The sequence below is a fragment of the Echeneis naucrates genome, chromosome 21, assembly GCF_900963305.1.
Source record: "Echeneis naucrates chromosome 21, fEcheNa1.1, whole genome shotgun sequence".
Taxonomy (NCBI): domain Eukaryota; kingdom Metazoa; phylum Chordata; class Actinopteri; order Carangiformes; family Echeneidae; genus Echeneis; species Echeneis naucrates.
In genome coordinates, this window is record NC_042531.1 from 6,352,221 (window position 1) to 6,471,217 (window position 118,997).

The 118,997-nt window shown below is 40.6% G+C and overlaps 1 protein-coding gene and 1 long non-coding RNA gene across 4 annotated transcripts; one reads left to right on the forward strand and one right to left on the reverse strand.

Moving 5' to 3' along the window:
- Window positions 1–20,795: 20,795 nt before the first annotated feature.
- Window positions 20,796–21,620, reverse strand: LOC115062013 (uncharacterized). The gene is made up of 2 exons (XR_003842367.1): window positions 21,310–21,620; window positions 20,796–21,193 (listed from the first exon to the last, which is right to left on the reverse strand). It is a non-coding gene; the product is annotated as an uncharacterized LOC115062013 (long non-coding RNA).
- Window positions 20,840–109,800, forward strand: dachd (dachshund d). Of its 3 annotated transcripts, none has more exons than XM_029530617.1 (11): window positions 20,840–21,509; window positions 67,210–67,325; window positions 73,825–73,977; window positions 87,174–87,346; window positions 87,486–87,621; window positions 87,748–87,879; window positions 99,841–99,986; window positions 102,145–102,292; window positions 102,909–103,052; window positions 104,446–104,514; window positions 108,433–109,800. In XM_029530617.1, exons 1-11 carry the CDS (start codon window positions 20,959–20,961, stop codon window positions 108,468–108,470), a joined length of 1,806 nt encoding a protein of 601 aa, XP_029386477.1. In that variant the 5' UTR covers window positions 20,840–20,958; the 3' UTR covers window positions 108,471–109,800. The 3 variants fall into 3 exon arrangements, with proteins under 3 accessions (XP_029386477.1, XP_029386475.1, XP_029386476.1); XM_029530615.1 differs by having other exon boundaries at window positions 20,841–21,509; window positions 87,477–87,621; window positions 102,909–103,067; XM_029530616.1 differs by having other exon boundaries at window positions 20,841–21,509; window positions 87,477–87,621.
- The last annotated feature ends 9,197 nt before the right edge of the window (window positions 109,801–118,997 follow it).

Here is a 118,997-nt window from a genome sequence, read left to right on the forward strand (position 1 = left end):
TCCCTGCTAACTCAGAGGTAAGGGCTGATGTATTGCGGATTTTTTGGTGGCTAAAGCTATATTAATCTGTTGTGGCTGGGCTAATACTTGTAAAAGTTTATTAGGCAAGGGTACCCACACATCTTGAAGTTCATTAAGTTGTCAAACTTGACTAATGCACGGCGTTGAACATTGTATACCAGACATGGCATTGGGTTTTTTTTTTTTTTTCAGGTGATGGCCAATGTCCTGTTTGACTTCCACAAGGACTAACTTCCCCACTCATGTTTGGGTGAAAATAAATTGACTCTGAAGACTGCAGCACCCACAGCGGAAAGCAAAAAAGGACACATTATGAAGACCTGCCATACCAGTCAAGATATCTGGTATGTAGATGATATCAACCACTTCTTTTATTGTTTCATTTTTTTTCCATGTTTATCATGCGTTAGGAAGAAGTGTCGTCACAGTAATTTTAGGGAGCAGGTCATTTTCTCTTTGTTATATAATATGTACTGGATTTGTTGAAAGCTTTGTTAGGATGATGAGATGCACATAGAGGTTGTCAAAAGAGAGGCCAAATTCTAATCAAAGCATTTTACTGTCACCATGCAGAGACAATTTATTGACATCCGCAGCACAAAAACCCAGCAAAACTGGCACTTTGTTAATCGCCATAGTATCTGATAATCAATTAAATTCATCATAGCCATCTCTTAACTAACAAAAAGAGAAAAAAAAAATTACATCAGTCAAATCGGTAAATAGTATTCACCACTTTCCATTTATAGTAGCTTCTGGATGGACAGAGACTAAATAACATAGTCCAGTGCAGAATTAATTACGTTTAACTTCATTCATTCATTCATTCATTCATTCTTTCATTTATTTATTTATGCATTCAGTCATTTCAGGAGTCATTGTGTTTGCAGGTTGTCTATCTATCTGTCTGTCTGTCTGTCTCTCTCTCTCCCAGACTTCAGACACCATAACTCAATTATCAAATTTTCCTGCATATTTGTATACTTGAAGTTGATGGTCAAAGATCAAGGTTGTTGACCTCCTTTTTGGATAGAGCTCAGGACCTCACAATGTAAAGACCAAACGTCACACTATTTTATACAATAGGATAAAATGAACTGCTGACATTTTATATCCAAGAGTTGAAAAGTCAACTTCACTGTGATGACATAATGTTCTACAGGAACACTTTTCTTGCTGTTATTCCACATTGTAACTCAGGAAATGAAGAGGAGATCGTGACCAGATTTCACATTTGGTCAGCCACTGAATAGGTGACACTAATCTATTGTGCCTACTGTGAAACTGTTGGTTTGATGATGTTTGAAATGTCCAGTTTTGTCACAGCAAGCAACATCAGTATTTTCCTCATTGTAAAATAAATCCCTCATTAATAATTCTGATAAGAATAATTTAATTATTGAATTCTGAAAATTATTTTCCCTCTTTATAAAGACATGGATGTAATCTGCAAGTTGACCAGTTCAAATCATGAAACAAAGGGGAAATAATTTTAGGATTTCCATTTTCTTATTAACAATGCACATTTGAAGAACTTTGATTTTGTTCAAGTTCATGCTTATATTCTATGAACTTGGTATGGTCAAGAGGTAGATTCAACTTTGACTTAGTGAGTAAAAGTACAGCTTAAAATAGGTGTATATGGGTAATACTAACAACCTAATTAGATGGCATGCTTTGACTTCGCAGCGTTTGGGATTTGTTCAGCAAAGTTTGTGATGAGTCCATCCACCCTGCCAGCATTGACAATGTTGCTAACTTGCTTCAACACCCGAAAAGTTGACGTCAAGACAAGGTAACAGTTATATCACACTACCGCTCCTCATTTGGTTGAAGAAGTTAATGGCCATTAAAAAGCAGATATTATATGCCATCTGTTGCAGCTGTGTAACCCCAAATTTGCAATACATATTTAATGTTTGTTTATTTTATTTTTTAAGAGTCTTTGCTACCCCTATGACAAATAGTACTGCTTACGACAGCAGAAGCTGAGACTGCTGCTGGATTTTGGGAAAAAAGATGTGGAGTGCATCGACACATCAGTTTCACATGGTGCAATCTTTCTCCTGAACTCCATCATATTACCAGCCAAAATGAGGCTGCTGTGTTGGTGCAGCAGAGAAAATGTGAGGTTGTCTTATTAGTAAAGCTGAGCTTGGCCCAGCGTTTGCCACAACACAGTGTAACCTGAGTCTGGTAATTCTAAGGTTTACCTTGGAATGAAGTTGCAAAATCTCATCTCATTGTGTTTATAAAGCACTGCACAGGTGTTTTGGCATCTGTTAAGCCTTAAAACATATCAACCTACTGTATTACTCAAATTGGTCTCCTTGGATTTAACACAATGCCGGATGTCCTCTTCTGAAGCCAGACTTTTGGGGAAAATCAATTTTAGTTTTTGAATTAATGCAAATTTTCCATTTTATGATTTTATTTTATTTTATTTTATTTATTTATTTATTTTTTGTAGGGACTTAGAAAAAAATCGAAAACATGGCACAGCAGAAACCCTAAGTTGAGTGTGATTTACTATTTGTTGTGTGTGGTGTGAAGTTTCATACACAGATTACAGACAGATTAATCCATAAAGGGTATGGTGATTGCTCTGAAACTTTTCCAATGGGCACTCATCAGATATTGGCAATGACGTTACTTTTGATAATACGCATTGTTGTATATGGATACATATAAAATATCTAGAAAATTAGGTTCTGGAAAGTCATGCTTTTGATTCCTTAACTTTATTTTCAAAGTACTATAACTTGAATTTAATATGGTATTGGTGGTGGTATTTTACTTTCATAATATGAATGCTAATAAAAGTTAATTATTAATTTTTAAGGTTGATTATTCTCACGCTCAGTGTGCCCACTATAAATGTGATTTTTGTAAATAAGACTAAATGAACACTGATGCAGAGAAACCATGTGTTAACCAGGCATCTAAGTGAGATAGACTGAAGACCTGCTGTCTGTTGGGACAGGGCAGCTCTACTTTGGACAAATTAATCTCCAGTAAAGATGACTTAGATCAACTTTGAAAAACATTAAGATGAAAACCCATGAAATGATTATGAACGGTGGCCAGAATGACAAGTATTATCAACAAAAATTAATCAGGTGCATCTTTTCATGAACTCAATTAATAATGTGCAACAACGGGGTCTTTTTTCCCTGGAATGAAAATTAATTAGCAGGGGAAGGTCACTCGGAGATGCTGACATCACTCATCAGGCCGCCGTGGCAGTTCTAATTATTTGTCTTCCAGGCTTGACTGATCAAAAATTATTGCCATACCTGAGCAACATTTAGAAAAAAAGCTTTGTTTAAAGCGCTTTTAATTAGACCTGCTATTTGATTAATGCCATGTAAGCGCTCAGGATCGGCCTTCTTATCAGCATTTCTGACAAGTTTGCTGGCTATTGTTGTGTGAAAGACGTTTTACTGACGCTAACCGACTGTTTAGTATCTAATTCGTTCACTTTAGTTGCAATTAAAAAGCTATTTAGTGCCAGAGCACTTGTTGATATTAATATAGATGTTGTAAACTTTGACAAAGCACTCTGCATTGATACTTGAAATGAATGTGGCATTTAGTGATAATAAATAACTGAATTTGCATTATTTGTGGATTAGAACCAATAAAGGGTGTTACTAACAACCTACAGTCTCGCATACAAACACAGTGGAGTTGTGAATTATGCCGTGATCACCCAAGTTGCTCCCTGCGCATTCTTCGAGAGAACAAGCGCAGCTCTAAGGTCCCACAATTTATTGGGTTTTTGTCAGCCATAATTAATAACAAAAGACAAAGGTCACAGTAAGCCAACATGATTACCTAACCCCTTCCTGATAACATATCTAGCCACTACTGGGCCTCGCTGGTCACATGGAGCGAAGACTTGTCACAAAGCAGTGCTATGATGGAGGCTTTATCAAGCTCTTGCATTTTTTTTTTTTTTTCCTTCTTCTTTCCCCCCACATTTATTGTGTTGACTCATTGCCTGAACTATCTTCAACCCTTACTACATCAATTCACATTACCTGCAAATTAGCAAAGTTCTACTTTCAAGCTCACAGTACATTTGATCCAAATAGACTCTAAATGCCATTTCTGTTCCTATTAACCTACGGATCGGTGTGGCAGATATTTTCATGAGGTTGCTGGGGAAAAAACACGAGGCTAATGGCTTGGTTGTGACAGCGCTATTCATGATGATTTATGATTCTGTGTTTAAGTTGATTACTCCACTGCTGACTCGGAATACTATTTCAATTAGTGCACTGAAGGTCACTCCACGAAATCCCTCCATAATCTATTCCTATTAACACTAATGCGCCGAGTATCCATATCTGTTCACCCTTGTTGATTCAAATCATCCCCACTCCTAACGGCCAGCTTGTTTACTAGTTTACTGGTTCGGACGTATCCTAGATGGTAATTTTCTCTCCTCCGTGTATCATTAATGTCTTCAGTCTTGACACATAGCTAGAAGGGACATCTCAATAAAGCTTGGGTGCATTTTTATGGCTTTTATTATTTCTAATTTGTTTTACAGATCAAGTGATATTTATGCTGAATGAAATTGATCCTGAAAGCCCTATAGGCAAACATGGCAATATTGTGAGGTTAGAAAGCAACAACGTCCTATTACTTGTCATCATTAGAACCAAAATAGCCTAGGCGTGATCAAAATTTTAGAGGTCTAAATTAATTTTACATCACTTTCATTCATACTCCCACTCACCCATGCAGAGGAGGAAATTAGCTACCTGTATTTAATCTAATATGTTCCCACTGTAAGCGCTGGTGGACATGATAGACTTAATCAGTTCACACTGAATCAAAAAGCTCACCAGGCAGTGCTTAGTGAGGAACAATGTATTAAGTTTCAAAGACAGGGTCTCTGAGCTTACTACCTTGAAGATAGGTCTATTTTATTTAACAGGATAGATTACTCTCCCCGTTTAAATATGCTAACTGTCTAATTTAGTTCTCTTGATTGCAACTGAAGGCGAAAATCTGAAATTGGCAACTACTTTGCCACGAAAAGTTTATTGCATAATTGCCCGTTAAAGCTTAAAATTACTAGTTGTTGCGTTTGGCAAGAAATCATTTTATTACATTTTAAGCAAGCAGAAAAAAAATCTGTAGTAAAAAAGGTCAAAGCCATAACATCTCTTATCAGGCACAACAGGCCTGTAGGCCTGAGGACAGGAAACATCCTTTTTTTGAGAGAAGGGTAAAAGTGCTGACATTGTCACCAGTTGATGAGACTCTATCCAAAGGATAGGTGAAAACACTTGGGCACAGTGACATCAATTTTCACGATGATTTAACTCCATGCTCCTGTGTTGGAGGAAAGAAACTTCAGACCCCTGATTTACCTCTGATGACAGCCACGCGGCCCCCGAAACAATGTTTCCAAGGCTACTAGCGAATGACGAGTGGTCACGTCTGTACAGCCGTCCCCATTGGTTTGATTTATGTGACCGGGATCCAATAAAAATGGCAATCAAATCAACCCAGCCACTTTACAGGTAGAGGGTTGTCTGATTGAGTTGTCGAAGGCATGGCTGAGGCTCAGAATGATTATGCTAGGAAACGGAGAGGGGTCCATCTTTCCGCACCCAACAAGGACACCATACATCTCCCCATGCAGCTTTCCTACTCCACTGTGAAATGTATCCAAAATAACTGCACACCTACTGCTTGCCTGCCTCCCCTCTCTGAAGGTTATTTGTCGTCTGAAGGACTCTCCCTGTCAGAGTATGATGAATACCATGTACACAGACAAGAGCAGCGTCAGGTCCAGGATTAGCCGGAAAACTCACTGATCTGTGAATAACCTAAAAAAGAGGAGCTGAAGATTAGCAATGATGCTTTTAGGAATGATCCATCAAACTCAACTACCTCAGTCACTCAAATGAATCATCTCACTTGATTCTTTAACCCAGGAGAAGTACGAGTGACTGCCACGCTACCTGCAGGTCACAGAGATCATTTTGAGGATGTTTATTAAATCAGTGCTATCAATTTTCTTACTGATCATCTTTTATCTGTCCTGTCCTTGGAGATAAGTCAAGCACACAATGATGTTAAAGGTTGTGGTATTCAGCTTATGGCTTACCCATTCAACCTCCAGAGTTCCATTGGCAATATTGAATTACAGCCATTGCCATAACATACAAATTGATACCTGAAATATGTACCACATTAAGAAGGCCTGTCACTTAAGTGAACTCACTTCTGCTAACAGAGCTACTGTACAAAGCAGAACAAAAAATGAGCAAACAATAATCATGTGAACTATTTGCCTTGGCTTTGAACTAATGACAGTTTAGGCAGGCCTGTTTACTGTGCATGAGGAAGCACACATTCAGGAAGTAAATTGGATCAAAGTACAAGCAGCTGCTTAAGTACTTACTCGCTTCGATAAGCAGAGTGAAATCACCATCATTGTTGCATTAGAGTGACTTGCTTCAGTCACCGCCAGGAAAAGGAGACAGGAAGAGGAGAAGGGAGCTGATAGTGCACTAGCTCCTTGTGTCATGAAGGAGTCACTGGCTAACAGCCAGCCTGAAAGAGAACAATTGAACATCACTGTTGAGTTTTTTTTGTGTTGGAAACACAATCACCTCATTGGAGAACAGAATGCATTGTACAACAGGTACAAACACATCCTGGAATAATAGTCAAGCATGTTGAATTAAACAAAATCCATCCATACTATTCAAGACATACATGTATGAATCAGTTTAGATTTTTTTCCTTTGGGCTGTAACAGATACCTTATAGTTGTATTATTGAAAGGTTGGTTACAGTTGACTCACAAGAATAGAAATTTAAAAACATTAAATAAGCTTGTCAGTTATCATCATTGGACAAGCAAAAGTTTGCACAACCAAGGTCCTTTCAGTATTTTCTTTTTGCAGGGTCAAAGGAGAGTGTTAAAACAAAACTCCTCTGATCCAGAGAATCTGAAATGATCTTCTTAAGTTTCCACTGAACTCTGAAGACCTTTCCTCTCCAGCAATGAGGACACAACGGAAAGTTCAAGGATTGAGCAAGTCAGTTGGACTAACATGCCATGGTACAGGAAATAGCCATTCATTGATTTTGTGTGTGTCCAGAAAGATCAATTTTATTCTTCCTTTGTTTTCAGACTACAATGCACTAAAGCTCCTGCAGCAGCAGGATGTGTTTCGTACAAGCACAGTCCAAATGAAGCTATAAATCAAGTGTTGGAGCAGAAACACATAATGTCATCCCCCACAGACCACATACTGTACAGCACCACACCTCAAACTCCTCCATTCTGCTTTCATTCTGTCTGTACAAACAGGCTGACAATGACCGACGAAATAATTAATATGAGTCTCCAAATATCAAAACAAGGATTATTGAAAACAGTTCAGATTTACTTCACCTCAGATATAGATGTGTTCCTACTCATAACTCTTAAAGGCAAAGTTGGTCAAACTTAGATTGGAATGTATTGCATTTGCTTCTTTATGATCTTTCTGTAATGCAGTTAGCTGATTAAGTATGTGTGCGCGCGTGCGTGTGTGCGCATATCCTGACACTTCTTTAATTGTATTGCACTTGTGCTATCTGCTGCTGGAGTTAACTCGTAAAAGTGAAGTCTCAAGCAGATTCCCAGCATCTGCCTATTTAAGATTCATAGAAAAGACCATCCACCCCAATCAATATCTACTTGAGATTTAAGTTGCATTATGTGTCCCCTTCACAGGCATGATTTAAAACATCAGCACAAAGTATTCTTAATTTTATTGCCTGCCGTAAATTAAAATTAATGATGCTGACATCCACAATTAACAATGAAAAATGCAGATTCTTATAATTACTTTAGCAGTAATATTGTTTTCAGCCTAGGCTCAAGGTGCTCCTCATATGCTCCTCAACATTCAGTAAAACACAAAAAGACAGCTTCATTACATTTTATTTGCTATAGGAAACAAAAAAAGGGTCTAACAAAAATCCACAGCTCATTGGGGAATATCTCGCCATGCATAATTAAGCAAATTTGATTGGAATTAAGCATGACTTCTTTTGGTTGGGTTTTAATGAATGCAAATCAGGCATCTACATCCCTAAGATTAATTTCAGCCAATTAAAAAACAAAGCTTGTTGGAAAGTGTAAAAGTGTTCAAAGCAGGGCAGCAAAGCAGTTTCTCTCTCCCTCTCCCATCCTTCTCTCTCTCTCTCCTCATCTCATCTTCATAACTTGCACTCAGGAGAATCCCCCCCTCAACTTTGATCATTAGCATGAAGTTAGAGCCAAACAGTATGAATTCAAATGCACTGCCAAGATCCTTACACCTTTTTAATCTCAAAAGTTGTACCCCTTAATAGTTTCTTTATGCAATTATTGTTTGAATGTTTCTGTTTTAACACAGATGCGATCGTCAGGATATGTGTTTTTGACAGGAAATAAACTTGCATATAAATCTAAATATATTCATATATTGACACAGTGTGCCAGTGTTTTCTAGTCGAGTCAAAGTCAAACTTCAGAGTGTTAAATATGTCATTGTTCTTGGTTTTGACAGGACAAAATATGACAATTATTCTGCATTAGTTTGGCCACAATAATGTTAGCACAACCTGAAATCAACCTTTATCAGTGTTCAAGAGCATTCAATCCATCTGACTTAAGCACTCAGGAGATCTCATTGTGGTATTTTCCATGTGAAGGCACCAATGCACACCAGACCAGTGACAAATAACACAGCTCACACCAATAACAAATGTCAGTGTCAGGCACTGTCTACGGGTTAGGTAGGTGTTAGTCCCATTATGACAGCTTTACATTATCCTCCATCTTGAATGTTGTGCTGTTTTTTTGCACCTTTCAATGCAGCACTGAGTAAATCCTGATTATTTGGAGTCAGACGTAAATGCTAATGATTCAGGGCGAGCTGGCACCTTCGGACTAATGCTAATCTGCCTGCACATTGCTCGGAGAGAACGCCGTGTACATTGATTTGATCTCTCACATCAAAAGACAAACAGTGGTGCAAGTCAGCACATCCCCAGTCAATGTCATTCCTTGAAGTGATTCCCCCCACATGTGCATCTTCATGGGCTCAGAGAGGGAGGGAGGGAGGGAGGGAATAGAGAATTAGGCAATCAGATCTATTGGCATTTCTTTAAAGGAGATTCATGGTGGGAGGAAAGGGTAAAAGTGAGGAAAAGTGTTTCCCCATTCACCTGCTAGCCAGAGCCAGTTCTGTAAGGCTTGCTGTGTTTAGATTGCATTAATCCCTTTGTCTCTACCTGTTACAGAGCTTTCATTAATGTTGTCTTTTAGCATCAAGTCTCCTGCAGAGTGGGGAATAAGTTGAGAGTGCTCAGAACTCTGCGGAAAGTTCAAAGCACCACAAGAAACCCTTTATGTGTTCCCTTAATCATTCAAAAGCCCATCCTAGTATGCCACTTGCATAGCTCCTCCATATGACGAGAAGAATTAATATTTGGCCTCTGATGCATTCTTTTTGAAAGAATAAAGGAATGTGAAGGAAAAGCATTATCTATTCAAGGAGCACAGGGAATACTCTGACTGTGTCTCAGTTCTGTTGTAGCTGCTGTGTCTCATTTTGTCTATCGCAGATCACAGGACCGCAGACTGGTACGTTTCTGAGGGAGAATGGAGAGTGGGAAATTGTAATGTTTTATTAGAACCCTGTGGGAGAGTTTTGTAGAGGCAAGCATGCCATTGAGCCTATTTGCATCATGCTACTAGTGAATAGATATGATAATATTGTGATACTTTGGAATCACTCTCACAGAAGTGGTTTATGTGATGATTTTTCTCCAGCGAGAGCCTCTGGCCCCCTCCTGATATCTTACAGATAAACCCACACTGCTGTTTTTCTATTAATTTAATTTTTTTCCGACCACATTAAAGAGCTACGCTTATGATCTTAACCGATGATCGCCATTTGAGTGAGAGAGAGAGATCAAAATATAAGGCAGAATAATCATTTCAGCAGTGCTCTCTGTCATTTGTTCTTTTTCACTTCTTTGTGTTTCTTGTCTGTTAGTCCTCTCGTGTTAATGTATTAACTCTGATGCCTTAGGCTTTTCATTTCATTCAGTAAAGCCTCATTGCTATAGAGTTTGCCTTATGCTTACTTTATGCACCAGGGACCACACATTCAAGTTCACTAGAGCAGACCTATGCGCCTTTTGAAACATTTGGACCGCGTTATTATGAAAGTATAGTGTTCGTACATTTGTAACTGCAATTGCAACTCAGCCATCAGTGCAAAATTTGCTATTCTAAGTTTCCTGAATGCAACCAGACAGAGAGAAGGAAAAATGTGTATACCCTTTATTTTCACACATAATAACACAACAGAGATTATTATTCAGGGGGTAAATCCAGTGAAAGCCTATTCAGTACATTTGTTTCAGACTGTCCTTGTTGAAGAGAGAGAAAAAAAAAAAACAGAACAGAGAAAAAATTGCACAAAGCCTTTAAACATCCTGTGCATTCAGTGGTTGCTTTTAAAAGCATTTTAATTAATTTTCATTAAATTGAGTTGAACTAGTTAAAAAGAGAGGGTACTATGGAAAAAAAGCCTGTCTGCAAGGTGTAGGGCTAAATTGTGTGGAGTGAAGAGATGTTACTGAGAGATGGGAAGCCCAAGGGACAAGCAGGAGGACAATGCTGTCTCTTGGGAGAATTTTATGCTGCTGAAGTGAATTTGAATGCATAAAAGAGAACTCTGGTTAAGAGGAAAGGGGGGTACAGCATAGCCTGGGTTTCCCTGGTCCCTTGTGTGGGAAAAGAGGCCGATTACTGTTTTTTTGTCTCCCCCCACTCTGGCCTTATTCTCAATTACTAATTTCGCGTTTTAAGGTTTGCAATTGTATTGTGAGTACAGACGCTGAACAATTGTGTATTTCAACCCCATTCATCATGCTTTAAATGTCATGTGTTGCTCTTCAGTGGGAGTTTATTAATTTATTTATAATGAAAGTAGCCGTTACTACCGCGCAAAGCTGTTACAGATGCATTGCATCGCAGTAAAACAGTTCAGCCCAGATTTATTGCTTCCACTAAAGAAGTTACATGTTTCCGCCCAGTTAGTTCGTTTTTCTGCCTCCTTGTTGGCTCAATGTATCAAGAGATTTGCACAAAATTTGGTAGACAGATGGGATTTGGTCCAAGGAGCAATGGATTAGATTTGGGTAGTGCTCAGGATGTAGGATTTTTGTGACAAAAGACTGTCTAATGATGGTGGTAAAACTAAGAGACTTGATCTTAAGGATTTGTCTAAAACGTCTTAGATAATTGATAATTTACGGTTAATTGATTGTGATCTAAGAAGTTTGCGCTGTCTGTGGGCATCGCTCACCACAAATGTTGTATGTGTTTGCTTAAGTGAAAAAAATATATATGTACACACACACACACACACAGCAACATCACACAACAGCAGAATAAACACAACACACCGAAAAAGAATGCAACATATTCGTATCAGCATATTTTCCTGCTCAGGCAGGCAACGCCCCGCACATTCTCCCTTCTTAGTTTTCCTGTTTGGTCTGCCCTCGTTACTTTGTCCCTTATCTGAGCATCATTCATTCCTCCACTGTGATCCTGCACTTGGCTGTGGTCTCCGAGGCTTGGCACCCTCCCATTCCCCCCTCTGCCACACTAAAGACACTGCTCTGCACTGTTCTTTGTCTTCAGCTAAAAGCAGAGGGGTTGGGGTGTGTAAGGGCATTACTGTTTTTTAATATGCAGCAGCCTCACCTGTTTGCTTTTCACCTTGCCACAATGTCTGCATTTGATCTCAATATAGGGAGCTTATAGTAAACGCAACATGGCACTTAAAGTAAAAGTGATAAGTGGAGCCATGTTTAGATTACATCATAAGTTCCATTTTAGTCACTGGTCATTATTTGGTCTCTAACTCTGAGCCACGCATCCCAAAGTAAATAAGGAAAAATGATTCCATATACAATACAGCATGAAACCTAAAGCATTTTAGGAACAACTTTGACAGCACAGTAAATAAAAAAAAATTCAAAATGAGTTTTGTTTTTTTGTAGAACACATATTGAGCCCCAAAGTTGACTTTGGGGCTCAATATTTCCATTTGGGGTTCATGAACTGAAAATGTGTAAAAGAAGAGTAGACAATCAGCATGAATTTATTTGCTACTGATGTTTTCTGTGTTCCTGTAGAGGTCACTGTTGTGTGCCACCTGCATACACCTGGGATGCTATATCCATCCCTAATGCCTTCCTTTCAGACATTTGCAGCAAGTAGTCTGACATTGAAATAAGCAAAGAATTTGAGCAGGGGAGGGATTACAGAGATGATTTTGTTTGCCAAAGCATAATGTCTAGTACAAACAACATCATTTTAAGGGAAAAGTTTGTTGGTGCCTAATCTTCACAATGATGAGTAGTAATTATTTTTTATGCCAGTGTTAATCATGCTGTAACAGTAGTAAGTTCATTTGGACCAAATAAAAAAAATCTTATGTCTGAAGGCATCTTAGAATTGTAGGATTATTTTCATTCTGGAAGAAGCCCATTATGCTAATCACAAAATCCCCATATTTGTGTATCTGTGAGATGTTTGGAGCAAGCAATTATGAGTGGGCTTTATTACCAACAACACAAATTAGATACTATGAATGAGTTCATCCCGAGCATTTGTATGTGCCATTTAACTCTAAAATCCTTGTTTATTAAACTCCATTTGCACATATGAATCAACTCTTTGGCATTAATCATTAAGTACAAGGGCCCAGATGGTACATTCTTAGCCAAGCTTGAATTAATACGAAAGGTTGAATCGCTGTTGCATCGAGATCCTCTCAAGGATCTTTGAAGAATGACATGAATAATCATTATTGTTGGATGCATAGTTTATTAAGTCAGCGGAGCATAGTGACCTACTGCAAACTGTGAGATATTATAGCACATGGTGCTGCCCTGCCAAGACTTTCTGATATATTGCAGCTTTGATACTAAAATGAAGAATGGCTTCTTGTATTAACTCGTAATATAAAATTTTAGTATCATATCATGCACCATAATATGAGTATCATATGGTAATCATGATAAATAAACATTATCATGACCATGTAACACATCAACAATGGCTACACATCACTGATTCTTTATGTTTTTATGGCCTGTTGGTGCTGTTGAACTGGATAGATGTTTATCTTTAACTTGATTTACCTAACGGGATTAATTTGAAAATTGTCTCTTGGTCTGAATGTGTAGGTCAATGCTTATATGTTGTAGTTGTTGTAATGCACGTTTGTAGCAAATCCTCAACCCCAAAAGACCGCATACGTTGTCTGTTGCTACAACAACTACTTGTTTTGATTAGGAAATAATCAGTGGTTTCCTGTGTCAAAGACCTTTGGCATTTGTTGACTCGCCAGTCTCCTCAAATGTGTAATTTATCACTTTTATACCACCTAATTTCTTCTTTTGCTCCTGCAATAATTATAGGGATTGTTGGAATTTGCATAAAAATAAAACTAACTGGTTAACTTTGGGTCATAGTAAACTGCTGGCATAGATTACCAGCTGCATTGTTATTTTTTAGGAGAGCACAAGTTTCTTTTTAATGCCTTCTGTTCATGTAATAGATTAACGCACAAAAGTGCAAAAACTGTAAAACTATGCAAAATAATTTAAATGACATTAAATTACAATCGCAAAAAACAGAAAACAGTGGAGAGGTGTTCCTATTATTTCGTCCGCTGAGTTAAAATCCATCAGAGTAAACTAAACACCATGTATGTCTGATTGAACGATCCAATAAAGGTAGACAGCACCACAAACTACATCCTTCAAAATGATTATACAGTTAAATCTAACACCACTTAACAGGTGTGTTAAACTGCATTAGTTTTGGGTTTATGTACTCGGTCACATGAGTGTATGTCCTGTCGTTACTCATTGTAGCAAAGTGTATAATCTTAATTCTTTTGTTCCAAAACAGTCGTTATACACTTTGCTTTGGTCTCACATTTAATGTATTCCATCTTAGCAGATTTCTTGATTCTAAAGGACATTGCATCTCATTTCTTGTCACTCGTCACCTAAATTCCTAAAGGTACAATTAGCATTTTGTTTGACGAAATGTTGAAAGGTTCATAGATTGATATTTGCAAAAATGTAGCAGGGTGTTTTTTTTTTTTTCCAAATGCAAATTCTGACATTTATTAACTTTTATTACAGATACTCTGTTTATGGATTGTAAAACTATGCATAGATTTAATGGGAATAAAGTAAAATTACAATGTTTAAACACAATCAGGATGGCAAACCAGCAAGTGTGTAATTTAGTGTTGTGTGGCAATGAAATGTTTTACGGGCCTTGATTTATGTCCTGTGCATGGCATTTCTAATGAGAGAGACCAACATTGCAGTGTGCCTGTGTTCCAGGAAACTACATTTACAGCAGATCTTTTTTCTCAAGAGTGTTTTTCCCTTGTGAAATAATGTCAGCACTTTCCCACCTTCAAAGTCCTTTTGTTTCCAGATCTATTAACAATTCTAATTGTACAGGAACACTTGTTAAGTAAGGCTGGTAAATAAAGCAGGAAACGCATTATTTCCTTTTAGTGCAGATTAAAGGTACAGCAATGCTGGCTTGAAACACATTAATGAGGTTTTAAATAAAAATGCTGGCAGGGAATTTACACCACTGACTGGTTTAACTGCAGTAAGCAGTTGATTTTCCTTGATGTTAAAGGGGAACATTATTTCACCCACTAATGAAAAATACATCTTTCCACCCTCCTATCTGTTAATTAACATGTTTGTGTTAAGGGATTTTCAAAAACGAATACAATCGTTTTCAATCTGATTAAAGTAAGTGATACATAATAGGGAGGTTGTTTTCCTTGGGTCTCTCTGTTAATTGAATAGCTTTGTATGACTTGGAATGTTTTTCCTAGTCACAACAATTCGCCCGGACCTTGCTGCTCGGGATGCCCCTATCTTAATTACGGATCGTTTTCCAAATGTGGTTCAATTTCCTCAACAGGACAGTTTCTGTTAACTGCTATTTTTAAGGCCAATAACGACGTCAAAGCTAGAGATGATTAAAGCAATTAAAGTTTCCCTTTGTTTTCTAAGCACAGCAAGATAGGCCTGTGTGTTTGTATAGCATTTATTAAACATTTACTAAATGGAATTGAATCTGTCATCGATGAAGTTTTCTGAGACAATTACCTTTTAGCATGGCAAACACTGTTGTGCTCAGCTAACGTCTCACAGCTTATGGCTGTGATTAGCCATTTGATTTCATCAAGCCAAACTGAAATCCTCCAGTGGAGAGAACGAGTGAGTGAGGAGAGAGAGAGAGGGAGAGGCAGAGGGGTTTAAATATAGTTTTACCATCGGAATTTCTCAATTAGCATACCACATTTTCTCCATTAGATAAACCGCCTTTAGAGAGCTGGCTGGTTTAATCTGTTTAATGTCCGTGTAAACTATAATCTCCTGATTCTAAAAAGAAATCCCTTAAGGACATCATTCGCATACACTCTTCATAAGACAGTTTTTGAAAGACATGATCGAGTGCAGCTTTTAAAATGGGACTGAATGGTGATGGGTTGTTATGCCTATCATGCTTTTATTTCTGTAGTGCATGGATTGTGCAAGTAGTGGCTTCACTGGCTTGAGTTGAGCTAATCATTAGTAATTATGCTTTTACAAGCTTGTCCTTGCTTGACTGTCACTGGAACGTACAGTACTGCTTCATTTAAGACTATCTCAGTAGAATATAGGTATATGTGGATACTCAGTCCTCTGCTTAGTAATTCTGTGAGTGTCATGGCAACAGTCTGTTGTCCCTGAAGTCATATGTTACATTAAGTCACTCTTCATGAAAGATGGCATTTGGCGTTTTGTGAGAGATGATTTGAGAGAGATATCACCATGTGACATGGTACACGAATCCATCTTGGATCTGAGATTGAATCAGAGGTGTATCGGGCTGTTTGTACACATTACTGCCAATCAAAGCAGCGCAGGGCAGTTGTATGGACATAGAAATCAGGATTTGTTGTTATCCTATTGAACGATGAGCAGAGAGAAATCAGAGTGTTTACATGCATATCATTGCCTTCCATCATACACTGCAGGCTGTATGAATTAGGGCCTGCAAACACGGCCTCATTCTCCTTGCATCACGCCAAGAGTCACTCCATTGATTACCCTTCCCCGCTCCCAGGAAATGGCTCATGCATCTCGTGTACATTATAACAAATGTTCTCTTTGCATTACAATTGAATTGTGATTGTTATGTTCAATCAATGGGGAAAGGTCACAGGATCGCTCCTGCCAGCGCTTTAATGGAGAAGTCGATGAGGATTCATTTTAATCACTGCGGCTGTGGCAGAATGAGCACAACACTGAGAGACTGTCAATGGCCCGGTAATTACCGCTGTTTATACAGGTTTCTGCTTTAACAATTTAGATATCCACAAATCTCTCTGTTTCTTGCACCCCAGTTATATTGGAAGCTGCGTGGCACCAAATGAAGTACTGTAGGATGTGGGCCGTGACTACTCTAATTGTGAGACTATCGTTGAGGCTGGCTCTTTGAAAATGAAGTGAGCTCCATTTGCTCCTCTTTTGAGCAGTTATATTACCAGAAAGCTGTTATTTCACATAGTTTGTGTGAAGGAGCATTCTATTAGCATATCTGAGTCCATGTCCTGCCTATTGCACTTGTATTAAGAGGTGGAAGATTGCTCGTACCCTTCACCTGTACTTACAGTGCATGCTCTATAGAATAATGTTTGCTTTAAATTACCTTGTTCTAGATGTCGTTGCTCAGGAAGAATTTGTGATTTCATGCAAAGTTTTCATTTCCCTGGATTCTCACTAAGGTTCTTGACCTGTAACTTTTTTGTTTTCACTGTTTGTATCGGTGCTCCCCTGGGTTGAATGTGTTTTTAAATATGCTTTCCACATAGAGACAGTGGCTTCACTTTCACTTGGTACATAAAAGCTGGTCGGTGAAGTATGTGGAAGCTATGCAAAAATGCTGTTTTATGTAGATTGGGAGGGCAACTAATAATTATATTCATTATTGATGAATCTGCTTATTCTGTTTAAACCACTTGGGATGTAAAAGGTCAGAAAGTGACAACCAAAACCAAACCAAAGAGCCAAACAAGAAAAAACAAGTGACTAATCACATAAGAATTTCTCATAGAATATTTTTGCATGCAAATGATTAATCAAATAATTATTTGGTAATGTAATAGTCAGAGGAAACCTACACTTTTTGAAAGAAATTGATGCTCTAGTGTAGAATATTATTGCACAGCCTTTGCCATCAGAGTGCTCTCTGACAGCACCCCTTTACCCCAAGTGGCATGTTTGTCTTGGACAGTGTCTAAGGATAGATGGGGTCAAGGCAGTGTAACCTTTTGAGAAACAAATATTCATGATCAATAAGTGCTTTATTCCAAGCATCTAAATGATTCTAATGTCTGAAGCTGCTTCGCTCCCTCTTATTTGCCCATGCAGAAAAACAGTTTGAAGATTTATGTAGACAAGGTAAAAGGACATTTTAAAAGACTACACAGTATCACTGCTTCCAAATGTCATGTAATCATAGGTTAGAGGAGAGTGCTGGGCACAGAGAGCTAAGTGATGTTACAGATAATGAATTGCCTCTGAAATATAATACATCGTGAGTATGATTCTTTGTTCCAAGCTCTGTACACCAACTCTGTACAATTAAAGTTATTTATCTCTCTCGTTTTTTAAGTTCATCAATTATATTGTGATACACTTAATGTCCATAAGAGGATGATGTATGATTGGTCTAATTATTTCTTATTCACCATGCTTTCTAAAGCATATCAATTTTGTTAATACCATGTAATTAAAACACGTCAGTGCGCTACAAGTTGCTGGCTGTATTAATGACTATGAAAATTATTTTAATTAAATAGCCAATTATAGAAAAATCCTAACCATGAGAATTGACATTTAAATGAATTCAATTTAAATTGCTTTTCAACATTGTTTTATCAAAGCTTTATGGGGTGAATAAATTATTACATCAAACAATATACTGTGTCATTGATCATACACAAGTCTTGTCCCATATCTATACATTTTCAAACACTTTCCTGATGCCATACATCATACTGGGTGATTACATTTTGACATAGTCATTTGTTTACCGCAATCTCATCCACATGTACTGTACTTGTGTTTACTTTTAGGAAAACTCAGTCACTGTTTATGTGACTGAGTTCAGTCATGCTGGAAACTTCACTGCACTAATTTCCAAACTATTTGCAAGGACAGCTTTAAACTGCTGCTACTTAGTTCCACTCTGCCTTAGGGAATTTTCTGGCACGTTTTTGTCATAAGTAAACAGTTTTCCTAGAAAGCTGCTTCCTCCCAAGACAGGTTACCACCCCTGACTTGAACGTTTACTAATGATTTTGCATTTGCACTGAATTATATCAACAAAGTATTCTGGTGTTAATCACTGTACCACTATACAGACTTTATTTTTGTGTTATATTGTGTTTTCATATCTGGGGTCAAACACATGCAGCCCACCCAGTTTGTTGAAAGGCCTTTGTATCTAAAACATCATACATATCCTGTGGTGCCTTTTTAATACCTATTAGCCTCCTCGTATTTTCCTTTTTTCTCTGCATAATGTTAATGAAAGTCATTTTTCAGACATTACAAGCACAATGATTTGCAGTTAACCCATGCAAACAAGAGAAATAGTGGGCAAACTGTTGTGACATTCATTGTATATAATGAAATCTTAATATGGTGCATATTTAAGTGAAAGGTTAGCAACATAAAGGGCAAATGGATTGCCTGGCAATGAATTTTAAGCAGCTATTGATTTTACACTACAAGCTACCCCTTTCCCTGAATGATAATTTTGAAATGGCACACTGCTTATCTTAAAGCTGATCTCACACAACAGGACAACAGGAATACACAGAATATTAAGGCAAATGCTGACTGTGATAAGCAGCGCCGTGCTTGATGACTTATACACTTTCATATTGCGCCTCTCCAGACCCACCGGTTAATTGGAAATCTAAGGAAATGAGCGCTACCAAGTTGGGGAACGGAAACTAAAAACCCTTACAGTTGTGCTGACTCCAACTGATTCTTAAGCATCACCTTAATTTCTGCAAAACTCCAAACAAGCGCCCTGCGAATCAGCGTTGCTGTAGTTATCTGCTGTAATGTAGAAGCTGACTATTTACTGGCCCTACCTAGCATACCAAAGTCCTGATCTTGATGGGGGGGGGGGTGTTAATGAATCTTCTGCTGCATGAACACATTCTGTGGTGTTATGACAGCTTGAGTACTTTGTTATAAAATAATCTGCACTTTATTGATGTGTGACAGTGCTTAAATACGTGTTTAAACTGTATAGACTGCTCTTACTGTACATGGACTTGACCTTTTGATACAGCGCTGCAATCCCTCCCTCTCGGCCTTTATCCCTCTTTCCTCTCCTGTCTGAGTTTGAGATAGAGTGAAAATTTTAGAGTGCAGGTTCCAGCTGGGCTAAGCTTAGCTCAGTACTTGGCATCATAAAATACTATCACCTCTGAACAAGCAAGCTGGTGTAACTTCTGGAGGTTGTGCAGCATGTGTGTACCTTAATACAGCCTTAAAAAGTAAATATTATTTTGATGATTGAAGTGTGAATGGTACTTTAAATATATCTCAAAATGTAAACTGCACTGGCAACATGAAGGTTTTGGTTTCTCTCAGGTGGGGAGTTCATGAACAATTTTAAGTTTAGTTGCCTGAGGACACATTGTTTGGCATGTCCATTTGCTCATCTGCAATTCTAATATATATATATATATGTTGTATACATTGCAGTGTAAACAGTGTTTTAGTTTGTATACAAAACCTCCATCTCTCAAAAACAGCCATTAACTCATATTGTGTTATGATGTTACTTTATACAAAAAGCTTTAGCTACTTGAGTTGTGTAAATACAATAACCAGACAGGACTAATTAAATGAGACATATTTTCCCGGTCACAAATAGTGTACCTCGAACAGTGAGAACAGTAAGTCATGAAACCCAGTCAGAAAATATGACAACAGAATTAAAGTTTCAAAAGCGTTTCAGAAATAAGACCCGAATGGGGGAAAAAAATAAAACAAAACAAAAACATTTACATCAAAATACAAGTTTGTAAAATCCTTCCCAAGGCTTCAAGCAACAAAAATACAAAGACTTTGCTAAACATGTTGTTGCTCAGATTAATTCTGGGAAAGCAGGTGTAACCTCTTAAATAACTATTAACTCCAATTTGAGAGAAACGCAGTCAGTGCATGTTCCTTTTGACTACACAAACGTCATGTTGTCGTTTCTTCTTCTCCTTCTCTCCCCCCCCCCCCCCCCCTTTCTTTAACTCCATTTCGATCCCATATATCCGGATCTCTCACACACGTGGTATAAAACCAGACAACATCAGATCAGACCTGAAACATTTCAGATGTCTCCAGCTCCGAGTTATCTGTTCTTCAAAGGCTTCCACTGTCCCCTAGCTCCTCCCTCTCTGTACCGTGTGACAACAACAACTCATCCACAGAGCGGAGCTGCACTTTTCAGCTCATTTTCCTGCTGTCATTCCTCCTCCTATCTTTGATCATTGTCCCGCCGCTCAGCCCCCCCTCACCCCCTCCCCAAAAAAAAAAAAAAAAAAAAAACCCTCACTCAGCACGCCTTTTTTTTTTTTTTTTTTTTTTTTTTCGGCAGAGGTTTTTTTACTTCCCCCCAACTTATCTGAGGAGCTAAACTCTGGTGGATTCTTTCCTTTCGGGGTGTCTCGGCAGGCTGGGTTTTATACTTTGAACTTCGGCTGCTCTCTTCCCCTCCTGTAGGTGACCATGGCCGTACCGGCTGCTCTGATCCCACCAACTCCTCTGGTCCCGCCGCCTCCGATCTCGACTCCCTCCGCGACGACGTCCCCGCCGTCGACAACTTCATCACCGTCTCCATCCCTGGCCCCCCCATCCGGACCCGGACAGAACCTGTTCAGATCAGAGCTCCTCGCCACCAGCAGCCCGGGCATCCCGGCCGCGGCTCTTCCCCCCAGCAAGCCCGTGTACTCGACCCCGTCGCCTGTTGAAAACATACCGCAAAATAATGAGTGCAAGATGGTCGAGTTGCGCGGTGCCAAAGTGGCGTCTTTCACCGTGGACGGCTGCGAGCTCATCTGCCTTCCTCAGGCTTTCGACCTGTTCCTGAAGCACCTGGTCGGCGGACTGCACACGGTCTACACCAAGCTGAAGCGGCTGGAGATCACGCCGGTGGTGTGCAATGTGGAGCAGGTCCGCATCCTCAGAGGACTCGGCGCCATCCAGCCCGGCGTGAACCGCTGTAAACTCATCTCCAGAAAAGACTTCGAGACTCTGTACAACGACTGCACCAATGCGAGGTTAGTGGCGAGCTGTGTGCGGTATTTTTTTTTAATTTTTTTTTGGGGGGGTTGAAATGTCTATGCGGACAAGCCGTGCGTAAAGGCGCAGGAGCAAGAAAGGGGGAGACATTTTCCCTCTATAAAACAAGTGCTTCAAGCGACGCGATTAACTCATCAAGCCGAGCCGTTTTATCGGGTATAGATGTGTGTGAATGAGCATAAACGTGCCTTTCAAACTCCTTCCCAACACTGAAGTAACGTGCTGGCAGCTCTGTTGGACGGGAAGAAGCCCGCGCGCACCATCAAAAGTTTTTAGTGAAAGTTTTTTTTTTTTTTTTTTTTTTAAACACGTGCAGGGCAACGCTGTGCCATGATGGATAGCCTGTCTGCCCCAGAACAAATGAATCGATAATGTAGACTACACCTCTGCTGAGTTTCACAATGCTTTTGAATAAACCTCAGGTGTAGAGCTGCCACTGCAAAGACAATTTCACAAACAGGAGCCTTGTCATTAATCCACGAGCCACACTCCACCGCAATTCCTTTCATTTACCTACTCACATTTATTTTTAAATGCTAGAAATAAAAGTAGGTTATAGCTCATTATATGTCTGTGCCAAAGGGTTGTGGGATTTCACTTGCACGTTAGATTTGTAGTGTAAACGATAAAAAGAACCGATTATTATAATTAGATAGTACAGAAGAATTTTTATTAGTTGTTGTTTTCATTAAATATTTGGGGAGCACTTTTCTTGAATAGTTCATAATACACTTGTAGTTTCAGTTGAAAAACTGAGTATGAAGCCTTTTTTTTTTTCACACTGTAAATGTAAGGGATAATTTTTCACACACATGAGAAGGTGCCTTAATTAAACAGGAAAGGAAGGAATTTAATATAGTGTGAGCAAGGTAAACAGCTACATGTGAAAATGAATGCATTGACCCCCATTACCAAATCAAATATTTTCAGCTTTGCATGTTTTAATTTGGAGTGATTTAAGTTGAGATCAATATTTGATTAAAAGCCATTTTTACTCCTGTGTTGCTCCTAGCTTTGATGTATCGCTCAGTCTCACAGGATGGTTCAGCCTGGTCAAATTTACCATCTTACCTGTCACTATGATTGATTCCATATTGATCTCCCAGCCAGAAATGAGCTGGAAATGCAAATATGATGGAAAGGCTCACATCAGTGGGAGAATAACAATAAACACTTTGAACCACTTTGAGCCTAAGTTTATAAATATATATTAATTTTTGGAAAATTTATTATGTGAGGTCAAACCAAAATTTTCACTTTTAGGATGCAAGCTCTAAGTATCACAAGCATGTGAAAAATTGCAAATGCTCATGGAGTGACATGCTGAATTTGTTTTGCAAACATTATTTAATACTACAATTTTGTGTAATTAAGATCCCTGTGTTTGACGAGGTATAAATGAAGTTTCATCCTCAAAGCCTGGTCAGAAATTTCAAAAGCTAGTAACATTTTGAGGAACACTTGAGAGAGAGAGAGAGAGAGAGATTATCACAGTGGAGCATTTTCAATTCAAAATATTCTATTATGCAGTTTATTTAATTTTCAGGGGACTGTAGTTTACAGTTCTCCTTCTTTCTAGCTTTAAAACAGTCAGCCCTAGAAATGAACATCCAATATTTGGAGCTGATGAATATGCTGAAGTTCCATATGTCCATTCCAGCAGCAAAAGTCTTGACAGCTCACCTGTACACTTTGGTGCTTAGGCATCATTTGCATAAAGCATCAAGGGAGCAGAACCCCCCACCCCCCCTTTCTATAGGGAGAAACATACTGTGTGCTGAACCTCCTCTCAAGCCTGGCGTGGGGCTTCAGGTGACAAAGTATGTGGTTGAACTCTCTGGGTTGTCAATGGGGGGATGGCCAGCGATGGGGTTAAAGGATAATGCAGTGCCTCGCGTCGCTTTAATGACGCTAAAGTGCTGGGCTATTACGGGCACATGGACAGGACTGTAATTGTCTCTGAAAGCAGCCAGGTTCTCCCGGTGCTGGGCTGAAATCAATCACTCAGACCCGGCCTGCCCGCCTGCCTGCCCCATTTGGAGAATTACATCATGGAACAGTGAGGCATCCGCTGGATAAAAGGCTTCTGTTACTTAGAATAAGTTGATTTTATTTGCTGGGATGTATGCTTCACTCCGTCTGTCATTGAATTGCTGCTGACAAAATGATCAGTTGGAGTAAACAGGACACAGGTTACCCAGATGAAAACAAGTTCCCCCTCCTGAGTCGATGTTCTCTTTCGTATGACTTACTAGTATTTGACTTCACTGGCTAACCCGCTTTGGTTACACAACAACAACTTATTGCCTATGATAGTTTAGCTTTTCATGTCATCCTATTACCACAATGTCACTACTCTTTTTTATACAGTGGCAGAATAGTAACAATGAAGTGAATAATACTCCTTTTACAATGGGTCTTACTATTTCACATGCTGTTTTTTTCCCCTCCCACGGTCTATTGTGCTAAAACAACACTACTCTCATTTTGCACACAGTGTGAATGTGAATAGCATCACAGAGCACCCCTGCATCCCGCTGGTTTAGTTTTGATGTGGACACAAACAAGCTTCAACCAAATTGTTCACAACTATGCTTACTTTAGAATAACACTTGTTTTGAAAATGTAAAATAGGCAACATTGTTTTTCAAAATTGTGTTTTTGATCTTTTATTTATTTTTATTTAAATGTGAAATTCAAGCATGAACATTTTTTGATTCCTTTTACATCTTTTTTTTTTTTTTTTTTACAGTGAGCATTTGAACTGTGTGCACTTTGCCTAATAAGTGACATATTTTTTAGTAATTATTGTTAATCTTTAAGATACTAGGAATAGTCATTCTCGACCCCTTCATTTTCCTAAGGACTCTTGTGCCAGATTAGCAGTGTTCACTCTGGCTCCCACACTGATCCAGGTTCAGTAATCTCCCCTACATTATGACTCTGGCCCTCCAGGAGCCCTCCAGGAGCCCTCTGTTCCAGCTACTTGTTTTCCTTTTCATTTTCCCTGCGGTGGGATGGAAAAGGTTCTTATTGCTGCGTGACACTTGAACTCTTTGAAAGGTTATTATAACACAGGGGGGTGGTGGGGTGGTGCAGAGATATCGCATATCTCTCATTGGTCTGCTTTGTGGAGGCAGGCTATCCGATGCTGGGGCGCAGAAATGCAGCAGTTAATTGACAATCATTGTCTAGCCCTGAAGGTTAACCACACGCCCCAGACAATGTCCCACCACTGGGAATGGGACGGCTTTTCACTTACATGCCCTTCTTAAATAGATTTTCCCGGCTCGTTTCAGTCAAACAGACCTGACTCTCAAATGTTATGAGTGACAGGTCACGGTGAAACGACTTTTTCCTTTAACAAATATATCTAATTGATACTGAAATGACAGCAAGTGTTAGGAGAGGTATCACCTCTCTTGTTCTTACTTTGAGTGTTTATGCCTAAACACACATATTTGCAAATGACGGTAATTGTTTTGTTTAGCGCTCAGTGTGAGCTGCCACTGAGGGTGCCAGCTTGTCTCTCTCCCTCCTCTCCTCTGCTGAGCTCTCTTATAATATATTTGTTTTCTACAAGGCACGGATGTGTTTACAGGTACTCAGGGGAGATTTCTGGATTCCATTCAAATCATTCCCAGTCAGAGTGGGTGCTAAGATACCCGTCACCCAGCAACCACATCCAAGAGGGAGCTTGGGCGATAATAACTTCAAAAACAGAGTGACAGATGCCTGATTAGAGAGAGGGAGAGAGAGAGGGAGAAAAAGAGAGGGGGAGAGAGATAATGGTATACAAAGCTGTTTAAAATCCAAATCTATTCAAGTACTTTCTTGAAAGTTAAATTGGCCCCTCATATTGTGTGTTGTTTCTTTATCGAAGTGAAAAAAGCATTTAAAGTTCTCTCTCTCTCTTAGTTTTTCTTTTTAACTTTTTTTTTTTTTTTTTTTTAAACATGTTTAATCCTTCTGTGAGGCTCTGCTAAATTTGATTAGGTACAGTACATGTGCTCAAGTCAACTGTGCAGTTGGCAGATGGCGGCAAGGTGTTTTTTTCCGCAAATAGTCTCCTTGAAAATCAGAATTGCTTTATTGACTTGACATTCACTCAGCTGTAACAAGTGCAAATTAAAACATTTTTTAGAAAAATCCGCAGAAGAGCTCAGTAGACAAAAAGTAACATTCATTTTCTTCATTTTCCCTAAGATCACATTTTTTTTATCCTGCAATGATGCTGAGCCAAAACCACAGATTTCACTTGTTAAAGAGGCTTTGTTTGACACTGTCTAATGTCATTTGTGGATTTAGAGGCTATTTGCATGGCAAAGAGGCCTGTATTGTTAATTTGCCTGTTGGATGCATTAGTTGTCCAAGCTCCTATCTTATTTGCATGTCTTTACTGGATCGGCAACAGCAATTGAATTACCAATTAATTCTTCTACCAAAATGGAATGGTTGAAAATCGACATCAGGTCCTCTCACATTGATCAGTATATTAAAATGACATTTTTTTTATTATGTTAACCAACCATAATGGGGTATTAGCTTTGATTTTTATGGACAACAGACTTAAGCTGTTTGAAATATATCTGTCAATATGACTTATCTGGCGTATTAAGCTGGATTTGTTAACAGTGATTTTTACCTGATGATTTAACACTTGAGACTGATTGCCTGACAGAGCAGCAATAGATTTTGGGTCAGTCCGATTCCTGCTCTCCTCTCTCACCAGCCAGATTTCCCCGGCCTGTCTTCACTCATGGGCTCTTTCACATTAGGGGAGCATAGCAAAAGTCACTGATACTCGTACCAAGATGTTAAATGCTACTGACAGAAGTTAGAGGGAGCAGATGAGATTTCCTGATTGGAGCAGGAATGCAGGCCCTTGCCTGGCTCTGTCTAATATGGTCACATAGAGAAATTGATTTTCTTCAGAAATTAATTAATTTTTCATATAGCCCAAAGCTGGAGTTTAAAAAAGAGTGCACACTTGCTGGTTTCCTATTTTCCCCCTTTTTTAAAGAATTATTGCCTAATCATATTAATACTTTTGCCCCAAGGATGAAAAGATAATTGTACAAATGCATTTGGAAATATGTATCACTGAGTATTTATGATTAAATTATGCAAATAACTCCGCTCCCATCCTTCGTGGGCCCAGATTGTCTAATTAGGATTGATATGGCGAATAGATGTTGGGGAATCTGAATACAAGCATGTCCAAAGAGCAGAAAATTGAAAATGACAAGGCTGGAATCCTTAAAAAGTGTGTAGGTTTTTTTTTTTTTTTTCTTCTCCTTCCCGCTCTGTCTAATTCAGCGTGGCTGTATCAGGAGTTAATTTTCCCTGGCTTCATTTCTCGTCTGAGCTGACAGGAAAAAGAATCCATTGGGGAGGCAATCTCAGATGGGATTCCACAAATTTCCTTCACTTGTTTTTTGTCCCCCCCTCCCCACTTCTTCATTTTGTGGGGGCTATCAGGGATCAATCTTCTCCTGAGTAAACATGCAGATGTTATTTCTCCAGTGTCAAATGTTTTTGGAGCTTTCTACTCAATACAAAGGACTCCTCCTTAATAATTGAAGTATATTAAGAAAGGAATGCCCTCGAACAAAAAGTCATTTGTACTTTTTGAATTCCAGCAAAGTGATGTGAAGTGAAGTAAGACGCATATAAAACAACTTTTATTATTTTGCTCAAGCTTGACCGATACACCAGCCTTTTAATAAAGTTAGCTATTCCGTGGTAATGGCAGGTGATGAAAAGACAGTTGTTTTTGCTCAATCAGAAACTTTTGATATAAATTTAATGAAATACATCAGACTGAATTCCCGACACCTTTAATAAACTGTATAATAGTCCTGTTTACTAAAACTCACTCTATGTACCCCACATCAAATTCCAGTTGAACCTACTCAAGCACAAACAAGCAGGCATGCATTCTTACAATGACACTAGTTTGAGCCAACAGTTACATGTAATTCAACAGCCTTGTTCCTCGCTGGGCTCAGCGGTACATCACAGAAAAGAAACCAGGGAGGAAATGACATCGGTTTCCACTCTCTCTTCTTCTGTTGTTAGCTTCAGATGAACTGTGCAGCACAGGAACGGCTCCAGTGCCTCCAACAGTATCTATTAAAGGGCTGATTGTTATCTAATCTTTACCTGGCGCTAGCTGGAAAAGCCCTGAAGCTAATGACACTTGAGACTAGCAGCACATTTTGTGGTGGTTCAAAGCAGCTGCTCAGTCAATACCTTGTGATGAAAAACTAAGAAAACGGCCCCACAGCTATTTATGTGAAGTCTGAATTCAGTTAGACACCAGAAACACTTTATGCAGTCAATTTGTAGCATTGAATTATAACTAACAATGTGCATAAAGTGGGTCCACACGAAACAGCGTTCGTGTGTTCTGTTCTTTTACAGACTATGGAAAATAAGAAACTGAAAAAAACAAGACAAACTTAACCCACATTAGTGATTAATTATTAGGACACAACTTCTGATTCGGAAGTGATTATTTTTTGTTCATTTTATTTCTGAGCCAAGTTTTTCTTACTCCTCACAAATGTTTTGTAAGGTGTTTGCGTCCTGATACCAGATGCCTCGAATGCCAAATTACTAAGTGCGACTCTTCTCCCATTAAATTTATAGGTTATCTCTTGATGAATAGTTCTGGCAACAGTGTTGGACACTGATCAGCAGATTGTTCCAGATCTGTCTTTCAAATAATGAAAAGAAAAAAGGAAAAAAAAAATCTCTTTAACCTTGCTAAATCTGCTCGATCAAAATTCAGTCGTTAATCCGAAGGTCATTTAAATACTTCTTAAATTAGAAAAGTAATAAGTTATAATGTTCCCACAGTTAAATTAAAAGGAAAAGTGTTTTTTTTTTTTTTTTCATTAGCTGATTTTTTTTTTTTTTTTTTTTTTTTTTACAGCAGCATTATCCCCATGAAAATAAAAAATCATAGCCACACCCAGAGCTGCTTCCTGACAGCATTGCACACCTGTAGAGGTTATGAGCGGGGTATCAATATCACCAGGTCAACACATTTTCATCTAACACTGACATCTCTCTTTGCCTTTCACACTGTGGCTCTGCTTCTGTCTCTCCCCGTCTAAGCCTAGTGAGAATATCGCTGGGAGTCTTTATTGGTTGCAGTGCTTGGGTTTCTCTGCTCGTAGACTCAAATGTCACCGTCTCCCTGATGTTTCTTTAAAATCGCCTGTGCCACCACTTGCTGTGGCGCCTGGCTATTATTACCCTGCTCTTAAAGAGTGACAGTTGGGTCCTCAGAGACGTGACACAAACCTCTGTGGATGGAGCTGTACTGCTGTGTCAAGCCGATGCTCCTAGCCAATCAGATAGCAGAAAACAGACCTCTGGTGCAACTCTGGTATGAGGTTAGCAGAAAAGTCAGGAAACTGTATTTTGGTAGTTAAGTTTGATTAATTGAAATGAATGGTGGTTAGCTTATGTTGCCAGATGTAAATAAAAATCACTTAACAGAAATATAAGGTTTAAATGATAAGTCAACTTGCCAGCTTCTGACCATGTGTGTACTATTGCCTTGGAAGCAATGTGTTGTACCAGAGTATGTTCCAAGTAATTCCACATGAATGCAGAAAATACTGTGAAACATGTTCTCTATGGAAATAAACATGGTTATGATAATAAGGCAGCCCTTGGCTGAAATGGTCTGTCCACATACATTAATCCTGGGCAACTTTCACATTAGGAGTGTGTGAATGTGTTTGCGTATGTGTGCTAGATGCTCACTAAGAGTGTGCATGAGTATGAGATAGAGAGAGGGGGAGTGTGAGTGTGTGTAAGAGAGAGAGGGAGAACGACACAGAGAGCAAGAGAGACCCTTGCACAACTTCACATATGAATGGTCTTGTGTGAAAAGGAGGATGAATTGAGTCAAGCTGACATAGCATGCCAATAAGCTTTGTCTCATTTCCAATGCTGTATTCATTTGTGCCACAGAGAGATTTATTGCATGATTGACAATTATGAGAGGGTGACCTAGTTCTTTGTGATGGAACAAAAATGGTTTTCATCAGTTGCCTTTGCTGTCTTTTGCATTGTGTATGTGTATGTGACGGTCTGTGGTAAAGAATAGGGATAGCTTCCACCCCCCCCCCCCTCCCCCCAGTTTGCAACTATTGAAACTCATGCATTTTTCTAGTAATGGCTTCATATATTTTGCATAGAATCACATCATCCACTATGTCTGTTCCCCAGCAGAAAAAATGAATTTCCTACCCCATTAAGCAATGTGAGCTGTCCAAATGGATCACGTTAAAGTGACATTTTTACGAATACTCTTCAATCTCTAACTTTGGTGTGGAAATAAAATGAAAAGGAAGTAATTTCACTGCCTTTGAATATATATGTATAAATATACATAGCTTCAGCACACAAGAAAGATTTTCCACCTCAACTTAGTGGAGTATATTATCAGCAATATTATTGTTGTAACTAGATCACTAAAATCACAAATAAACTCATCCTTTTAGTGTTTGCTGTCAGGAAAGGGTTTCTTTTGCACCATACATTTCCTGATACCTTTATTCCTTTATGGTTCATTCTACCTGTCTATTAGCTGTGTGTTTGTCAGCGTGTCGTTTTGTGTGTATGTGTGTGAGTGTGTGTGTGCCCAGTCAAGCTTAGATTACTACGACTGTGAGGAGGAAGTCTCTGCTCCTCCTGGGACTCCTGCTTGACTGGCCCCACAAATGATACAAGCCAGGGTTTAGTTGGGAGTTAATATCCTGCAAAATTGTCCTGCACAGCCTCGGCAGAATGTGGATGATTAAATGACACAAGCATATCAAAAACATTTTTCTCAGACTAGTGGCTGTTAAGTGTCGTGCTGGTGCAGCCCGTCTCCCAAGGTTACCATTAAAAAGAAAGGAATATTCAGTGGGAAGTGGGTGTCATTGAGCTTTGATTGTATGTGTGTGTGTGTGTGTGTGTGTGTACCTGTATGAATGTGCGTGTGTGGATGCTTTAGATGTTTTGTATAATGCCCTGTTTGAGTGGTAATAATATCTCAATAGGATTTCAGAGTCTCATTGAGAGGTTTGGTAGAAGGTTGAGAGGACATATGCTAATTGTGCCTGAGAAGACTAGTCTCTCTCAGAAACATATCCCACTAGACTTTTCCTTGTACACTGGATGCCAGACTTCCCCCAGTGACAAAAAAAAGGCTTGAGGCTCCAAAGCGATCCATTTTATCCTTTCTTTTTCAAAGGATGCAATGCTTTGTTTTAACCTCCGCAGGAAAGGAGATGAAAGGCAGTGTAATAAAGCCAAAAGGTCTTTCTGTAGTTATCAAATGGCCTTTCACTCCTGACCTTTAAGATGCCACAGTAGGAACTGGAGACAATGCTAGAAATACAGATCGGATTTCAGAGATCAAACACCTCTTTGTATAGTTTACTTGCATGGAGAAGAAAGAACAACCTTTCACAGCCCATCATTTAAACATAGGAAAAATAAAACCAGAAAGTATTTGGAAAAGAATGAACCGCCTTGTCAGCACCTGTACACATCAAACACTTATAAAGTTAAAGTGCTTCGACATCAGAGCTATTACTTTATCGTCTTGCTTTATTTCTTAATCATTTGTGTTCTTACTACAGCAATGGGATTTGTATGAGGACATCATAGTCATCTGGGACTGGGCTCCTGAGTATTGGTTTGTGTATGTGTGTGTTTGTATGTACACAAACATGAATTTACAGTACCGTTTGCAATGTTCTTTATGTTATATATCATAAGAGAAACTCTCTGCTTTTCTCATTGCTGCTTGTTACACAGGCTATTGTTGTATCACTTTATGCCTGCTACCAAAAATCCTTTGACAATGCATAATTAGAATGAGACTAAACAGAAGAACCCAGAAGCTTTAGATGAGATGGGTTGGTCACCATAAGATCTCAAATACACTTGCTCTTGGTTGAAGTTCATTTTCTGAGCTCTACTTAACTGTACTCTCATCTCCTAAAGCCCCATTTTACACATATAGTGATTCTGCATTAATGTGGCTACTGCCCCACAATGTATAGTTAATGGTTATATGTGCGATGTGGGACGTTTAGCAGGTTATTTGAAATGACAAGCCGCTGCACTGTAATGACAGGCCTACAATACCCAGCAGCCCATTTTTTAATCACATCCATAGACAAGTTGAATACAGAGACCGCTAATCATACTCTTAGATGTAAAATGTTATCGGGATGCATGATGGCACCAAGCATTCCTGTCATTCCCGACATTCTACTAAGCGGCACTTGCACTCTGTGCGTGGAGTGTTGGTGCTTGCGGACCCTGAAGGGCTCAGTGTGAGAGGCCCAGTCGGGACCCTGCTGGGCCATGCCTATTGACAGTTCCTTGGCACTGTTGCCTCAGCAGGAAGACATCAGTTGGAGCAACACAGAGCCTGTGGATGAAGGCTGTCTGGTCAGTAGAGAGAATGGAGTTGGAGAAGATTAGGCTTCACCCACAGGTCATTGTGTTCCCAGAGTAGGCCCAAGCCCATCGGCCCCAGTATTGTTAAAGGAAAAGGTCAGGTCCAAAAACCAGTCTAAGCCTATTAAACAACCTGCACTGCTCCTTCCTTGAAACCTGACTGTGCTTTCTCTTAACTACTGAGTAGGGGAAATATCAGCTCTGAACAGCTGAGGTCGACTATATCCTGATGTGAATTGGAGACCGCTGCTAAATGGGGGGGGGGGGGGGGATTACAATATACTTGAAATGAAAACATTGCACTCATGCCCTTTGATACATCAGACAGTGATTTCATTTTGTATTTTAACACGTTTTTATAGTAACAGTAATTGTTTTACCAAAGCCTTCAGTTGCTGTGCAGTATGTGTGCTAGGCTGCAGGAGGTTTGCTCTGACAGATCCTACTAGTGTCGAACAAATCCTCACATTTATATCCTCTCAGTACTAAATGCTTATGTACCGCATTCATAAGGTCGTCTGAGCCCCAACACGCTCCCATAAGTCTCCTTTAGCTGTAGTGATGGCTGGTGTCAGGGATGTCTTCCGAATGAAAGGAAACACAGGCAGATAGCGTTTGATCTGTGATGGAGATGAGTCCACATAGGAGTAGACCTAGTGATTAATAATGGTGCATCTGGGTAAAAAGGATGTCATCCCTGGACGTCTAATGAAAGCTCTTGAACATATCTGGGAGAGGCGATATGTTGACAGTGGATGATGCAAATGAGGCTAAATGTGAGAGGAAACCTGAAATGAATCACCCCCGCTGTCTCTGTGGCGTTTTGTGTGAGCGTGCGCGCGAGTGTGTGTATGTGCCCCGACTAGCAGCCAGCCGTTTATGCCGTACAAAGCTCGGTGTGACACTCTCCCTCCTTTGTCTCAAACTGCTAACTGTATTTAATTTCACATCTTATCGGGCCAGGCTTTGTCTGTCTGTGAGTCTCTGCACAGTGGAGGCGACCCCCGGAGATAAACTCTGTCAGGCTCTGGGGTGATTTATTAAATTCTGATTTCTGTGAAGGACTTTAATGTCGAGGGGGTGGGAAGAGCGGGAGGGTGGACGGGGTGTTGGCGGGGGGAGGTGGTGTGGGGGAGAAAATATGTCGCAGGTGTCTCTGCCAGCTCCGGGCACTGTTCTCTCTCCATTACCAGCATTGTTAGGTATATAGAGGCAGGAGAAAAGAGAGAAGTAGGAATCTATGTTGAATTTCCTGTCTTTGTTGTGGCAGTGGGCTTGTTTTTTCCCTCTGTTCCATGCCAGAACAGCAGTATCAAATCTCGCTTGTTTGGACTGGAGATAGCGAAAGCAGTGTGGAACGTGGGTCAGTTTCACTGGGGGATCGACCCAGCTCGGTTTAACGTTTATATTTTCATGTTAATCTTCCTCATGACACCTGAATGAGGCTCTAACCCTCCTTCCAAATCTATTAGGTAAATCCTTTGACCCTATCACCCTCCTCATCCCTCCTGATATTTGACTGAAGCCTGATGTCAAGACTTGTGTGACATTTTTTCACGAGTTCAGCAGAATTTATGGGTAGCTATTAGAGCCTATCTGGGCCCAGTGTTTCATTTTAAAATATTTTCTTAAGCACACCTCACAGGTCAGTTGTGACTTTGCCGGCGCTCAGCATGTTAATTTTAATATCATTTTATTCATCTCAAATGCATCAGCTCCTCCCCCTTGAAATCTATTTTACATTTCTCTTTCATATCACCTTAATCTAAATTGATGTGTTATCATACATGGATCTCAGAGGAGGGGATCAAATAATGACTGTCAGTGGTGCATGGTGAACTGTGTTTTTTGAACATAATTTGGTCCTCTACATTATAAAGTACACTTTAAAACTAAGTCGCAAGGTGCTTTTCATATGACCCTCTCCTTTTTTGAGAATTGTTATTTAAAAAGAGAACAGAGCTGTGAAAGTGATGTTTTGCTTCCTCTGATACGTGTGAATCAGTTTAATCAAAAGCTAATATTGGTGAGAGGTTATGCTGGTTCCTGTCTCCTACAATGTTACTTCCCACAGGGCTCTCCTCTCTGTGACACGTCGGTTCCCTAAAGCAATGAGCGGATGATAAAAAGTTGAGGATTCCATATATTTACTGCTTGTATTGGAGAAGTTAATAGAAGACTGTGGGCTGTGATGCGTGAAGGGCTGCATGGGACAAGACTTGTTGTCTTAGATGCAGAACTATAGAAAGCCAGGCTGATCGCATACATCAAACCACACAGATGTGTGTGTGCACACCTACCTCCCACACACACACATGCACACCGATGCTTCATATCAAATAGTTTACCCTCTCTCTTTCTTTCTCTTCCCATTTTTCTTTTCTAACCAGGGCGTCTCCCACTCTCAGGGTAGCTATTAAATCAAACCTCGAAGATGAGTTTGCAAAGCCAGGAACTCTCAACAATCCGACTTGGACTTTTACAGAACTTAACACTCACAACTCAGCAGCCCCCACCACCTAGGAAAAAATAGCTCAACAAGAACAGTTTAAATACACTTTCTGTTTTGCAGAAGCAGGGTTTGTTTGACCTAGTATGCAAACCCTGGTTAGCAGGTTTGATTGAGTATGGCCAGGGATCTTAGGGCCGGCTCCTCTGATACCTACATCTCCCTGTCTCCATTGTTCTCTGCAAGTCAGCATCTTTTGTCTTTGCCACTGATTTGTCTTTTGATCTGTGCAAGTGATTTATCTGCATGGAATCGTTTTTCTCTCTGTTCCCCCTCAGGAAATTTGGAATGAGGCTGGCCTAACCTTGCCAGGGCCAAACAAAGCCCGAGAGCTGATCTCATGTATTTTGATGCTGTTTGGGAAAACGACACACACAGCTCAGACTTTGAGAGGGGTGGGGGGCAGAAAAAAAAGCACCCTGATGGTGTCTGTTGTTTAGTGTTTTTCTCCAACCGATTTAAGTACCTCAAGTACAATTTCCATTTGGAAGCGACATGTTTTTCAAACTCAAAATTATTAAATGGTAGTAAGTGGAATTAAGTGGATACTTCTCATGCAGGATACTAGACGACTCCATCCAGAGGCCCTCTGGGAGTGTAAACTCTGAGATCACCCGGCTGATGGAATGGGGACCCTGATGTCTTTTGACTGCGACAGTTTTCCCTCTGTTTGCCTGCTTAAAAAATGCTAGAGGTTGGGGGGATCGGAGTTGACAACCCTGAGGGGATTGGAGCTGTTTGCCTTGTGTGCTTTTTTTTTTTTTCCACCCGCCCTCATGTGCAGCTGTTATATCCTCCTCCCTCCTCCTACCAGCTGCCAGTGAGAGAGACACATAGAAAGAAAGAGAGAGAGTAAGGGAAAGAGAGCCTTAGTGAGAGAGAAGGATAGGTGGCTGTTGTGGGGGGGGGGGTAAACACAACCACTCAACACCTGCTGCCCGGTGAAGAGAAAAGGTGTGTGCAAGAGAGAATAGGGGGGGCGGCACAGAGATAGGTGGTTAGGGAGAAATGACATGAGTACAAAAGCCTTAGAATGTGTTAATGTGGGAGTGAGCATTGTGAAAAAACAAAGATTAGAGGAGAGACAGGTGGGGGATATGCAGGTAGGCTACAGTATCATACTCCAAACCTGTGGTATTCTAAGTGTTCCCTTATGTGCAAAGTCTGGTTATCTGTAGTGCTGATCTCTGAAAAATATAAATAGATATCTTTGTTCCAAAGGCAGGCGTCTCATTGCTCCAGATGTTTACGTGCTTTGATCAACATTGTTTTGGGGTTGAGGCCCAGCATGTTTGCTTGAGATCTCCAAGAGAGGAAACTTTTCCTGAGCAACGCTAATTATTTTTCCATCACCACTCCGTCACCAGCGAGAACTACTCAGGTCTGCGTCGCCTCTCAGGCAGCAAATAGAGCACGTAACACCAGGACAGCATAAACCTATTGTTTGCACAATTAACGTATTAGAGATAGCTTTCTTTTCCCAACAACTTGCTTGTGAATTCAACAAATATTATTGTGCGATACCATTCAGACGTAAGATAAGATCAGCACTGAAAGTTTGTGCATGTGGAGGTATTTGATTCCTGTCCAAAATGCATATGCATTTAATACAAATGAAGTAAGCAATCTTTATAATCAGCCATTTTCTCTGTATCAGAGCCGTGCAGAGTTCCCCTCTATTCCGTTTGGGACCGAATTGTCAATTGGCTGACATTATCTAAACAAGAAATATTAAAACTAATTAAAGAAATGTCTCTGTACAATCTTGATAAGGCTGAGGTTATTTTTTTTTCTTCCTCTCTCTCTGACTGCTGCTCTGTGCTCTGTTAGGAGACTTGCCACAGGCTTGTCTGAGCAGAGGAAGTTATGAAACTCCTACTGCCATATCATTTGCACAAGGAAGTTTCAGCCTGTTCCTCTGGCTCTGTTGACTGGAGTCCATAAAACAGCTTTATTAAAAATGACACCATTCCATGTATTTGCTCAGTGGCTGCTCATCTAGATTAGGTCACATGTTGCTGTGTAGTGTGGCCAACAATAGCCGGAGTTTATGACAGATAGCAGCTGTCTGGGCTGACTGCGTTGTGATAACATATTGCATACTATACATCTCCAAATCTGCAGCCTTCTCATCGAGATAATCTGCTTCTGTTTTCAACAGAAAACTGTCTCGACCACAATTCAAAGGCAAGTCAGCGGCGTTCCAATTTCCTGTAACCAACCGCACATGATAGTAAATCATGGAACTGAAGTGACATGGCAAATGCTGCACCAACTAGAATTTGAGGCTTGTTTTGCAGAAATTGTTGTAACACTGTACTTTGTATTGCACAAGCTGAATACTTGACTTAGATGCTTCGATGAGGAAATGGCCCCATGTTTCTCAACCAAAGCACAGTTTTATCTTGATAAAGGACCAAAATCTGTACTATCAAGATAAAACAAAGCATAGCACAGCCATTGCACATGTGCGTAATGTATGTTTGTTTGCACTTACAGTAGTGCCTGTGCCCATGGATGTATAACACAACACCACACAGGGAACACAGAAAGGGAGGGGTGAGCATTCAGAATTATGTTATGGCTGCCTCCTGTTTAGCTTTTCCCAGAGCCCCAGGCGACTGGAAAGCATCAAGGACACCTGGGTGCGACTTTATTAAAGTATGAAATGAGAGGTCAGTGACGCGACGGTCCCACACATGACATCCTGCTGCTGGCCCTTTCTTCCCTGCCTCCTCCCCTCAGCCCAGGGCTCTGATGACTCCTCTATGAAAGTCTGTTTCATTAATCCCCCTGAGGGACCCCTCAACTGCTCTTTCTGCCGCTGATACAAATTTAATTCCTGATAGGTCTGTTAGATGGAAGCCGCGTCTATCAAGGCTTTTAATTAATGTGGCACTTCTCTCGGTGTATCGCAGTGTTTATCTGAAATTCATGACCAGGGCGAGGATGGACGGGATTGTTCAAAGATGGCTTGTTTTCCCTTTTTGGTTGAAATGTGAATTTTAATTAGACACGATTGTTGCTCTGAGGGGTTGTAAAAGGGGGCTCTGTGCTTGTTACAAGGAAGCATGTGTGCGCATTGTGTGTGTGCAAGGTAATGGCAGGCTTTATCTATTCACTTACTGTCACACCTCTTCTAGGTGTTTATTTTTCCTTTATTAATGCTCCCATATTTTGAAGGAAAACAATGTTGTGAATAGGTTCAGGAAACTGCCTGCAAAAGTGGAGGTGACCAAATTCTTTGGGCTTCACTGTAAATCCAGAGCTTGACAATGGGCTGGCCCGACAACTGTTTGTATTGGCAGGCTATTTCCAGCCTAATAGCTGTACAGTATCATTGTCAGCCTCTTATCATGGCAGGGACAGCCCTTTCTGACACCCTGACACCTCAATAGTGTGTGTTTGCCTGTTTGTGTGTATATTTGGTACACTTGTTTCAATGCATACATATCTGTTGGCAAAACAATATTAATGCATTTGCATTGTTTGTTTACTTATTTATTTATTTAATTTTAATGAATTTATTTACATATTCAAATCAAGCTGTTGATTTGAAGATTGAAGTGATTTATCTGATACATTTTACCCATCCTGTTCGGCTTGCCCCTCAGTGTGGAAGAGAAGGTGAGATCATGAAAAGCCCATCTCCAGCTGTATCTTCACTCTCTAATAGCAAGGATGGTGCCTTGAAATGCTTCTGATGGAAGATTATCATTTGTGCAGCACACTTGTTAGTGCCATCCTTATCCCTGAATCTCATTCGTGCTGAGGCTAATTTGTATGCTGTCCTTAATGGTTGTGTTTGGGTTAGTTCTGAGTAGCACAAAGCCTTTAATTGTGAGGTTTAACATTTTGCAATTAAAATCTCCCCTCATTGCTCTGAGGAATGAATGAGCCGTCTTTGATGTGCTTTAATCAGCCAAGATGTATTGTAGTTTAAGAAGCATAAAGATGCCAGATACATTTCTGATTTAAATTGACATACTCTTCCACCTTTGAAGATGATAGTTTTTTCCCCCGCTGGCTTAAAGCAGCGAAAGCTCAGTCCCTTGAACCCCACTGTCAGATTCTGGGGCACAGATCTCTATCTCCTATTCTAAAGTGGCCAAACAGGATTAGGAAGAGGAGCGCTTCTATTTCACCAGGACCGAGGAAGCATACACAATGATTCACCAGAGCTTGACTAAAGATCTTAGATGCACACTGTGACTGTATCAGCTGTTATTTTCTCACCTGTTAGAGGAGCTTTTAGACATCCTCTATAAGACATGCTGATGTGATCACAAGAGTGTTTTTTAAAAAGCACCAATACAAATTTGTTTTTAGATGTTTTCGATGTCCTTTGTTTTTTTTATATTATTTATTTTGTTTATTATTGATGATTTCTGTTGCACCATTAGCAGATGCTTGTGAATGCAGATTATTGCACCTATCTCCAGAGGTATACTTGTTTTGCTGTATTGTTTTTGGACAAAAAAACTCATTAAGATCAGAGGGAAAAAAGAAAAAAAAAAAAAATCATATTGGAGAAAAAGAGGTGGCAGTTTGATGAAGGCTGATTGGGAGCATCTGGAGGCTGTTTTCAGAGGACGTACCCTGAGTGAGCAACCCTGGCATTTAAGAACGGCCTGCTCCTAGAAACTAAAAATCTCCCAGCAAGCAAATTAACGGGAGCAGGGATTTGGTAATAATGGAGGTTCTCGGCTTTTGTTTCACCGTGACAGATGGACAGTGTGTGCTCAAATTGAATTTGGCTTTAATTGCATTGTGGCGTTTATAATTTATCTGCTCCACAGATTTTGTTTACAGGTTTATGGGGTCTTGAAATGCGTGTTTGTTCTCTTTCCCTCTCTTCTACTTTTTCTCTTTTCTCTCCCTCTTTCCGTGTGTGTGTGTGTGTGTGTGTGTGTGTGTGTGTGTGTGCTTGTCTGTGTGTACGTGTCGGCCAGATCCTTTTTCATCCTCCACTACAGCAGGATAAAGGACACTGTAATTCTCTGAGAGTGTGGTGTTCATTACCGTAGCAGTTTGCCCTCCAGGGTGAATGTGTTCAATAAGCGAGATTGTCTTTTTTCCAATATACACTTAAACGGTATAAGATTGCAAATGTAAGCTCTGTAGTGCCCGTCTGCTCCAATGCTCAATGTTCAAATCATTTGAATCACTTGGATAGGTGAACACAATATAATCAGATATCTCTCCTTTTGAGTAACTCTTGCATATGCAGCCAAGGACATGCATGTTGGCACATTGGTACCCACACACATGGACATTTATATGTACAAAAAAAGATCCATTTAGCTACGTTGTGCAAGGGAAAAGAGCCTACTTGAATGATTATCTCCCAGGTATCTGAGGATGCCGACATATGTTCAAGTGCTTCTGTGTCCAGGTGGCCTGGGTGGTTGCTTCTGTCCTTTCATGCGAATAGCAGCGGATACTTGAGAAGCAGAAAACAGTTGTTTGTATTTCTTCAGTAAAAGACCAAGCGTAATATAGCCAGCCTGACATGCAAATCTTGACAAGCTACTCTGCGATAGAGTGATTACTCAAATCTCATTCTGGACACGTTTGTAAGCCAGTGCTTTGTCTCATTAATTTTTCTCAGTATTTTAGTGTTCTTCTTTTTTTTTCTTTGCACTGACCTCCTGCAGCATCTCACTGTGGTGATAAAGATTATATGCTTGTCTTCAGCTCCATCTAGCTCTTCTCTCCTCTCCTTATCCTAGCCTCTGCCACCCTCTAATTGATGCACCCCTGCCAATTTACACTTCAGCCCTGGCTCTGACCCCTATTAACTACCTGGCCTCACTCTCCCAGGGAAAGCACTGTGTTCAGGGAGAATCCTCCACCCCCAATCAACTCCTCTTAAGACTGCTGCTAAACACATTTTCATATCCAGCCAGCAAGAGAACTTCACTTCACACTCTGGCCAACTTTTATCTGGATGAATGGAAAGGATAAGCTAAAGTCTGCTGTTTCCCCTAAGCGCAGTGTCCCACACCAAGGCAGTTTATCATGGGCAAGCCTCAGGGTCATTTGACAAAGGTTATTTATTTATTTTTTTCCCTCTGTCCTCAGATTACTGTCCTAGTAACACTGCACCAGCCACTTGTCATTGTCTGTTTTTCACTTGTCCTAGATTGGGAGTATTTTGAGGAATGTCCGCTCCGTTCTCTGTAGCTGTCCCAGAAGTCAGCCCATGTAGGTTGTGAGAAAGAAAGGGAAAGTGATCCGTGTGGCTCACCAGCATTCAAGCTGACGTGTCTCTATCAGCCACGGCTTATTTGTGGTGGGCTTAGCCTAGCATTCCTACTCTGCGTTTCACTTGACCTGATGTTATGTCATCATGAATGTTCTCCAGGGGTCCAGACTCTGTACTGATTAAAGGACAGCAGATAATCGTGTGTGTGTGTCTGTGTGTGTGTTTGTGAGAGAGAGCTGCTGATCGTCTGTTTATATTTAGATAATGTAGCCAGCTGAAGTGGACATATTTAGAATAGGAATTGCTGGGATAGGGACGCTTCACAGGGGTTAGTCAGTCACGTAGTTGAATATTTGCAGCAGACATGGTATGTGTGCAAGGTAATGAAGTAGGGAATCATTTTGTGTTCTTTATTAACAGTAATCACAAAGCAATTGAAGCATGAAAAATGAATTTGTTTCTTGCAATGCAGAACAGTTTCAGAACAAACGCGGCCAACTTATTAATTATACAACACTGTTGAGCTAGCAGAATAATATTTTTCAATGCTGTCATGTTTTGTCTGCTTAATTGTAAGTTCTTGAAAATGGTTTCTTCCCATTATAGTGGCAGGCAGAGAGGAAACCTGGCAGTTAGTTTTAGCCCCACCACCCATCCGAGCTCCACTGAGTAGCATTGCGGCTGTTTAGCCACTTTTCTCTGGGCAAATTGTTTTTGTGACCCATGGAATGTTAGAGGAAATGCTTCTTTCTCATTGGCGGTCCCCCGGGTGTGGAGGCCATGGCCCCTGTCATCGGCCCCAGTGCACTCACAGACACACGCATGCACGCATGCACGCACACACCGGATCACTCTTTGCTGGTGGAAAGCAATCCACCACAGGAGAGGGACCTCCAGGCCTTTTTATAGCACCAATACTTTCCCCTCAGACTCCCAGACGTGACATCACAACAATCAGAGATCATTTTCAGTGGTATCATGACTACACGCACACACACGGGTGGATAACTCACAGTTGCACTCTTTATTCTCTGTGTTGTTATTTACCCTCTCCCTTTCTTTTTTTGTTTAGCTTTCAGTTTGTATATGGAGTTATCATTAATTAACCTGTGTTTTGCAGAAATAAACAGACATCACATAGCATTAATTTTTTTCAGCTCCCTAAAAGGGAAGTTAAAAAGTAATCATGACCATTCCCAATTCGAAAAGGATTTCCCAAGAATCTGCAGTGAAATATGCTCCTCAGATCAATTAAGTGTTTACAGCCTGTAAGAATAAGCAGCACAATAGAGAAGCTGTCTCTTCTGGACCCCGGAGGCTACCGTAGCAATGTTTCATTAAGTGCACTCACTCCAGTGGCCCCCTATAAACACACATTAATTAAGGCACACGGAAACACAGTCTCTGAGCTTGCACTATGGTAATGATGATATGACCTCAAAAGGAGAGGTGCACCAGGGGTCAGGGAATAAAAGCAGGGAGCGTTTAATGCCAGAGCTTGGCTGATCTGCAGAAACACGGTCTTAACTGGTCCAATTCAAATTAGGCCAAGATTTGCTTAATTGGCTAATTTAGATGTGCATGAATGTAGATTTGTTTCCAGCAGTGAGTATAGCTTGGGTGTGTTTTCCCTCCCCATAAAAATAATGATGAGGGTCAAGATGACAATTTTCTCTATATCGGCAGTCAATGCTGTGGTCACAGTATAGCAATTTATATACACGAACAAAGCAGCCTAATAACAATAATGTGAGTCTGTATTTTCATAGAAAATTGGAAAAAGTTTATTATGCTCTGTTAGAGCAAAAATAATTAAGTCATTTTAACACAAAACAGTTCTTTTGTAATGTTGAAAATGTCCAGAAACAAGAGCTGTATTTTAAATCCTCATACATAGCTTGCCCTGCAGATTTGCTGCAACTGATTTGAAAACAGTCGGTGCTCATCCCTCAAATCATTTTAGTTTCGATAGCAGTGACCTCCCATAGACAGTTTGGGTAGATCTGTCAGTGGCAAATGGGTGCCATCAATATGAGTCCAAACATTGACATTTTCTTTGGTGGGCTAAGTGGAAAGCCTCAGCCCATCCTCTCAAGATCTGCAGCTCGAGGCCAGGGGGCTGGTATCCATCTTCGTAACAGTGACTATGTTGGAGGAGGAGGTGAAGGAAGAGGAGGCAAAGAGATGGAGGGGAGGGAGGCAGCATGTCAATGAGCCTGCCCAGTGTCACTGAGCACCACACAGAACAGCCATCTGGAGAATCAAAGACTCCTACCATCTGGCTGCCTCACCCACTATCTACCCCCACAGAATAAGAATCAACCAGATAGGACTTTGCCGTAACACTCCTTGGCCTTTTGCAGAAAAAGTCAGGTAAACTACATTCAAGTAAAAAAAAACAAAAACAAACAAACAAACAACAAAACGCCTGTTGACATTCATAAACAAGCTTAAAGAAAAAAGGTTCTTGACTTGTGTGTACGCCTTGCCTTTTTTATTTATTTATTTGTTTATTTGTTTGTTTGAGAGGCAATGCAAAAATAGAATTGATCATTCATCAAACAAACATATGATGTAATCAGACTTTAAAATGAATGTTCGTTGAGCCTGTTATTTACTTATTCATCTTTGTTTATTCTTAAAACCAGCCTTGCATCTGCTCTTCCATATCTATGGTAAATGTATAAAATTATGTTTATTACATTTTTAGAATGGGATTATTTAAGATGATTTGCATACAGAGAATGAAGACAAACATTTTTTTGAATTAAATGCAAATTTGTTGATTATTAATGCCTGCAATTTCTTTTATAAGCAATCACTTTTCATATGTGCAGAATTAGCTATCTGTAAATGACTCCACAGACATGTAGTCTCTGACTTTATGATGTCCGACAAGAATTTCACTGTAGATTCTTTCATCTTTTCCGTTGAGGTCATATCTTTGATTCTTTGCACTACTTAAGGAACTAAAACAGTAACGTAATGAAAACTTAAAGCTTAAAGGAGTCCCTTAACATTGAACCAATCTTGCTGACTGGGCCCTCAAAGTCTTGAGCTGAATTATGTATGCTCTGTAAGTATGTATTTGGCAGGAAAGAGTGGGGTGAGGAGGAGGGATGAACGCTGAAGTCGTCAGCCATATTCCAAAATGCCATTTCCGTGTTGCTGAGGTACCATTGTTTACAGGGCTTTGATGGAGAGGTGCCCTGATCGCCACTAGCTGTTTCTCTCCCTCTCTCTTTTTCTTCCCACTCTTACTTTGAGAGAAATCTCCTGACGCTGTAAAATGGGCAATGATGACATATGTGGATGCAGGCCTGTTCATATCTTTGTGGGGCCTTTAGGGAAATAAATATCTGAGAACATTCAGTGAAATGAAGCTCACTCAATAAATCACCATGACACAATAAACACTTCTGGCACATGAGCACCCCCCTACCCATCATCCCCTGGTGCCCAGCCCCCTCACACACACACACACACACACTCCTCTCAGACACCACCTACCTCTCCCCGCCTCTTCTTGTGCTACCAAATGGTGCCTCCCCACAGGCCAGTAAATCAAATCCCAGCACAAATACAGTGGGAATTTATTTGGAATGGGCTTTTGTTCTCTTTAACGCCTGATTGTTAGGCCGACTAGGTCGCATGATAAATTTTGAGCAGGTTGCTTCTGTGCAATAGTTTTGTGTTTGTTGCCCCTTGTCCCTAAACATGAATCATACTGCCTTTAAACTCCACTCTTTTGACTGTTTACACCCTGTGTAGATAATAGCTATTTAACTGAGGAATTGAAAGGAAATTGCCTCACAAAATCTATTATTTCTCAATATTGTCACTCTGTCCATGTCTAGATAAGATGATGGGTCTTTATATCAGTCATCAAGTGTCTTTCAATACACCTGTTCATGTGTGTTTCAAAATGCAGAGATATCTTTTAAATTTGAGGAAAAAAAGTTGAAAAATCTGAAAAAAGTAAAATTTTCAGCAGAGGTGAAAAAGCTGGTGTATTCACCAAAATGTAACAAAATGCAGTGGAAGCAGGTCATACACAACCAATAAAACTTCAGCTTCACTGAGAAGACAAAAAAACATTGATAATATGATCATGGTGATAAGGACACTCAAACCGTCTGTTCAACAGAAATGCCATATTTGCATATTGTTTTCCACGTTTCTGTTTGCTGAAGTTTTGACTGATTAATTGCATCATATCATTGCACCCTATTCAGCAATGTACCAGCACCTAACTGGAGAATTAGCCCCATCAGCTGTTTGTTTGTATGATCCCAACCCTTAGTATTAGCATAGGAGTAGAATTGAAAAATATTTATTCACGATGTCTCTTGATGATTTAATGAATGTTTCAGACTTGTCTTTTTAAACTTGCCTAGAGACACAAGAGAAATTGTGGTGAAACTAAACAAAAATCACAAAAAGTGATGCACCGTATTGCCTTTATTCTTTTTTTCCTGTGGAAAAATGAAGCAGTCTATTGGGGGAAAAAAGAAAACACTGTTGGGGTGTTGTAGTGTTAAGACAGAGGTCTAAGTAACACTGTGGGAAGAATAGATGGCTCAGCTTTTCCTTTCGCTCATAGACACCCAGCTCGTATGACAGCCGCTGTCTACGTAAAAGTAATATAACAGGGTAATTGGTTTATCAGTGTTTGCTATGGTAACCCACATGGAAACAGTCCCTTAAACAATTATATTTTTAAACTGCTGGCGAGGATATATTTTCCCTTTATCTATGGGCACCGTGGATATGATTGTGCACTGTTATAAATGGCACGTAGTTAGTACAGGCAGAGAAAGACATTGTTTACACTAGGCCTCATGTGGTGAATCTGTCCAGTGTAAGGTAATCTGCAGTAATAAGCTCCATTTGTTTTGTTTAGCTTTTAAACTGAGGGAGAGAGGAAGGGAGAGGGGAGAGCGAAAAAAAAAAAAAAAAAAAAATCTCATTTCAAATCCTACCCACCTTCTTATCTCTATTTGTTCAGTTGTTTTTAATGCCACATACTGAAAGAATTTCAATGGCTGTTTTGCCATGAAGTCATTTGTTATCCTTCAGCGGGCTTTCGTCTCCCTATTGTGTGACAGCCCCCGAGTGCTCGAATCCTCCAGATGGAGCAGGTCAGACACACACAGACTCGCTCACTTGCACACACGCATACACACATGCAGACACACGCAGGTTCACACACACTTTCTTTTCAGTGGCTGACATAGATCTACTTGGCTTGTGACATATACGGAAATGATAATGTCATTTTTGGCAATTTGTCTTTCCCTCACTTTTCTGTTAGTTGGAAATGTGGCTGTTAAGAGCTGCCTGGCAGTTATACAGCTCATGTCATGTTTACAAACAGTCCAATTGAAAATGTTTCACAACAGTACTCTCGATTTACACGTATTGTAAGTTGGCCTGTTATGCACTTACAGATTTTCCCTCCAAAAAAATAATTTGTGGACGCCTCACGGAACAGATGCATCTGCTTTGTCTTATTTGGCAATTACACCCATCCAAGGAGTCCTGCCCAAAAAGAAAAACACAGTGTGAAAGTCTTTATTCTGGAGTTGAAACACGTCATGGATCCTCTCGTGCATTTAGCAGAACAGCCATACTCTTTAAAAGTCATACTCTTTGAAAAATGTGTTTCTTTCATCGTCATACTGACTTTTTATCTTGTCCCTTTTTCTTTTTCTATGTGGTGTCCCGTGCCTCTCCTGTTTGGATCTTCTGATATTCAGGTTAGTAGTCCTTATATTACCAAAATGTGAAGAACTCCAAGTTACACAGACATATTATGATCCATACTTTTGATGTTATTATATGTCTACTATCCAAATAAATTTTGGAATATAATACTACTAGAAACAGATGACTTATAAGTGCATGGTATGTATATTCAGTCATTCAGAAACAGCATATGAGTTACAGGCCCATTTTCAACAGCATGTTTCAAAAAAACAAAAACAAAAAAACAACAGGTGCAAGCTAGTGATCATTGACTTTCACTTGCCAGCGAAGGTAATAAAGGTAAGAGTAGGTTCCATAACAAGTAGAACGTAATAACTCTAACAGCCATCCTTAAATGATTTCATTGACTCACGCCAGACCTCATTGCTCTATTTTAAACCTAATGGAGTCTGGGTATAATTTGACCAAGCCTTGACTGACAGCCCCCTACTCTATCTCAACAGTAACCCCTGCCGATGTACATTAGAGTCGGATTAAAGTAAGGTGCTAACGCATATTAAAAAATTAAGCCAAGCCAGTGGACTGGCAAAGCCCCCCCCCCCCGTTCCACATAACTCCTTTTGGATGGTCTAGCATTAAAATTTCAATGCTGTCAAGTAGTGATAGGGACTTGTTAATACAGCTGCAACTTGCCCTTGTGAAGGAAATGAAATGACACAGTGCAGCAGGCCACAGTGAAAAGACTGATAGGACATTATACTGCTTACACAGAACCAGAGAGCCTTGCAAAAGGGAGGCAAGGATACAACATCAAATATGAGAATGTAGCCTTCATAACTCAGTGCTTAATTTGTCAAAATGCCTCATTTTTGTCTAGGGCATATTTTACAGTGCCTCAAGCCCTTGGCATATTTAAGAGGACCATGGTAGTTTTTCCTGCGGCAGGATACCAGGCTTATTGTACTGCTTCAGCTGCTGTAAATAGTAGTAAATCTTTAGTGTTGCATTTATTCTAGCATGACACCAAAGCTTCCCACTCAGAATGATTTAATGTAACTTATTTGATTCTGCTTCCCTTCATTCGTGGATTTTGTGAAGAGTCTGGTTTGAAGACAATGTACTAACAAAAGATTGTTTTAACAGCTGCATGTCTTTGATTACATGCTTCTTTGAAGTATCACTTTAACTTAGCCTTTGAACTTGGATAGAGATCAGAAATGAATCTAGCTGCTTTTTGATGTAAGAGGAGGGGATTTTATTGTTGAAATGTTCATAAACTGCTTCCAACCGTTTAGAGAACAAGCTCAGTGTTGATTTTTAAATTGAGGCAGGAGAAGGGGAGGGAGGTGCACGGTTTGAAGAGAGGAAAGGAGGGAGGGTGAGGGTCTTGTGTTCATGTGCACCCAGTGACAAGGAAAGCAAAACAACGCCTTTTATTCCGCTCAATAGAAGAGCGTTCTTAGACGCAGTCCTCAAGTTACTCCGAAGTCTCGAGCTCTGCATTTGCCCATCTGGCTCATTTGGACAGCATGCCATTCACATGTTTCACTAAATGATCGTTATATCAGGTTGTCCACTGGCAGAGGGAATGTGTGTGCACAGAATCTGAAGGGTTAAACCTTTCTGTAACAGTTATACTTAATCTGCTTGTTGCTTTTTGACAGCAGTAATAATGTGCATTTGAGGTACTTTGTTGTTTTGGACAAAACTCAAATTCTATTAAAGGATTAAGTAATTGAACACTAATCTAAAGGACTTGAGGTTTCTGTTCATTGGTAATGCCTTTAATCTTGGCACAGTTTTAAGAAAAGGCAGTGAAGTACTGAGTCACTGAGGGAAAAGCAGATTAGTTCAATTTCATATATTTTGGGGGAGAAGTACACTAGCTTAGATGGATTACTGTTGAATCAGTCAAATGAAATGTAATGTCGCAAAAATGTGCCTATTTGCATGAACATGCAGCTGTATCAACTTTCTCTTTGTATATTAATCGCAATAACTGATTTGTGGCAGTTATGTGTGTGGTGTCTGCACCGTGTCACATTAATAGTTTTACAGCAATAGCCACACTAATGAAACATTTTATAAAAAAAAAAAAAAAAAAAGATGAACAAATGAAGTTTGCTGAATTTGGATCAAATCCCCAAACTACAAATTTCACACAATACCAAATTTAGAAATATAATACTCTATCAGCTGTAGGCCATTGTAACCTTTTTTTTTTTTTTTTTTTTTTTTTTTCATCATTCCAAATTAATCATGCTCCAGATCCACTCCTATTGTTCGGTTTTACTGTTACCAGTAACAATAAAGAAACAAAAGTTGAAGAAATTGCTTGCCCTACATCTGTCATTGTCATTGGGAGACTGGTCATAATACTTTATTTATATTCCGCTCTGGAGATATGTGGTTTCTGTTGTAAATGTTCATTGACTCAAGGGCAGACAAATATACCCCCCAACACCCTAGATGACCCACATAGAGCAGCATTGCAGTTCTCCATCCATTAAAATAACATGATAGATACAAATAAACTATGCACTATATTTCGTTACCCTTGTAGCAAACTCAAATTGCATTTTGAATGTCGTCCATTCAATCTCTTCTTGTCTTTTGTGCTTGCTTTGATATAAATAGGCAGACTTTCAGAGGTCTGAAGAGTGGAAGTTAGAAGAATAAAAAAGGAAGAGGAAATTTAGATATTTTTAAATGATGTCCTACATTTTGTCAGCTAAAATCAGGATATTGCCTGAGCGGGGAGAAGCCATGTTCTTCAGTTGTCAAAAGGCAGTAAGTAATGATTAAAATAGCAGTGTGAAACGTGGGGAGATTAAAGTGATGCTAATGATAAGTGAGAGAAGAAAAGGGCAAGCTATATTTTAATTCCTGGGAGAATGGTTAATGACTTCTATTGCCTGAGATTAAACTAAACCTGTCTCATCAGCTTTTTCTGCTCGCTGAGGAAAAAAAGCCCCCTGCACTTTAATTTATTAAACTCTTTTAAGGAAGCACATTGATCTACATAGGTTAAACTTTCAAAATTTGGGCAAAAAGACGCCCTATAAAGCTGTCATGCAGGGCAAAGCTGTTGAGTTGCTCAAGGCACACTATAAAGAATTCATTATCTCCAAACTGCCACATTTAATCAGAAAATATCAATTATTTAAAAGGGGAGGTTTGCTCCTGTTTAGAACATCAGGTTTTACTGACACAGTGGATTATACTGACACATTGAATATATTTTCTCACTGTCACTGCAGTGATGCTGTGGACTTTCACATTTCCACACCCCTTTTTAAATACCTTTGGCTGAGTAAATGTGCATTTGGCCAATGTAAATGGGTCCGTGTAATCACATCAACAGTATAATATCACCCAAAAAGTAAAATATTTATCTCCTGCTTTCAGCTTGCTGGAAGGACTAAGGCTTGTGCTGTGAAAAATTTCGCATGGCATTAACACAGAAGCACTGGTGACCTCTGTAATGAAATGTATGGTACTGTTGACATGGCATTACAGCGATTCAACACTGTTCATTAATCTTTGTTTTGCTAGAACCCTTCTGGCATGTCCTTCGCCAAGGTGCGGAGCAATGCCAGAAATTGTAAGGCTCACCACATATTTCTGATGGCAATTAGCATGCATTCCAATCCACTGAGCCCCTCACATAACAGCCCAATCCTTACAACGGCCAGAGTCTTTATCAGCACCCGGGTGATAGGAGTCATTGAACATTCTGCTGACAGCAGATTATTTTTGTTTTTATACAGATGTCAGGCTTGAGTAGGTGGTGTTTTCCACTCTTACTGTGGGACTATGGGACTCTTTTCATTCGCAGAGGACAGAGCAATGCTAAGTTGGTTTTTTTTTTTTGGTAGTTTTTTTTTTTTTTTTAACCTTTTCTTATTTTATCTCTTATTCCTCCTATTTGCTTTTCACGATATCTTTCCTTATCTTAACCTCTGTCATTTCAGGTCTGGAAATAGGTCTGATATTTAAAGCACTGGTAAAGAGTGACTGTCATCCCTTAGAGGACAAATAACACTCCACCAGCGCAGAATCCTGTGTGCCTCTCAGTGGATCTGTCAGCAGGAATCAGCCATACATTTAATAAGCCTTTTACCTCTAATATTGCAGCTATGCTAAATGGGGATGAATTCATTCTGTTATAAGCAAAAATTTCTGCAAATGCCTATGAGGAGAGGAGATGTGTTTTCAAAGAGCCAACCAATGGTATTGCAGTAGCTATGATTCTGATCGATATCATCAATGGCTACTGCTGCCGTGCAGAATTTGATCCAGGTGTCTCATGCTAATGTTCATGTCTGTGTCAGATACAATGTAATCTCTTCTTTTGAATCAATGAGATTTTTTTTATGGTCTCATAGCTTTTTCAGTGTAGGTGCTAACACTATTCTTGAACCTGTAGCCCTAAAGAGAAAAAAAAAGAAGCTTTGAAAACGCTGACAGCTGGGTTAACACTTTAATCAACTATTCAATTGTACCAACTGGGTGAAGGCCAGTTTTTTCAAGAACTGCATTATAGAGTAGATTTGTGCCTCCACAGGCTCTGTGGCACTTTTCTTTTGACAAATTCAGAATTTTCTCTGCAATGTTAACAATTTAAATCTTTAGATTTGCCTAGAGTCGGATGAAGAGGCCTCTATTATTTTGTTGACATATTCAGGATGAAATGATTTCTCTGCCCCCCTGCCATTCTCCTTGTTGCATAAAGTAATATCTTTGTGTTTCTGGGGACACATTACAATAATGCATTAAGAAATCACATTAATAATGCACATATTTTGTCACATATTTATAACTATCCCCCAGACATCAACATGTCACAGTTGTTGTTAGATCTCCTTTGGTTTCAATTAAAATCTCGCTGAGGCAATAAAAATAGCCAATTAAATTGGAGCAGGCTCTTCAGAGGTACAATTGGTCTGATTAGATTAACCTTGAACATCAATTAGGGTTAAAAATAAGCTTAAATGTATATTAATAACTGCCCACCATGTTTGATACTAAACTATGTTCCAGTTGTATAACTCATTTCATCTGTATTGATTCAGTAAGTGCCATTATTTTCATTCGATTAGGCTGCATTATCATTTATTTTCTCTCATGATTATTTGTAGCTTAATTATTTAGATCGTTTTTTTTTTTTTTTTTTTTTTTTTTTTTTCTTCAGCGCTCTTGTTGTGAAACATTCAGACTTCATTATCTAATTACAGGAGTGCGTTTCCAAGTTACAATAGACAATAGAGATGTAATGATGTATAACAGGCATCATTTTACATATCAATCAACACAAGTCTCTAAAGTAGGGTCACAATCCAGCTTCCACAGCTGTCCAACTTCTCTCTTTCTCTGCCACTTATCCTCCTCTCTTTTACTTTCTTGTCACACAAACACCTAGAGATGCACAACTGCTCCTTTTTGATAGCTGTGGTGTGTCGAGCTTTTCTCACTGCCACAGCCACGGCCACCAGTACTGCCTGGTTGACTTCAGTCATAACATCCCACCTGGTAACTAAGAGCAGAGCAGCCAGATGCTAAAAATATGCCTGGCGCTAATATCACACCCCCTTGCCACTTCCAGCACCCGGTTCCTGAAGCCCAGGCTAGTGTGAAGGGAGGGAGCCGAGCAGACATCTTTGTAATTCTTTTAATAACATGTGTAAATGGGCAAGGGGCCTATCGGTCTTTATCAGGCCTGGTGAGCAGAGCAGAGCAGCTGATACCACCTAGGGGCTGGGAAATGTCTGATTCATCTAACAGCCCGTGAAGCTGATTAATTTCACTCTTCATTAAGAATGTGTTGTGGCATCTTCTCTGGACCTGAGCATATCTGTGTATCACCACGCGGTCTCTTTTGGTCATGTTTTTTGCATCTTCTCCAGCTTTTTTCCCCACCTCGCTCTACCTCGCCATCTTTCCTGGGCAGCGTTAGCAGCAGCGGCCACCCTCCTCCTCCTCTCTTTGCGCCCTTGGCAAATGAAAGGTCAAAGACGCTGCAGTGATTAATGAGCAGTAGACTCTGGGATCTCTCTGTCAACCCCCCGCCAGTCCCCCTCCCCTTCTGCCCTCCCCGCTTCTCGCATTATTTCATCTACTAATCTCACACAACACTACTTAGTTAGTATGTCGTGGGGAAGACAGTGTTGTGTGTCTCCGCCGAGCTGCTTGGACGCACCAACTCTGATGAACTTTTCTGTAGGGCTTAAAAGCAAGGGAGGAGAGAACATTATGGAGGAAGAGGAAAGGAAGGGTGGGGGCAGCGCTCACAGAATGTTTTTGGGCCAAAGAAAAGGTGCTGTTGTGTAAATGGTGGGCTCTCAACTGAGCTTTTCATCTCAAGATGTTGCTACCAAGTCTAATGATTTTAGTAGTGTGCTCTCAGCACAAAAAAGTCCACTTCAGAAGCTTGGTGGTTTTATGGTGTAATTGAATGTGAACGTCACCGCTCCTTTCACAGGATAGATGACACTTCATGGGCTCAGACCAACTGTTTATTTGAAAAAGTAATGAAATATTTACTCTCCGTCGCAGTACAGATTAGCAGCAGTAATTGACTGCGACAGAGGTCTATGCACAAGTATGTTCGCATTTTATAGCGAGAGAGAGAAGGAGGGAGGGAGAGAAAGAATTAGAGGGCCCCTCGTGTTTGAATGCAGATCTACAACACACAATAGGCCTGTTAGTGAGGCTGAGTTTCTGCCTGTCACTTTCTCTCCACATGTTGCTTTTTCTTTCAGAGATAAGTGGGCCTAATGCTGAACAAATAGTGGAAATCAGAAGCCACTGAGAATCATTTGCCTCTCCTTTTCCCATGGCTCCCAAATAGACACCCAGACTCACAGACGGAGGGAGTGACGATGAGAGTGGGAGCGCGAGACTGAAGGGGGGGGGGGGGGGGGGGAGAGAAGAGGGGGGGAAAAAAAAAAGAAACTCAATGAGCAAAACAATTTTGTCACCACAAGCAGATCCAATTGAAAAGTCTCCTGGATAGGGAAGAGCTGGAGTTGTCAGATCAGGCCATGGCAATGAATAGATCCAAGCAGGGTAAATTGGCATCAGGTGTGGGCTTCCCCTGGCTGGTGATAGGCTCTCACATTGTGCTGGCTAGACATTTGGCCATTTTCAAATATAATGGGAGAAATGAATGCAAATGAGTGAGTGGACTGAAATGTATTTAAATGCAGATTGAATGGGGGGCTCTGCGTAGCGCCTGATAACAAGTTGCTTTAGGAGAAGGGCCACATTGTGTTGGATCATCCCTTCAACCCCCACCGCTCTGATCCCCACACCAGCAGTCCTGTTCTCTCTCCCTCTGTCGCACTTGTGTCTCATAAGGGGCCATTGTTCACTGGGTAAACTCTCTCAAAACTATTTACATTACTCATTTATTTGAATTTCAAATATTTTGGGTTCTGTCGCTTTCCCATATATAGCCGACACACATGCAGCCTGCCGCCTCGGGCTATCCAGTAAAACAATAATTGCAAAAGGACAGGGGGCTGTGGCAAGAAAGGAGAAAAGAGAACATGAAGAAAGAGCAGGAAAAGGAGGGGTTCAATCATTAATGATAATTCCGCTTATGTCCATAGGCTCATTAAAAGCAGTATTGCAGCTAGTAGCATGTGTTTCACAAACAAGTTCCCCCTGCCCACTGCCGGTCTACCGCTAGCCTACGGCGATCCATCTTCTCAAACGTCTCCTTCCCATATTTAAGGAGCTCTCGTTACAGCCTTTCCCAGACCTGTGAATTTATAGTGCACTCCAAGCGGTTAGCATAATCACCGGGAATGCAGTCATTTCAGTGGGAATTAGGGCAGGAGAGAAAACGGAAAGCTGTTGGTGTGTTAATTGAATTTCATAAGAATTCTGAGCGGCACATTTGCCTTGTTCACAGGGCAGTGTAGACACAGGACTGAGAAATGGCTACCACTTTTTTAAAAAAAGCATTTTCCTCTTTTTCAAAGATAATATTAATAAATAAAAATATTAACTCCTTGATGTTTGGTATAGCAGTTTCTTTTTTAAACATCTTTATATGCTATGATCTCAAAAAACAGAGTAACAGGAGGGTGTGTTCTCCTTCAAAAATGACTTTTTATTTTTTCTCTCATCTGCATTTAAAATATAATTTACATGCAATTAAATTTGATTAATTAGATACACTCACCTCTGCCCGTCCTGTGTGCACATGGTATATTGTGCATTTCAATGTCAGCCAGCCCATGTTTACTTCAACTTTGTGTTTATCAGGGGCCATCATTGTGTTTAGTTTTACACAAAGGCATTGTTTGAGATAGTTTAAAAAAAAAAAAATAAATAAAAAATTAAACCAACATATTGAAAGCCTCGACATAGTGACTTGAGTGAGGGAGTTTATGTGAACAAACAAGTGGCTCACAACTTAACAGTGGACTGCTTGTAACTTTGAAATAAAATTATAATTTTCACAATGCCACTTATTTAAGGTCAGCCCTGTTGGCATAGTGGACAGCTGGGGCCGCGACTGCAGAGATGTTTCAGTGTCCAGAAGTTTCCATGCAGTGATTAATAGGAGGGGTAATGTAGTGGGGAAATGAGTAAACACTCCCTTGCTCCTGGCTTTGTGCTTCAACGGCTTGATGACAAGGGCAGAGCAAGGTGAGAATTAAACAGACCCGCAGAAGAAGAGAAAAAGAAAAAAAAAAAAAAGGGAGCTGCGGACTGGAGGGAGGAGTGAAGCATGACAGACCTGGGCAGTGAGTGGGAGTGAGGAGAGGGCGATTGGAAAGAAAGAAGGCCGCTCTGACAAAAGTGGAAGTGGAAGTTTCTCCTCAAGAAGAATAATTAAAAGCGCTCAAGGGAGGGCAGTTTTAATTTCACATGTAAAGGGCTAAAGATTTCATTTAAAGGCGCGGCGAGTGGAGAGGAGGTTAATAAGATGAACAAAGCAGGGAATGTGAGAACATACAGTGTGAGGAAGCGCGTTGGACTTTCACCTGACACGTTTTTAATTATTGAACCTCTGATATTTCTCTGTTGGAGAGAGGGGGTAAAAAGAGAAGATTAACTGATTAATGGTCATGGTAACCAATTACTCACTCATGGGGAAATAGATGTAACTTCACCGCAGTAACGCTTCTCTTCGCCGCGAAACATCAGAGTGCAGTATTGCTTCCAACACCAAAGCTAAAAGCGTGCTCTCGGTTGTGCTGTCGGTCTCAGTCGCTGCCTACTGGGAACACAACCAAAGCATTGCATAATGCCTCCTTCTAAAAAAAGTGGACTTGCTTCCACAGTCGAATATGTGCTCTTGATCACTGAAATCTCACTCCATTAGTGCTATCTGAAGTTGATGTATTCCAATTATCATAATAAGATCAGCTTGGTCCCATACTCCATGGGACTCCAAACTCTCTTACTGCCACATAATGATCAAAAGGACTTTGTGAACTAGACCCAGAGTCCCAGCTGTGGGCTGATTTGTTCAGTAGTGGTGAAAAAAGAACTTTAATTGAATATGATGTATTTCTTTTTCTTGTACTTTTGGGCCAGGGCTGCTAAAGATAACAACAGAGATATGCCAACTTGTCTTAGCTAGATATCGACCCAAGAATACTTTTCTTTACTTAGAACACTGTTTAAGACTTTAATAAAGTTTGGTGTTTGCCAGACTGCACCGCAGTTATAGACTTGCTCTGTATGATGCCAGCAGCATGTGCCATGGTACTGACGTGTCCCCCGCACCCCTCCCTCTTCGTGAAATCATTAATATTGTCAGTGTAGAGCATGGGAATGGCTGTTGGACTGCAATCCCAAAATCCTTTTCCCCTCCTGCCGCCGCATTGCACTGTGAAGACACTGCACACACACTGTGTTTGACACTTATGTATTATATGTTTATCAGTCTCTAATGAAACACTGACAAGTTTCCTGCACAAGGGATACTGTGTTCCATTAATAGCCCTTAACGAACCTTGGGCACTCACAAAAAGGCTGGTCCTATTGCAGCTGACAGCAGAGGGGCCCTCAGTCCTGGCCCCCTGGAGAGGGAAGATATTAAGCGTTAGCAGCGTCTGCCCTCCCTCCCTCAGTCTCTCTGTCACCCCCCCGCCTATATGCATCTGTCTCCCTTGGAAGTAAAAGGTGTCCCATTCCATTTCTTCAGGCACACATTACTTGACCACAGTGTTTAGTGTGGAGCTTGACAAAGAGAGCAGTGTCAGTTAATTTGTCAGAGTGTTTGTGATTGATTTATTCATCTAGGGCTCAACAAATGTTTGTACTGCAATGAATCCTCTGCACCATAATTTACCAAATTAAAGATGGAGCATGGGACTTTTACATATAAATGAGCATAGGTTATGTCAAACACTCATCAAACAGTTTCATTCACTGCTGATGAAGGCCATCGGTGCTACTGTCGGTACAGCTCTGTGAATGTTGCAGAATGTGGTGTCACCCGGTGAAGAGGGCAACATTCACAGTGACACAGACCAAGTATGTTACAGCAACTAGTTGTGCTGGTGGAGCTCATGGCAGGAAGGCCATTCATGAAAAGCTGCTCATGCTGCGGATAAAGCAGAAAGTTGGCGTTCAGGGGAAGTTTTAAACCCAGCCCTCTAATAAAATATACATAGTATGTATATACAATTATTGTGGTGCAGTATAAATGAAGTGCTTTACTTAGTTTACAGCCTTTGATTAAAAATACTATATATTTGACTTATTTGACCATCAACAGAAAAGCAGATGTCATGCATATGGTTAGGGTTTTATATTCTGAGAGAGTGGTAGTTCGTGGACAAAGATCTGACCTTATTACTCCCCCTGTTTTTGTCTTGGTGGAAATATTGGCAAAATTCTTGTATGACATTTTTTACTCATTTAGACTAGGTCCAACATTGTCATTTAAATCAAGTCAAACATTTATTTTCTGCTCAGCCGAATGACATTTTTACTTATTTGGCCTTTTTTTTTTTTTTTTTTAAGTTTCTACTTTTATTTTCTTTTCAGAAATGAAAAACTCCAAGTCTAATGTTGCCTCAGTTTTTCACTAAAAAGCTGCGTCTCCCCATGAGACCTGAAATCTCTCTGTTAGAATGTGACAAAACATTTGCTCTCACCAGAAATAATGGTCTGTAACATCCTCTAATGTGATTCACAGTTTATTTGCAAGTCCATCGGCGTGTTGAACAAGAGGCTATGGATGCGTCACACATATGGATAATTTTAAGCAGATTCATCTGGCGTGGCTACCATGCTATGATTAGTTTCCAGAGCGTTTGTGAGTGTGTAAACCATTGACGACGTGGATGAAATATAGCCTAGGTTCACTGGGAGTGCAGAGAGAAGAAATGTACCCCATCTGTAATACACTGTGTAGACTAATATCAGCTCCTTTTCTCTGATATTGCAGTGAGATATCGATCTGGTAAAATTGTCCCATATTGGAGCTGTCTGTTGTGATATTCATCATGCTGTCACCTCTCCCCAGCACCTACGCGTTATTAGAAACCCGGGTTTGAAGAGGTTGAAGGGTTTTAGTCTCTGAGATGTAGCAAACAATTCATCATGAGAGAGAGAGTGCGCGAGCGAGTGAGAAAAGAATCCAGGTGAGGTGATGCTTGGGTAAGATTTATGTCTAGTCAGGCTGTACATTAAGAATTATATCATCAAGCGAGAGGACACCAGCAGCTTCACTGCTATCTGCTGAGTAGGCCTATTTGCTCTCCTGCCAGGCTTAAATGGAGTTTTTCTATCTCTTATGAAGCTTTCAAGAGGAATCTGAAGTCTCAAGGAATGTAGCGTCTCACCCAAACAGAGTTATTTATGAAATGTGCAGCAGGGCTGTTGAAAGGAGTTGTCATGTATGTGTGGATTTTAGTGAGGCTGACATTACTGCCAGTCACTCATCAGGAATAAAGCCTGTAACTGGTGTGTGCCACCTTCAATTTGGCATACTTCAGGGTGGGACCCTAGTTTGAGTTCTTGTTATTTCCTCTCTTAGCTTGCAGTCAGATATTCTTCCGGAAGGATCACAGAGATATACACAGACGGAATCCAATTCTTCCATCTCTTGCAGAGGAGTCGGGCTTTGATTCGTCTTTAACTCAGTACAAACGCTCGTCTGGGAATGTGCAGGCTGGGGGCTCCCTCTGAAGTTGTTTCTCTCTCTCCCTCCCTCCCTCTCTCTCTCTCTCTCTCTCTCTCCGGGAAGTGTGTGTGCTTGCACGCTAAGCTCTGCTCTGTTAGCTGCGATGTTATTGTTGTAAACAGCATTTAAAGCACAGCTGGCCAAATTGATCAGGGCTTGCGTTGGAGTGAACTTGAGCAGCCGAGAGTGGGGCTGCATAAACAGGGCTGCTTGTATCTAAATATGCAAACACTCGCACAGCAGTCGACACTCAGGGGAACAGACTCTGTTACTTCTGATGGGGAAACAGTGAGAGAGAGGCCCCAGCCCTAACCTTTCCATGTATACAAAGGGGGAGAGGGAGAGAGAGAAAAGACGGGAACATTTTTTTCCGATTATGTAAACATTTCTTTTCCTCCCCAGATCATTTTTGGACTCCTCCAAGTATTTACTTTTCATTAATTATTGAAAAAAAGAAAAATCTGGAAAAAAGTGAATAAACAGTAGATAATTTTTGTTTAATGTTTCACACAGGATTCCAGTCCTCAGTGCAATTAATGCTAATCACCACGGTCTTCCTGTTTAGCTTGAACTCCGTGTGTTTGTGAGTCCTTTTTGTCTCTCTGTCTTTCTAAACTTATCCCCCCTCGCTGTCTCTCTCTTTTTCTCTGCTTTCTCATCCTCCTCCATCTCTGCTGTTAGTCACTGTGTCTCCTCGTGTTATGATTACATCACCCTTTCTGTCTGTTGTGTCCATTTAGACCTGAAATTAATCACATCCGACAATCTGGTGGTGCTATTCCCAAAGTTCAAAAGCTTTAGTGGTGAGAGTGATATATGGAGAGAGCCAGAGAGATGGAGGGAGAGACAGAGCGAGATGGAGCGCATCAAGCATGTTGGGGGTACTTACCATTTGTAGAGTACAGTATATTAATTGCTTATCGGTTTATGATTTCAGAGTCATTTAGAGTCAATCGAACGCATAATTTTCACAGCTATTGTTCTTTGGGGTTTGTTAATTGTCACCCCACTGGCAGAATTAAAAGCAAATTAAAAGCCTTAACTATTGACTCTATCTGAAGTCACTCTCCACAACAATTTCACAAAACAAAGGGGAGGATTAATGAAAATGCAGCTTGATTTCTGTTCTCCAAAGCTTTTGCTATGGGGAACCAATTAACTACCCTTCAGGATGACTTTCACTTCTAACTGCCGGTCTGTTCCACTGCCAGAAACTGGGATTAATTCTCAATTAATCCCTTCACCAGAACAACTCTGCCTTTGTCTGCTGGGGAGGACATGAGCATACAACACTGAGGTTACCCCAAGTCTGTTTGGTGGAGGAACTCCACCCCTCCGTAGATTGATACACCCTGTAGACGAGCTCTTCTCAAGCTGAAAATAAGAGCCATTAAAAGGGAATGGTTGACAAGGATTTTTGTTTTAGGATTTTGAGCTTTATTAGCCATGCATATTAATGAGTCAATTAATTCCATTCGTCCTCACGAGTGGTCTGTTTGTTTTTGCCTGACCTTTTATCTTAGATGTGTTCATGCTCCGCTTGGTTTAAGCACTTACTCCATACTGTGTTTCTCATAGCCTCACATCCAGAGTTTTTACGTGTTTACCACTAAGATTCTCTCCCCCTCTCTTTTGTTTTCTCTCTGCCACTCTCTTTCTCATCCATCTGCCCTCCCCCTCTATCTTTCTCTTGCTCTCTCCTCCTCTGTCAGAATGCCTGCTGGATGTATTCCTCTTTAAATGTGACAGGAAATATGCTATAATAGCATACAGAATATTTGCCTGATGGGATTTGCAATAAAATTACTACATTTCCTTTCCATTAGGATCACTAAAACCCCTCTCTCTAATTTACGATTACCCTGGCAAAAAGACATGTTATATACATAAAGACTAAAGTAGCCCCCAGTCCACATTTAGCCCATCCTGCTTTCAAAGTTAGTTGAGAGGACAGGAGAAATAATTGAAAAGTGCAGCTGGACTGTGTACAATCTTGTAAGGGATGCCTAGAAAATGAGATTAATCAGTGCACAGACATTGTGGGGAAAAGTTTGCAGTGAATGCCTGACAGTCGTGCTCTTTCTCTCATTTCAAATGTTGGCAGGCTAGCAGGCAGCTCCAAGGGAAATGCGCTCCTTTCATACTTGAGTAATTGATGAATTGTATGCAATATGCAAATGAGAATCCATAAATCTTATGAATGACAGCTTAATTTATGTGAGCCTTAATGAATGCAGGATTAGATTTTAATTAAATATCCTCAAAGGCACCCTGACTGGGTAAGTTTTTTAAGCCTTGTTTTGAAGACTTGTTTCATATGCATCGCAGTTCATGAAAAAGAGAGATCAGTGAGAGTGGTTAGATGAAATTTCCTCACAGTTTTAAGATAAGACCTGTTCTGTTTTGCTAACCAAAGGCACTCGCAGTTAATAAATATTGGAGCAGAATCATATCTACCAATCTCATTTAGGCTTTCCTGGAACTGCTCATTCTCATACATTTGATTAACTGCATTTACTTTAAGCGCTATCTGATTTCTAACATTTTGTACAGTATCTTTTTAATTAAGAGAATCATGCATTAGGCATGGAAAAGTCAACCAATTAGGCTTTCCTCATCAGTTCCCGTGATGTCGGAAGTCTGCTTACTCATTATCAGAGTCTGTTGATGTGATACTAAACAATCTAAGACTCTGTAGTTATGGGACATACAATTATGAAATCAGCTTTTAACATTAATGATGCATGGGAATAATCAGTAATTTATCGTGTTTCAGATCTTTTTTAGATTCTATTTCACAGTTGAGGAGCTTCAAACAGCTCTAATAGAATGTGATTACAAGAGTAAGCCCTTTGGAGCTACTGTAAAAGTGTTTTTCTCCTAAAGCCTGGCTGCGGTTTCATGACACAGGCTTGAAGGCGGCAGAAGGAGTCCAACTGGCCCCACGTTCCTCCACGCCATTGGATGCCGCACTTGGCTCAACCAGCACGGTTCTAATCAGGCCTGAGACCAGACACAGACACCAGGAAGGCACCCACTCTCCCAGCTACCACTGATCTCAACCCCGCACATTAGTCTACACAGGGATCAGAGCACAGACATCACTTTAAAAGGGGTTTTAGTGGGATTGATGCTAACTCTCTCCCGCCTTTGATTTCACACCATTTGATCTGTGATATATTGTTCCGTAACAAAGGTTCACAGTTTGCAGGCGGATGCAGCTGTTCCTACCCCTAATAAATAAGTGTGTTGTTTTTTTTTCCCCCCCCTGCTCCTCGTACTCGCAAACTCACTGTAATCCAGCTATCTAGATCAGATAAGTGCAATGTGGCTACCTGTGCGAGGCTGTGTTTGACAGGTGCAAGGGGAAGCTGATTGAGATAATCCAAGAATAGGTTCAATGCAAATACAGATACAAGATGAGGGCGAGGATAGATGGATGCATGAAAAAGATGGATGAGTGGATATATTCTCATGTATCACACTGTGACTCTGAGATCATGATCATCACAACCAATAGACTGTCAAGGTCAGCAGGAAATATAAATCATCCTTTTTTCCTCCCTTTTTTTGTTGAAGGCAATGCAATATTCCATGTATTCCAGTTTTATTTTCAAAATTATGATTATTATTTTTACATAAATATTAAGTAATGCTGTGCTTAAGGGTAATTTTCATCTTGGAATTAAAAAATTGACCCAAAGATATTCAGTGTCAATCCTGCCATTTGAGAGTAGTTACATTTTTTTGGAATGATTGTTTGATTAATTAATGTGATGGTTCATTGACATTTTATATTAATTACAATTGAGAAATGTTTTAAAAAAAGAAAAACATCATCAAAAGGAAGCATTTAACTAGTAAATAAAATATTCAGTGGTTCCTCTTCTGTTCATTTTCAAAAACAGTGAAAATGCTATCTGTGTTTGTGTGTGATGACATTATTTAAGGCAGCGGATCATGAAGGGGGCGAAAAGCTCAAAAACTGATCACATTCCAATCAGATGATAACTAATTAGACATTTATGTTATCGCCACAAATCCAAAGGCGGAAATCTGTATTTGTTCATTTGCACTTTACTGTAGTTTAAATATCATTTTTTATGCTAATAGTTGCATAGTTATCCTCTCAATGCTGTAGGGCAGCTTTCCCCTTCCACACCCAGAAAACAAATCAAAGAGCTTGTTTTTAAATTAACTCATCTCTTGAATTTTCTAGAAAGTGAAACGTTTCTTCTTTTTCCTCACATTCCAAGCTGTTATCTGTGTGGATTTTAAATTGGTAGAAATACATTACAGCCATGTTACCCCTGTCATTCAGCAGACATAGTTAACCTCTCAGGGGGATGTGGATGCATGTTGTCAAACTGTTTAATTATACCACCAAAAAAAAAACAAAAAAAAAAACACAAACTACAAACTCAGCACAGTTCAGCCCCTGATGGTCTGAGGCCTCTGAATTTCAGACTGACCTGGCACTTAAAACGTAAGGAGCTGCTTTGTTTTATCAATAAGACCTTGTTTTCATGGCTGGTCACCACCCCAGCAAACCAATCAATTGGGCATGCTCTGCTATCGCTGTGAGAGAAATGAAAAATAAACCCCAGATAATCCTTCAGTTAAAAGGTTACTCAGGGCGATAAAAGCTATTTTGTTAATTTATTTACTCTCTGCACTGGAGAGATAAAGAAAAGGAACAATTAGGGAATTCTAGGTGAGAGATTTTAAAAGGGCAATGACATTGGGTTAATATTTTATAAGGCCTGATTGGCAGAGACCTGGAGAGGCCTTTTGTTTACACAAGCCCCAGACGGAATGATTCACTCGCTTGTTTTGGCCGACTGGGCGGAAATGGAATAAATATCTTCATCCTTACCTTTTAGAAACGTCAAACAAAAGCCTGAGATAAAAGGTTAATGGCTCAATCATAACCAGCAGGAAATAATATAATGCTCTTTCTCTGCAAACCGGAGTCACTATTGACATAATCAGGTTGAATTCCTAAAGATATCCAAAGATGGGAGGAGCAGATGATTATTATTATTTAATTTATTTATTTATTTTTTTTTGGTGACTGTAACTAAATCCACTAAAGGAGTGTGCTCACATGGGCTAAACATTACATTTGTGGTTTCAATTGATTTATAACAGATCATAATCACTGCATTAACGTCGTTCTGGGTAATAAGATCTCAGTCACTGCTTCCGTTGACAGAAAGCAGTCTGATAGTGAGATGTCAGAATTCTGCAGCGAGATCTAAAACCATCCTGATCGCATGCATGATATTATACATCTGATTATACCTATCACCTTGTGTTGGCTTCCTGTAAAACAGGGTGAGAATGTGAATTTAATTATTGGGCTTTTATTGCATTGTAGTGCTGAAATTGGACTCGTGTGGAGTGTATTGTTGGGCCCCATGTAATCTGATTGCCTGTGCAGCGTAGTGTGTTGGATAGTATCAGGTTCCAGCCAACTCTGCTGGGTCAACACACGACCGGGCCATTAAAGGAAGTCTGGTTCAGGGAAAGTTCACCACTATTTTCTTTTCACCATGGCAGCAAAACAAGAAAGAAAGAATAGATGCGTAACATATTTGTGGCCCCAGCCCAAAGCTGGTGGGGGCTATTTTGTTTCCTTAATTGAAGCCAGAGATATCAGGATATCAGGAGTATCTTTAGTACAAGTATAAATGAAGCTGGGAGTAAGGTTCTTTCATGATTGGCCATCAATACAGAAATAATATTGTCCAAACAAGTCTGATTCAAAACTCAGAGTTTCTTTTTTTGTGAAACGTTTTGAACGCTGAGAGGAGAGAATTAAAATGGAAGTGAGAAAATTGAGAAAAATAAACCCGGACAAGAAACCAGAAGTAGCCGCATTCCAATCATAAATCCAGTTGTGCTATCTTTTTTCTGCAATAATGGCCTAGTTTGGAGCGGTTTCTGTGCCAGGCTATTTAGGGAATCAGCATCTGCTGCTTGATAAATAGCCTGGCTCTTTTGTTTGAGGCCAGGTTGAGTTCCTCTCTGGACCCAGCTTATTAGCCGGGATGGCTCTGACCATAGCAGATCTGTTTGGATGTTAGCATTGTGCCTCAGCTGTGGCATTTCAAGGAACTAAATGACATATTGTTGAGCAACATTACGCCAAACTGCATGAATCACAAGCCATTGAAAAGACTGAGGAAAATGATCAGAGCTTGCTGCTCTATGGTAAAGCTGTTTCAGTACATGAAGACACCCACTCAGTTGTAAGGAAAGGAAAAATAGCATTAATTTCTGAGAGGCTTTCCTGTTGCTTGGAGGTTCCTCAGTTCAAAGCTCTTTTTCAGTTGGGGTATTGCTTTCATGACAAGCCAGTGTTATATGTGTGCAAAGAGTAGCCAAAATGTGATCCCTTTAAACACACGGACAGATTCTCTTGCAGCCTATCTAAACTTTACCTTTACTTAACCGGGTCTTTCTTACCTGGGTTCACATCCTTTGACATGATCTAAGGTTGATGTGACATTTTTTTGTCCATTTGAGATCCTTTTTGCTTTTAGTATTGTTGGTAAAAAGCCTTTTACCCATCACATACCCTCTATTGAGGTCTTTCATAAATAATTCAGCCAGAGTGCAAGTGAAAGTGATGACAGCAAAACTGTCTGCGATCTCTCCCTCTCATAAGATCAAAGAGGTGCTTCTATAGAAATAGGAATTACATTTCCAGACGTTTGTGGATTGAGCGGGCACTCATTTCTCTTTCTGCTGCTCTCTCTCTCTCACTCACGCTCTTCCTCTCCCTCTCACTGCCCTCCTCTTACCTTCTGTCATTTGCTCTCCGTCTCGTCGCTTCTTTCTATCACTTGTGTGTTTTCCCTCCAAAGGGACACAGTTGAGTGAAAGTCTGCTTTTAGTCCTAAAACCTCCAGAGCTGGTATATGAGAGAGTCAGCACATTCAGACAGACAGAGCAAGTGCACTCTATTAGCAGGACTGAGGTAAATAAACCTCAAAAGACACGGCTGAATAAATTCAACCGCGAAGGCTGCGCGATATCTGAACTCAAACACTGCATCACTCTGTAGATATTGCCTTTGGGAGATGTAGTGAAACTTACTGTAACACAAATGGCCCTGTATAAGTGCGTACTGGTTGATAAAGTCCAGAAGGAGTCATCATTGCTTAAAGAAAATCAGCTGAGCTCATCAGTAGGTAGCACACTTGTAAACGAACTAATAAACCTTTGTTGGGTAAAAGCAGCTTGTAAACATTTTAAAAGTGATAAAATTCCCTTTTGTCGTACGAGTGACCGCAGTCATAATCACCATGGATGCAGATATTTTTACAAAGAGGATTGGCCCGACGTTACAAAAAACAGATAAATCACACCTCACAGCAGACTTATTGTCCAATGATACTAAGACACACGTCTTCGTAGAACTGTGGCTCAGCAAATATCTCACAGGTCCGATTCCTTGTGCTGTCCTTTTTATGTAAAACATGCTCATGTTTGTTCAAGTTTCTTCCCATCGTTACAGCAGGCTGCGGAAACCCTTCGGTGTTTTAAAGATGGATTAAGCTTAGTTCATATTGGAGAGAACTTAGTATCCTGCTTAAGCTCAAAATGGACTATTTTATGTGAAATAATTTATGAAGCCAATATGTCACATGTGTCAAGTCACCATAATTCATCTTCAGCTGAGACATCCAGCTCCTTGTTCATAAAGAATATACCCCTATAGGATCTTGGCCCCCCTCATTATATGATCATTGCATTTTTATTATTATTTTTTTTTACCCTGTAGGCTTTTCTTTGTAACTATAAGCCAGCAAAGTAGGTATTGATTGCAACTCGAAGCTGTATTAATAAGTGAATGAGTAAGATGTGTGGAAAGTCAGGGGTGTATCTGCTTTGGAGGCCCTTTCTCCTCCACAGTAAGGTGGCACAGTCATTTATCACGGCTGGATCTGTGCCCCTCGTTTGGTGTAATAAAACTCCCCCATCAGAACCGTCCAACAGGTCTGAATCACTCTGTCACACCACCTTCCAGCTAAGGCACGCATTAAATCAAGCAAGCAGAACATTTCCTAAGGCAGCCATTGCCTTTTAATTTCCTGAAGAACCTTAAAATATCATTCATTACCAGAACTACACATATTTGGTTTTTAAAAGTCTCATAAATCAATAGTGGCCTGACTGCAATAATTATAACAAGTTAACATGTAATTTCCAGGCCGAGGGCCGCGTACTGGATTTTAGCATATGCAAACGAGGCAATTCAAATAGTGTGGGGATATTAATACGGAGGAACAGGTAACGAGGTACGGGTTATGAATTATGCATCAAAAAGTGGTTGATCTTCAATAAAGGAAATGAATTCACCGTGTAATCTAATTAGTTATGGAAGTCTATTATGTTGAGCTGCAGAAAGTAACTGTCCTTGAAAAGAAATTTATTTACAGTACATGTTAGCTCTTTGGAATGGAATTGCATTTTGGAGTGCTTCAAATGGTAACACCCCACCCACCCCCACCCCCCACACAACCCACACAACCCCTCCTCCCTCTGCCAGTCTCCTCCACGTCTCTCACCTGTGTTCTCTTCCTTCCCCGCCTGACGCTTAAGCTCCAGACCCGGACGGCCTCCCAAGAGGACCCAGAGTGTGACATCACCAGAGAACCCCCACATCATGCCCCACTCAGTGCCCGGCCTCATGTCCCCTGGCATGATCCCACCCACAGGTAAGGTTTGGGTCTTGGTCTATATGTGCTCTCTCACTGTTGCTAAGGCTCAGATTCTCTCTGTCTGGGTCTCTTCTATCTCCCTCTTTCTATCTGTCACACACAAAGTCGTACCTACGCACGCACACACACACACACACACACACACACACACACACACACACACACACACGCACTGTCTCCCTGAGAGTGGCCTCCCCGCAGCTTGTCCTCGAAATGGCAACCAGTCCAAAGTGACACATGCACCCAACCACCAGACACCAGCCGCTCACTCGTTTACCAAAAACAGATCCTCCGCTCAATCCCCGGAAACCAAAAGAGGGAAAATAAATTGGAGTGGAGATCTTTTCTCTCAGATTATTCCAGTAGATGTTGCATTTTGCCTTGAGTGCATTCTAATTAGTGCGATTAAATCCACTCCACTGCTATATGTACATAGGCAGTAGTGATGCTAAAGCAAGCTTATCGCCACAAGAATCAACAACAACCATTTGTGCCCTAACTTACCCTTGGGCCAAGTCTTATTGCAACTAATGCTTTTGTTCTATTTGTGGCTGGCTTCATTGTGACTGCTTTGATGTTGGTGGCTGTAAGTGCTCTGATTTGCATATTTTGCTCTTCTTTTTGATATGTATTTAATGATATTGTGCTGTCGACAGGAGCTCTTTGAATGCTCACTCGACATACTGTACACATTGCATTTAACTGTTCACTGTCGTTCCTTTCACCACATTGTGATTTTTAGTGAGTAATTTTAACAAACTAGTGGTCATCATAACTTTTTTTTGTTTTGTTTTGTTTTTTTTGTGTTTTTGTAAAATCAAGCTACAAGCAGCATCTGTGAGGTGTGTGAAATTCAATATTACACACAGATCGGTCCATCCTTGTGATTCCACACAATGGAGGCTCACAGTCTGCTGCTTTGAACTCTGGGAATTGGGTGAGGTCCCTGGCTATCTACGCTGTAGCACAGAAGGCGAACTTAAAGGCTGATGTGAACACAGAGGAGGACAAAGTTGAGAAAGACCCGTGTTATTTAGTGGAACATAAAGCAACAGAAAAGCCTTTTGATATTATCCCCTTTAAGCCCAGCGGGATTCTATGATCTTGACATTTAGTCAGGGTATTCAGGGGGCAGAGATAAAGTAATTGAGGTTTTTGGTCTTGTCATAACTGCCTTAAGCTTCCTAACTGTGGTCAGACCGAACTTTCCCATCAATTTCTGTGTTATAATTAAACCATTTATTGTTTTGATGATAGTATTAAGCATTAACCGTCAGTGAAGTTACAGATTTTGACAGATTAATAATGAAGTATAATTGACCACACAGAAGTTAGCTTCTACGTAGGTGACTAATTGATCTCCCTGTCATGTCCAAATGTTCTGATTAATGATAAAAAAGCAACATTGAGAAACTGTCTTAAATAGTTACAATATCATGTCATGTCGGATTAGTTCATTTTTCAGATGAGTTGGCGCCTGCACACACAGACGAAATATGGGCCGACGGCTTCACCAATACTCCAAGACGCTGCTAAAAAAAGAGAAAGAAGCGCCGTTTAATTTGAGCTGTAGAGAACGAGGCAAGCACTCAATGTATTCTTCACAGCTGAGTGTGAATTGTCTCCTGGTGTTGCATGTGCAAATGCACAATGCTGGTGCTTCTCTCCCGGCCCCTTATCACTCAGGAGTGGATGATTCTCGGGCAAAATTGGCTAAAAAGTGAAAAAAAAAAAAAAAAAATCTATCATCTAATCTGGAAAGCTTGTGAGGGAAAATGAGCCGACAGACGCCAATGCATCATTTTTCACTTTATCCTGCTTTAAGGAATTTTGTTTGCTGTGTTCCCATCAAGCAAAACATTATTAGCAGAGGGTTTTTTTTAGTAAGTAGACATCAAGATGAGACATAGAATCAAATCGCATTAGATTAAAATCAATGACCATATTCAGCACAGTGGAAAGACGCTGTCGTCACACCCTTAACAGCACCAGAGAAGCCTATGTGAAACACATTGTTAACATATGTATCTTTGCCCTTGACACCAGTTCCATTTAGAAAAGGACATCTTAATATGCTTAGGTTTCCATTTAAGGAAATACCCTCATATATGTGTGAAAGCGCCATGTGTATGTGTGTGTCTTGAACGTGTGCATGTGTTCATGCCTTGGGGGGGCTGGTGTGTGTGTGTGTGTGTGTGGTGGTGGGGGGGCTCTGGAGCCTTTCCAGTTGCTGATGCATTACAGGCAGATTGGCCCTCAAATCGGATTATTTGCTGTGGACTGACACCACACTGAGATGACATCTCCTTTAAAGTGGAGAGGGCCTTCACTCACACTCTGGCCACTACTTAAGCAGCAGCTTCAGTATAATTCATTTATGTCCTGGATATGGCTTCAACCTTTTGAATAACGCAAGAGTACTGCATTTACCATTAGAGAAATGAATGTCACCTACATCTTACCAGGGTGCATCCTGTACTTTAAGGATAAAAACAATATTTCCAATCCTACATGGCTCTGCCTTACTGTACAAGTGTAGAGGTATGTAGATAGCAGTGCCTCAAAGAGCAGATTCTTCCTTCAAGTATAGTAAGAGGAGACATATTCTAATATTTATACTCTTTTGATGTACAATTAGCACGTCAGCTTCTGGAGTGGATCATCTAATCTGGTGCCACTTAAAGCTGCGTTAAAATAGATCCAGTATGCACCAGGTAATTTGGTGTCAGTTCTTTGTGCCTTTACCCCTCCCCTATCAGTTCACTGCTTGTCATAAGGTTAGCGTGCGCTGTAATTGATACTAAATTTGTCATGATGTGGATAGCACAGTTCAAGTGGTGCAGCCTACCTAAGAGTCGCGTTGTTCCCAACCCCAGTTTGTCATTGTTTTACGGCCATCAGTCCATGCATTAAATTAGGCAGCCATGCTCATTGACATGGAGTGTTTCTTCTCTACTTATCCTGCTTGCTTGATAAATAAAGTGGGTTGTCATTGTTGCCCATGGTGCAGTCCCAAACAGAGACAGAACAGAAACACAACAGATAAGCGCGGGTTATTTTTCTTTTTCTTTTTTTTGAATCACTGGTAGAGAAAGTCATAAAATTTGGTCTTTTGTGTACTGATGTGAAGTTAATCTGATTTTAATTTAATTATACGAGTTAGTTGTGGAGGGCACAGGCATTGGGGTGTTTGTTGTAAGAATGTTCTGACACTGGCGCAGGTATGGGGCAGCTAGCATGTTAATTAATGATGAAGATCCTGACAATATGCAGAGGCATGACAGCGTTAAGCCAGTCGGCTGCTGCTTCCTTTGCATATTAATAGATCCTTCATTATTATTTAATATGACAGCTGCTCCAAGGGCTACCATCAGACCTTGTCTCTGTTATTTGCTGTTTTGTGCTCCCCATGTGACAGTGCCACGCTATTCTCTATTTGTTGAAATATTCCCCCTTTTTCGCGCACTGACTGGTGTGGCTCTCTACATGCGGCCGTGATGCGCTGTTTGTTTTGTGCTCAGGAGGATTCTGACCGTGTGTCTGTATGAGAGAAAGTGTCTGAATCTAAAGGTGACTTTGAAAGAATATATGAGGCTGGATTGTTTTGTTTGCATAGTAATGAATGCAGATTAGCGCTGAGTGGGATTGGTCTTGTTGACGTTTAGACTTCTAGTGGCTTAATAGACTTGTTGCTGGGCGCTGGCATCTCCCAGGCTACCTCATAACATCCACTGTATTGAGGTGTGCATTATGTGGATATGACAATTGATCTGCCGAAATGAAACAATTATCAGAACAAAGATTTTGATTTATGCAGTTTGTCACTTCGTCAAATACAAGGTGGAGGTTGCAGCAGAATGACAAATGAAGAATGAAAAAGTGATTATGTCTCAGTAATATCTTTTGTTTGCCCATTAAACATTTCATAGGAAGCTGTTGCTTTATGCATGGATTAATTCAGTTATTTCTTTTTCTTAGGTTTTTTCCTTCCGTTTCAGTGCAGAACTGTTGAGCACACGCAGTCTGCAGAGCAATAAACCACAGCGTTCTCACAGCCAAAGTTAGAGAGCATCTGAGAGCTCCACTGCGGCACTCTTTTGAGCGGCACCTGATTTGTGGGGGGAATTTATCACACAAACAGCCCAGAGGTGATTTCAATATTTACTCGGCAGTCTGTTCTGCATACGTCTCATTTGGAAAACAGTTGACTCTTGCCCATTATACACAAATGAAGGCTGACCTTCAGACTGGGCAGAGGCCACATTCATTATGTGGAAAAGTATCACCTTCTTATGAGGCAATGGCTTTTTTTTCCCTCCCCTGCTCTGCCTATGCATATGGAACAGCAGCCAGGGCCCATTGCAAACGAGAGGGCCCTCGTTGACATGATGTATACTGTATGTCAATATGGTTCTGATGTATTTTAAGATGCAAACAAGGCTTTAAATTATATGCACCTCCATGTCAGTGGCTCAGAGTGACTCTCGCCATCTGCCTATCAGCTGGGGATGAGAGCGAAGAGGGTGCCCAGGCTGGTTTGTTCTCGTGTGCGCCCGTGCCTCTGCCTGCGCATATTTCCATGTATCTATTAAAGCCACATGTTTGATTTCTACCGCTCCTTGTACTTGTGTCTCCTCTCAACTGCATGGCTAATAGCTGCTCTTGAGTCCCATCATGATGACGTGACAGCTTAGTGATGATAAACGCAGACGTTGCCTTGTTCTGCATCAAATGTAAGGCAAACCTGCATATCAAGTATAAGCAGCCTCTGTGAAAGGGCAGGTGATATATCCATATTGTGGATGTGAGTGATTCCACTAATAGGTACATATCTATTTCTCACCATGTAGCTTTGATTTTGTTGCTGGGGTTGGCAAGAAGAGTCGTGGGACTCTCCTGAGACACACCAGGCCTAGAGGAGCTTTACCACTATCTGTCCCTGCTGTTTGAAACCATCCTCATGAATAAAGATTTCAGTCACGTTCAATACACCAGAACCCTGAAAGTACCACAATGACAAACCAGTGCTTTATGATCTCTGCAGTGTGCTAAGCATATGTATGTCTATAATCTCAGACTCACTGCATCTCATATAAAGTCCGTTTTGATTGAGCTGGACGACCACGAAAAATATTGCTATTGCAGTATATATTCAGAGCCGGCAGTGGAAATGTGAATGATTATTTGAAATGTGCTGTCAATAGTCATTTAGTCTGCTCAACAAAACAGCAACAGTGAGGCTGAGACAAATCCATTTAAATTTTCAAAGAGATTTGACATGTCAGATTTTGATAGAAAGTCAGAAAGTATGTATTATAATAGTTTCACTCGATCAAACTGTAAAACCACTTGGGTCAGTTAATTTAAGAGGATAGGCACACAACTATTTCTGTAGTTTTTCCTGTTTTTGAGATTTTTATGGGCAGTTAAAAACACTCAACTTAAAAATGTCTTTACAAAAACTCGAAGACACAATACAATTCAAGCTACCCTTACTTTTGTTCTTCCACTTTTCTTTTATACCCTATCTCACTGACAGAGGTTTAGAGGTCTTACTGTCAATTACATTATCGTTATTTGCCTACCTGAAAAGTCTTGAAAATATTTTTGAGAACATAACAGAAAGATGGAAGAGAGTGACTTCCCTGTTTGTTTTTGCTTTTTAATTTTCTGTGGATCTTCCTGAATTTCACACATGGCCCTCTTTAAGTACTGAATAAACCCAAAGCCATTAACAAGTATAAGGGAATAAGATATTTAAACCCATGGTATATTGTTTATAGCTTTGCATTCTGCGTGATGGCTGGCCTTGACTCTCAGAAGAGCCCTCTCATTACAAAGCACGACAGAATATAGTGGCGAAAAATTTGAATGCCAATGCTGGGCATTATTCTGGTTGATTTGGATCTGATGAATGCATTAGAAACACTCTGTAAGGGGTTTATAACAGCACAGTACTGGCTCTGTACTGGTTCACATGTTGAACCTCTCACTTCCCGTTTACTCTTTCTGTCCATGTCACCCTGTATCACTGCACCTCTGTTTCATCTAAACATAAATACACATACTTGTGTATCATAAGTTGTATGCTCAAAATGCTTGCATCATGAACTGTTATCTTGACTGCATCTGTTCCCATTAAGGTACAAATACATCAACGTAGTGGCGAGGAATGCCAGAGTTTGTGAAACATTCATAAAAATATATGCTGCCACACACACGGGGATTCATCCCATGATAACCTGCTGCGAAGATATCCCCTGTCAGAAGATGAAAAACCAAGCCGTGGTCTTGTAGGCGCTTATTCTGCATAGTGTATAAAATTATTCATTGTTTTATTATTTTGAAATTCCTCTCCATTGTTTTGTTTTTTTTTTTTTTTTTTTTTTTTCCAACCAGGGCAGTTTTCTGAAAGGTTTTGCAGGTGCAGTGGCTCAGCCCCAGCAGACATGTAGCAGTCTGTAAGTGCTCTGTCTCCTCTGCCTCCTCTCTCCAGGCCTGACAGCAGCAGCGGCAGCCGCTGCCAACGCAGCCATCGCGGAGGCCATGAAGGTCAAGAAGATCAAGCTGGAGGCGATGAGCAGCTACCACGGCAACGCCAACCACCATGGGGCCGACGGAGAGAATGGAGACCTCAGCTCCAGCGTCGGTGAGGATGCCCTTCATACACACACACACCAACACACTCATCCTCTCAGACATGCTTACTGCAAACTATTGTCTGTGCCTGTGCAAACAAAGACAGATACACGCACATGCATGCATTTGCATGCTTATCACCATTTTGGCACACAATGAGAGATCTCATCCATTACTACACAGTGATCTATATCCCCCTTTAATAATAGATTGACAGAAGCATTTACAGTATAATCTCCTTCTCCCAAAATACATGCACTGATTGAGACTAATGCAGATTGAATGATGACAGGCATGATTCGAAGAAAAAGTCCCAACTCTTTAAAATGTTTTTGCAGATTGATTATTTTAAAGTGAGTCTCATGACTTCTGAGTCATGAACACTTACATTTAATTCAGAAAAATTTTGTTTGCCTCACTTCCGGGCACAAAAAGATCAACAAGCTATGAATTAGGGCCGCTGAATGAGAACCACAACATTTCCTGTTTGTTACTGCATAAGTAACAACTTATCAGTTTTGCCGAGAGATGCTGAAGAAACGAATGATTGATGAATGATTATCACATTAAAGTAAATTAATACAAAATCTCTATACAGATTTGAAATTATAATAAGGCTAGAATTGTTGTGTGAGGAATGCACGGCCTCAGCACTGTTTTTAAAATGGATGCATTGCACCATCGCATCTCAATTCACTCTCTCATTATAATGTTTTCTTACGTACCCATAATGTTCTACCAAATTTAATTGAAACCACTAAGAACGAATGTGTTCAACAGCAAAGATTTACTCAACACTATGTTTACTGTCCCTTTTTTTTTTTTTTTTTCCTTTCCTAAATCTGTGTGTAATATGAATATTAGCTCTGGGAAGGTAAGTCTTGTTTTCTCTTGAAGTGTTACACTTTTGTGTCAGATAGGGAAAAAAAAAAAAATCTTAATGGCTAAGTGAAACTGTGAACTGTTTCCCAAAGCTATCAGCTTTTAACAAGGTCTAATTGAATTGCTGTGAGAGTACTGTTTTTTTTTTTTTTCCACTATGTGCCATTTCAATTAATTATTAGCCCTAAAATGCAGAATGGTTTTTGTAATATCACACAGAACCACTTAGTGTATTAAAGAGAAAGATAATGTATGTTGGTGCGGATTCATGAGCCCATTCCAAATTATAGACCAAATGTAATCCGTGTAGTTTTGCTTGCTAAATGGAAGTTTTGATTCATTTATAGTAATAAATGGCTTGACTCCTGAATGCATTTCAACAGTAATACTTGACACCATGGAGCTTATGGTGCGCGAGATGAAAACAGGATGTGTTTCTAAGCAGATTTAACAATGCAAAATGCATAAAGTGTGAGGTCATCACTCTGAGAGAATGGAGTGTGTAAAAAAAGAGAATACGAGCGTACGAGGTCACGGAAATAAAGATAAATGTGAGTACCAACTGCAAGGCTATGGCAATGGAGCTAATAAGAAACTGTTTTATCTTTTTACAATTTAAATTGTAACCTTGAGCCCACAGCCAGCCACACAGGCTCCCGGTAGAATCATAATTCTGGCAAGGGGTAGCAGCTCTAGGTGTGGGTGCATGGGCCACAGCATTAGCTCTCTGAGTGAAATATATGGCAGTGACGCCTCTCAGCCCCATCCACAATCAATTGGATTCTTTTCCTTTAATATTTACTCGCAGCGATGAGATGCTCGTCTGCATGGTGATGAACAGTCTGCCACTGGCGTTTGAAGGTGACCTGTCACTGAGTATGGACAAATCTCTCGCTCGCAGAAATGTAGAAAATAAATCATTAGGGGCAGGCAGTCAGACAGGGGCCTCTCTCTCTCCCTCACTCTCCGCGGATTTAAATCAGCTCAGATTTATGATTTGAATTAATGCTTCGTTTGGTCAAAGGAATGGTTGCAGAGACAAATGATGTTTGGTACTGAAACCATCCTAATATTGATTACTGGGTGTCGCAGCAATCTCTTGTTTATATCAAGCACTCTCCTGTGACAGGGTGGCCACCAGGAGTCATCCTGATAATACGCCAGAGAAATATGGCCTGCTCTGCACTGCAGGGCCATGAAACACAGCAAGCAGTATGCTGTCTTCTTCATCTAGCCCCAGGCTTCCACTCACAAGTTTATTTTTAATGGATGGATTTTATAATATTGCAGAGGGAAAAAAAGTCGACTTAGAAGAAAGCATGATTACGAGGTTATTTCACATACCAAATATCTCACTCCAGCTTGTTTTCATAAACAGTTTTGGACTGTGAATACCTTATATGTCCAGCCCTCAAGCCTATTATCCAATAACATCTAAACTTATAAATCACTTGACTGATATAGCATGGAGTGGGCAGAGGGAGAACTGTACTTGGCTATAGCTTTGTTGGGACTGAACCGGCTGTGGGTCACAGCACGACAGAGGTATGACTTCATGCTGTTTTTAACACACTCAGACCACAGCTGCTCTCAGGAAATGGACTGGAGTCTTTATAATCAGCCGGCTTAAACCAAGACTCGCACAAGCGGATGTGTTTACTTGCTCAAATTATGTTACGAACAATGATAGGAATTGATATGATAATGAGCATGCCTCAGATAATACCGCTAAGGACATAGATCCATTTAATCAAAAAGAGCTACAACATGAACCCAATAAAAAACAAAAAAAAAAAAAAAAAAACCCAGCTCGGGTTAAAATGCAGGTGTCTCATCTCAGTGTTTGTCTGAAGCATATGTAGCATAGGGAAGTCTTACAGCGAAGCACCGCAGAGACAGCTAGTGAAGGACACTGTTCTGTTTGTAGAGTTGGATTGCCCGTCGCCGTCGTTGTGTTGATGTAAACTGAACAGGCTAATGTTTCTCCCTCGCATTAAATATTCATCACAATTAGACCTTCCTGTTTGCATCAATGTTATTAATTATAAGGGAAAAAAACAGCCAGTTCAACTCTCAGCCAAAATAACCAAACATCCTGAGTGAGAGGAAAGAAGGCAAAGAGGCATTTGTTTAGGAGTACACATAAAGTTAGACAAACGAAAATAGTGACGTAAAAACATTTAGGGAGACAGAACAAGAGGTCTTTCTTTTTCTTCTTGCACTCTTTAGTTGTGCAGACAGGGTCCCCTCAAAGCACAATGCGGATTGTTTCTGCGCCTCTCAGGAAATGCCACAATTACAGATCACAAACCAAGCAAAACACGTGTGGCGCGGGGCCTTGAGGGGGATAAACAGCCTGCCATTCCCTCCCAGTGCACTGACCCCAGCCACAACCTTCATTACTGGGAGAGAAAATATTGTCAGGTGCCCACTAACAAACACCTGCCAATTTCAAAAGAAGGAATTGCTTTTTTTTTTTTTTTTTTTTCAGCTGTGGATGGAAAATAAAGTATTTTGTCGACCCTGAGAAAAAGAAGAAAGAAAAAAGGATATGGCAGCATTCACCCTTGTCCTCCTTTCTCTGTCTCACTTACTTCTCTTGTGTTTCACCCTCTGCCTCTCTTTGGCCACTGGGTGCTGCCCTGCCACTCATCTGACTCCTCACCATACAACCCTAATGGAGCTGAAATCTTGTTTGTAATTAGATATGGGAATTCCATTGTCATCGGCCAGATGATGCCATGACATGCCAACCAAACAACTCGCCGACAGACAGCGCTACAGGAAAATAAGACACACTCTGGCGCTAACTGTCAGACGTTACTGTACCTTTTAAATCGCTCCCCATAACTACGCAGTATCAGCAGTTACGTTCTGCAGCACTTTTTTTTTAAAAACCCGAAAGCCTTTTGTCTCCCATCTGTGGCTTCAGTCCAGGCTGCCTGCGTCCAACAGGGTGTGGGCAGCCACATGCTAGGCTGAGGCTGGACTGGTGGTGACAGGTACCTGGAGTGTTGCCTGACTGAGAGTTGAGAGGAAGAGCTTCTGGGTGAGATGATGAGGAAGCATCATTCTCTCTTCCCAGGGTCATCAGGCTAATTTCTGCGAGCCCCACCCTCACACTTGCATGTTTGCATGTGCGTATCTGTGTGTGTGTGCGCTGGTGTGTGTACGCATGCGCGCGTGAGAGAGAATGAGGGGGCCTTGGCCCCTGAGAGCGCTCTGTGAGGAGACCACAGCTGTACACTCCCAGCAGCTAATTGGTCCTTATCTAGCTGTCCCATTCATCTTCATTTTTTACCAATTACTGAGCATTATCTGTGTTCTCAGTTGGGTATGGGACTTAATCCTTTTTGGTTAAGCTGGTGCTACAGCTTGCAAATTTCAAATGGAGGAAGGGGGGTGAGGGTGGCGGAGGGGAATGGGAGGGGGGCAAAAGTCATAGCAAAATCAAACTGAAACTTCCCATCATCCCTCTCTGACAGGAAACAATCAATAAACAATGACATCACACAAAGGAGAGAGGAAAAAATGGAAGAGATCAATTATTGGCGTTATAATTCATGTCCTTGTTTGCAAACGTTGCAGCCTCATTGATTAGGCTGGTCTTGCTACACTCACCATTATTGACTTGTTAAAACCATATTTTCTCATCATCAGTGGTTTTGAGTTTGTGGTCACTTGGATAACAATGCTTTAAGGGGCGTCATTAATTATTCAAGATGTATTCATTTTAAAGCACAGCGAGCCCAAATCATCTTGTTTACTCTACAAACGGTACACGTATAGTACAGTGCTCATCCAGAAGGTACATCAAGACGCTGCAATCTGGGACAGTTAGCCTTAATTTTCTGAGATCAATGCATAACTAGGCTCCTCTCTATATGGGGTCCGCGCTTGGCCATGCTGCAGAGCTGAGTGGAGTCAGCCTGGAGACCATGCACTAATTACTGGAGTGTTTACTGCTCTGCTGGATAGCATTTGTACCATTTTGGATCATATCGGTGAGTAAATGTGGTTTGCGCTAGACCGAAAAATAAGACATTAAGATGACGGTGTCTATGAATGAAATGACAGTGGAAAAAATGATAGTCATCAATAATAAAATAATTGCACATCTAAAATGAGTAAAATTAATATCCCCACACGTATGTTCACTTACAGAACACGGAGGCATGCACGTTAGAAAACAGAGAGACAGTCATGCACACGAAAACAGGACACATCTAGAGACACTGCCTGTACTTTGATAGGGATCTGTTTGGTCACACTCTCTGCGCCAGCTGTCAGCCCAGCTCCACTGCGGCGATTTAATTAGTCTGTTTATGTCCTTTCTAATAATAAAGCTCTCTGGGTGGAAGGACACATCCAACCAGCTAGCTGCACTCTCCAAGCTGCTAGCTGCACTAGTGCTGGTGGCCCAGCGCAGCAGCTAAATGTGGGCCATGATGGAGGATGGTGGCTACTTCCTGCTCCTCTAGACAGAACATTGGCCCTGAGGCTCAGATCTAGTATCACCCCCTACTCAATCCTAACCTTAACCATTAGGGGATAAAGCACATACTGACCTGATATGAGTGTCTAGGGGCAACTCCATCCATCTTCCTCTCTAGCTCTCTTGTGGGAGCCTTTGTCAGCCGAAGCTCTTGAGAGAGACTAGATTGTAGCCATAGGCTGAATAGAATTCATTTCACGAACATACAACACCTCTTTCACTGGAACACATTATTGTCTTGTCTGATTTATACCGTTACAATGGGGTTTGTTTTGATTTTCTTTCGTGTGATATCAAGGCTGAAGTGGACGAAATAGGGTCCATTTAACCTGCCAGTGTTTGGGATAAAAAGGAGTAGCAGTGGTAACTGAGTCAGACAGACCAAGCTAGACAGAGAGTAGCAGAGCAGACAGACAGTCAGCCTTCCAGCCTGAGTGAAGAGCTTGATGGGTCTCTGTCTCTCTCTTGGGCTTTAGCCCTCACCATCTCTCTATTAGTCTGCCAGGCTCATGGGAGCCAGGTGACAGATAAGTGAAGAACGACACACACATTTTAATAGACATTTCAAAAGATAAACCTGATAATGATTTCTCTTTTTAATGAAGTCTAATGTCCTCGTTCTAATTCCAGTTGCGTCGGCTGTTAAGCATCAGCGTAATACTTGAATATGCATGATTGGGAAATTGTGAAGCACACTGATGTAGCTACAAAATACACGAACGCAGACAACTGCAGAAATAGATTACAATAACTGGGGGAATTGATTAAACATTATTTCCGTAATGATCCATATCAAGTTCTATCATCTTTGAGTGGCAGCGGCGTTGCTACGTTATAGGGAGGAGGCATGAGGAGAGACGCGCCACACAAACCACATGTCACGGAAATATTTGTTTGATTGTCTCTTGTGGTTAGCTCACAATAGCAGGAGCAGAGCTATAAAAAAACAACTGACCAGTCGAGTTGTCATCCCTCATCAACATTAGGCCTCATTCTTCATTAATTGGATAGATTAATTTGGAGTGCTTTGATGTGGGGATGATGCACGCGCTCGACTGCCCCCCCCCGCGTCACTATTCTCTGTCAGGTTGAATTTAGCCAGGGAAGGGGCTGACCTTTGGAAGTGAAGAGACAACACAATTTGAAAAGACAATGTCACTTGGTGTAAATGTGATACGTGTAATAAATGACATTCAACCTTTCAGTGATGATGAGCTTTCACAGGTTGGAGTAATGTGAAATATACACAGCGTGTAATTGCATAGATTGTAGAGCAGTTTTCACATACACGGATAAGATGGTGCGGCATTAACGTCTGGATATCATGTGCTCTCATTTCACTATGATTACGTCTAAGAGGATACATTAGCATAGAGTAATAATATCACAGTGTACACAATAACAGTAATGACAACAAGAAAATGACAATCTCTTTTGCTGTGATTATTGTGTAAAAATGTTCCTCTGCTCAACTGAGCGGCAATCAGGGGGAGAATCAAAGAACATTTTGTGTGATAGAAATAGTTGGTTCTGTTCCACAAAAACACTCACTTGTGTGTGTCTGAAGCGGAAGGTGTTTCTTCTCAATTATGATATGGGAACCTTCATCCAAATAGAGCTATCAGCCATACTGAGCCCAGACATCTTCGCCATCACACAGCCGCTCCTCTGGGACCAAGATAAAGAGGGAGAGAGCAAGCAAGTTCAAACAACGTTAAGGAATTTCACAATCTCAGCATGTCCTTCACAGTGTGAACAAACAGAGGAAGGCATTCCGGGATAAATTGTGTTTGGAATCCCTAACAAAATATTCACACCAACAAAACAATTGAGGCAACCTCAACACGGCATTTTTTATTATTATTTAATCAGTGTACATAATTATAATTAAATCCAAACTAACTACATTTTCCTGGTCTGTTGTGATATAAAATTCACATTAGAATCAGATACATCACACAGCTCACCTTGAACTCATTAGCACTGCAACTATAAACTATACACTGCATTACTGATTTTCTCTCATGAGGTGACTGTAATGGAGGAAGAGTGAGAGCACGGGAGGTAGTGATGCTAATTTTGTAATTAAAACAGATGATCTGATGACCACATGCAAACTGATCCCCCACCCCACCCTTTCTCCACCAAAGTGATATGACGACAGAGTGGGCTGTGATTGATAACACTCATCAATATATTTCATTTCAGGAGCCTTAGTAAAATGACAACTGGTTGTCATTGACTGAAAGCAATCTTTTTAAAAGGGGGGCCTTTGCTAAGTATCAGATGAAAATGATTCCTCTCTCCGCTTGGGTGTCACTGTCTGTAGGAGCTTTATTGATTGGGCTTGAATATATTGCACCCGCAGTAGTAACAGCTGCTGGTAATATCTCTCCTCTCCTTCTGCTCTCCTCTTCTGCTCACAGCGCTCTCTCTGCCTCCCCTTATTGTCACTGATCGGATGTTGGTGCTCTCGCACGGATGTTGTGTATTTATCAAGAATGATGTGTGACAAATGTAAAGGGAGTCTGGTTCTGACCCAAATTACAGAGGCGAACGTGCTTCGTTAATGTGTCCTGAAGGCTTGGCTGTCCTGGCCACCCCCAGCCATATGCACAATTGCGTTAACTAAACCCACTATTGTCTCCCCCGCTTTATACGCGCAGTGTTATCAAGCACAAGGATGCTGGCATTGGTCGGTAAAGGTCATTTACTGTAATGAGATTTGCCACATGCAAGCATATGGCTTGATTATTGCCCTGTTCGTTAACATTTTCAGCAAAGAGACAAATAGACAGCTAAAATGGGGGCTGGTGCGGGTGGGTTGGAGTGGGGCGAGCGAAACGTGTTTGGCATTTTCTTTTCAGAGATAGGAAGAACTTTTTTCCACAACAGATCTGTTGCAGAGATGATTGATCTTTCAATTTCATAAGGAATGCGTGCCATTAGAGCCGAGGATTTAAATTATCCTCTGAAAGTTGCCTGCCTTAGATTTTATACACTTAAAGGACAAACACCTCTGTCTGTCTCCTCCATAATTTCTACCACATGTTACACTCCAGTGGTTTGGGCAGGAACGCAATTATGTTACCTCATCAAACCAGAAATGCTTTCTTATCATGGTTTCTCTTACATTATGTTACATTAGGCATCTTGGCAGGAAATCTTTGCCCACCTGAATCATTGGAAAGTGTATCTCTTCATCCTGGCACGTTAAACACATTTTGTTTGTTGATGAGAATGGGCTTGAAATGTATCCAGTCATCATTGCTTGTGGAATGTAAAGCATATTGTTTGCATGTGTTTTTATGTCTGGTTGGCTCCGTGTGTGCACGCACCTATACACAATTATCTCCACTGCATCACAGTCAGAGTGTGTACCCATATGTTTTCATGTTTACCTCTCCTTGTTACAGCGAGATGGGTTCTTTTTATGTGTCTGTCTGCGTGTGTGTGCGTATACGTGAGTTTTGCAGCAGGTATTTAACAAAGACAAGATGTTTGCTTTATTATCAACATTAACTGTGTAAACACAAAAGGCTTCAAAGTTTCATTCAATGACACTGAGGGGCTGTGGGTGGCTACATCAAAGCTCAATACCTTCCTCTCCCCCCACCCATTTTAATGAGAAACAGGACTCACCAGCCTTGACTGAACCTGCCATCTGTGTGTGTGTGGGGTTTTTTTCCCTTTGTGTTTGTTGCTAATGTAAGGGTACTTGTGTTTCTGTGTATGTATGTTAGCATGTACATGTGCCGTATAAAGTGGCACCACCATGCCAGACAGCGTATTTATAGAGTTAGGGTCTTGTGTTTGATCTAATGGCTGTAAGGTTTCCTTCGGCTCACATGCCAGGGCTCCTGATTTCGGAGATTAACAGTTATAGTAAAGATGAATAGCTGATTAGTGCTACGGACAGACCTCTAAATGTCTTGCTGCATGACAGACACTTTTTCATGAGCCATTCATTTCCTTTCGGGACGCTGTGCAAGCCCTTGATATGACCACAACAAAGACTCCATGTGTGTTGCACCACCGCTTCACCTTTGTTGGAGAAATACATACACGGCATGGGGGCATTTTACAAGCGCGATTAGGAGGAAAACTCAGATTGTTTTTCAGGCGGCAGACTGCACATGCATTGTGCAGTGAGTCAGTCCATTTAGCTGCTTGACTGGAATGGTTGTCTTCACTTTGACAGATCAGAGGAGGAAAAAAATATCTCAACACCATGAAAACCAAAGGCTTAGCAGTGAGCAAATCAGCCTTTTGTCTTGTTCAATTCAAATCAAAGGATAACCAGGAATGTTTGTTTGACAACAGCATTTACAATGCATTGTTCTGAAGCCCAGAGCCTCCCAAACAAAGACAGATAGGCTTTAAACAAGTCATTTAATTAGCACCGGATCCACGGCTTTGGCTCCGCCAACCAATTATACATTCCTGAGGCATGTGAAGGTCCTATTTCACAGGAGCGAGAGGCAGATCCTTTCCAGCCCTGTCTCTTACAGTACATCTTTCCCTTTCCATTTAAGAGAAGGTAAATAGCCCAGACAGACAGCTTCATTAGCCAGCGTCTGAAGAGCGCGGGGCCGATTGTCGCTTAAATAGTGTGCTTTTACTGCAGGCCCAGCCGGCGACCTCCGATCAATTACAGCTGACATTATTGTTTGTCGGGAGCTTTTTTCCTGGACAGAGGGAGTAAAAAACAAGATCAGGCCTGAGCTTTGGCTGGAAATGTAATCTTCCCCCTCTCTTTGGTTCTTTCCCTCCACAAACAATAAATCATTCAGTTGAAGAGATAATAAAGTGCCAAGTAGGAGCTAGTTTAATTTTTGTCAGGGGAAATCTGTCCACAACAGAGTTAAGGGTAAGGGGTTGGCTGCTACCTCCGTATCATTTTAAATGACAATGGCTTAGTTCCTTTTTTTTTTCCTTTTACCTCTGTTGGGCTGGATGGCCACAAAAGCTGAAGTCCTGTTTAGATGAAGATTAAGTGCAGCACAAATCACCGTAGGTTTTCATTTCTGTCATCAAAATGAATTACTGCCCTCTTTTTAATCATTTTAAAACATTCAACATTCAATCTTTTTTTCGGCGTGATTCTTCTCAGTATTGGACTTAACCGTCAGCTGTGCGGCTTGATTCTGATGTAACAGCTTTTTAATCATGTTGTTACCAAGGGCTGTTTTAATTCATTCAATTCATCCTCTGCGATTCAGATCTTTGCTTATCCATGTGTGAACTCCCAAGCACGGCACGACATAATAGCTGAGCTGTTTATATTGGTATTAAGTGATTTGTAGTTTTAATGATGGTAAATAGGAGTTCACCTTTGCGGGTCCCTCAGGCTTCCCTCAGGTAAATTACTCCAAATGTATTGTTTATGCCCTTCAGGAGATGGGGGGGAGGGGGCTTGTGGGAATTCACCTCTCATCAGGTCTAAACTTCTGCATCAGAGACAAACAAAAACTGACAATGTTTCTGATGGTTTGCCCACTGGAATATCTACACAGTATCCAAGTGATTAATGTGTCTGAGTATTTGTTGAATCTCCTATCGAAAAAGAAATAAACAAAAATCACCACATACAAGTGATTTTTAAGCCTTTCCTTTAACAAGAGAAAATCCGTCAAGTGGGAAGAAATTGCATATGAATGAATTGAAAACACTTAACTTGTCTTGCAAAAATGCTCGATTGGTTGAATAAAGCAATATCCTCCTCACCTGGCGCCTTTCAGCTCCATATAAAGGGATTTGGTGGACCCTCGTTGGTCCGTGGCACATTCCCCTACAGTGGCCTGAATGGGCCTTTATGAAAGAAACACCGCTTTAGGATGGGGTGACATAAAAGGGGCTGGACAGGCACTGAAAGCGAGACTAATACCCACTGGAGGGAACAGAGGTCCAGTGTTTCCCCATCAGGCTGTCTTTCAGGTGAACACACATCACTGAAATTCATATACCAACGTGTACAAGCTACAACCAAGGTGCCAACAAGGAGAGTAATATGATTTATATCTGATAAACTTAAGTCTCTACTTATTTTTATACTTTAATTTGGTGTAATTTACTTTGATTTAGTAAATGTATCTTTATGTGCACAGCTGTATTTGATTGAATTGGTGTAATGTATCCACCTCAAAGGCAGAATAAGTCTCTTCACTCTGGCCCTTGAGTGGCCTTGAAAGGCTGATAGGTAGCCTAGACCTCTTCATGTTGTCCTACAGTAAGTACCTCTGCAATCAGGCCCTCTGTGGTGTTTTTTAATTGAGCTTAGCCTGCTGAGTAGTAATTGATTCAGTCTGAGCTACAGCAGAGGCGCTGATACAAGGTGCTGCTTGGCTTCCGCCTTTCTTTAATCTCCCCTGCTTTATATTGTTTGGGAATACTCACCACTGAGAAACTGCATGCCATCTTTCTTATGGAAATCAATGCTTCTTTTGGAAGGAGGGGAATGACAGAGAGGAGTACTTCTCATGTCCTTTCATTTTCAACCAGTGTCCTTCTCTTTAGAGGCTTCGCCATGCAGATCTCCTTGCCCTTTGGCTACTGATGTTTTGTCAGAAAAGAAGAGTGGAGTTGTTTTGTGGATCAGCTTTCTGTAGTGCAGTATTTTTTTCCCTCTTTCTTTCACGCCTTTTACCTTGAACCAGGCTGCCAAGAAAGACAGAAAAAAAAAAGAAGTGAAAAATCAACAGAGAGGCTCAATCCAATCCGGTCCAATAGTGTCTATGAGGTTTTCTTTAAAGCATTTGAGGAAAAGCATCTGAGTGGTGGAGGAATGAGACCAAACTGTTCCCAGTCACTTTTGATCCTACCAGTTCAAAGTCCCTATAGAGCAGAGGGGGAGAGTTGGGGGGTTTGTGGGGGGGGGGGGCAGCCTTGGTTGGTTGAGTACAGACACCTAGCTTTGACCTTCTGTCTGCGCTCGTGTCCTTTGAAAGTTGGCTTGTTTTCATTAAGCCATTCAGAAGCACAGTGCAGGGCCACATTTTGACTAACTACTAACCCCCTATGGTATCTTTATTAGACATTCTTTACATTTTCAGACTACTAATGTCTTCAGTTTTCCCAATTAGGCGTCTATTGCCAGACAGCAATTGAATAATTTAAAACATTTGTAAGATATCTCTGATGTTGTAATGGAATAATTTGTGTGCATATAAAAGAGAAGGAAATGAAAAACCCATTATTAGAGGACAAAGTGACTCTTTTTGGTCCTGCTCTCTTTTTTCTGTCTGATCTGGTATATGGGCTGCTATCATTAGCCTAAAGTCATTGCCATACTGTAGTCTGACGGTACTTGTTTGTCATTAGCACATTTAACTAGTCATTTGGGTAATGGCTTTCTAAATTGCCTTTGTTTTTACAGTGATATTTTTTATATGTAAATATTGAGACAATTTCCATAATGTGCCCTTTTTATTCATCTTGGAATAATTGATGCAACTTTACTGCTGTGTAAACTTTGGTCTTTGAATGACTGTGTATATAGTTATCATCCCCGTTTTCTTTATTATTATTGCAATAGAATCTATTATTAACATATATTGTAAAACATTTATGTGTATTATGTTAACATGGAAGAATACCCAAGGAGCAATTAATTTGAATTCCTTTTTTTTCCCCCTGATGGATTCCAGTGTAAAGCTTTAGTGTTATTGGACACTAGTTTTAAAGGGTGTCTCAGTGATGGAAATGACCGATGACTGAATGAAGCGGCAGCACTTTCTGAGTTTTCGGACAGGCCTCTGAAGTTACCCTGGTGGATATCTCACTCATAATACACATCATTGAGTAACCAATGACCTCTTCATATGTCTCAGGCCTGGAACTCCCTTTCATGATGATGCCACACCCCCTGATCCCAGTCAGTCTGCCTCCAGCTTCCGTCACCATGGCAATGAGTCAGATGAACCACCTCAGCACCATCGCAAACATGGCCGCCGCAGCACAGGGCCAGAGTCTGCCCTCCAGAATGGTCACCTCAGTTATAAAGGTAAATTTTAAAGCATAAAGCAGCTGTGCCATAATACCAGATGGATTGACTATGACCTGCTGCTTCCTGTTGCTGTAATATTTCGGTCTACAGTGATATTTATAGTGGGTGTATGTTTTTGTGGCTACTGGGGTTGCAGGAACGTGTGCCGGACAGTCCCTCCCCTGCTCCTTCCTTAGAAGACAACAGGAGGCCAGGCAGTCACCCATCGTCCCACCGCAGCAGCAGTGTGTCCAGCTCGCCAGCGCACACAGAAAGCTCCTCAGACAGGATACGTATGTTTCTCTGTTACTTCAACACACATGTAAAAAAAAAAAAAGCCAAACATGCTGCACAAACTCTGGTTTCGTCTTTTAAATATTATTAGTAATGCCCCTCCTGTTTTGTCATCCTCTCTCCAGCGGCACACCACAATGGCCTGTCCATGAACCAAGCCCTGTTAGGCCTGTCCCCCAACATTCCTCCGGGCCCTAAAGAGGGAGACTTGGCCCACGACATGAGCCATGAAGCAAAAAGGATGCACGCTGACAAAGGTTAGTCAAGTTTAATGAAAAAAAAAAAAAAAAATTTTAGACCTGTGTAACTTTCTCAGTATTTCCAGACTACAAGCAGATAACAACAAAAGTATTCAACATTCTCACTGCAAAATGAACAGTGACAAGTATATTTTATCTGAATTTAACCAATTTAGATGAAGGACACTTTTCTACAGAAGGTAAGGAATTAAAAGACCGTTTGTCATGAAACATTTATAAAATTTGTTGACGTCCCCAATAGTGACTTTGAGGTAGATTGAGGGTTACACAGTGTCCCCTCCTTATTCTTTGTATAATATATATCTTTATTTTAATACATATTATATGATGGGAATATTTCTACTGAAGTAGCTAGTCTACCTGTCCCAGAGCTAAATTCTTTTGTCAGGCCACCAGTCTCTCACAGGACTGACATACCGAGACACACCAAAAACTATTCTTACTTATTTCAATTTCAAGTCTCCTTGAACCCAAACATGCATGTGTTTGGACTGTGGGAGGAATTGTGTGTGTGTGTGTATTTATAATTGTACTATAGCCAAATTAATAACAGTCTGGTGGGGGAAGAATAGTACTGAAAATGTTGGCCTGACTCCCGTTGTCCAGAGTAAATGTTTTTGTCATTAATTGGTGGCCTTATTTAATTATACTTCTGCCAGGCATTTAAAGAAGAAAAAAAGGCGGAAAGGAAAAGAAAATTAAAGAAACAGATAGAAATCGAGTAAGCGTGGCGGATTAAATACAAAATGAAGCAAATAATAGATTTTAGTATTCTCTGTTGGTTTTAGTGGCGCTGGGCTGCAATGAGTGATGCAGGGAAGGGTGAGCCTGATCCTGATAATGATATTAAAACCACTATGGAAATCATTGGGCTGTATGGTCCCTGTTGGCAAGGCTGACGTGAAGATCAGTGTTAGACCTTCATTCACAGGGTGTGAGGCGCTGAATAGTAATAATTAGCAGGATCATGAGATGAATTTGTGGGTCACTAACTGTCAATGCATGTTTGTGTGTGTGGGAAGAAAAAACAAAAAACCTGTTAGCCAAACAAACAGACGGAAAGAAGGTTTCACCAAGTATCCACATACTAAATCAACTGAACATCTCCTCAGCAGCAGAGATGTCACATCTTCACTGAAGTGCCTCCTCCATACTCAGATAATCAACACAAATGGACTGAAATTTCTTTGCAGGATTAGAGGAGAAAGCAAATGACCAGGCAATCCACACCAATTCTAGATAGATGACCTACACGCATCTACTCGTAAACACGCACTCTATTTTCTTTTGAGATTGTCAATTCCTAATATGTCACTGGACTTGATTAGGATTCTGAGCTCTCCAGTGTGTGTACCAGAGGTCTCAGGCTGTGGAAAACATTTTTATAAAATAACCCATTAATGCAGAGGAGTGCAACTAAATTAGTTACCAATTTGCTGAGCATGAATTAATGAAGAGAGCTTCTCCCGGCTCCCACAGTTGTAATTTTCATAATAACCCCAGACCTTTATTTGGCAGGTTGTTTAGTTTTTTCGTTTGAAGGTTTTCATTAGTCTAATGAGGACTGTGCAAGGGCGAGCAGTCAGCACAATTTACATGAGGAAGCTATCATAATAAATGAGGCAATTTGAATAACATGCACAGGTTTATGCAGCGAGATAAGAGAGATTGTACTAGCCAGATTCAGAGGTAACCAATACATTAGAACCAACTAATAACCAAAGTAATTCCAATAAAAGCTTTAAGTGAAGGGAATAAAATTAATGATAGATATATTGAACTGTAATGATATGATACATGATGCATTAGATTAATAAAATGAATGTGCTCCATTGTTAAAGAGGGGAGAGGCCTCACCATCCGAAGCTTTGTTTATGGTTAGCTTTTTAATTAGGCTTGTTCATCGCATCAGTTTGTTTAGATAAATGAGATAACATTCCAATGGTTTAATGATATCTCTCCACTTGTTTGATCTTTATGATCCTGGCAGAGCATTAAATTAATCTCTTGCAATGCACTCTTAGAAGAGCACACAGGAGGTGCAGAGAATAATGCAGTGCCCTGGCTCATATGGAGGCTATTTAAATCGCCAGACACCTCAGAGACAGCCACTATAATGTCACATCACTCATATCCTATGAACATGTCTCATCTTTTTCATGTCATCCAGTGATGAAGGACAAAGGCTGTTTGTTGTCATCTAAAAAAGACCATTTCCAAAGTTGTGTCACCCAGTGCAGAGGAACCAGATGGTAGTATTTTTTTTTGGGAGGGGGTGGGTGTTTTTGTTTGAACTTGATTATTTTTTGTCCAAATTTTGCCGGCGAAAAAGGGGATATTAGATGATGTGTGAGTAAAAAGGCGAGTAGAAAGCTAAGTGTTATCTCACATGTGACTAATTGAATTGCTTCAAACAGAAAGTCTGTGGCAATAGCTTCCGACAAGCCTCTGTCTCGTGAAACAGCAGGTAGCTGACAAACAAGGGGAAATTTGAAAGGTACGGAAGCCTTTGGCTGTAAACTCACTTTGGACATCAAACACTTGACATCATTTTAGTTCCTTGGGGAAGAGGTGTTTGAAACTCAAGCCATATGCATGTACGTTGAAGTGTAAGAGTTTCTTTAAATACCATGTGGCAGTTTGCAAGCATTTGGCCAACAACAAATTTTGCCACTTTGCCTCAGCCTTCCTGCTGCAGTTAAGCATGGCACATCTCTTTTACGCTGAGCTGAAACGCCTGACAGCAGAGTCAGGGGCAACTACAGTTCGTAAAGTGATTCTGTAAACCATATTTTAAAAGCAGGCGAATCACCGGTAATATGATATCGGCACTTCCCTGGTAAATGTTATATATCCTTGTTGACACAACAGGAGATGCACTCATAATGTCCTCCGAAGCACAAATGGAAGCTTGTGGTGTATTATGTCACCTAGAGGTGCTTCCTTTCGTACCTGCTATCAACCGAGCAATCGCAGATGCATCGAGCACCAGTGTGACCACAATGGACAAAAACGACTTGCCACGCCTTTCCTTTGCCGGGATGCAGCATAGATGTCCAGTTGATTGGTTTATGGCTTGGGCAGTGTGTGTGTCATTCACAGTCTGAGTGAAGATGTGGAGCAGGTACCAGTGTCACACTCTATTATCATACAGCTGCTTTGTGCAAGGGCCTGTGGACGCTGTTGGGCTCGTCTACAGAGAGGGGATATAGTTTGAAAAAAGATGAAAAAGACAAAAAAGTGATTTTTAGCCTTTGTAGTCTTTGTTCTGTTCCTTCTGTGCATAAGCATTTGCAATGATAAAAAGGAAGTTAGGGGACTTTGGGTCAGGCAAAAGTTTCAGCATCAGGTTTGTGCTCTCTCTGCGCTGTAAATATTTCACTGACATTGATGGTATCTGCGTATAGTATCATTAAAAGTTCGATATGTTCCATGTAAGCTCCTTCTCTTCATCTTTCTGACTTTAATGCATAGTGTTTTGTTCAGTCCTCTCCATGTCCTTGGCGTTGTAAGCTTCAAACACATGCTGACTACCTGACTTTCCCTAAGTCAGGAGGCAAGATCATTAGCCATCACAACCCTGAAATGTGACTTGGCAGACAATAATGCTTTATGATCAAACAACTTGTCAGTGCGTCCTGTTGAAATGAAAGAGTGCAAAAAAATAATTCAATAGAGGATCAATCAAATTTCCCCAGCCCATGTGAGCGAGATTGCTGATGGTGCAGAGAGGGGCTATTCCTCGAGGACATGGGAGTTCATTTGGATATTTGTTCTCCCCCTCATGAATGTTCCATTGCGTGACACCATCTCCTGCTAATCACATTTCACTGAAAAGGGGGGATGCTTTTAGGGACGTTGAAAAGAGAGAGGTTCTTTTTAATCTTTGAAATGCCTCAAAAGTGACAGAATGCTTTCTCCTGCCAAGACGTGAGCCTCGGATGGGGAGATAAATATGCTGTGGTCAGCTAAGTGTATCTAGTGAGCAGAGAGGCAAATTTAATAATGCATTATCATTCACTGGCGAAGGTGAAATCTCCCTGTCCATCAGGAGGCTGAGGCCTGTTTCATGTTACCCTTCACTGCAAATGAACAAGTGCTTTACTCAGCCATACCAGAGATGCACAGTAGGCACCGGTACTCCTCCACATGTGCTGCTCTGGACTGTCAGGAAACAGGTCTGTAATCAAAGCAATCATCTATTGGTCTTGACTGGAGACATTAATGATCACAGTCCTTAATCCTGATAAAACTGTTTTGAACAATAACCTTCCCTTTTTTTTTTCCCTCTCTTTTTTTTTTTTATTTTCCCTCCCCGAGAACACAAGGTGTGCTTTACATATCTGAGCATCTGCTATTATGCAGATTACGGGAGCATATTTACCCGAACGCCCTTGGACAACAGCATTAAACAATTATGAAGATTATGTACAATGCAGAAAATTTGTGATTCAAAACAATTCATATCTTCGCAGTGGCAACTGTTGCAGACAGATAAGGTTGACCCTGAGTGTGTATTTCTGTACTTTTGGAGACATTCTGTGCGGTTGTTTGTATAATTTAATATTTACATGTAAACAGTAATTAAGTGATGCTACCAACATGCCAGGGCCAGGCTCTGCCAAGGTAAACACCAGCCCTGGTAGTTTGCCACAGTCCATCATGTTTACAGACTTGCAGAGCTGAGTGTTGTTTGTGTGCTCTTCCTTGGCAAAGCCCATAAAACACAACCAATTGGATGCCGAGTGTTGAACACAGTCACTCTTATCGTCTGGCAGTCTGCTCGCTGACTTGAGGACATTGTGAGTCAAACCTTTAAATTTTCACTCTGCGATAATTACGCTGCTATACTTGAGCTTTTATATCCTTTCACTGAGAAAGTAAATCATTCCTAATAAAGAGAGGAAGAATAGGGGGCGGAGGGAAAAGTGCTTGAGGACTAATTCTCTTCACTCCCTCCCTCTCTTCTCTCTATTCTGCTTTTTGAAAGCCTTTCTCTGAGTATTCCAGTCACCTTGACTTTGCAGCTGCAGCCTTATAGTCTGTTGCTTATCCTGCCTAACCCCAGCTTGTCAATTAGGTGTTTAAAAATTAATCTCTTTAACTGGAAATACCATGCCAGCTTTCTTCCGTCTGTAAATGAAGTGTTATTAATTCACACAGTGCAAAGCCAGTGTTATGAATAATGTTATCAAAACAGATTTCCACACGTTTAACACGTCGCTCCTATTAAAGCCCCTTAAGTATTTTTATAACTGTGAAACCAGGACCGCTAATGGATTTGCATCCATTTTTGAGCTTCCACACCAGACAGCCATGGAGCAAGTGCTCCTAAGCCAGACCTTTTAAAGTTTACATTTCCCATTTCCTCTTTTGTTCTTTCATCTTCCTTTAAAAGCAGCTCAGTATATCCAGTCTGGATTAGCGCCAGCCATCGTCAACGTCTCGTTCGGCAGTCGCAGAACAGCAGAGCCTCTCCCCGTAGGATTGCAATGCCAGGCAATGACACCAATGTGCCTCCCTGCAACCCCCTCCTCACGCCCCCCCGCCAAACCCAGCAACACTCTGATCTAACAGAAGGCTATCTGGCCAACCACACCAAGCTAATACTTGTTCCATTAAAACCTGGTGATTACGGGGGGATTTCCTCTCTGTTTGTTTGTTTGAATGCTTAATTATCAATATGTAATTGGCGGGTGTATTGTGATGTTGGGTGCATATTTGGTGGCATATTTTACTGCAATGCACATTGCTATCGGGTGGAAACAGGACTCCCCAGTCACTGTTAAGTTAAGCTGCATGAGAACTTGCTCTAATGAATTAATAAATGCTAAACAAAGGAGAACTAAACAAAGAGTGAGAAATAAATGGCTTGATGATTAGTGGGTCAAAGAGATTAGTGGGGTATACAGTACAAATGATCCCCTTCTGAAATGGGAATGATTCAGGCAAAATACCCAATCAATACTTGAGGCCAATTTAATCTCTGGGATTCCTCTGTCAATAAATGGACCTGGTCAACAGAAGTCAATATGCAAAGACTAACTAAACACCTTCAAAGTGCCTCACTATAATGTCCTTCTCCAACTATTAACTTCTGGAGAGCTTGGACTCATAGTCAATAGGTGAGCCACAGAAATCTTTTCAAGAGAGGGTGGCTGTCACTTGCTTTTTTGAGCCACAAATATTTTTTAGCCTGCCCTTTTACCTGAGCCTTACTCTCCTGGTTTATCTAAAAACGAAGGTCATGGATTTAGCGCTTTGATCTCTCACCTCCAACCACCTTGCCCCACTCGGTTTCGACCGCTCTAACTGTGATCGTCGCTCTACAAAATGCCATTTTGTCTCCACTACTGTTCGCTTTAAGAGCTCATTTGAAGGTGTGCGCTGGCAGAAACAAAAGTCCTGTGTGCTTTTATGCAGTCATCACAGTCAGCCAAGCCTGTAATCCTCAGAGGTCCGATAATGACATAGCCCCTGCATTTATTACATGGAGGAGAGGAGAGAGGGAAAACGCTGACTTTGAACAAATGAACACTCTGACCTTTATGCAATAAATATGACATGGGCCGCATAAAAAGACAAGATATCTTCCTCCTGAATGGAAGTCAACACGGATTCTACTCCCTTGCCTCTTGCTCTCTCTTTTTCCATATCTCTTTCTCTCTCTCCGTCTGTCTCTTCCTCCCTCCTTTTTCCAGCTTGCAGATCAACAAATGATGAAATCTGTTTTAACGGTTTGCACCCTAATATTGTAATCTGTGCTCCAAAAGCACAATTTGTAGTTCATAATTTCCTCTGCTCTCGGTAGCTTTCTACATAACGTCAACTGCGGAATATTATGGACAATCATCAGTCAGGATTTTAATCTTCATGCATGATTAAGTCTTTATACATTTAATCATTAGCAGGCATTTTCTCAGCGATGAAAGCAATGAAAAAAATTATATTTATGCACAGAATAGACAGTTTTAACAGAGAAAATCAACCTTTCACTGTGTCTTTTGTAATCTCAGTGTGATCCCAATTGAGCATCGCAATTGTCTTCTTTTGTCACCTCAGACCGCCTCTCTGACAGTAAAGGATTTATGGTTATTTCCTCCATGCAGCCTGTCCATCTGTGGCTCTATCTTCATATGGCCTTGAGAATACGATTCAATTTATTAAGGCAAAGCAATGGACTCATTACTTTAAAAAGGTGGCAAGAGAGAGAGGGTGCGAGAGAGAGAGAGAAGTGACACACTGAATTGGTTATTAATGGAAATGCACAGCCATAGGGCAGTTGAAATTTAATGATATCCTACAAGAAAATATGAGGGTGTCACTCTCCAAAAAGTCATGCTAAATGTCAACATTTTAAGGTCCCGGCGCTAATTTTATGCCTGTGCACAGTAATGTTTTGGAGAGCATTTAGGAAACACGGCCCAGTGGCCAGCCTGATTATCCCGCTCACCTTCTCTCCTCTCTCCAAATGGGTTTGTGCAGCAAGCGATTTCATCTCTAAGTGAAGGGAACATTAGGGAGGGGAGAAAGAGAGAGCGATAGAGGAAAACACGCGGTTTGATTTTCATGCTGTGATAAGAGAGTGGGAGCCAAATGTTACCTGTTAATCTAGCCCAAACCGACCGGGGCTCTTGACTTTGTCCCCCAGCAGGGATGGGGCAAACACTCATTTTCCTCTCTCCGTGATGAAAAGGAAATTAGCTTAAATGTGATGAGGGCACATTAGTGTGTGTGTGTTGTGTATGTGTCGTAGTGTGTGTGTATGTGTTTGCAGGTTTTGTGTTCGCGTACGTGCATGCATGTGTGTTTTCTCTTGCCTCGCAGTGTATACACTACATTACACACACATATGTGCAACATATGTAAGTGATAGTCACTCTAAAGGAATTTGTCTTGTATGGATCATCACACGCATTCTCACTGTGTCTCCTGCAGGTTCCCCTTCTTGCTTTTTTCCTCAAAGCAAAGTACAAGCAATGCCTAGAAGTCAATCTTACCCTCCAGCAGTCAAATTATATACCACCGTGTACAATTTTTCTGTCCAGGGATTGTGAATCCTTTCAGTCTTTGTTAAGATGTGAAAAGCTGCTTTTAAAACTGTGATGGGATCACAATTTAAAGAGGCATGAAATAATATACGCAGCCTGTGACATAATGTTGTACCTTTTTAAACCTATCTGGCAGTTAAAGCTGAATTTATTTTGCCTGAAAGACCCCTCAGAGTACAGACATCATTTGCAAGATAAGCCAGGCCCATGTTTTTTTTTTAAGTGCTCAAATTGCATGCAGCTACTTTTTTTGCCCAGCTCTGCATCGCTGCATTTGTACCAGAAGACAGATATTTCCTTTGACAAGATTTTCCAAATCCAGCGCTTTAAGTGCAGGTGGAATAATGCTGTGTTAGCTGCTAATGGCTGTCCGAGAGGTCATAAGCACTCCATTTGAAGGAGGCTGGTTTCTTTGCAGCACTGGCAGGTCAAATCAAATGTAATTGTGCAGTGAAAAAGCAGCGCCTTGCTTTGTGTTGGCTGTGCTGACAACCTCCAGGTTTAGCATTCAGTTCTCCTGCTGGGAGGAACACCGGTTTGCAAGGACAAAGGCTTCACCTGTCAATATATCACACTGACTGGCCGGCCAAATGTACCTCTGCTGCCCCCCCAACCCCCCCCCCCCACTCTCCTCTCACTTTTCCTCTACGTCAGTCTTTCATTCTCCACACACCCAATTGTATTGCAGCCTCTTCTACCTCAGATTCTCCCTCACCTATTTGTCCATCTATCTTCCGTCTTCAACCATCTATCTCTCATTCATGGCATCTTTCTCATCCCCTTTCTCTCTTTGCTTCTCTCTTTTTGTGTGTCTTTCTGTATCCTCCTCTTCCCAGACTCACACTGCCTTCATGTGAGGACTCTGCTGAAATGTCCTGAGGGACCCAGTTTCAAACACAGGAACCAGAAACATATGGCACATTTTCAACTCCCAAGGTCAATTACAGCTATTTATCCAGAGATTGCAGCTAAATTTCCCAAGGTTTCTTCTAGATTTACCACAGATTGCAATGTGTGTCTGTCACATTTTAAATCAGGCCAGTTTCCTCTGCTTCTCTCCACTCGCTGCAACTTTCCATCAAATATTTCAAAGGCTTTCAAGTGGGTTTTAGACATGTTTTATCTCCGGTTATCATGTGCCCCATCTTTTTTGCCTCAGCTTTGCGAGGTCCAAGTGCCGCTTGCAACACAAATCTAATAACATGTAAATTGGAGATAAGCCCAGATCCCTCCAAGTGATATTTTTTACATTCATAGTTTGTCAAGTCAATTCCTGGGCCCCTGTTTTAGCAGCACAACACATGAGGAGTGAGAAAATTAACTGGATAGGTGATTCATCATTGCTAGCACACTGTCAAGGACTCCCTCTGCAGCTATTGAGAGCAAGGTGGAGGAGGAGGATGGAGAGAGGAGGGGGGGCGTTGTTTTAAATTATGGCATTTCATTCAGAATGCATTGTATTTACAGCGTCCCATTTTTATTTGTGGCTCCTATTATCCACCGAAACAGTTGTGCATGAAATGTTATTTGTGACAGGGGTGACCTGCGAGTGTTTTTCCACACAGTATTTCATAGCCGGGGCCTTAACTGTACCTTTACCGTACGGTAAGCACAAGAGGCTGTCACAGCTGCTGTTGGCAGCCTTGCTAGTGGAGAAATATCACCTGGAAACAGAGTACTCCATTCCATCGGCCCCCATCACTCCAACGCCTGTCGCTGTAATTAAGTTGAAGTCAATGATTCTGGAGCGATGGTGAGAAATAAACATGCAAACACATGCCAGCATTTGCAGCCAGGCACGGGGAGAAAAAAAAAAGGGGGGGGGGGGGGGGGGGGGGGTGATAACATTAGAAGCAAAGAAACTACAGATCTTGATCATGTTTGCTTGAATTTACATTTGAGTTTCATTAAGCCACTTTTGATTATATTGATTGAATTAGTCACTTATTAGCTTCGCTTTTCTCTCTCGTTTTTTTTTTTTTTTTTTTTGAAAATGCTGCTATTTATGCAAAGCTCCTGGTGGAAATGTTATCTGACAAGTGGTGCTGTATGGTAGTTGGAGTCTGTCGAACAAAACACGATGTTTGCTTTTCCCAGAGCATGACAGGTTGTTTCCTCTGCAACAAAGCCATCAAATATTCTGTGTGATCCAACATTGTGTTGGAGGGAAGGCCTGCTGAGTGGGAAGCCGGAGTTTGTTAAAGCAATGATTTATGATTAATGCCAACACTAAATAAGGGACAAAGTGCCTACAGTACAAATCAATTACAAAGCTACAACAGCAGACCTTTCCCCGAGGTCTACTAACGTCTCTAGTTGTTATGGTGATTTTATTGGAGGTGGGTGATGCATGCATATAATGCATGCAATACATCTATATCAAACTGAGCTGGAGCCAACTGTAATGCTTTTGATCTTTGATTAGTTATTTTATTGAGATAAAATGGGACTTTCATGTTATGCCACTGTATAAGGAGAGTGCGTTTTATATCTCAACCTAGACGCCCACCTCAAAATACAGACAGGACTGCACCAAACAAAACAAATTACCACAGGAGTGGCTTCTTAAAAGTAGGCAATTCATTATTTTTATGAAGTCAAATTATAAACAAATTTTAATCCATTAGGCAACCATCCATTCTAATTAATCAACAGGAGTGAACTCCATCTGAAAAAGGAGAAAGGTTGTTTACTCTCTCCACGGACCAGCGGTGCATATTTCACCATCTTTCCTTCTCAGAGAGAGAGAGAGAGAGAGAGAGAGAGGGGGAAAAAAAAAAACGTTCTCCAAATTACAAACCTAAACTGTGAATCCTAACACTCGACTTTTGGCGCAGAGATGTTTCCAGGGCATTTGCAGATGCTTGAAATAATCTCCAATGTTTTTGCTCAATCTGCTCTGAGGATGGGTGAAATAAATACTTTAAACTAATTAATGTAAGACCAGCTGTTCCCAGCACTTGGCTGGCGTTGGTGAATATTGATGGGAGGGAGAGGCAGGGCTGTTCAGCTCCACTCGCTGTTTGTACAAGATTCAGCCTGCCACATAAACAGATATGAATACTGGATGAGAGCAGAGAGGTGCTGTGCACAACACAGCCAGGGTTCCACATTACAAATAAAACTTTTCCCCCTTTCATTAAATTAGCAATTAAACAGCTGATGGTACAGACTTCCTGTGGCGACCTTTTTACACTGGATGTGTTTAATAAACTCTCTGCAAGATGGTAGCACTTATAATTTGTTGGCATGATAAAAGCTCACCGGACAAAAACATGTGTCAGATCTGATGGGGCAACAAACGGCAGTGTTGGACATACTGTTTTAGGTTGACCAGGCTGTATCTGTGTCTGGTGGGCTGCCTCCTGCTTTCTCTCCCTCCCTCTTCTGCTCCTCTTTCCTCCTCTGAGGCCTGGTGAAGAGGCTGGACAGCAGATGGCAGGGCCCTACCCCTCTGCTGGTGATGAATGGAGTATGATGTCATCTTAGGTTTGACAGACATCCGTGCATGCATACACAAAGGAAGCTTGAGCCTCTGGGGTTGAACTGCAGGCCTGCTTCTGATTTTGGAGTCCACATGACAGCTCTTAAATGGGGGAAGCTGGATTTATGTCCTGGTTGATATTATTTAACCCCACACTTAAACCATAAGAGGAGGCATACAAAGGAATTTCCAAAGAGCTAATTCACTATATATTTCTAAGAAAAAAGGAGGGCAGGGATTGGCTGCTGGAGATCAATATGGACCCAGTTGTTGCTACTCTGTCAATTCAAGTAAGGGTCAATATGTGTCAGCATGGGCTGCTCCCATATTCTGCTGCTTAGCTTGTTTTCCCATTGCACAAATTGTAGTTTTCATGAATGATGATTCCTGCCAATGCTCTTTTTTTCTTTTTTCTTTTTGCAGAAGACAACCCATTGTGCACCCCAACAGCAAGAGATAGTTATGAAAGGTTGTCATTGGCCGGACAGGCTCTTCCTCCTGGCTTTCCCTCACCTTTTCTCTTCCCAGATGGCCTGTCGTCAATAGAGACTCTCCTCACCAACATACAGGTATTATCAACTGACCAGTGAGCTGACATCTGCCCTCCTAACAAGACAAGAGTTAACAGTTTTTGACACAACTTCCTCAAAAGTGCACTGCTAGAAGCAGCAACTTCATCATCCTGACGGTTCACACAATAACTGCTGTACGCTGCACCTTCAGCGTCATAAAGCCCCGACTTCAGCTTTGTACACATTACTATGTCTGGTCATCAATCATCATTGGTTTGCTTACCCATAACAGTAAACTTTCCATTAAGGCATTAAAATGTTACCCAAGAATAGCATGAAAGTTTGTTGTTGATCTTGAAAATATCTTAGCTCAAAGGCCACGATCTTATTTCAGAGCATTCACCCCTGTTGTACTTGACAACTGGCCAAATCCATCCAGTAAAAAAGTCTGTGATGCACTATTGAAGGATCTGAAAACAACAAGGCAACATTTATTTTAGATCTGTTTTCTTGCCAAAGAAGGCAAAGTTATTTTTGTTGTGAAAACCGTCTCTATAGATGTGGCAGAGCCAAAAATTTAATATTTTTTTGAAATTCATCGATTTTCTCATCACTGCATGAGGACCTATTCAAAGCAGTTGTCTTTTCAGCCCGTTGAATCTTTGCTTCATAATTAAACAAAAAAACAACCCATTGTATCTCACTTTTCACCTGATGTGGATTATTTTAGATCTGAAATCTTAATGACAGATTCCGGCAATTGAAAACAGCCACAGTTTCTCTTTAGTTTTTGGCTTTCCATGCAGAATTATTTGGGCTATAGTCACTGTCATGACAGAAACTATATATGATCCTATTTTTAGTCATAAGTGTGTTCATCATCCACATCCTCCTTCTGAGATACTAAAGAGATACACTCTCTTCATAAATCTGCATACCTTAACAATACCCATCTACTCATAGGCTGTCATTAAGGCTTCAGCTCAAACACCCTCAGTCAGAAAGATGAATGTATTTGTCTTCTGTCTGAGTGTAATGATGTGTGCACACTGCTGCCCTTCTCATTGCACTTGTACCGTTGGCATCAGAGTCCTGCTTCTCCTTTGGCTCGACGTGGTAATTAGAAAGCCACAAGTAAACCCATCGCAGGCTCCCACCACTCCGCTAAGTCATTTTTGATAATGATCTTCGTGTTGAATATTTATATACAAATCAACAAAATGAAACCAAGCAGAAAATTAAGATAAAGCAACTTAGAATAAATTGGGGTCAGAAGAATCAACAATTAGTAAGATATAGCCCAGTGCATTTGATATAATTGCGTGAGGATGGGGAATAATTGCAATGAAAATGGCCACAGTACTGTACAGCTTACACATGAGAACGCAGCGCCTCTCAGTTTAGGGCTTTCAGGAGTGTATTTGAAATGGCAGTAATGTAATTGATACATGATGAGATACTTGTCATTTGTATTATTCATTCCTGCACTGCGAGCAGCTTGAAAATGTGCCACAGAGACTGATATTTTGTTTTTGTACCAATCTGGTTGCAGTTGTCAGCTGTGGAAATGACAAAGAGCAGCATGAAACAGAAAAATAGAAGTTAAAATGAGAGAGCGAAAGCTTTTACCCTCAAACTGGAGACCTGTCGACGAGCTGCTTTGTCTCACGTTTAATTTGAAGCCACTGAACTGTCTCCTCTGTATCTCCCAAAACACGCCAACTTATTTTAGGTTGGGTCCCCACAGCTCCAACACGTTCAGGCTGTTTCCACTTGTATTTTACAGCTTTGACCAAAAGGGGTCAGACATATCCAGCTCTCTCTTTTTATTAGCACTCATTATTCATTATCGAAAAAAATGATTATTACCAACAATCCTGATTGGTCCGTTCCTGTTATTAGATCTTGTGTGAGCTGTGGAGCAGCGAAAAGGATAATGACAAAAGCAAACAAACAAAAGCATCAGCAAAGGTGGCAGCATGCCTGAAAAGAATCCTGTAGCAGCCATCAGCTCTTGGCCCTCTGTTCTGCTTCACTGCTGTGGGCAGTACAAAGAACTGCTGTGACATACTTTCAGTGTGGTTTGCTGTCACTTCATCTTGAAACCCTTAAATAGCCCATATCACTCTCTCTTTCACTGCTCCCGACTCCCCCATTTTCTCTATATCTCTTTGTGTACATATTCACGTGTGTGTGTGTGTGTGTGTGTGTGCAGGGCCTGCTCAAAGTGGCAATTGACAATGCACGGGCTCAGGAGAAGCAGGTGCAGCTGGAGAAGACGGAGCTGAAGATGGAGCTGTTCAGAGAGAGGGAGCTCAGGGAGACTCTGGAGAAGCAGCTCGCCATGGAACAGAAGAACAGAGGTACTGCCTGATGGCTACCTGGCACTGAGTCCTCTCCGTCAGCCGTGTGGGGTGGGGGCATGTGGTAAATGTGTGTGTTTTCGCAGCAGTTTCAACCGGAGGAGATTGTTCTTTAATTCCCGTCTACACATTTCTACATGTTTGATGTTTCTTTTTGAAACACTAACTCGAATCGATAGGTATTTAGCCCCAGTTCTGTCACTAATAGTCAGTTATCATAATTGGAAATACACATTAACTTGAAGAAATTCACTCTCCATCTCATGTTAAATGCATCACCTTCCAATGCTAACCGTGCCGTTTATGTTTAATGAGAGAAATTCATGAAAAACATCCCAATAAATTTTTCAATTTGCTTTAATTCCCTCTAGCAGTTTGCTAAACTGCAGTCAGTATTTGCCAAGATTTTCTTTTATAGGGAAGATCTTTATATATTATAAAATATTTAGGTTTAATTGGGTTGGCTTTTTGGTATGCTATTTTTTAAATTAGGTGATTATCATCTTTTCCTGCCAGAATAGAATATCTACAATAATCAGATTCTACTCAAAATAGGTCTCCCCTAATTTGCCTCAGAGCTCATTTGTTGTAACTGTGCTCTTCCCCTCTATCTTAGCAATCATTCAGAAGCGTCTCAAGAAGGAGAAGAAGGCCAAGAGGAAACTCCAAGAAGCTCTGGAGTACGAATCCAAGAGGAGAGAGCAGGCTGAGCAGACTCTGAAGCAGCCGTCACCCTCTGACAGCATGCGTTCACTCAACGGTCAGGCGCTCCACAGTGAGACACCATTACGTTTACCTTCCAAGACTGTCAGGCCTTTAGTCGAGAAATGAGCACAAAGACAAAGCAAATGTGTTAATCCAAAATTTTACACTGATGTTTTCACGAGGTAAACATCACCCGAAGGAAACCTCACATAGCTCTACCCTCAAAAACAGATTTATCTTATCAGCAGTGCTAATTAAACACCTCGCATATGCAGCCATTGCTACAACAATCCTGTTTTTATTAAATTAAGCATATCTCAATTGAACTGTCCCTCTGTTGAAATGCACATTTGCTCTCTGTTCTCTTTATCTCTTATGAATTCTCTCACCCTGTGCTTAAATACTGCAACCACCAATTATTTTTTATTATCGATTCATCTGCTAATTATCTTGTTGATCATTTCTCTAATCGTGCAGTATGTACCATGTCTAAAAGTAGTTTTAGATAAATGCTCATTGCTGTCCCTGTAAGCGCAGCCCCTTGGTTTGTCTCACCAGGAATCCAAAACCTGAAGATATTTTGTTTAAAATGATGAAGAAAAAACCAATCCCATAACATTTGAGAAGAAAAATGATTGGCATATTTGCATGAAAACAATTAACTAGTTATCAAAATAGTTGCCAAGAAATTAATTTGACTTCTAATCTACGAATCAATTAATTCACTAATTGTCTCAGCTCTAAAGTGGAGAGTACGCTGTTCCTTACCAAACATTACATGCCATGTGCAGAGTGGAGTTTATGTAATACATTTTTATAAACGTCTTCAATTGCAGCTAGAAAATAACGAACTGTATTTACAGAGGTTGTGAAATTAAACACAGTTATTGTTTTTTTGTTTTTGTTTTTTTCTTGATTTGTTGATTTGTAGATTTTGGGATATCCCCAGATGACAGGAAGAGGTTTTAACGATTTCGTTTATACAGCACTTTAAAGTCACCAGTGTGACAGAGTGAAATGTGCTGTTTTAAAAAAAAAATAATAATAATAATAATAAATCTCAGTTGGATCTGTTAGTTAGTTGTGCTGGTCAAGTCTGCCACAAACAGTTACAGCAGATTCTTGGCACAATCAATATTTAATATCTGTTCAGCTTTGCCTCTTGCAACTTTTACAAGCTACACATGTACTTTGAATATAATAAGAATACAATTGAATGCACTGTCACATTTTGAACAGATAATTGTTCCAAAGTGTAACACAAAGGATTTGGGTAACTTGTTATTTAGCACTGATCATAACCGCACAATTCCTCCAGCACACACATGTGGGGGAGACATAGCTTGAAGGCTAAGCCTCTTGTTTCGAATGAACGATGCTATGAAAGCGGCGTTGTGATAGGTGGATGTCAGGGATGTTTAACGGCGGTGATCCCTCTCTTCTCCCAGACTCTCTGACCCCTGAGATGGAGAGTGACCGCAGCAGTGGAAGAACAGATGCTGAAAGGACAATACAAGGTACAGGGGCTCAGATGAGACAATAAATCTCTCTCTCTTTCTCTGGCTCTCACTCTTGCTCTCTTTCTCTCTGCCCCCCACCCTACCGCTTCCCGCTCTCCCTCGCACTCGCTCTCTCTCACACACACACACACACACACACACACACACACTCTAACACACACTCAGCTCCAGTTTATGAACATTAGTGTTTCTGTGCCTGCTGTTCAGGCATACAGCTCACCATCTGGGCCACAGCACTGGGTCAAGATCATTGGTTTTCTGTAGAAATAATATTGTTCTTCTACTTGACTTTTAGTGGCTGTGATCCCTTCAGGAAACAGATCTTTTATATATATATATATTTATATATTTAAAAAAGAAAGGAAAGAAAAAAGGCAACAATGCAGTAAGTAAAACTGTACAACTAAGCTATAAGGATGCAGAGTAAGAATAAAAGAAGTGGTTTGTTTACAGCTCAGGAAGCATTAATGAGTCATAAAACCGCAAAAAACAGTGGAATCCCCCCTTTGATAGTAATAAACGGAGCAAATCAATCCATTTTATGAATAAGCCTTGTACATTTTTAATGGTTTGTTTGTTTGTTAGCCTTGGGGGTGCAGTATGTGTTTGGGGAAGGGCGCTCTCGTGATAACCTCTGTAGACTGTCTGCTATCTGTGTTTACCCAGATACAAGACACCTAGCAGAGGTTGAATATCCTCATTATTACTCGAATGTCTTCTTTTAATGCGCCTTTGCTGCATCTGCTCAGAACCGTCCTTATCAGTGAAAGAGGTCCCAATTTATCTGGTCAAATGCTCCATGTAATTTGCCATGAAAAGTGGAAAATATTCATCTTTGTATGCGAGAATAAGTTTAGGTCCCTTTTAATTCTTTAATGTTTGATTAGTCTACTTGAACTGATATTTTGTGAAAGGGCAAGAAAGGAAGAAAATGTACTAAGTGAAATGATGACTCCTCCTTAATTAAATGTCATTCAGTCACTGCAGGGATCAGAAACAGTTTGATGTCCAAAAAAAGAAAATCTATATGTCATCATTTAAATACAAAGATAACTTCCAGATATAACATAATTATAGCCCCCCTATTTCATACCGCATTAGTATATTCAGCCACTCTGATTTATAACATTTTACAGTAATGTGAAGAGTTGGCTCTTTGAAGTATATTTGTATGGAATTGAAAGTATAGTTTATGAGGAAATGAAGAATTATTTTTTATTTTATTTTTTTTATCCTTTCTTGGAATCATTTTTAAGGTCTCTCAATCACTCTGATCGTTGCCTTGAAGAGCGGAATGAAGGAGGAAACTGAATAACAGGCTGCACTTTGTGTTTTTGTTCAATTAGAGAAGCATTTGTCTGCCACCCATGTCTCCTCTGCTCGACTCTGCAAGCCTAGCTGTATAATTAACCTCAAATGGCAAAAAATGATGTTGATAAATTACACAAGCAGAAGGGGAAAAAACAAGCCTATCATTCGCATGAAAGCCGAGAGAAATGTGTGGGTATATTCTCAACTCCAAACTCAGGGAGGCGAAAGGAGAGAGAGAGAGAGAGGGGGAAAAATAATGAGGGCATAATTTTAGAGAACTAATTATTTCTATTTGTCTTTTGTCACACTTCTCTAATTCTGCGATATTAACACAGTCTGTGTTTATTAATTGCTTTTACAGTGTTTTGAATCAGGTCCAAAAGGGAATGTGGCTCTTTTCACAGGCAGGCAAGCTACTGGGACTGCACCTCGCCAGTACTGCCTGGCAACGGTGCACATGCGAATATCTTCCCCCGGTATCTTCTCTGGTTCCCTGCCGCTTCCCACTCGATGTGTTCGGCAAGTTTACACGACCCTGTGCACAGAGATAAAGTTCTTTGTTGCAAGATTAAACATCAAAACAGTTAAAGTGAAATTAAAATTAAATGAATGAATGTCACTGAAGCAAAAAAGACTGTAATTAATGGATCCCTTAATTGTCTTCATAAAATATTTGCATGGGCATAATTTGCATAATTTACATGTATTAATTAATCTTTCAAAGGAATTTTATGCTGAGAGAAGCCAAAAATTCCCTTTGTTTTATTTAGCATCTAATGAAATATTTATTCTCTTTAATGAACTTTTCATCTCGATTTGAATATAAAAATACTAAAGTTTTAACATATTTTAATGAGATGGTCTTTCATAAAACCGCGTGTCAAAACGTCACCAGTTTGTCTAATCGTCTATATGAAGCAGATGTCTCAACATTTGCACTAATAGGAAAATGGATTCGAAGCCTTTGCCCACTTATCCCTTATCTTTCATGATAATTGTACCTATTAGAAATAAAATGCTGTGATATCTAACATCCTCCTGGCAACATATTAAGTGTCGCCATCCGTCAAATAATCAAATCGTCTTCGTTTTCATTAACACTCCTATAAACTGCTCCAACTGTGACGCTGAGCAGACAGGCTGCGAGGCGAACGTGTGATGTCTCATCTGCTCTCACAGTGAAAAGGTGTGCACACAGAAGTTGTTGAAGGTGTATCCCGGCACACACTCTTCGCTCTCTCCAGCCAGTTGTCGCCCCCCCCCCCCCCTCCGGCTTTCTCTTGTCTTAGAGCTCTGCATTCATGCTGTAATGACTTTTACACAGAACTCAGTAGTTGTTGCTTGAATAGAGGCAGCCAGAGTGCAATGCCTTTGAGACCCACGGCAGTGCTGGGTAATTAGCCTGTGTGTTTGTACACCCCGACCCCTCCTCCCCAACACACATGCATACACACATACATACACAGCAAGCCTTTGTTGTCTGCCCTCTCTCTGCACAACACAAAAGAAGCACAGGGGGAAAGGGGACTAATTGATAAAATATTGATTATGGAATAAATACTGCGATTATAAATCAAGTTTTAATGAGGGAGAATGTCCTTTTAATATATGATAGAATTATAGCAAATGACCTGATGCTTCAGTTTGTTACCCAGCAGAGGCACTCTCAGACTGTAACAGGTGTATTCACCCTCCGAAGAACAGGACTTGAGCGTCTTCTCTGATGTCCTGCGCAGCTTGCGTCATGTCCGACAACTTGTGTTGCTAAATGTCTTTGTGTGCGTTTCTCTTTAACATTGAATTATTTAGGCGCACTGCCACAGAGAGGTGAGCTTCTTAGAAGCATTACCATAGCATTCTCCGGCAGAGGAAATGTGGAGGTAATAAACGTCAAACATGCTCCTGAGCTGTGCCTAACAGATGCTTTTACCAGCTCAGTGTCGGAGCAGCGCTGCTCACTCACGCGAACACTCAGACAAGAGTGTTTGCTGCAAATGGACAAAGCTCGTTAGGTTGGAGGTGTCTGGAGATAACGCAGCAGAGGAATGTCTGCTGTTTTCAATAAACACTATTTCCATGCAGGAAATGTCACTTTGAGAGCGCTTTACATCATCAGTGCAGTAATATGTTCAAACAAGCGTATCAGTAGAGATGTCTTAAACGCATGCAGCACACACATCCGATACCTTGAGTGTGCTTATCATAGCTGCTTTTACAGTGTGTGCTTTGTTGGTAATAAAATATGCATGTAATAGTATAATTATATTTGTGTGTCCTGTCTGATGTACTGTATTCTATTAAATACAGCATTAAAACTACTGTCAATTGATTGTTAAACCAAGTAGTTTATAAATGATTATTTTATATAATTACAGTTTGTAAGAAGGTATTTTACTGTATTTAATCATGTTTGTCATGGTTTCTAACTTTATCTTATCCTTAAATCGGTTTATGAATCCATAGTAAGGGTGCTGAAATTGAAAGACTAGAGGGCAACATTTCAAAGTTACGTTTCATCAACACTCACATCCTGAATAGTACACTTGCGTCAGCAGGATGTTAGCTGTTGGCTAATCCCTGGCTCTTGTGTATCCTCTGTTGCAGATGGAAGACTGTTCCTGAAAACCACAGTGATGTACTGATAAGGCCACGACGGGCTGGAGGAAATAAAAATTTCAGAATAAAAAGGAAAATACAAAAAAAAAAAAAGTGAGAGAGAAAGAAAAGAAAAGAAAACCCATGAAGATTTTCAAGAGCCCTTATCCAGGCTGATTTAATAGTGGAAAGAGGTCGAGCTGCTTGTAGAAGTTTAATGGAAATGCTGTGTTCACCCAAATGCTGGAGGAGGTTGTGTTTGAATGTAGAATAAGTCTTTTTTTCATCACAGACGCCAACGTGAAATAGTTTGATAAAGCAGGTTTTCACATTAACGGGTTGGCCAATGTGAAGGATAAACGTATATATTGAGCACAGTAAAAATGTACCCGTGGTACACTGTTGGTAATAACTCATAAATTCACAGCACTGAAGATTTTTATACTGTATCTCAGCCAGCGAGAAAGCTTCGAAAAAGAAATTCGACTGAAGTTTCGTTTTGTATTTTCAAATTGAATTTTGAGAAGCTAAAAATGACACGTGGAGATGAACCTTGTGAAGAAAAAAAATGTGAATCTATCCATGTGTTCATCAAAAGAGAAGACTGATGTTTGATTTTGATGTTTTCTAAATTAGATGACAATACAATCAAGTTTCCTTTTTACCATTGTTGTATATACAAGATCTGATGATAATGATAGGAAAACTCACTCTATCGAATCCAAGTGGATTGATAAGGTATGTGTATATAACGTTAAGAGGTATTGTGTATGCAGTAGAGCTATTAGGCAAACAATACCACCATTTATATAAACCTACAGTTTTGTTTTGTTCTATTTCTGAGCCATCATTCTTTCCTATAGCTGCCATTTTGGTGAGAAAGCATGCAGGCATGTAAATGTTTGTCCTGGAATTATGATATTTAATAAATCCTATATTGTGCTGAACAAATACTAGGGTTGACTCACTCAAGCCCAGATGATTTTGAAAACATAATTATCAAACATTTCACTTTCAAAAATGAAGACTTTTTGCTGTCAATAGTACTGTAATCTTTGTAACAGAGGTAATATTTCTTGGAATTTACTGTACATTTGTCATGAGACACACTCAAAAAAAAAAAAAAAAATCAGCACCTCTCGATACCGTTTTTTAAAAAAAATACTAAAAAATATCCAGACTAATTATGATCACGTGTCAGCTTGAAAAACAATCCGTCATGACACAATGTTTCGAAACTGAATGCCATTTAATTACATTGCTCAAGTCCCTGGTGAACCTCCACAAATACACTCTTTGTTTCATGATATCCTGGTGAGAAAAAAAAAAAAAGACTCTTGAGTTATAATTTTCCTGTTACTTTCCCTAAAGACTTTTGGATTTCGGTGCTGAAACACCTGTGTATATTCTCTAGACATGAGCTGATGTCAGTCCTTTAACTGAAAACAGTTTAGACCTTATGTGTTACAGTCGGGGGGAGGAGGAGGAGGAGAAAGAGGAGTGTCCCATGTTCACAATGTGTTTGTTCTTTTTGTTCTCAATGGAGTGTCTAGGTCTGTTGTCACTGATAACTTATATAGCTTCTCGAATCATCTCTTCATTGTATTTCAAATTCAAATAAAGTTAACATGTTGATGATAAACTGTGAGTAAACTATGTTGCCCGAGGTCTTTTCCACACACTTCTCTGATGACAGCACTGAGCAGTTTGAGGTAGACGTCGCCACATGACACTCGTTTGACACACAAACACGAAGATTGTCACCCACTGAGAGTGCAATATCACATTTTAACACAATGCGATAAAAATCAGATCTGGGTGGTTGGGGCATCGATGCTTTCTTTGCAAATCACAGTTGTGTTTTCAGTATTTACATTTTTTGAGTCCATGACGATCAGCCCTTAATCTTTTAACACTTTTCTATGTATTAATGTATGGCGTAAAAACATTGCAGGTAGAAAAACAAATGAACAGATTGTTCTTCCCTTTATATTGCAGTAAAAAAAATATATATATATGTGTAATCGTATGATGACAATATCTATCGTGTAAGTTTCACCCTGCTTTTCATTGAGCGTGGATGCTATTGTGTGTGTGACTTGAGTGTGAGCATGTGTGTTTTCTTCTCCTATGCGGAGCCTAATCCTTGAAAAAAAAAAAAAAAAAAAATGTGTATATGAAGGTGTGACCAAGCTCACTGTAAATAAATTATTTCATGCGTACTTTCATGTGTATCATGCTAATTTATAATATATCACCATAAAATAAACAACACTTACAGTTTAACCAGCTGTACATGGTATGGGGTCAGGCATCATCATATTAACTTGAAATAACACTCAGTTCTGCAGGGAATCGAAAATAATGGTGTTTTTAAATGTTTGTTTCAGATGTGTCATTGGCTGTCATCGTGACTCCTCATACAGATTTCCTCTTGATTATTCTTGAATGACATTTATTTTTGCTCTAAAGACACAATTTTCTAAACAGCCGTAACAGGTCCAGGTCTTAAAGCACGCACATAAAACAACACAAAATTGACACTGAGAGAAGAATTTCTTCAGTAAGCAATTCTGAGTGAAATGTGTTGACACAGGAGTCTTGGCCCATTCCCATTTTGCATGCTTTTTAAAGCATGGCCATAACACAGCCACAGAGATGAATAATTGACTGATTACTGCATAATTCAATGCTGCATTGTAAAAATTCAAGGTCTGAAATATTTCAAGCTTTTCTTCTTTTTATTTAAAATGAGGTTATGAAGTTTCAATCAACCTTGAAAGAACAATGCAACACAATGGGCAATCAATCATGAAACCATGTTTTTTTGTTTTTTTTTTTTGTTGTTGTTGTTGTCGTTGCTGACTTTAGACACACACAAACTGTCACAGCTTTTCTCCAGACTTAAGCTCACTCCGCATTAAGAGAAGCTGTGACCTCACACCCACTTTATCCATTTGATGACTCGATCGGTCCTCCTTTTCCTTACTACGGTGAAAGATTCACTCCGCTCGCCTCCAATGAGCTTGCGAGACATGAGCTGTTCACTGCCATTACTCCGATATTCTGTTTATTTCTCTATCTGATGCCTCTTTTCTGCACCGGCATGTGAGAGCAGAGGCCCTGCAGCTACATGTTTCATATCACTGCACATTTTGTAATAAATTCAATTCAGTACAAATATGACCATGAGGCACAAAGACTTTAAATACCAAATGTGCATTATAGCTGTGTTGTTGCATTTCACTTCACTGTAGTGTGGAAAGAGCAGTGCTGATTGCATATTCAAAGCATTGAAAGCCGCGTGAGCCGTGTGCTTTATTTACTCCGCTTGACATGGAGATGTGCTCATGAAGACATCATCCAGACGTGATTAATCCGCATGATTCTGTCTGTTGTCACTCTTTGCCAAATGTCACATTGCACAAGTTGTTGTTCTGCGCTCGCTTGACCAGCTGAAGAAAAGTGTTCTCCCTGGCACTTGACAGATTTTTTTGATGACACATTAGGGGTTAAAAGAACAAAAAAAGTTTCACAGGAGAGAAATAAAGTTGTTTTTATATTTCAGTGTAATGTGAACCGCAGTGTTAACCCCGACCGAGCTAATTCTTTGCTCATCATTGAGACTAGGAGATGGCCATTTAGTGAAAGCAGTAATTTTGCATGTCTCTTGATAACTGGTGGTGCCCTGAGTCTGTGGAGAGACATTAGGACGGTGCAGGCTGATCGTCTGAAAGATAGGACTAATGCCACCTAATCAGATAGACCATTATGTATTAGTGAAACTACAAAACAGTTTTATCTGACAAGGGCCAGGCCACATTACCTAAATTAACATTTTGCAAGCGTGAACATGGAAGACCACAGAGGCAAGGGGAGGGCTAAAGGACTGCGGCCTGCGCTTAGACATTCGGCAGTAATTATTAATTTATGATTGTCTCTGGTCTTAATGAAAATGAAAGCCAGGAAAGAGAACAGGGAGGGATAATGTGGCGTGAAATTGAGTTTCATTTGTACAGGGGCCACCTTTTAACTCTGCGCTTCTTAGGCGGAAATGGAGCCGAGCGCTTCCCTCTCTCTTTCTCTCTCTCTCTGTCTCTCTAGAGAATGTATCAGAGTGGTTTTTTTTTTTAATCACGCTCTCTGCTTTCAGTCAAAGCATGCTCATATCCTCTCATCCTTTTGTGATATTTGGGGCCAACACGCCCTTTAACATCTCCATTACTCGTGTAAGGCCTTTTCAAAATGACACAAGGCTCTTTGATGTCTGATAACTATGTCAACAAGTTTCTTGCACGGAAATGCCTCAGCACAGTGTTTCTTTAATGTCAACAAGGCAGCGTGGAAAGGTCTCAGACCAGGTTGGCATGAAAGGGGCCAAAAGAAAGGCAGATTGATTTACCCGACATTGTATGAACCATAATCCTCAAAATAGTTGATACAATCAAAGATGTAACTGAGTTTTAAGTGTTCACTTTTTATTACTCCAGTACGGATACATGCTGATAATGCTGACTCATGACCTCAATGTATACATGGTACAGATATACTGCATGCTTTGATAAAAACATCTTCAATAACGCTATTCTGGCCACTTTACAGCTTATTCCTCAAAACTATTTTCATCTCTCAACTAACTTACAGGAAGAGTTACTTAAACAGAGCTTGCTAAAAGGGAAGTTATTATACAGAATGACATGTCACTGTCTTAAGGCGACACACACTGTAAAGGGTTCCTTAAACAAACTTCTTCCCACCGTCCAAAGACATCATGTTTGGGTTAACTGCTGACACTAAATTGTCCGTAGGTCTGGGTGTGAGTGGTTGTGTGTCTCTGTGTGTTGGCCCTAACCCTCACCCAGAGTGAGCTGGGATTGGCTCCATCACCCCCCACAACATATATATATATATATATATAATATAATATCATAATTATTAGATAACAAATATATAGCGGTGTGATGGCTGATCAGGAGTGGCAGCATACACGCTCTTGGCCCCGCCCACAGGGGGGTCTTACCTTGCGGACAGGTGTGGAGGTCAACGCGATCATTCAAAACTTCAGGTTTCCAATCCGAGCTCCTCCGATCAGCCTCCAGGAGACCACCGGCTCAAATCCAGACAAGCGCCGCCATGTTGATGACGCGCGTTGAGTCACTTCCGGCCGCACGGAGGTCAAACGGTCTTTCGTGTTGTGAAAATGGAGAAAACGGCGGTGAACCACAAGAACCGGAAAGGCTTCTGTTTCTACCAGGAACTGGCTGCTCTTCTTCTGCATTTGTGAGTAACTTAATGCCAAATGTGTGTTTCATTATTCATCTACAACAAAACTAAACAAAACCAAAACCAACGACAACGACAACTCAGCTAATTTAAGTTTAGCTAGCCGGCTAACGGTTAGCATCACTGTGAAGCATTAGGCGAACCAAACCTGACCAAATGCTGGTTTATTTTATTTCATTTCATTTGACATTATTTTACTTTTTACTCTGTTGAGCTTCTTGTGTGTGTGCTTTTGCCACTTGGGGGCAGCACTAATATTGATTTACAGTTGCATTTCTGATCAATATTCTCTTGTTTGCTTTTCTATTGCGGTGTTTTAGTTCTTATTTTGGTCTCTACCAACCCCTGAGGGAAATATGTGGCTCTTAAGCTGCTTAGTGCTTCACTCTGTCCAGCAGCAACTGTACATTAGCGTAGAAAAATAACACACCATAAAAAAAATGAATGAAAGGTATTCTTATCTTTAAGTTCATTCATTCATTCAAATCAGTTAATAGAGCCGTGTGGGTTCATTACTGCACTGCAGTACAGTAGTGAAGTAATCACAAAATCCATTGTTACTATAAAAATTGACTACAGCTGCTTTGCGTAGCTCTTTCTATTCATAAGAAGAAACAAGATCTTTTTAAACTGCTCATTATTTGATATTAGCATTCTTCTGTTAAAAAAAGAAAAAAACCAGAAAAAGAAGTCAATTCTCAGAATAAATCCCAAACCATATTTCTTCCTATAGTTCTGCTGTCATTTTTTTAATTAGCTGCAATCGCAAAGCTGACTTTAGAATTTTTAATCAACTACTTAATGTCATGATACATCAGTACAATATTAGACTTTGAAGTTGCTTCTGTAAGCTTTCAGAAAATTACTCACAGCCAGAGTATCCAAATCACCAGGGTTGGTTATATTAAGTCAATTACATTTTTACAATTGTGAGCGAGGGATGGTTAATTTAGTTTGACCCAGGAGCCCCAGACACTCCCCCAGATAGCAGATGGATGAGACGAGTGACCACAGGCGTGAGGGAGTGTGTGTCTGAGTGTGTGTGAGCCCACTGGATTAGTCTTCATTTGGTGCCTCTGTCATAAGGGAGGGGAAGACTGAGCACTGCGTGGCAGAGCAAAGAAAACACACAGGGTCAGACGAACACACACAAACACAACTGTGCGCTATTAACCCCCGCCGCCCCCCTCCTCCAACCCCCCCAGCTCATCAACTTTATTTTGCAATCTTCCCTCAGAACCATTAGAATACCCTGAAGAAATGACTTTCCAATTAAAGGGGATCTAGAAGAAGAAGGGTTTTTCTTTTTCTTTTTTCTTTTCTTTTTTTTTATCTCCGGCTGCTGGAGTTCTTTATTCCAATAATTTAAATTGGAATTGATTTTTCAATGTACTCGCTGACTGCTATGGACACAGAGCACAGGGCAAAATAGAGCTACGTTCCTAGAATATTTGTCATGACAGCACAGTACATGTAAATTTGCACAGGCTGCCTAAATAGTAATGTATTTTATCCTGTGAGAATGTTCCGACAGGACAACAAATTTAGTGTATAACCTGTGTTTATACAGTGTAGTTGCATCAGGTATTTTTCTCTCACTCTGATGGTCTTGCTGATCTTCCCTTAATGTGGTCCACTACTGTAATTAGCCAAAGGAATTATTTCATTTATTTCAGAGAGTAAATAAACTTGAACCAACCTGTTCTGTCACATTAACTAGTAAAGTCTACTTTTATTTATACAGTGTCAAATGTATAATCTTAGCAGTTTGTTTAACAGACAGTCTGCTTTTAGATTTACTGTTTATGAGCTTGTCTGTGCTCAAAACCATCACTCAGGCCAACCTTTACTATTACCCAGCATTCCCCACATGTTTTTAGAGCACGACGAAACAGTAGTCTGGTCCCAGGCAGGGAGCTAGACCCTCACATGTTTAAGTTTGACAAACTGTAGCTATGAACTCTGCAACAACAGCAGTTCCAGCTGCGTTATAATGAGCATTTATTGCATCCCCACTGCAGCGAGTGCTTTTTGCAGAGCCCGCTTCAAAGCCATCCGGATTCTACTCGGGCTGTTTTACAGATGCGTCTAGAAATCCGAGGCCGTTCTTCTGTGGACGAATGGTTCTGTCTTTTGCTCCTGACAGCTGCACAGGCTTGTTGTTCGCTCTCTCCTGAGTTGTTTTAATAAAGTTGTGCTGCAGGAGTAGTGAGGGAAGATTAATGGACGCACAGGAAGTGTGGCAGTTGTGAGAGGATGCAGGACAGAGCGGGCCAGCAGCCATCTGTTCCCTCTCCTTTACAGCTCTCTTAATGGAGAAGCAAACCAAACAACATGGATCTGAGCCCTGCAGACAGACACACACATACATGCACACACACACACATGCACGCACACCTCAGTTGCACACAGCTAAACACAAAACATCACTTTGTGTGACAGAGATGAGAGCTAGGCTTTTGTCATTGTATTCCCCCTTGTTGGATGTGTGTGTTAGTGTGTGTGTGCGCTGGTGTGTGTGTGTCTATGTGTGTGTGCTTTCTTTGCTTTTCTTTTTTTTCTCCTACCTTTCAGCAAAATAAAGTTGGGTGTGAGCCACGGCTGTGAGATTTAGATGAAAGACACAGCCTGGATGGAACGTGATTAAGAGATATGTTCTTGAGGCGAAACAGGACTTGGCGTTTGCTGAGACAAAACCTAATCAAATTAAAGCAAAACACGGCCATTGTTGTGGAGTATGTTCTCTGCCTGTGTCACGTTTGAAATGAAACACTGTAAAATAGATATGAGCTTGTGTCTGCACTGCATCACCAACACAGTGGTTTTATTTAGATTTACACACAGGCACTGACTAATGACGGTTGTGCCCAATGATGCCTAAAGCACTTTATAGAGCTGTCTGGGTTATAAAAAATGTTTAATATGATGGAGCTGAATGGCTCACTGAAAGAGTATTATTATTTACAGGTTATTGTTTTAAATTAATTCAGTCAGCAGAATTGTTAAATTCTCTATCCAGCAGCCGTGTCCACCTACAGCTCATTCCTCTTTCGGGACAGAGTTCCGCTCTTAACTGGTTCTCCATATTTGTTATTGGTCCATAATGAAATCTATAGTCGACTGTTTGTGTTTGTTTTGAATGAACGCAGCCCATGTCACGTTAAATGACAAGATGCATCGTCTTCCTTTTTTCTCCCAGTGAAGACATCTGTACGACATGATGAAGTTTCCTCTCTGAGTATCAATCCTGTAATTGAGCTCCGGGAGAGGAGACGTGATGTGCACACAGAGGAAGTGAAGGCCTCTCTCGCTCTTCCCTCCATCCCTCCTTCTTTTCAGTTTTTCCCTCCTTCCTTCCCTCCCTGTTTCTCCTGTGCGCACAGGCTAATGCTGTGTCCTGCTTTTCTTTTTTTTTCCTCCATCAAATGCACAACTCGTCCACTCTTCTTCTCCACCAGCTTAAACATTAAATTCATCAGCCAGCTTTCCTTAGATGTACATCATCTGAAATGAGTGCATTAGCATTAGCTGCACTAATATCCATGACTGTTCAGGGTGCACTGCAGTATGGCCTAGGCCTCAGCAGAGAGGAGGAGAGAGAGAGAAACGTGGGATCTTATAATAGTGTCTTCACAAGCTTTTCACGGCTCTACATCCTGAGTGAGACAGCGGCCTGGAGCTACGATGTCTTTACTCATGTCTCTTTGTCTGTCTTGTAATGTTGCCTTATTCTGCTCTTACGATGAGGAAACTGAAGTAAGATTGGATTAAATATTAACACAGCCTGACACGGTCCCCACTGGAGCTCCTATTCCACTTCACATGATACAATTAAAAACATTCCCACATGCATAGAGTGGAACACTTGTCGAGAACATACTGCTTTACAGACTTAAAATAAATCTTATACTAATCTATGGAGAACCTGACAGAGAGGAGGCCAAGGTTTCCATGCAGCCACTTAGCTGAGTAGGGAGTTGGGGGGGTAAGAGAGATGAGGGTCTTACATTATTTATACGTGCTAATGGTGGTTGGCTGTGTGTGTGAATCAGCAACAGAACAATCTGCTAAAATAGACACACAGCTGTAATCAAGGCCATACATTTCCTCTCCCTCTCCTGTTCTCAGCTAAACGCTGGGTCAATTGGAGTCAGTTTAGTAGCATTCGAAAGTCTTGCAGTAGATTATCTCCCTTTAATGGAGACGAAAGACAATGCAAGAGTAGATTGCCATTGCCAAAGGAAAAGATTACCTTTGTGAAGCTGTTCTGGCTAAATACGTGTACAAAGGGAATACCTCACACCAGCCCTACTGTACATAAGGTATCGTACATCTACCGCAGATAAGAACAATAGCCCATGTGCTTAACCTAGTTTTGTCCACAAAAGGAATCCATTAGTCTCATTGTGCAGCCCTAAAGCTCAGCATCACAGGGGGGGACCCGCTGCTACATCCACACACATGTGCCTCTCATTTCCTATGGCAGTCCAGGAGTATCCTTCAACATCCTATTGTAAAGTTTACCAGGGGAGAGGTTTGGTGCATTAAAGTGCCCAGAGAGAAACGCTAAACGATGTAAATGCAGGCAGCTGCTTGTTGCTAATGCCGTACGGTAGACGATGAGGCCCAGACGAGGCTGGATGTGTACAGTATCTATATAACATTATGGGCTCTCTTTCATGTCCTCCTGCTCTTTAATGGGAACAATATGAAGACTAATGGTATCACAAAAGTGTAGGGAACTGTGTTTTCTGCTGTTGTTTCTGCCACAATATGTTTGGGTGGCAAAAACTGCTTCAGGTGTGTGTTTTTGACTGTTTTTGACTGTTTCAAAAATGCCAAATTAGGTCACATGGAAACATTACCATGGCTGATCCCATCTTGATATTCACTTGTGTTGTGATAGCAGATGGCCCTTGGGATTATTGTATAGTGTAGATCAGTGCTTCGTTACATGAGTGGTATGATAAATTCACCCGAATTCCAAATATTTGTGCAGTTCACCTTCCTTGCACCATTTGGATTGGCTGGAAATTTCAGCCAACTGTAGTAAATTTTCTGTAAATGTTTTAGCCATTTACTCACTAGTCAACTTTATAATATTTATGCATCTGCAGCATTTTCACTGCTTGGCCAATACTAGTGTACAACTGTTATTCCATAATTCTTAGCCTTTTTACCATTTATAGAATATTATTATATTAGAAAGTGATGTGCATCATTACTTATGAGAACAGTTTATTCACTGCTTACACTAACCAATTTCAAACCACTTTTCCATTCATATAGCT

Excerpts from the sequence above, each read along its gene's own strand:
- dachd (XM_029530615.1), top strand. The coding sequence starts at position 20,959 with ATGGCCGTACCGGCTGCTCTGATCCCACCAACTCCTCTGGTCCCGCCG. Across the intron at positions 87,347-87,476 it reads TGGTCACCTCAGTTATAAAG|GGGTTGCAGGAACGTGTGCC; the intron begins GTAAATTTTAAA and ends TTGTGGCTACTG. Across the intron at positions 87,880-99,840 it reads AAGGATGCACGCTGACAAAG|AAGACAACCCATTGTGCACC; the intron begins GTTAGTCAAGTT and ends TTCTTTTTGCAG.